This window comes from Pinus tabuliformis, chromosome 3_2 (assembly GCF_031772625.1).
Source record: "Pinus tabuliformis cultivar Carrire ecotype Pingquan chromosome 3_2, CPIR1, whole genome shotgun sequence".
Classification (NCBI taxonomy): Eukaryota; Viridiplantae; Streptophyta; class Pinopsida; order Pinales; family Pinaceae; genus Pinus; species Pinus tabuliformis.
Window position 1 is genome coordinate 196511401 of NC_142302.1, and position 144179 is coordinate 196655579.

Here is a 144179-nt window from a genome sequence, read left to right on the forward strand (position 1 = left end):
TCACTTGAAATACTAGCATAAGTTATTTGTATCAGATCCGAGTGTCCACATTCACAGACAACTACTGATGACAAATTATGTCAACACTCAAATATATTTGCTCATTATAAATTTGTCTAGAGGTCTACGCAATAAAGTAGAGAAGAGGTACTAAAAATAGATAAATCTAGCTCATTCCTAAATTCATATAACTCAGAAAAAACTATGAGTTGCATGACTAAACAATTACAAAATTGAAAGAAACAAAAAAAACAAAAACAAAAACTATCATGGCACCCATGGTAATTTACTAATGATATTTTTTTTTTCTCTTTTACTTAAAACAACTTCAAAATTCATAATAAATTTAAAATAATGTAGGCATTGCAAGGAAAGAAGAAAATGGACATACACTTAAGATGTCATAATAAGTTTCTCGGAGTTACATTATGTTGTTGTGAAACTAAGATCCTATAATCTAATTAAAAAAATGACCCCATGTCTAAAAAAGAATTTTGTATGTATCTGAATGCTTATATTGCATATTGTCCATTTGGATATTTGTTTTCATTTGCAAAAGGAAACATGTTTGATACAAAAAAATATAGAGAAAAAAGAACAAGGATTGATAAGCAAAAAATAATCTGTGATAGTAGGTATGTTAACAATTATAAACAATGTAGTGAACATGATGTTCTTGTATATTGAAATTTCGTGGCCTACAAGAAAAATAGAGATATGCATTAGGGTCTCTCCATAAATCTGTAAATTATGTGGCAAAAAAATATATATATCAAGAAAAAAGCAAAGACGACTAATATCTTAACCATGAAAAACTATGAACCGGGTGGAAAAAAGAGGTAGTTTTTTGTTGATCACATTTCTTTCATTTTAGTAATGATGTTATTAAATCTTAAAGTAAAAAAACATCGAATACAAAGTTTTCTTAGATTGAAAACCATATATGATATGATATGGATGTATTTTTGAACTTGTCTCAACAATAACTAGGAAATGCTCTTTTAACTATTGCATTTGTAACATGCAATCAATTTTTCATTCTTCTATTTGCAGTGTGCATTCAAAACTATGCTCATGACTAAATATTGCGTTATGCTTATAGAGTGTGCATTTAGCTATGTTTGGTTCAGCAAGTTGTTTGCATTTCTTGTATATTTGTTTTAAAGGAGGAGAGAAAACATTTTTTCTTTTAGGACTCATTGCATCTGTTATGTGAAAAAACGTTTGATTGTTATTTTACAATATGCTTGGTGAAAAAATCCAAAATTGCATACACTGTAGGAAAATTGTCGTTAATAAAACAAAGAAAGAACTTAGAAATTTACTTGTGTTCTTGATTTGATGAAGGATAATAGATGCACTTTTGCAAACTCGTCATTGAAGGATGAACAAAATTTGTTGATCCAAAGCACAATTGAAAACCTCCTTTTACATCATTTCTGACAAAGTTATTGAACAAGTAGAGAAGAGTGGTTTTTGCTGCCAATTCGTGTCGTATTTTGAAAAAATGTTCTGTGTGACTGTTATATAGCTATAGCTACTGTAAATCAGAGAAAATAAATTCTATTAGGAAATTTATACACGAGATGTTGAAATATATTCTAACTTCATTATGATGGAAAACAAAAGTGAAAGAACATAAGCGGGAAGGAAACTATTTGGATTTTTGTAAATAAATGAAATTTTGGTTATTGTAGTAAAAAACTTACAATTGTATTGTCATCCGTTGCCTCACCATCCTTGATGTTGAGTTCAAGTTGTCTGTTATTTTGTTGATAACCTATCACTATTGTTGGTATTGAGCCAACTGAATATGTGTCATTCGAAACAAGAATATAATGTATTGTTGTGTCTGGAGCCAATCTACACTATTTGTAAATCTGTGTAATTGGTCCAAATGTTGTTCTTTCATGCAACACTATACAACATTTTGCATCTCCTTGTTCATAAATCCTTTGCTTATTATTACAAAATTTGTAATGAGAACACTATTTCCAGCAATAAACATGTTTTGGAAATGATCTATAAGATTGTTTCCCATGTTCACTATGATTGTTAGTTGACCATAGGTATCAACCAAATCAGCATGGGCCAACCTAGCTTTTGCAAGAGAGTTGGTATTTTTACTCTGTGCTGGCCCATACACAACCAAGATATCGTCGTAAAAAATCCTTGCATGTGGTATTGATCATATTTCAATTATTGAAGAGGGAGCTAGCTGCATTATTTTTTATCTATGTATATGCAAAGCAAGAACAACATCTTTTAAAAAAAATAATGTCATTGGTTTAATGTAAATGGGTATAATGATTGCAAAAATATCAAGATGCACACACTTCTAACTATTTTTAATATTCATCTTCTTCTATTTCCTTATACAAAACTTGTTTTCTAGAACCATTTGTTTCCATGTTGTTCTTGCAAATAGTTGGACCAATTGCTGCTAGAAAGGGAAATGCAAGTGGTTAAATTTGAAAAAAATGTACATAGAAAGTTTGAAATTGTCCATGTTCCATAGTAATACATGGTATAGTTGTTTTTTAGTGTGTGTGTATATATATATACATATATATGCACATATTGTTTGATAAAATTAGAATACATGGAAAGCAAATGGATATGAAGACAAAATATTCAATTGAACAAAGAGAACAAAAGAGAAAATAGAGCAATGACAATGGAGTGTAGAGCATGGTTTTGTGTCAACATTGGGCATATATGTGTGTGTGTGTGTGCATTTATAGTTTTTTTTTTCTTTTCTTTTTTACTACTATCAAGCATACTTGGTTGCTACACAATAATTTTTCATTGCCACTAATATGAGAACATGCTTTATATATTTGATTGACCATGATACATAGAGTTTCTTTTTGTAATGTGCTATTGAAGATCACTATGGAAGTGATTTTTTTTTCTTTTCTCCTCCAAGAAATTACACAAGAAACATTGAAACATAATGTAGAAAATAGAGCAAGAAATGTTATTTAGTATATAGAACAAAATGTGACAAACAAAAAATTGAGAGATGTGTAAATTACATAGTAGCTATGATATAGATAATTTAGCTACAAAGGAGCTTTGCCTATCCTTTTCATGTCTTTATAATGCATAAATTAATCAAAGAGCCAACCTTCCAAATTCTAAATGCTAATTAAGAAGATTTCACTCCTAAGACTGATAGAAAATGCGTAGGATAATTGGAACACTATGCTTTGGCACATGTCAACACAACATTGCAAGAATAAAATATGAATATCTTATAAAATCTTACTCTCGTCCATTATTGCAAAATAAATACTGCAAGCCTGTCAAGAACCCTGGAAGCTACTCCACCTTTTCTAAAACTTTGTTAAGAGAACAAGGAGATTTTATGTAATTATTAGCTCAATTGGGCATGTAATTCCAAGTATGTTCTAACCACTCATTTATGCCAAAATAGTATATGTTGCATCACATTTTATTTTATAATTAGTTTTTGGCTATATGAGAGAGACCATACTAGAATGTTCATTGCAACCATAACTGATTATGATTTTACAACCCTTCTAGTAAATTGGAGTTATGATTGTCAAACCAAGGAAAGTCTACAGGATGGATCATGATGCTTGATAAAAATTTCTTTCTTCCTAAGGTTTTTGAGCTAGATATTTTTTACATCATTTAAAGCATACAAAAGGTTTCCGAGCTAGATATTTTTTACATCATTTAAAGAATGCATATCATTTTTCCAATACTTTGTTATTGAACTATGTGCCCACAACATAAATTAGTACTCAGAGAGTTCAATCCACATTTTTTCTCTTGCTATAAATTGCTACATGTTAGTTTCTTAGTCAAAGTGTTGACACAACCAAAATATGCCCATGTTTACACACCAGTGAAACAATATTCAGTAGACCCAAGGAGTCTACATGTCGCATAGTTGAAAGAATTCAAGACTACTCAACCTTAATTAATTGGTTTCACTTTGACCAACATTTATTGAAAACAAAACCATGGCACCATATTATAGAGCTTTTCGAATTACTATGAAACACTATAATGTCTAAAAATAATTATTTTCCCAACTTATCAGGTGACTAATATCCATGTAAGCATTGCACAAATCCGACTGTACCTTACTTTCTTCCCAAATTATAAGGATTTCACTCCAACATATGCCTACAGGTAAAGATAACATCAAGCATTAGAGAAGCCTTTTCATGTGGAACACAACAAAGAAAATGACAAAGCAGAATTTACCCCACTTCTGAACTTCCAAGATAAAGTTCAATTAGCAAAAAAGGGTCATGAGGGCTAATAGATTCAATTTTTAGATTTCTAGAACCACAATAATAGATGAGTGTATTCCTAAAAGAAGATCACTGAGCAATAATCAAACAATATATCAGCTAGTGTGATTTGAATCACAAATATATGAACACAATTTTTTTATGATTTAAATGGCACAAAACTTACTGTTTGTATTTACATTTAAGGAAAATTAGTTAAAATAAGTCATCTTCTTCAATACTTATAGTTACAAGAAAAAAAATTCCTCTTATAAAGCATCACTGAGTAGAAAAAACCTATACTCTAATTTGTCTCATTATTATAACCCTAATTCAACATAACTTCAAATTTCGAGAACCACATAAGAGACAAACAAATTCCAAAAACAAAATCACTAAGTAATAATGAAGAATATATCAACTAGCCTCATTCAAATCAAAAATATCTGGACACATGTATTTCTAATTTAAAAGGCACAAAAATCACTATCTTTATTGACATTAAAGAAAAACCTAGTTAAAACAAGTTATCTTCTTTAATCCTGATGGTTACATAAAATAAAATTCCACTTCCAAACCATCAATGAGCTGACAAAACCTATACGCTAAATTCTCTTATCACTGTTGCCCTAATTCAACATAGCTCGAGCCATAGAGAAGATATGGTATGGATAAAACACTCTAGATAAATGAAGATTGAGAAAATCAAAATGCGAATTATCCAAATTAGCACAGTTGATTGCTAATGCTCTGAAATTTTATTTTTCATCAGTTGATGTCCCTATAAAATTTTTGTTATCACAGTCAAAGGAGGCCAATTTGAGGATGAGAATCACCAGTTACTGCAAAACATCTAGTCTAGAACATGGGATTTTCCACGGTCATTGCATAATGACTGCAATGTGCAATTTATTAACCAAATGAAAAAATAAAATAAAATCACTGACAATTAATAGGAAACATAAAATCACCGAGGAAATGAAAGTGGTAATTCTTCAAATTGTCACAGTCAATTAGTACTGCTTTGAAATTACTATGTTAGTGACTGACCCTATAAATCGTTACAGTGGTGGTCAAAGGGGTCGAAATTGACAATGACAAAAAGTAGAGAAGGGATTTTTCCACCCTTACTAAGTAGCAAATATAATTGAAAATGAAATTATAGACCTGTGTTGCTTGCTTCTGCCAAAGAAAAAGAAGCTACAAAAATAACCATGAAAAGCCCTTTGGGATACCACACACGTAACCAACATCCCATTAATATCTAATGAGCACCCTTCCACATAAATTTCCAGGCTAATTTCTCACACTTTAATCATAACTGCAACTCTAAATAGCTAGTACAATCTCCCATTAAGCCCTCCTTGAAAAATAAATCACACAAGGTGAACTTCCTAAAACCAGCTTTAACACTACTCTAAAATTCAAGCCCTAGAACCAAACAAAACCCCTATCACCTCACAAACCCCCAACCAAAAAAATAGTGGCGAGTCTCAGACCACCTAGAAATGAAAAACTACCAAGCATAACAGAATTTCAGAGGTGTTAGCGAAATTTCAATTTCCGAGCAATGGAGCCAAAATAGGATCCAAACTGTCACACAACTCTTGAATAATGTAACCCAAAAATTACCTTCCGCGATAGAGGTTAAACCCAAGTATACAACCAAGACTAAATTATTGACAATTTATACAAACCTTGCTGAAATGACAAGTCGTGTGCGATACCAGACACACAACTATGGAACGAGATAACAGCTTCCCATATATTCCCCATTCCAACCCTTGTATAATGGTATTCAAGTCCTAGAAATAAGAAAACCCCCTCTTGCCTCACAGAACCCCCAACCAAAAAATCACTGGTGAGTTTGGGACCACCTAGAAACCACATACTACTAGGCACCATGAAATTTTGGAGGTTTCAATTGTGGGGTAGAGAAAATGGGTCACAAAAACAATAATGTAACCTAGAAATTACCCTCCACCATAAAGGTCAAGCCCAAGTAATGAAATAACAGACCCTCTATGAGATTGGACACATTTTATACAAGCTTCATTGAAATAACCCAAAAATTACCCTCCACCACAAAGGCTAAGCCCAAGTATTGGAATAATAAGTACTGAAATAACAAGCCCTCTACAAGATTGGACATAAACCTAGAACAAAATTATTTACAATTAGTACAAGTTTCATTGAAATGTTAGGTTGTCTGCGAGACCGAACACGAAACTATAGAGCGATATAACAACTGCCTGTATCCTCCCTATGCTAGCCTTCGTAGAATGGAATTCAAGCCCTAGCACCAAGAAAAACCCCTCTCTCTTCACAAAACCCTGACCAAAAAAAACACTAGCATGTTTGGGACCACCTAGAAACCACAAACTACAAGGCACAACGAAATTCTAGTGGTTTCAATTATGTGGTAGAGAAGAGGAGCCAAAACAATAATGTAACCTATAAATTACCCTTTTCCATAGAGGTTGAGCTGAAGTACTGAAATAATAGGCCCTCTTTGAGACTAGACACAGCAAAGCTCCACTAAAATAAAAATATATTATGTACCCTCCAACATAGAGGCTGAGCCCAAGTACTAAAATAAGAAGCCCTTTGCAAGACTGGACACACAACTAGGACCAAATTATTTATAGTATATATGAGCTCCACTAAAATGACAAGCCATCTACGAGACCAGTCACACAACAATGGAGTGATATAACAGCTTCCTGTATCCTCTCTATGCCTACCCTCGTAGAATGACATTCGAGTCCTAGAAAAATGCAAAATCCTCAACCATTTTTTTGGCAAGTTTAGGACCACCTAGAAACCACAGACTATGAAGCACCATGTAATTTTAGAGGTTTCAATTGTAGGGTAGATAAAAGAAGTTGAAACAACAATGTAACCCAAAGATTACCCTTTGCCCCAGAGGCCATGTCCAAGTAGTGAAATAACAAGTCCTCTGCGAAACCGAACACAGTTTATATGAGCTCCACTGAAACGACAGGTCGTCTGTGAGACCAGACACACTATGATATATATATATATATATATATATATATATATATATATATATATATATATAGAGAGAGAGAGAGAGAGAGAGATAGATATATAATATCTATTTCTTGACTTCTAATTTTTTTGGGTTTTTTCTTTTTTCTTTCTCTCTTTTTTTATGTTCAAATTTTCCTATTTCATGGGTTTTTTTTGTTTTTTAAATTATACTTTATTTTATATATTTATATATTTGTTTATTTATACTTGATTTTTTTTTTTGTTTCTTTAGAAATTTTTTTTATATTGGATTGATTGTTTTGGTTAATTTTTAATTTTTTAATTCTTTTTAAATATTTTAATATTATGATCTTATTTTTTTACTTATTATTTTTTAATATCTCATTTTATTTTATTTTATTTATTTAATTAATTTTCTTACCTTTTTTCTTGGCTGTATGGTTTGTGTTAATGTCAGACCCACAACCCGAATCCTTTGTGTAAATACGATAATTGATCTTTAAGTTTTTATTATAATGGATCAAATTTTCATCTACTAAATTTCAATTTGATGGTTGATTTTTAAATGTTCACTCACATGGGTAAAGTCTGCCCCCACTGTGTCAATTTGATGTTTGACTTTTAGGTTTTTGTTGTAATGTCTCAAGTTGCCTTAGGTTAAGATTTTAAAAGAGCTATATTTTTATTATTTGGTATAATGACTCTTTGATTTAGGTATTCATTTTAAAGGTTTTTTTTTAAATAATATTTGATCTCAAAATATGTATAAAATTTAAGATATTTTATAGTCATGATATTTAGCTTTAATTCCTTAGCTGAACAATGTTGAAATTTTAAGGTTTTGCAAAGTAGTGATATTTTATCTTTAACGCTGTAGAGTTCCATATCTGTTTTTTTTTTACACCCTTTTCCCACTTTTTCATCATTGTTATCAACTCAATAAAAGCAGTAAACCATAGATTTTGATAAGGTAAAATCTCTCATTGTCTTATTTTTCATATTCATTAATGTGCCTTATTATTATATTAAATATTGCATTAGCTACAAATTAACATGATTCTACAGCTATTTTACAAATTTGTAGCTATCTCCATGGTATGTTGGGTTCTTGTGTGCCAACGAAGCGAAGAAGCATATGGGTGGTTAGGGATGGATCCCCTCAGGGATCTCCTCCTATTCACTCAAACCAATTCACTAAAGGAATCACAAAGTGGTGCAGTCAAAGGGACGGGTCAAACACATAGCAGCAAAAGTCTGAATGAATCACATTTCTTTGATTTGCTTTCCAAATAGAAAATCGTTGAGATAACGCTTTTACAATTAAGTTTTGAATTTGAATAAGGATTGATTAAAATACCTGTAGGCGTAGAAGTCTCAAACTATTGAGCACACATTTTATATATAAACACGTAACCTTTGTAAAGGATAAGAAAGGAAGTAATAGTTAAATCTCTGAAGAATTATGAAATAGGCCTTTGTTCTCGTATTGAATTAAAGTTACCTTTCTGTTATTCGATGTGTGTGTGAGTGTGATTTACACCTACTGTATGTGGAGAGCCCCTACAGATAATCAAGATCTAATTTATTTCATCTTATTTCTTTCTATTATCACATTGTTATTTCATTCTACTTCAGTTTCCTTACTTCACTATTTCATCATTTCGTTATAACTCAATTAAATCTATTTGTTTTGTTTATCATTTTGTTATTTCGTTTGTGCTTGAATTTCTGCACAATTGTTTAAAGTTTAGTTTCTTCAATTCTTTTCAGTTAATTACAATCGGCGTTTTTATAATTTTAAAATCATAACTTGTCTATACTATATAGTCAGCTTTAGAAGATTACTTTCATGCTTTTTTAAATTAGAGTTTGTATATACTTTGCAGACAACTTTTGAAGGGCTGTTTTCTTGTTCTTAGAATCATTTGAATTTCAAAGCTCTGTTTTATAATAGAAATATGTTTAGGATATATTCATAATGTTAGAATGATTAACATAAAATGTTTTAGAATGATACTCAATATAGATATGACTTGGTATATCAGTCTAACAATAGCTTAACTTCCACTCATTAGTTTTAGAAATCTAACTCTAATCAAATAAGGACCTAGTTAACAATGAAAATCCCAAAACAAATATAGTCATCATCTTACAAACTAAAAGAAAGGCTTCTAGCATATATAGTGCACTTGCACTTCATAAGTTTACCAACTCCAATTGATAATTTATGCTTGCAGTTTAAGAACATTAAATTGACCAAACATTTTGGTGTCATTTCTGGGGAAGTGTAAATAGAAGCCTTAAAAAAAAACAAATAAAAAAATGATATGCATAGGGAAAGAGACTCTAGAGGTAGGTTTGTAGATTGAGAAAGAAGTCTAATTCCCACATCATCACTCACTCCACCATGACCACGTAGTCCCACACCACCCACACAAACTTGAATTCCATTCATAGTAGACCAATATAGACTTATTGGAGTCTTGAGATCCGAAATTCAATCTAAAGGTTCACCAACTTCATCAACCGAAGCTGTAATTGAAGTAGATCCTACATCCCCAATAACAGGAATAATTTTCCTATATCCAACTAGAGAACAACTTCTAGCTCAAGATTTGGAAGTTCCTACTGAATAAGAGGAAGAAGAAACCTACTTCAAACCATTGATAGAGGAATGAGAAGAACTAGAAGAAAAGATAGATAATCTTGTTATAGAACCATATATTTATTCTAAGGAATCCATCATGGTTGAAGAAGGAGAAGGAGAAGTACACAATGTCAATGGTGAACAACATAGGATTGGAGGAGGAGGAGGAGGAAATAGTGGAGGTGGAAGAGGAGGTGGTAGAGGTAGAGGAAGAGGGGATCCAGAACCTTTTGGATTCCCTATCGTTGATGAGGATACATCATTAACAATGAAAAACATCTCGCTTTCTATCCTCCCTAATTTTCATGGAATAATAAGTGAAGATACAGAGACATTTCTCTTTGAATTTGAAGTATTATGCAGATCATACGATTATTTGCACTATGCTCAAAAACTAAAATTGTTCCCTGCCACCTTAAAAAATTCAACATCAAAATGGTTCATGAGTTTAGGAACGAATTCTATAAGAACATGGCCACAAATGAAAGAAGAATTCTTGGAGAAATACAAGGATTATTTTATGCCTCGCAACATTAAAGATGTAGTCTTCAAAATGGTACAAAATGAAGATGAAAATCTTGAATATTTTGTCAAAAGATTTGTTTATAATATTAAAAGGAAAAAAATGAATAATCTGGATGAGGAAACTTTGAAAGCTCTCTTACTAAAATCCATTAAAGATGAGTGGATTGATCTTCTCAATCTAACGGGAAAAGGAGATATTTCTGAGTTACCATTTGCATATATTTGTGATTTATGTGTACACATTTCAAGAGGTGAAGCAAGAACAGGGAAAAGTCCAAGGGATCCTCTTTTATCAAGAGTAAATAAATTTGCAGCTGGGATAGTAAGTAGGGAAGGATTAGGTAGTTTTATTGATAATTTTGAGATAGATATTTTAGGGAGTCTCAGTGAGAAAATTGACACCCTTAAAATATAGAACAAGCAGAAAGCTGAAAATGCTGCATTGTCCATCTTTTGTCCTAGGTGAAGAAAGAAACATGCTCTGAGAGAATGTCCTTTAGATTTAAAAATCATAGAAAACTATGTTATATGTGTGGAAAATCATGATATAAAAGAATTTCTCTTTATAACAGGTCATAAGGCTATGTTCAGTGAAGAAGGAATGACAAATCGGGTAGACCCTTTTTACTTTATTGCCAAAAGACCATGGAAAAGTCCTCAAACAAATCAAACTCAAGGCTTTAATCCTCAACAATTTGCACAATCTTCACAAAATAATTGGAATCCACTTGTGCCATGGTAGCCTTGGGCTCAACCACAATATTGAAATCAAGGATGGAAAAATCCTTATGGAAGATATTCTCAATATCAACAATATCCACCACCTTATCCAAATTTTCCACCACAATACTTCCCTCAAACCAACCAGTTACCTCAAGCCCAAACTCAAAATGCAAATCCACAACTTTCTTTGCCATTTCCACAAAGACCAAATCAATTACTCGTTCAACCACTCCCAAATCCAAACAATAAAACTTCACAACCTGTTTACAACTTAGAAGGACAGAATCCTCAAATTTATATGATAACTCCATTAGATCTTAATAATGTTGACTTAAGGTCTGGTAGACTATTATAAAGGAAGAAACCATCTGTTGTTATTAAGGAAACAAAAAAGAATTCAAAAAAAGATAATAATGACTCTGAAGAAGATATTTCCCTTCCTCGGAAGGAAAATATTGAAACATAAAAAAATCCTATGCATTCTAATAATACTCCTATTATAGAGAAACCTTTAGTATATTCTCAAGACCACCTTTTCCAGAAAGGTTGAAAATCGATAAAGGAGTAAAAAAAAAAATCATATTTGCTGATTATGATATGCTAGATGAATTGAAAAATGTTTGTATAAATATTCCTTTATTACAAGCAATAAAAGAAATATTGATTTTTGCAAAAGCAATTAAGGAATTGAGTACTCAAGGATTAGGAAGAAAAAGAAAAGAAATAAAAAGAATTCAACTAGTTGGGAGAATTGTGGATATTATGATGGGAAAACAACAATTCAAAAATATTTAGATCCAGGAAGCCCCATTGTGAAAACATGCATCAATGGAACTAGAATACCAAACACACTGATTGATCTAGGAGCAGCCATAAACATAATGAAAAAATAAACTATGGATAAATTTAAGCTTCCTAATCTTCAATACACACCAACATTGTTACAATAAACAGATAGGTCTGAAATTAAACCTGATGGTGTGTTAGAATATATATATATATATATATATATAGAGAGAGAGAGAGAGAGAGAGAGAGAGAGAGAGAGAGATTATTGAGAATATCTTGTTGATTTCATGATTTTCACACCCAAGAATAATTTAGGAGGACATCCATTAATTTTAGGAAGGCCATGGTTAGCTACAACTAATGCTTTTATTAGTTGTAGATCAAGATACATGTTTATCTCAAATGGAAGATCAACAAATAAATTTACATTATACTCACCTGAAAAAACAATGATAGAAGTAGAAAATGAAGAATAGATAGATGATGATAATGATATACAACCAATTTTCACTATTGCACAAATAAATTAAGAGGACCAAATTTAAAATTTTACAGATAATAATGAACCCTCTATATATTGTGACAATAGTCATGATTTTCAAGAACAATGTAATATTGAATATCTATCATCTAAACAAATGTCTTTACATTCTATGGAAAATTTTGGAAACTCTTCAATAGAAATTATTCCAAGGAAAATTTTGAATATCAATGAAAGCCTGGAAGAATTACAGAAAAATAAATTGGTAGAAATATTGCAAAAAAACTCTTCTACATATGAATGGGAATAAATCGATATGAAGGGAATTAATCCTAAAACTTGCATGCATCATATTTATATTGAAGAAAATGCTAGACCATTTCGACAACCACAAAGAAGAATGAATCCAAACTTAAAGGAAATTGTTAAAGAGGAATTGCAGAAAATGTTAAATGTAAATTTCATTTATCCAATATTAGACAGTAAATGGGTTTCACCCCTAGTAATAGTTCCTAATAAAAATATAAAATGTAGAGTATGCATTTATTACATGGAATTGAATAAAGCTACTTTGAAAGATCATCTTCCACTTCTATTCATAGATCAAGTTCTAGATACATTCGTAGGAAAAACATATATTTCTCATTCTTGTATGGTTTTAGTGGGTATAATCAAATTCAGGTAGCACTTGAATATTAAGACAAAACCACATTCACCTATCCATGGGGGACTTATGCTTATCGGGTACTTCCTTTTGGATTATGCAATGCCCCAGCAACATTCCAAAGAGCAATACTAGGAATTTTCTTTGATCTTATTCATGATTGTGTGGAAGTGTATATGGATGATTTTATATTTTATGGAAATTATTTCGAAGAAGCACTTGAAAATTTATAAAAGTTCTCATAAGATGTAAAGAAGCAAATTTTTCATTAATTCATGAGAAATGTTTTATGATGTTTAATGAAGGAATTCTTTTAGATCACCATATTTCAAGAAATGGAATTAAGGTAGACTCATCTAAGGTAGAAATTATTTCCATTTATCAATCCCAAGTTGTCAAACAGATGTTAGGAGTTTTTTTGGTATTATTGGATATTATAGAAGATTCATAGAAAACTTCACAAACATTGCATCTCCACTCTTCAAATTACTCACCAAAGACTGTGAATTCATTTGGAACTTTGATTGTCAAAAGGATTTTGAAACTTTGAAAAAGAAGATCTCTGAAGCACCTATCTTAAAAGGACCTAACTGGAAATTCCCTTTCCATATGTCAAATGATGCTTCAGATACAACTCTAGGAGTTGTGTTAGGACAAAAATATCTCACTCCTTATACCATTTACTATACCAATAAAAATTTAACTCCTGCAAAGCTAAATTATACTGTAACTGAAAAGGAGTTTTTAGATGTCATTTATGCCATTAATAAATTCAAACATTAAATCACTAACTATGAAGCTTTCGTTCATATGGACCATTCTACCATTAGATATTTAATGAAAAAACCAGTTATAAATGGTAGAGTAACAAGATGGCTATTACTATTACAAGAATTTAATATCACCATTTTGGACCAACTGGGAAAACAAAACACAATTGCTGAGATTTTGTCTATAATTGAAAATTATACAAATGATACACCTGTAGAGGATAAATTTCCTAATGAATATATTTTTGCAGTATCTACTAAATCATCTTTGTTCGCAGATATTGCTAATTATTTAGTTACATGGAAGTTACCCTCCTATTTGTTTCCTAGAGAAAAGAGAAGAATAATCCAAACAAGTGCATCTTATTTATGGATAAATGAAGAATTATACAAGAGAGGACCAAATATCATCATCCTAAGGTGTGTAAGAGAAGATGAAATACCTGAGATACTTAAAGCATGCCATGATGAACCATGTGGAGGTCATTTTGCTGACAAAAGAACTGCTTACAAAGTCCTTCTCTTAGGATATTATTGGCCTTCCCTTTTTAAGGATGCCATGGAATATGTTAAGAGGTGTGATAGCTATCAAAGAATGGGGAATCTATTCCTTCATATGAAATTCCACTACAACCTCAAGTACTCATTGAACCTTTTGAAGAATGGGCTTTGGATTTTGTTGGACCAATTAATCCATCTTCAAAACAAAAAAATATATTCCTGTATATAATGATTATGTTAGTAAATGGGTGGAAACTAAAGAACTTTCTTTTGCTATTGAAAATGATGTAGTTTCATTTCTTTTTGAGGATATTTTTACTTGTTTTCGTGTCCCAAGACAAATTGTAACAGATCAAAGAAATCAATTTTCATCCAGACGAATGCAAAAGATAGTGGAAGGATATAAAATCAAGAATTAGAAATCTACTCCATACCATCCACAAGTAAATGGACAAGTAGAGTCTACCAACAAAGTGATTGAAGAAATCCTCACCAAGACAATTCACTTGCACAGAGGGGATTGAGTGGAAAATCTTCCATAAACTTTATGGGCCTATCGTACCACATAGAGAAACACTACAGGACATACTCCCTATGAACTTGTTTATGGGAAGAAATTCCTATTTCCAATTGAGTTCCAGATTTATACCTGTAAGACAACAATCAAGTTGGGACTTAACTTATCAAAGGCATAAAAGAAAAGAATGGGAAAACTCAATGAGCTTGATGAAATAAGGAAGATGTTATCTCAAAGACTAGTTTAGTCTAGCAACAGAGATCCAGATGGCATGTTAAATACATCAAAGAAATAATATTTCAGCCAGGATATTGGCATTACTCTTTGATTCAAAGTTCAAAAGTTCCCAATGAAAGTTTCAAACTCACTGGCTTGGGCCTTATGAGATTGAAAAAGTTTTTGATAATGGAGCAGTCAGAATTAGAACTATTGATGAAGAAAAATTTCTTCTCTTAGTGAATGGACATAGACTCAGGATCTATCATAAGCCAATGGGCAAGGAGGAATTTGTAAATATTTTCTAGAACAACTATGATTTGAAGTTGGTCAAGAAGAATTCTTCTTCTTCTCCACCATACAAACTTTCGTTTTCATATATATATATATATATATATATATAACATGAAAACCAACAATTGTTGGCATGTTTATGCAGACAATTCAAGGTGAAAACCAAGAATTCTTGGCATCTTAAATTATCTTTGCATCCCATTTTTCTATAATTCCATTTTATTTTATCCCTTTCTTTTAAAAAAACTAAATAGCTACATAATTATTGATTTTATACAACTCTGAAAACTTTATGTAGCCAATTTGGCATAAACTTCTGATGATACAATTGAAGGAATGATTGACTCCCTACACTGCAAAGTACCTGAAGACATCATAAAAAAAGGCAACCAAAGGTTAGCACAAAAATAATTCAAAGGCATACACTTCCTTAATTTAATAATAGGGATCAAAGCATTACATATATGAATTATAAGACATGGTACTACCAAAAATCAAAATCATTATTTCTAAGAGTTGATAGTGTCATGTCAAATCGTGTATAATCCACCATTCACTCCCTATCATCATAACTCATATCCCAATCCATTGAACCAATCGCCAAAATCATAAACATGAATGCTCTTAATGATTAGATTTTGCCTCACTCCCTTATACCCTCACTACCTATGCTATCATTATTCCATCACTCATGCTCTCGGCCTTTTCGATCTAAAAACCCTATCAAGTAGTCCTACTCTATCAAACAAAACAATTTTTGAATCGAAGCTTCTCAGCCATGGGAGTGATAGTCGGAATAGAGGAAGCATGGAAGAAATTTTTGGAGGGGTATCCATAGACAAAATAATTATTTCGGAAGGCACAACGACTAGATTTATAGATAAATTCGATGGTTTCCACAAAGAAGTGACCAAATCCTTCACTAGGTCTTTTGATGGAGTCAAAGTGGAGATAGGATACATCAAATTCACAGTGACATAGTCATTTATAGCTAAAGCTACCGGACTGCTGCGGATTGGAGAAAAATGGTTCAAAAATAGAGACACTGAAAGAGAATAATGGAAGGTTTTCTTGAAGAAACCGAGCGTGGACACCACCATTTTCAATAAGGGCATCCCAAGCATGACATTAAAAGTAAGTGGAGGAATTTTCTTCTAATAATCCAAAAAAATTGTTTACCTGTGAAGGAAGGTTTGGATGTATGTTTTTCTATCATATTCGACTGCTAATGAACTTTCTTGAAGAAAATGAGATAAATCTTCCATATTTTTTAATGAATAGTCTAAGAAAGATGTCATGGAGTGTTCAAAGGAGAATTCAGTTCATAGATAATACATTGTATCATTGTTGTCTAGTCAAAATACTTGTTGAATTTCATCTCCAAAACATAGGTGATAATTGGGAAAGCTTCTTAGTAAGGAACCACTTTCAGGGAGATACTCATGGGCAAGCAAATAGCAGCAGACCTAAAAGGGGAAGGAAAAGAAAAATTGATAGGAAACTGGAACAAGAACCACAACAACAGCAGGAACTGTCAGAGGATAACATCCCTGTTGTAGAAGTTTTAGAGAAAATAAAGAAAAGAAATGTTAAAAGAAAGAAATCCAGTAAAGAGACAGAGATTTCACCTCAAATAGGGAATCCTAAAACAGAAAGGAAAAAAACTTAAAAGACCCCTATCATAGGTCTAACAAGGAGTACCAGACTCAACTCAGAAAAATAATTACCCTCAAAGAGCATAGAGCATATCAATGAAGAAACAAAAGAGGAATCAAAGGTAGAAGAAGATTAAGGAATTTCTCCGACGACATCTCCAAGAGTTTCATCACCAAATTTCACCTCACCTCCTTAGAGTCCAAGACGAAAAATGCCAGAAATTGATGTTGTGCAACAAGAGATTTATGATTATATTGAATCCTTGGAGAAAAGGGATGCAACTAGAACATCAATTCCAATTGAAGAGGAAGAAGAAGTCCATTTTAATGAACCACAAGAACCTTTAGTAATCAATGTATTAAAACAAGAAATCTTCGAACTCGAGACATTAAACAAGTACATTAAAATTGCAAATCAAGACTTGAAAGCATAGAATGAAATCCAAATAGGTAAGAGTGACAAACTGCTTTTACATCTAATTCGGTGGTTTAACAAGAACAAGAAACTGAAGAATAAAAATAGGGCTTTATTGAGACAGGTTATAAACTTGAAATACAAAATTCTCATGAGAAAACCAAGGACGACAATGACTCGTAAGAAAGTGAAAAGGATGAAGTTTTTTGTACTAGAAGAAGTGTCCAAGAAAATGCAGTAGTTTGACAAAGATATCAATTTTGTGTTTCATATGGGGACATAAAAAATATTCAGTGTGGGGGAATGTAGATTTCCCTAACTATTTTGTTTTGACACCCTTTTTCCTCCATTTTTCCTCTTTTTCATCATCTCTATCAACTCAATAAAAACAGTGAACCATAGATTTTAATAAGTTAAAAGCTATCATGTGTCTTATTTTTAATATTCATTAATGTGACTTATTATTATGTTAAATATTGCATTAGCTACAGAATTAACATGATTCTGCAGCTATTTTACAAATCTGCAGCTATCTTCATGGCTTGCGGGGTTCATGTGCGCCAACGAAGTGAAGAAGCATATGGGTAGTTGAGGATCGATCCCCTCATGGATCTCCTCCTATTCTCTTGAACCAATTCACTAAAGGAATCACAGTGGCGCGGTCAAAGGCACAGGTCAAACACATAGCAGAAGAAGTCCGAATGCATCATGTTTCTCCGATTTGCTTTCCAAATAGAAAATTGTCGAGATAACGCTTTTAATGTTAAGTTTTGAATTTGAATAAGGGTTGATTAAAAGACCTGTAGGTGGAGAAGTCTCAAACTGTCGAGCACACATTTTATATATAAACATGTATCCTTTGTAAAGGATAAGAAAGGAATTAATAGTTAAATCTATGAAGAATTGTTAAACAAACCTTTCTTCTCATATTGAATTAAGGTTACCTTTATGTCATTCGATGTGTATGAGAGTGATTTACACCTACTGTATGCAGAGGGCCCCTGCAGGCAGTCGAGGTTTAGTTTATTTTATTTTATTGATTTCTGTTATCGCATTGTTATTTCATTCTAGTTTAGTTTCCTTACTTCGCTATTTCATCATTTCGTTATAACTCGATTAAATCTTGTTATTTTGTTTATCATTTCATTATTTTGTTTGCGCTTGAATTTGTTCACAGCCGTTTAAAAGTTTAGTTTCTTCAATGCTTTTCTCTTAATTATAGTCGATGTTCTTATAATTTTAGAATCATAAATTTTCTATACTTTGTAGTTAGTGTTAGAAGATTACTTTCATGATTTTTAAAATTAGAGTTTGTATATACTTTGCAGATAGATTTTGAAGTATTGTTTTCTTGTTCTAAGAATCATTTGAATTTCAAAGCGTTGTTTTATAACAACAAGATGGTTAGGATAGATTCATAATGTTAGAATGATTAACATAAGAATTTTAGATTGATACTCAATATAGATATGACCTGGTATATCAGTCTAACAATAGCTTAACTTCCATTCATTAGTTTGTAGAAATATAACTCTAATATAATAAGAACCTAGATAACAACGAAAATTCCAAACAAATACAATCATCATCTTACAAACTAAAAGTAAGGCTTCTAGCATATATAGTGCACTTGCACTTCATAAGTTTACCAACTCCGGTCGATAATTTATGCTTGAAATTTAAGAACATTAAATTAACCAAACAAACACCATGGTTGAAAAATGTCAAAATTTTAAGGTTTTTCAAAATCATGATATTTATCTTTAACTTCATGGTTGAAAAATATTGGAATTTTTAGGGTTTTTGAGGGTGTGATATTTTATCTTTAACACTATTGTAAAAAATGATTAATATTTTATGGTTTTTCGGAGTCATCATATTTTATTCTTAATGCCATTGTTAAAAAATGTTCAAATTTTAACAAAAAAAGAAGTGTTGATGTAGCATCAACGCTAATTGATTTCGGTGTGTTTTTTTCATGTTTATTGCACAAAAAATTAATTCTTAATGACATTGTTTTTTTTTTTGGAATTTTAACCCGAAAAAACAAGTGTTGATGCAGCATCAAGATGCATCAACACTTTTTATTTCAGGGTGTTTTTTCGTGTTTAGTGCAAAAATAAATTGGTTTTTAATATCATTTCCTTTTCTTTTTGGGAATTTTAACAGCTAAAAAAAGTGCTGATGAAACACCAACATTTTCCCTTTTTAGAATGTTTTTCATGCTTTTTACTCAAAAATAGGGATTTTTGTGGGATAGAGTTCTTGTTTTGAGGTTACATTTCTCGTTAATTTGGAAACTTTGTTCTTCATCCTTGAACATTAATGCAAATATAACTACAAATATAATATTTGTCCAATGTTGGTCATAAATTCATGTAAAAAAGGAATGAAATGCACTGGAAAACATATAAGCATTAGAATGGACTAATAAAGGGTTACTAGGCAAGTGAAAAGAAATTAAGAATAGGGAAAAGATGATATAAAAAGATGTTAATTTTGAGGCTCTTCACCTCCCCCGACCAAAAACGTTGCATGTCCTCATGCAACCTAGTACCTCTATATTAGGCATAGTATGGTAACACTTATTTTTTTCATGCACCTTTCTATTGTTAAAATTTTTCATTTTCCTCTATTGCTTGTTGTGAATTATCATAAAGCATCCTTCAAACATCAAAATTAGCATGTTGAAACAATTTTAATGAGCATGCGACAAATCTAGTGGAGTTGCAACAACCTTGTACAAGGAGTTGCAAGAAGAGTCTTGTATGAGTAGCATCAAGTTTCCTTTATCCATTATCTAAAAACTAATTTTCTATGAAGTTATGCAAGCATACTTTCCCTATTTCATTCATTTTTCTCAACAAAATCATGACTTATCCAATGCACAAATTTTTCTCTACACATAATAATTGGAGTAGCAACAGTTTTGTTATAATAATAGTAGCAACAACATCATTGTGAGTCAATCCCATTGTACTAGAATTCCATAACATTTAATCTTATCAATCCGAGCTTGTAAACTTATGAAGTGTGAAGCAAAAATTATGTAAAGATTTAACTTCTAATTTATTTAATTAACATTCGAAAATAATACTAATCTATGAAGGCAATTAACTATGTATCTCAATATAATCATGGTTCTAAATAAATTATAGATCCTCATGCCATGTAAGTAATTTTAATGATTTTAATAACAAACTTCTTCAAATTCTTGATTATGATGGTTTATAGCCTTTAAAACCTTTAATTCCTATTTAATCAGAAGATCCATGTGATTAAATTTCATTATAGTGACACAAAAAAATAATTGGAAATCACACTGCTGAATTTGAAATTCAATCAAAGAACTTTGCAAATAAATTTGTGAGGTCGCTTTATTCCGAGTTTAAAATTTGTTGAAACTAGTTTTAAGAAATTGAAATTATGAACTAAAAATGAGAGTTACTAAAAAAAAATAGAGTATTATGTACTATGAAAAACAAAAAAAAGCTACACTATGAAAGTAAACAAACTATTAAACAAGAATCAACGCATGTCCTAGTACATGGGGCCCTCCTGGTGGTCGTACACGCTTGGAGAGACTCAGAACCTGAATGTTAAATCAAATTACATATACATTTATGCACATGAATGATACTACCTTCATTAGAGTGCAAATTATATGGAAACCATAGAGTTCATATATTAAATCTTAATTTAAATTGTCACTACTTGTTGTGTGCGAATCCACAATATTTATAGAGGCTATAAAAGTAACAATATTTATAGAGGCTACAAATTAGAATGAGATAATGATGAATTAATTTATTAATTCTATAATTTATAAGAGGTTATGGCACTTAGTTTTGTTGCGTAATTTATAATGTATAGATCTAGAAGATCCACACATAAATCGTAAGTTTTGTTGCGTAATTTATAATGTATAGATCTAGAAGATCCGCACATAAATCGAATCTCGTTCTCCATTATTCACGCTTGATTAGTTTTGTTGCGTAATAATGTATCGAATCTCGTTCTCCATTATTCACGCTTCATCCTCATCATGATGCTATGATGCATGCCATGAGCCTCGACCACTTGTGCTACAATCTGTTCATCACTTGACTTTTTGACCAAAACGTTGATTGAGTTGTAGCAGTGACACGTTTTCCTTTTGGGTGGGTGTGGGTCACCATCTTGATGTCTTTTACTACATTCTTCAATGTTTGGTTCCACTCCGATGTTCCTTTGAAGTGCACCAACCTACAATCTTTCTACATAACTGGAGGGTAGCTACAAATTATTTCAAATTCTGTAAATTTTACATTTTAGCTTTGTTTTTACAAAGAAAACATATAAACCAATAGAACATTGGACATATTACCTTTTGAAAATATTTCTGACAACCTTTGTACCTCTCATAACATTTGTATAGATGATGACAAAAATATGCAAAAAGGATGGCTATAATGGCTTCCCAAAAGGTAAAATGGTTTAAAACTAGATCAACAAAGTGACAAAAATAATCTAATTCCTTGGCCCTTCATTCCCCCACACTAAATATCCTCATGCAATGGCAAATTTGTAAAATTTTTGTGATTCTCCTAGTCACAACATAGTCTCAGAGGTCTGAATAAGAATATCTAGGTTACTCTGACTGCTCCTCTTCTTCATTGCAATTGACCACCTTGGTTTCCTCATGAGAACTTTAGCCTTTAAACCCTTGATTTTAGATTGTAGAGCCCTATTGGCTTTATTCAGTTTTGCAGTTTTGTTATACTAGTAAGACATCCTTTTGAGCCTTTTCTGGTTCTGTCCTTTGTGATTTTCATTTTCATTTTTAATATGTATTTACAAAACTAATAACTTTGTTATTTATTATTTTAGTGTTTTTATTTTGTCTTTCTCCTCAAAGACATCAAATAGTGGATCATATTTAGGATATGGCATTGAGCCATGAACTGGAGATACTGGTAAACCATAATTAGAGGAAATATTAGGAAAATAAGAAAACAACTGTACCTTTTCTCATTGTGATTCTTTCTCCAAGGAATCAATATAATCATATCTTTCTTGTTAAACTTTGTCAATTTATGAGCTTTATTTGTTTTAATAATGTTTTTGATGTTGTAGGAGTCAATACCTTTGATATTTCTATATTGACCTTCGTTTCTTCAGGAGCGGCAAAGTTAATTACTAGTTTCTTATCTTCTTTTTTCATGTCATGAGTTATTCTATGATACTTTACTTGAATTTTGAACCAATTTCTTCTTCAAAACATTTTCTTCGTACACCCTTTTTCTTTGAATTCTTCCTCACAACTAGATCTTGCTTTGTTTGTATGCAAGGGTTTATGATTCTTTTTTTTAAGCAATTTCTTCACCCTCAACTCTAATGTTTTCCCTTTTTTAAAATCTGGTTCATAAATTTTTCTGATTTGAACTTGAATTCTTCTTCTCAACTGGGTTAGGGTTTGAAATTTTTACCGATTCCAAATAACCAAATTTAAAGGCTCCACAAGTTTAGGAATATCCACAAGTTCATGAATTGAGCTTTATATACATTCCATACATTCTACAGGTCTAGTTTCCATAACCTCAACATTTTCTACAAGATTAGGGTTTGGTTTTTTTTCAATTGAAACATTATAATACTTGCATATATTCTTTTGAAAACCTAGTTATTAGTCTCTTCCGATGTCTCCTTAAAATGGTTTCTTAGGAGGAAATCCTCCCAATTTTCGCCTCTTCAGATAACAAGATAAATTGATCTCTATTCCCTTTTTAAAATACATCGGAAGAAAAATATGATAAAATAAGATCATTACATACCTCCCTTCGTAGGTGATGAACTTTTGAAGAATGAAGAGGAGGGTTTTTGCATTTCTTCCTTAATGCTGATAGAAAAATTACTTTTTTCCAATTTTTGTCTCCATCTTGGGATTTATAAGTATATTCCATGAATCATATTTCAATGAGTAATATTTGAACCAATTTTTTCCATATTTGGATAGCTCAGTTGCCTCTTCTAAAAATGGTTTTGTAATTTTTAACTTGATTTCACCCATTTTAGCTTCAACTCCATCAAACACCCTGGAAAATGCTCGAGTCACTTCAACATCATGACCCTGGAATTTCTCAAAGTGTATAAGCCATACCACTTTTTGTAATTTATTCTTGCATTTGGGATATGCTTCTTATAAATTCTTTCTAACTGCCTCAGTCTTCACAACGATTCTCATATTATATGATTAAGAATTTTGAGTTTCATAATGTCGCTGTTAACGACTATTGTGTAAGGGTGACAAAACGATAATAATGAATGATGATGAAATGTTGTATAGAGTGCATGGAATGGTGAATTTGGTGGATAATAGCTTAGTCTATTATAGGTGGAGTAATAATGGTAACTTTATCTAAATCATCTCTTATAATCATCATGCTTAAATCATCAATGAAATTGATAGGAAGATTTTGTAATTGATATTTGGGATTGAGTTTTATGACATGGTTAATGGTAATATGTATGGTGAACCAATTATAAATATCATTTATTGGTGAGGAGGTATTTTTGAATTATGCTTCTTTGGCATAGGTTAGTAAGGTATGTTCGTTATCCTATGTCATATAGTTCCTTTAATAAAAATAAACAAAATTTTACCTTTAACAATTATAAATGTGTTTTTTTTGTAACAGGTCCTTGATTTGAGCTACTACCGTAATTGAATTTTTATTGGATTTGAAAATTTGATTTGTTGTTTGATCCTTTGAAAAATTGAATGACTATTGAAAATATCTTTAGGTACATAAAATTGATAGAATTTGTTGTAGAGCATCATGCCTCTATTCTGTATGAAACTTGATGTACATTTTTGAAGGAAACATGTTATGATGTTGCTGTTGTTGGTTATTCCGATCTTCCGAAGAAAAATACAATTTTACATGTTGGAAATGTAGACTTCAAAAAATAATTTTTTTAGATATATTTTTTGAGAAAATTAAGGAGGAGAATCCTAGCTGCTAGAAACTAGTTTTCAATTAGGATTGTTGTATAGTTATGCTAGAATCCTAGTTTCATAACTATAATTTATTTATTCATTTGACTTTATTTGGAATAAAAATTCAATTGAGTATGGTGGAGAAGGAGAATGATCTCTTGTTTTCACCAAGTCCATTCTTGAATGTTGTCATATATTTTGAACAAATTCTTCTCTTGTTAGGGTCTTATGATATAATTTTAATCTATGCCCATTAATAAAAAAAGTAACACATTCTTCATCAATCGTTTTGACTTTGACTAATTCATTCTCATAGAATCTTTCTATTTCATATGGACCTATGGAAATGTGTTTGAAACTTTTCATGCCACCTTGTCCTTTGTTGTTGGATGGAATATTTTATAATTTCATCTAATTCATTTAATTGTGATAACCTTTGATTTTGTGCTTCTGAGAGATCCAATCCCAATCTTGTCACTATTTTGAAGGTCTCTACTTGAAACTCTATAGGAAGCAAACATTTATTTCCATAAACAAGTTCATATGGTGCATGTCCAATGACATGCTTCCATGTAGTTTGATATGCCCAAAGTACTTTCAGAATCATATCTACCTAGTACTTTGCAATCTAGCAGAATTGTCTTGGTCATAATGGCTTCAAGAACTTTGTTGATTGACTCCACATTCCCATTTTCTTGTGGGTGATTTGGAGTAGAATTTTGATGCTTGATTTTATACTTCTCCACAATCATTTGGAAAATCTTGGATGTAACTTATGCACCATGGTGTGTAACAATTTCTCTTGGGACACATAAACAAGTGAATATACCTTCAAAAAGAAATGTTACAACAAAATTTTCAGTAGAAAAAATTAAAGGTTTAGCTTCTACCCATTTTGTTACATAATAAATAAAAACAAGAATATACCTTTTCTGCCTGCATGTTAGATTAATTGTTCCTACAAAATCTAGATCCAATTTTTCAAATGGATCTACAAGTACCTAAGGTTGCAGAGGCATCTTATCTATTTGAATTGGTCTTCCCATTCTCTCACAACTATCACATATTCTAGCATATTGTTTGGCATCCTTGAAAATGGTAGGCCAATAATATCCAGAAAGAACTTTGTATGTAATTATTTTGTCAACAAAATGTCCTCCACATGGCTCATTATGGAATGTTTTTAATATATCTAATATTTCATCTTCTCTTATACATCTTCTGATGCTCAAACTAGGTCCTATTGAGAAAATTTATCTTTCAACTGAGAATAAGATGCACTAAGTTTAATAACCTTTTGTTTTTCTCTTGATGATAATTGTTGTGGTAATTTTTGTATTACCAAATAGTTAGCAATATCTGCAAACCAAGGATATTTAGTAGAAATTGAAAAAGGATGTTCATAAGGAAAATTGTCTTCTAAAGGAATTGCTATATTATTATTCTGGATTCTAGAAAGAAAATCAACAACTATGTTTTCCTTTCCAGGTTTATCCAATGTAGCGATATTAAATTCTTGTAACAATAAGAGCCATCTAGTAATTCTTCCATTAGTTATCAATTTGTTCATTCAATATTTTGCAGAATGATCAATATGAGCAAGTGTTTTGTACCTAGTGATATAGTGTTTGAATTTATTGATGGTCTGGACTATTGCGAGAAACTCCTTTTCAGTAATTATACAATTCAACTTCGTAGGAGTCAAATTTTTACTTGTATCATAAACGACATAAGGAGTTTGTTGATCCTTTTATCAAGGTACAACACCTAGGGTTGTATCTAAAGCATATATATAGATATGGAATGAAAGGGGCCAATTTGACCCTCTTAAAATAGGTTCTTTAGAATTTTTTTGTTTCAAATTATCAAAAGCTAATTGACTTATAAAGTTATAATAAAATTCACAATCTTTAGTGAGCAATTTGAAAAGTGGTGAAGCTATTTTTGTAAAGTTTTCTATGGATCTCCTATAATAATTTACATATACAAGGAAACTTCTTACATCTCTTTGATATTTAGGTGTTGAAAGCTTTAGAATGACCTCAATCGTTTCCAGATCAACCTTAATTCCGTTAACTAAAATATAATTTCCAAAAACAATACCTTCACTAAACATCATAAAACATTTTTGATGGCTGAAAGAAATGTTAGTTTCTTGGCATCTTATAAGAATTTTTTCGAGATTTTGTAGAAATTCCGACTGTAGATTAACCTAATAATGCAATATGACTAAAGAAAAATACTTTAATCTACTTCTACAATCAAATTTACGGAAGCTTAATAGATTTGAGAAAGATCAAGCGAAACACATATAATCAGAAGAATAATCAATGCACATGAAACACAGAAGAATACTATGGGGAGAGCATCAGCTAAAAACCCCGCTATCTATATTATCATTCAAGTGGAAATATATGAGGATTACACAAATCTTTAGCTCTCACAGCTAGCCAACTCTCCGTACAATCCCTCACTGATGCTCACAGACAAAATAGACTGCTCATATGCCTTCTTCTCTACCCTCCAAGCTCCTATTTTCTTGCCCTTTTTTTCCTGGGTGATCCAGTTGTTACCAAGTGTAACACTGATCACTCACACTGATCTTACACCCTGTAAAACTGTGCAAATCTCAATGAATGAATTCCTTCTACATGGTTGAGTTTTGTTTATAGGAAAACTCATGGAACTGATAGTACACTATCCATGTCTTTAATCTCGAATGGGTCTTTCTCTAAATAGACATGCATGAGTTACTGATGAGAGAATCTTCAGTTATCTGGAGTACACTAGTTGGATGCATGCATGCATTAACTAACTGAACTCACAATTAGTTCCTCAAACATTTTGGAACTAATTTAACTGGACTTAACTTAGTTAACTGAGCTAACTAATTACAACTCAAATATAACTCATCCTTATCTCCTTAATTTAAAGGATAACTGTTGCATGACTTCACAAAGACTTCTAGTTTGAATTTCTCCAACTAATTAACTCAAGATGAATTAATTAATTATTTTTCAAGTAGCTCGTGAGACTAAATTCGAATTTTAATTCTCAATTTTAATTCAAGGACAAATTAAAATTGGAATATTCTTGTTGCCACATTTAGATAGCTTTTATAAGGCTTCTTCAAAAGTATTTCCATATACCGTGAAATCGTCCATATACTTTCCTATTAACTGCTTTAGCCTATTTCAAAAACTTTGGCATGATAGCAACTTTAATTTTCTATGTCGATTTTGTTAATAATCTTTTCAAAACAATTTATAAAAACATGTATTAGAATGTTAACTATGTGTTGTGTCGTACAACAACCCCCCATTTCAAAATTTTATCAAAAACTTTAAATAGAAATGGGTCCCTTTTTTTAGGACTTAGCTAAATTCAATAAAGCAACAGTAATCGCATGCTTGGATTTAGTCACATAACACATGAAAATCCTTATCAAAAGGTCTGATTCGATAGAAATAATATCCAAAACCTTTTGTTAAAACAAATGTAATATAATATGTCATATCCTTTTTGAGAAGCTCTGATAAGAAAATCTCTGATGCGATAATGCAATCGGAGATTGCAAATCGCAAAGTTGAACAAAGATGCATCCCAAAGGTCTATACCAAACCCCCGATGCGATAACACAATCGCAATTAGCCATCGCACATACCATGTGACACATTGTAAAAGCCCTTTCAAATTTTCCGATTCGATATCATAAAAGAAAGTGTGCTTTACGAGAAAAGGTCGTTAAAGTGTATATTAGAGAGCGTAACCCTTAAATCAATAATAAATGAAAAAACAATAGATGCGTTGATTATCCCTCCACCTTACTATACTACTTACCTTTATCATAATCAGGGCTACCAATGGAAAACGTTAAGCTTTACCGGTGAACCTCCCGATCTGTGATATGCGATGTACCATTGATTGTTGATCAGGAAAACCAAAAGATTCATTTCAAAGGACCATCACACATATGTGCGATGCGACGTATAATTGTTACATTTATTAATCATGATCGACAATTATGGAGGTCATTAATTTAGTAGTTAAGGTTGAGTCCTTCGAGGATTTCATCCGTGCTAATACTTGATTGCATTTCGATTATCATGCTTGAATTACCATAACTCTTTTCATTTCACATTGTCTTTGAGTAGTTTTATTTCTATGTTACGTTCTTTCATTGTTTGTGCAAAGCAACTCTGAGTTGATGAATCTAGAGAAAATGACGAAGAAGGTGAAGAAACCAAAGGCTCCTGTCGTAGCCAAAGAAGAACCAGCAAAGAAGGTTTTGATATCTGATACTACTTGCCTCGGTTTAGGCCAAGCTTCATGGGAGAGTATCTACAATTTGCTGGAAGCAGAGGATCTTGAAGAACTCGAAGAAGAGGCAACAACAAATTCCACGAGTAAATCAGAGAATACTCTTAAGGAATTGGCCTGCTCATATCTTCATAGAATAGCAGCTCGTGCCAAAGTTTTACCCTATAATAACGTGGTAAGGTGGGTTATTGAGAGCATCAAAACCACAAACAGAACTTTCTTCACAACTGATGGAAGAATGTTTGGGTCATTCAGAGTAGAAGATATTAGACAAATGTGCCATTTGCCTCAACTGGAGAAGCGTTATAACAAAGCATTTTTAGAGGCTTTCCCCAAGGAGAACGCCAATGAATCTGACCCTATCAGATAATGGAGACATTTTCCAACCAAGCACAAGCATGAAACATTGGGTATGTACTTCGTAGATTCGTTGACCTCTCCTTATTATTATGTTGGTGCAATGATGTGCAGACTCTTCGGAGTCCATGATTCTGCTAAATTTTCTATAGAGATGGTACCATTAATGGAGGCTGCAATTAATGGCTTTATCATGGATTGGGCAACCATCTTGTCTAATAAAATGGCCAACCAGATACTTGACTATAGAAAAAGCAGGGTTGTGACTACTCGGGTGATACCCCCATTTTACATGAGTGCCTATATTATGGACACTATCTGTTTCAATTCTGAATATCCCATTCTAGGATGGAAATGGACTCCACAGGACCCCAACCCCATTCACCTCTATCATAAGGAACTGTGGAAAGCCCATTAAAAAAACCACCTGTATAGAATTTGTCATGGTTTTATCCTTCCCATGTATTATGCCATATTCAATAAGCCTGCTCCTAGGTTATCTGAGGAAGCATCAGTTGACCTAACTACAATTGGTAGTTGGTTTGGAGAAGAGAGATTCACCTACATAAGACTTTTCGGTAGCCTTGCCAACCCACATGTCCTTCCCTTGTATATCCCTGATAAATTGCTGGCCATATAATTAGCACATCAAATAACAGTTGAAGGGATGTCAAAGAATCTTAGGGATTCTAAAAAGCACATGTGGCTGACATTTCCTCTTTGATGTGGTGCTTTTACCCTACATGATTTCAAATATGCAGAGAAGGAAGCCGAGAAAATAAAGCTATTAAAGCTTGCAATTATCCCAAAAAGGCAGTATGATCCTAGATCGGTTGTGTACAATGTTACTGCTCAGGCCAAAATAGCCAAATTTGAACATGAGAAGGATAGCTACGATGATTTTTTTGTTTCAGCAGAAGTATTTTCTCAAGTCAAACATTTGGCCAAAATCAAATTGGGAGCAGAAGGACTAGAGGAAGTCTATAGGCTCAGAGCACAGAGATTGGAAACACTACCTCTAGACTTATTAAATACAATCTCTATGGTACAAGCACAAGGCCACAGTGAGGAGAAAATTACTGAGAAGACTCTCGAAATTGAAAAGATTCCTGAGAAGGAGAAGACACCAGAAAGTGAGCAGAAGTAGGGAAGAACTAGTGAACCCCTTGATACAGATATTAATATTTTTTTTCCGAATAAGTCTACTTCTATTATTGATACAAAAATTTTACAACGAGGCGGCAACCTCAAGAGGTCTAGCTTGGAAAATGGCTTTCTCGCATGAAAAATTTGGAAAATAATCCACTGAAGCAAGCATCAGACTGCCTAGATGTAGAACTATTACCAGAGCCAAAAACTACTTTGACAAAATGAAGACTGTATGGAATCCCAAAACTGCTAACAAGGGTGATACTATTGACGCGAACTGTTGACATAGACAGAGACCAACTGAACTGAAACAGAAAACAAAAGAACATTCCTTTGAAAAGACACGATAATTTCAAAAAAACGACAACCTGTTCAGACATCATAAGCATTAGAGGGCGATTCTTCCACAATTGGACAGCCGAAACTTGAGAGGTTGTCCTCATCAGAGGGAAGGCCCTTATCTCTTGGTGGACTCCCATCTCTTGGAGGATTTGAACGCGCCGTAGAAGGCTAGACCTGGAATACCGAATTCTTTGGGATTTCACATTACTGGCACTGATTCTGAGAGGTGCTTGGAAAGTCTTCATCCCTTGGCTTCAGTGGAGCGTGAGGAGAAGCCGAAACCATGCTTGCTGCACCTTCACTTAACTGAATTGTAACTGTGGCTATGAAAGAATGATTGCTTAGTGTGCAGGAAATTTGAAAGTAGGCCGAGTGCTCATGAGTGTGAAGGGAGCTCGAAGTTGCCACCCATTTTCCATTGCCTCGACCTTGCCCACATTTGGGAGCAGGATGACTCTCAGAGGAAGAGCCAGTGAATGTATCAGTTGAAGAGAACGAGGCCTGGCACACAGGACAACCACGAACTCCACCCCTGTGACAACCCAATCTTTGTCGTAGGATAGTCATATTGCCCCCAGAGTAAAGCGCAGGAACAACAATGCTAAGGTGAACAGGGGAGATGGGAAGAGGGCGATGTAACAAGATGGACGGAGAATTAAGAGAGCGAGAAGGCATACAGCTGAGGAGAATGTTGTAGGGGCAGTAACAAACCATGAAAACCATAAACGTAGTAGCTCCCTTAGCCTGAATACCATGGAAGCCTGAAACCTCCACCAAACAGAGCATAGCACCTACGAGGAGGCCTAAAATGCGAGGGAATGGAACGAAGATGAAATGAATGTGTGCATTCTGATTTGAGCAAGGGAGCCTGTGTGAGACGTCGGGCCTCATTAACTCTACTTTGAATGAACTCTTTGGAATATTGATTGCCAGCAGCAGCTGAAGCTAGATGGCGTATGAAGTACTCCACGCGCTAACTGCTCCCGCCGCCATCGTCCTATTAGCTGTCCCGATCACCCGCATCCGGGAGGGATAGATCTTGTTGCACCATAAGAGTGCATTCGTGTTTGAGTTTCTCATCATTAGATCTGCTTAGAGGACCAGAGAAGAAAGGGAGTTGTTGATCAGATCCCTGGTTTTCCAGTCTATCCGCTACTTTGTTTGCAGATCGCCTAACATGTTGGAAAGTAACACTGCGAGGAGACCTTAGCCAATCTTCAATTTTCTCTAGTCTGCTTAGGAGCCTCCAACTGGAGGTGTTCTTTCCAGCTGATGTGCCTGATTGGATCCGCGAAATCGCTTCAATGAGGATTTGTGAGTCCCCTTCTATCACTAGAGGAAAGATATTTTCAGTAACAGCTATGCAGATGCCCTTTCATAAGCCCTCCAGCTCAGAAACATTGTTCGTATCTCTTCCTATCGAGCCATGATAAATGTGGAGAGCCGTGCCTTCAGCATTTTTGAAAATACCACCATATCCCGCCAGCCCTGGATTGCCCTTGGCAGCGTCATCGAAGTTTAATTTTATGGTTTGAAAGACAGGAGGAGACCAATGATGGGGGGATTAATAATGAATGGAGGGATTTAGGGAGGCTTGAGCAGAGAAGGTGAGATTCAGATTCCAATTATCCAGTACTAGGCAATCCTGAGGTGTGGATGGCAGATCCGAGTTTTTCCATTGTTTCAGAGCCAACGTTTCTTGAATATGCTGTTTGAGGAGAAGCCAGTGGGAGTCCAGGGGAGAATGGAGGTTTTTGAAGATCCTGTTGTTCCTCTCCTTCCATAAGGTCCAATAGACAAATCCTAGCATAAGGATCCATAGGGAGTTGAGGATTGGACTTTGGAAAGGTTGCAGAGGCCAATTCCTGATAGTATTTGTGATATTTCCTACTTGTCTTCCTGATCTTCTGTCGCATAAAGAAATTCTCTCCCATAGATCTGTAGCTAGTGGATAGGTATCCAAAAGGTGCACGATAGTTTCTAGGTGGCTATTGCAATTGGGGCATCTGGAAGGCCCGATGAAACCTCGCTTTTGAATATTATCCCAGGTGAGGATCCGTTGTTTGCTTAATAGCCATAGGAACGTGGAAACTTTTGGCCAAATACTTGGCTTCCAGATCCTGTCCCAAAGCTGATCTTTTACTATCTGCTCTGGATGATAGAGAATTTGGTATGCCTCCCTGGTTGTGAATGTACCTTTTGGTGTATATCCCCATCGGATTTTGTCCCTTTGATTCGAGAGCTTTATTTTCCTCAAGTTGAGCTCCTGTTCAATCTCTTCAAAGGTTTCCTCTTGCCATGTGTCTGCTGATCTCCATTGTTGATAGCCTTGAAGGGAGTGTTGTTGCCAGAATTGATAAACCTAGGTTTGATCACTGTGTTGCATGGTGTATTGCCATTTGGGTTTGTGGAAAAGAGCAGCAAGTTTGGGGAGTTGCTACCATGAGTCTTCCCAAAATCTTGTTGTGGTGCCAGAGTGTATTTCCCAAAAACTGTGTGATTGAATGAAGACACTGTGTTTTCTAGCAGCGTTCCAAATTAAAGAGCCTGGGATGGTGATGTTTATGCGAATGAGCTCCTCCAGAGGCCTTCCTGGGGTGTACTTGGTGTGCCATATGCGAGCCCAAGGAGAGTGCGGATTGGAGACCCATAGTGTTGTTGCTGTGGAGGAGCCCTTAGACCAAAACCACCAATTGATTTCGGTAAGCAGACCTCAGTCCATTTGACAAGCACCCATTTTCTATTGAGACCTGAGGAGCCCCATAGAAAATTCCTTTGGAGATTACGAATACTCTTCAGAACCCATTTGGGAGCTACCAATATGGAGAATAAATACAAGGGCATGGCTTGGAGAACGGATTTTATGAGAATGAGCCTGCTGGCGATATTGAGAGAGCGGAAGGTCCAGGAGGAAAGCCTGGAATCTAGCTTGTCAAGGGGAGTTCTCCAGGAGGCATGCTTTATGGCAGAGATTATCAGGGGAGCTCCAAGGTATTTTGAGGGAAGCGTAGCTATGGGATACCCCAATATCCTGGCGATATTCTTTTGAGAAAGACTGCGAGTATTGAAGAAGAAGAGTTGGGATTTGGCGGCATTGATGGAGGTGCCTGAGGCTTCGAAGAATAGATTAAGAAGGTCAAGGAGGACGGAGGCCTCATGAACAGAAGGATGGCCAAAGAGCATTGTATCATCAACAAACTGTTGGTGAGAGAGGGGATAAAGTCCAAGTAGAGAAATTCCCTTTAGAGAGTGAGAGGAGATAGCAGAGTGAAGGAGACAACTGAGACCTTCAGCCATAAGCACAAAGAGGAATGGAGAGAGAGGGTCACCTTGGCGAATGTCGCGGGAGGGACGGAAAGGCGAGGAGGGGGAACCATTCAGAAGGATGGAATAACTGGGGGAGGAAATCAGATTCATGGGCCAACGCGTCCAGGTAGCGCTGAAGCCAAAAGCTAAAAGCATTTGATTGATATAGGACCAACTGAGTTTATCGAATGCTTTGGAAAGATCAAGCTTGAGAATCATACCTGGCTTTTTTAGGACCTTGAGCGAATGAATCACTTCGTGTGAAAGTATGATGCCATCCAGAATCTAGCGCCCTTCAACATACCCTGTCTACTCTGGAGAGATGAGGAGGGGGAGGAGAGGTTTTAGCCTATTTGCCAGAATTTTTGAGATGAGTTTGTAGATTACATTACAGAGGGAAATAGGCCTGTATTTATCTGGAGTGCTGGAATCTTCCACCTTAGGCACAAGCACTATGAAGGTGGAATTGAGAGAGGGGAGGATCCAGTGCATTGATCTTGCCTCTTCTACAAGTTCCCATACCTCTGTTTTAATGTGCTCCCAAAAGGCGTGGAAAAAATTGGTTGTAAAGCCATCAGGTCCTGGAGCTTTGCCGTCTTTTAATTGGGCTAGCGCATCCTCCACCTCCTGCATTGATATTGGCAGGAGCAACGTTTTGTTGCGGTCCTACGTGATGATCTTTGGTATGTGTTGCATAATAGATTGTATTGCCGGAGTTCTGCTACCTAGGGGCTCTTTCAGGATGTCCTGAAAGTACTCTTTGAATTCTTGTTCCATTTCTTCATGCGCTTCCAGTCATTCTCCATGCTTATTTTTGATGAAGGCGATGTGATTGTGCATTCTCCTTTGAATTGTGGTTCTATGGAAGAATTTGATGTTTTTCTCTCCATCCTTGAGCCATCTGACTTTGGATTTTTGGCGCCACAACATTTCTTCTTGCTTCCGTCGAGTTTCAATCTTGGCTAGGAGCGACTTCTCCTGTAGCTCATAGTCTTCGGTTCTACCCTCATAGATTATGCGTTGTTGCAGAGTATTCATTTGTTCCTCCAACAACTTCTGATCATTGAAAATATTTCCAAACTGTGTACAATTCCAGGATTTAATCACTTGTTTGAGAAATTTTAGCTTCTGCTGAAACTGGTACATTTTGGCTCCTTGGATTGAAAGATTTCAAGGCATCAAGTACCACATCTTTAAAATTAGGATGTGAAAACCAAAATGCTTCAAAGCGAAATGGTCTATTACTCCTGACACCCGGTCGCGACCATTGTAATAAGATGGGCCAATGGTCTGAGCCTACCTGAGGCAAGATGGAGGCGTGAAAGTCTCCTCCCATGTGAATAGCGTTGTCCGTCATAAGAAATCGGTCCAGTCTGGAAGCAATTTGCTGTGAACCCCGTCTTTTATTGGTCCAAGTAAAAATGCCATTGGATGTATGAAGGTCCATTAATTGATTCCGGTGAATGAAGTCTTTGAGGTTGTTGCTATCTTCATCCAGTCTCGAGCGTCTGCCAGACTTTTCCTCCAGAGAGGTAATGATATTAAAATCACCTCCACATATCCAGAAGGGAAAGCATCTATTAGCATTGAGTTTAGAAATAGTTTCAAGCAGATCCAGTTTTTTCTGTAGTTCTTGCGGAAAATACACATTGGATAGATGACCATGGCTATTTGTTCCAATCAGGTGGAAGGTGTATTGTATGAAGAAATGGGAGGCATGAAAGTCATGAAGGTAGAGTTCTTGAGGATTCCATATAATTGCGAGCCCTCCAGAAGCTCCAGAGGCATCTACAGAGACTGACCTGCATCCTGGCCAGGCTTTATTTAGTATTTTTTCCAGAACTATGCTATTGCATTTTGTTTCTTGAAGGTAGATTATAGAAGGCCAATCTTGCTGAATCATATTTTTGATCATCCTGTGTTTTGTAGGGATATTGAGCCCTCGCACATTCCTTGAGACTAACTTCATGGGGAACTATGGGGAAGAGCTTTGTAGAACTTGGTCAGCTTGGGGAATCTACCAGAATCCACCAACATTTCTCCAAGGATGATAATCCTCTACAGATTTGTCTTGCATCCTCGCTTCTTTGTCTCTTTCAAGATTTCTTTCCCATCCTAATGACTGCCTGCTTGAATGCCTAGATATTTGTTCTGCTTTGCTCTAGTTAACACTTCTTCTAGCCTTTCTATCTCACGAGTTTGTATATTTTTGTATTCCTTTTGTCTGCATGCTACTTCCAGCTTAAGTATGTCCAGTCCTACCAGATCCACACTTTTTGGTTCCTCCTCCATATGAATTGGGGTGTTCTGTTCTTCCTCCTTTGAATGTTGTTGCATGCTTAGTGCCAAGGTTGCATCTAACTCCATGTTGGAGGATGGTGGATCTGTATCTTTGTCTTTAATAAAATTGGATGTGGAGGTTGGGGTGATGATGGCTTTGGAGATCTGGAGTGGATCTGAAGACTTGGGCGAATGAGGGGGCGAAGAGGGAGATGGACCTGCAAGGGGGATTGAGGGGTTGTCCTCCATGCTATCCGAGGCAGTCAGGATTTCAAAACTGTTTCAGGTAGTAGGTTTCTTGATATTTTCAGGGTCCATAGGGGGTCTCTTAGCATGCCTTCTTCTATTTGGGACTTTTGTAAAGCCCTTAGCATCTTTACTTGCTTCTATGATAGTATTTTTGGACTACAGATTCAGAGGGCAATCCCTAAAGAGATGGCCATGTTCATGGCACTTCCTACAGCGAAAGGGAATATGCTCGTAGTCTATAGTTTGAACCCATTCATAATCATCATGAAATAAGCTTACCGAGTCAGTCAGAGCTTTGGCTAGATGCATGTGGACAGAAATCCTGGTGTATGAGGTGTATCTTCGGCTTTTTGTTTCCTATGCCACTTTGATGAAGCCCCCTAAGCTGTTGCCGATGTTCTTCAGTGTATCCTCATTCCAGTATTCCAGTGGAAGAGAGTACATTCGAATCCATACTAGAGCCCAGTTAAAGTCTTCCTTGTCTAGATTGAACCTCTCAACCCAATCACGTAGGTACAGGCCGGCAAAGTTAAAGAAGTACAGGCCTCCTTCGAAGATGCACGTTTTATCCTCCAGACAGTTCAAAGTAGCGGTAAAGAAGCCTTTAGGTCCAAGGTGCAGAGTAACTTGACCTTTTGGCTTCCACTTGGAAGAAATCCAGCCTTGCAGGGCTTTTTTAGTAGGCCAAAAGCCTAGAAACTTGCCTATGAGGGCATGATCCCGCATGTATTGAATCTTGTTGTTGATGCGCTGACTGGGGAGATCTATTTTGATTCTTTCTACCATTTTGGGGATGCATGTAATAGAGTAAGATCTGGGTCTTGCCATGGATTTTTTCTGGTCAGAGCCTTTGTCTTTGGCTGTAGATGGGCTGGTATCGAAGTCGCCTTCATCATTTTTGACTTGATCATTTTCCTACTCTGCCAGTGGTTCAGAACCGGGACTGGCATTTTCGTCTGTGCTGGTTGACTTGTCAGTATTTGGATTGTAAGGGGGAGAGGGGGCCATGCCCTCCCCTCCGGAGAGCGGCATCATGGTGCCGTTAGTAGAAATGCCAGCTTCTGTAGAACGAGAGCGCTTCGATGGGGAAGACCAGGAGCACAGAACCCTAGCTGTGCATGTCGGCTCCGAGCTCAGGGTTTCAATTCCAACTTGGTGCTCATTTCTTCGATACAGATATTGATATTGATCCCAAGTTAATCAAGGAATGGGAACAGTTTGATTCAATCATCAGTAGCCCTGATAAATCCCAAGGTTTCACTACACCAGAAGTGGCTACAGTGCAAAGTCCAGAAATCAACACAGTTCCAATACAAGGAACAAGCGGGCCACCCAGGTTTCAGCAAGACATGGAGGTTATTCCCGAGAATCCTACTGAGGAGATTGTACTGCAAATTGAAGAAATACCACCACTTTATGTCTTCTACAGTCCAAAGCATAGGGCTGTAGTCAAAAGACAGAGGAAGAAGAGGAAAATTGATCAAAGTCCTCTTTTGACTCCTCAGGCAGAGATGATGAACGTGGTATGGAAAGCAGAGGTCAATCCCTCTGAAGATTTAACAAAACTGTCATAGTATGCAGGAGCTTATACAACAACGACAATGGATAAGGCCTCAGAGGTTAGCCACCTGACGAGGGAAAATACCAGGAAATCATCCAACTAGAAGCACAATCGTCAGGACAACAACAAAAGATAGATCAACTTGAGTGGTAGATGATAGTATAGAGGCAACTAAATGAACAATTAAAAGAGCAGTTAAAACTGGAAAAGCAGAGGATTGATGAACAGAACCTCCATAAACAACAAGAGTTGTCTCAGGAGTTGAGCAGACTACAGTTGTTGAGTGAGCAGGAGAATAAATCAAAAGAAGAACAAATTGTGCAAATGAAAGACCAGATAGAACGATTCCAAGTATATCCACAAGTAAATTAATCCAGAACAAAAGCCCTGGAAATAACCAAGGCTTTGTCCCAACAATTGGATATTCTATATCATAATATATCATTTGCCGCCCCCTTATGTGATATCTTTGCATCTATGATTGAAAAATTAGTGGATGCTAGGCTTGAATTAGATAAGGCAGATGAAAAATTAACCAATTTTCTATCATGGAAAGATTCAAAGGAAGGAAAAGCTGCCAATCTACCAAGGATACAAGAATCACATAAGGAAATCTTGTTTTTTGAATGGGAGTCTCTATTAATGAAAGCTGAAAGAGCCACGTCCAGAGGCAAAGCCGTAACAAATAATCTAGTCAAATTGATAAACAACAGTTTGCATATGTCTAATATGATTACAGATTGCTCTCCAGGTAAACTCCCAAAGGTAAAATTGTTAGAACAACATTGGAAACAAGAGCTGACACAAAGGGAAAAATTAATTGGAGGAATCCAAAGATTGACATGGGAAACATTATGGTTTTTCCTTGTCAAACCACACAGTCAGAAAATGGAAATGAAGTGTCTCTCGGATGCAGTCAACTACATGGTCTCATAACTCTTCGATGCCACCTATACAGCTCAACTACACTCCAGGATGAATCAGCCACCGGAAATCTAGCCTATGCTCGCCATCTGTCAACTACAATCTCAAGAAAAGAAGTTGATATAGTGAATCCATTCGACTGCCGCAACACTGCTTTTTTCAGGATAAATCCTAGATTTATGTGTCTTTAGTTATACCAGCGCATAGCGATTTTAATTCATAGTTTGTTATCATTATTAGTATTTAAAAACCCTTTCATGTTTTTAGAAAGGGTTTGCAATTTTGTATTAAAACTTAACTCGGAATTTTCACTACTGTACTTCTGATATATATTTTTTATAAAAGACTGGATCAAAGTTCTGCATTTTGACAAAGAGGCTCTTATGAGATTTGCACTATTGTGTCTTTTGAAGGCATTCCCAAATTAGAAGGTAGAGTTTGAATGTTGTTTACATCGGGAGAATCCAAATGCATATGGTACTATTATCTATGCTTTTGTCTTATTTCTTTATGTGAATGAACATTTATCAACTTTGCTATTATTGATATGTATATATGTTTTTAAAATCAATTCTTTAACTTGTCACTTTTGAATGTTTCAGAATTGTTATCTTTTTAATATATATGTCAGTGATATATTATGATCAATGCGATAATGTTTTTATTATTACTTTGTTTAACTGATTAAAAAAAGTAATCATCAAATGAATGCATATTTCTATTTTATGAATAAGTCATCTTTATGGTTATTTGTTAATAGAAACAATCAAGAATCGCATTGTTAGAAGAAAACCCAGGATAGATTTGTTATCCTTGTATTTTTGCACTATAAAGTAATTCACTTATCACCCTCATTATACATTAGAAACCAATCACCCATCAACTCATATATCACTGGGAAACTAGTACCATTACATCCAGTTGGAGCCACCACACCAAACGGAAAAGGAGCTACACTAAGGTCTGGACCGGGTGGTTTTCCCCGATGTTGATGCAACGATTTTAGAGGCATCAACATTTTTGGCGCTAGAAGGAGGGCCTGAATTGTGAATGGCGAGTAAATGTAAATCCATAGCCCATTCCAAGAGTAAATCTCCCTCAACATCTCCCCCGACTTCTCCCTCGCATTCTAAATCTCCAATTTTTAAGCGAGAAGTTGAAAAAGCATCGACCACTGCTGAAAACCTGAACATATCAGAAAAATCCACTCTTGAACCTCCTGAAGTCCAATCTTTAATTCATAAAATTTAAGGATTTTCAATATCACCCAGAGAAGTCTAACTTATCTCAAGGCAGTGTAACTTCACAATACATTCCTTCTCATCCTCTTACAAGATTACAGAGTGAAAAGCTTGGTATTGAACCAACATAATTTCCTATGCCTAAAAGGAAAAGAGCAAGGAAGACACTTGAAGAGTCTGATGGTGAGACTTTTTCATCATCATCATCCATTTCATCCAACCCATTGCAAAGTCAATCATCCACTCCCCAACTTCATATTATTCTCCAATAGGGTACTGGAACTCCAACATCTTCTTCCCAACCACTTGTAACTTCATCCTCACTTTCCTCTGCTATTAGCTCAACAATGGAACACAATCAAACACAACTGAGGCCATGGACAAATCCAGGGGCAGTTGCAATGCCTACACCCATGAGTCAATTTCCAGCTCATCTTGAAAAATGGTTGCCAAATTTTAACCCAAATATAGGCATACTGGCAGAAGAACACATAAACAACTTCATGTTGTCAATAAACTTAAATGGAGTGATAGAAGAAGATGTTGTTGTTAGGATTTTCCCATATACCTTACAAGGAGCAGCTGGATCATGGTATTTTTCATTACCAGTAGGATCCATTACTAGTTGGAATGCTTTCCAAGAATAGTTTTTGACTAAATTCGGTGATGATAGGTCTACAACGACATTAATCAATGATCTCTCAAACCTTAAAACTGAATCAAGAGAACCTATAAAAGATTTCAACTCGCGATTTAATAAGCTCTTAAATAAGATTCCTGCCATGTCTAAGCCTTGTGAAGAGGTTCGAAGTGAATGGTATATATCTGCCTTACCTTCAAATATAGAAATCTTCGTTGATAGGGATGCAAATCCCACTTTAGCAGAGAATATGAAAGAAGCAATCGCCATTGAAAAACGTATCATCGCTTTAGAGAAGAAAACCACTCTTGAAGAGTGAAAGTCCAAAAAAATTGCTTTTAAAGATGATTCAAAGAAAAAAGTGGCTAAAGATCCATATGATATGGAGAGTCCACAAAAGGTTTTAAAGGCTATGTCAAATGAAATGGTAGAAATTAAGAAACAGGTAGCCAAAACCTCCACTAAAAATCCATTTAGAAACTTCAAAAGAGTTGAATCAAAACCGCCTAATTCTATATCTAATGTAGAATCAGATCCGAATAATGATGAAGATGAAGGCACAATCTTGTCATCAGAGGAAACTAAGGAAGATGAGGTTATTGAATGCCATGGTATGTGGGACTTCATTTTTCCTAATTCAGATACCGAAAGTGAACAGGAAGCTTTCCCAGTAAGTACCAGGAGTAAAGTAGCTGCAAAGCCTATTCAACCAACTCAAAAGAAGAAAAATGTAAGTCCCACTACCAAAGATAAGGCTCCTTTAAAGAAATATACAGAAGTGCCTACTCAAAATCAACCATCATCTTCCAATCCACCCTCACCATCCAAGACATTAGTAGTCTCTGACTCTATGGATTACAACATCATAGAAGACATGAAGAAGACTAGAGCAAATATCTCTTTATTTGAGCTTAGCAAGCTCAAACATCAACAGAAATTACTACTCAAAGAATTAAATGCAGTACCTTCTTCTCCTCTTCCCAATGTTGTACTGTCCAAGGCAGCTAAAGGAACAGGTAAGCCACCATCAGATAGAGTAGAAGCTACTGATGTTGTTTTGATTGGAGATAGATCTAATTCTCATACCCCTACTTTTCTCTTGACCTATGACATTTACAATAGAAATATGCATAATTGCTTAATAGTTTCAGGGGCTTCATCAAACATAATGCCAACTTTGGTTTGCTCAAAATTAAATATTGAGCCCCAAAAATCCATAGTACATATTATTCAGTTGGATCAAACTAAGGTTCAAGTATTAGGAGAGATCAATTCAGTTACCATTAGGTTATTAGCTGATCCTAGAGTTGTTTAGAGAATTGATATATTGATTGCTGACATCCCTGAGTTTTATGGGTTAATTTTAAGCTGGGATTAGTCTGAGAAACTCCATGGTTACATTTCTACTGATTGGTCTCATATGTGGCTTCCCTATAAAGGGAAACCAAATCAAATTAAGATCGATTGGAAGAAGCACATGACCCATACTGTAACGGAGTTTGAGCAGGAAAATAAACCCATAGCTTTCAATAATAACATTCTTTGGAATTACTCAACAGAATCATTCTTTGGTAATTTTAATGCTCAATTATCACCTTTTTCGGTTAATAGTTTCACATCGCAAATAGAAAAATTTTCTCATACAGATACATCTAGGTGTGTTACTATTGTTGAAAAAATTATAAATAAAACTGTAGATAAGCCTGTATTTTGGTCTTTATATTTCGATGGGTCAAAATCTAATGATGGTGTAGGAGCAGGATGTATTTTAGTTAGTCCTGAGGGGGAAAAAACTATGCTATCATGTAGACTGGAATTTGAGTGTACAAATAATACTGCTGAATATGAGGCATTAATACAAGGATTGTACAAAGCAATAGGCCTGAAAGTGCAATATCTAAAAGTATTCGGTGATTTCGAGATTGTTATCAAACAAGTAAGGAATACTATTCATTGCCTTTCCGGACATCTCAAGCATTATCAGTCCTTGGTGCAAGACCTTATATCTCATTTTCTAGCATTTAATATCTCTCCCATTCCTAGATCTCAGAACACAGCAACTAATTTATTAGCCAATGTTGCTTCTAAGCTCCTCCCATCTGAGGATTATAGACCTGATAGGTTTTCAGTCGAATTGATTTTTAAACCATCGGTTCCAGACAATGTCACCAATTGGCAAGTATTTAATCATGACAAGGACATTTTGAATTTCTTAACCTCTGAGAAATCCTATGACGATCAGATTATTGATGAGAGTGATCATGATCTTCAAATAAAGCAAAGACCTGAGGAGAATTCCATACCTAAATCAGTAGTCAAGCTTGAGGATCTTTATGACATCAAGGATAGGTTTAAACAAGTTACTAATTCAAAACTTCAAAGTTCTACTTTGAGGTTTGAATTAATAAATCTTGGCAGTGAGGCCAAACCGCAAAATATTAATCTAGGATTAGGACTCACCTCAGAAGAAAGATTTTCCTTTATCAAACTATTGAATAGATAAAAAAAAAATTCTCTTGGAGTTATGATGACTTAAAAACATATGATACTTATATCATACAACACACAATTCCAATGATTTCTAAAGAGAAACCAATGCAGCAAAAATTGAGGAAAATTCATCCGAACCTAGAAAGTCAGATCAAAGCAGAGTTAAACAAACTCTTGAAAGCTAAGATAATTTTCCCTGTTAGACATTCAAAATGGGTTTCTAACTTAGTACCTGTTAGAAAGAAGAACAGTGACATTAGAATTTTCATTGATTTCAGAAATCTTAATAAGGCTAGCCAAAAGGATAACTTCCCACTACCAACAATGGAACAAACTCTTCATTCAGTAGCTGGTTCCGAATTAATGTCTTTTCTGGATGGTTTTTCTGGATATAATCAAATATTGGTGCATCCAGATGACAGACTGAAGACTACTTTCAGAACTAAGTGGGGAACATATGCTTACCAGAAAATTCCTTTCGGATTAATTAATGTTGGGGTTACCTTTCAAAGAGAAATGGATATAGCATTTAAAGGTTTGATTAATAAGTCAGTAGTTGTCTATTTAGATGACATAACTGTCTTTTCTAAGAATAGAACAAATCATTTGCATGATTTGAAACAAATCTTTGAACGCTGTAAAAGGTATGGGATTTCATTAAATCCCAAGAAATCATTTTTTTCTCTTGATCAAGGTAAACTCTTGGGTTTTATTGTATCCAAAGATGGCATTTATATTGATCCAGAAAGGATCAAGGAGATTTTTGATATTCCTCTTCCACACAATAAAAAATCAATGCAATCATTCTTAGGTCAAATAAATTTTGTAAAAAGATTTGTTCTTGATTTTTCACAGATTGTTTTACCATTACAGACCATGATTAAGAAAACTTCAGTGACCAAATGGGGACATAAATAAAATGAAGCTTTTGATTCAATCAAACAGGCAATCATAAGTGCTCCTGCATTAAACATTCCAAATTTTTCCAATCATTTTATTTTATATACCTTAGCATTTGATACTTCCTATGCAGCTGTGTTGACACAAATCAATGATCAGCAAGTTGAAGCATCCATATCCTTTTTCAGTTCAAATCTACAAGGTGCTGAACTTAATTATTCCGAAGTAGAAAAGCAAGCCTTCGTTGTGTTCAAATCTATTAAACACTTTAGGCCATTCCTCCTAAAGACTCATACAAAAGTAATAGTCCCATTCTCGGCAGTGAGACAATTACTAGTCCAAAGGGAAGTGGGAGAGAAGAGGGCCAACTGGGTTACAACGTTACAAGAATATGATTTAGATATTAAACCAGTGAAAATTGTGAAAGGTCAAGGTTTTTGCAGGTTGTTAGCAAGAGCTTCTAACATTCAGGAACATGAAGGTTCGAACAATATTGAGGAAATCAATGAGATAAGTATCATCAACCTTGAATCTCAATATGCAGATTTGTTATTTTATTTGAAAAATGGATACGCTCCTTCTAATCTCTATTACAAAAATAAATGTGCCTTAAGATTGAAGCTAAACACTTCTAGATTATTGATGATGTGTTGTTTAGAAGGAATTATTATTTGGTTTTGTTAAGATGCCTTGAAAAAACTGAAGCACAAAAGGTCTTGCAGGAATTACATAATGGTCCTGCAGGTGGACATTTTGGAGGTGATACAATAGCTCACAAAATTATACATGTTGGTTATTATTGGCCCACTTTATTCAAATATGCCCATGAATATGTAAGGAAATGCAGAACATGTCAAACTTCCAGTGGAAGACAAAGAAAGTCAGCCTTTCCTTTGCAACCAGTCAACATTGAACAATGGGGACTGGATATCATAGGAGAAATTATTCCACATTCTTCCAAACAGCACAGATATATTCTTACAGGCATGGATTACTTTACAAAGTGGGTATAAGCAATTCCTTTGAAAGTAGCCAACTCCGAGGCAATTATTGAATTCATAGATCAATTTATCATTACCAGGTTTGACATACCTAATGCTCTCATTTTTTATAATGCATCTTATTTTTCTAGAAACACCATACTTGAATTTGCTATTAAGAGAGGATTTAAATTGAAATATTCTGCAAACTACTATCCTCAGGGTAACGGTTTAGCATAATCAACCAACAAAAATCTTATCAAGATCATTAAGAGAACCGTTGATCAGAATCAAAAGAATTGGCACAAGTCTTTGATATTCGCATTATGGGCTGACCACATAACATAGAAGGCCTCAATATGTACTTCTCCATTCTATTTAGTATATGGGAAAGAAGTTGTTATACCAACAAACTTAGCACTCCCATCCCTGGACCTAGTGCAATTTATTGAAGAAAATCCCTCCTCTTCCATTCAATTAAGATATGATCAAATCCTTAAATTAGAAGAAGAAAGGGAAAAAGCAAGAATTACACATGCAAAACATCAATAGATTATTAAATCTTCTTTTGATACAAATTCTACCGGCCCAAAATTTTTACAAATTGGTGATCTTGTTTTGAAATGGGACAAAGTGCACGAAGATAAAGGCAAACACACTAAATTTTAGAAGATGTGGCTAGGACCATTTCAAATCATCGAGAAGATAGGCCCATCAATGTTCATATTACAGGATCTATCAGGAAAGAGAGATTCTCTTCCTATCAATGGGCTTATCTTGAAAAAAATCTTTACTTAAGGAGGTAACCCCTTCTTACTTGTAAATATTCAATTTGTAGTTTTGTTTGTTTGAATTTTTATATCTAGGAAATAAGGTTGTAAATAGTCTTCCATTGACCTTTTACTATTTTGAAAGTTATTCAAGAAAATAGTGTAAATACTTACTTTCGATAGATGGAAGCCTTTAAGGAAAAGACTACAGTTCTAGGAAGTTAGATAAAAATAAAACTCTGAAAACCTCTTTTAAATTTGTAAAACCTTTTACAAGCCTTGAAAATATTGTAAATCATTTCAAGTTTTAAAAGCCCAAATGAGGTTATCTGTAAAAAGCAAAGACTTATCCAAACCTAGCATCTACAACTCTTAAATTGTCATCCATACACTCTTAAGGAGTAAATCATTCACCCCATCCACAAAATTTATGATTCTTCCAGAGTGTAATTCTAAAATATGTTTGATATAAAAGATAAGAGGTCTCCTTACGAGCCTGCTTACCATGATCATAGAGAACTAATTAAACTGACATTACCAATACTGCATATCAAAATAGGGTAATGGCTTATAATTATAAGATAAGGGGTCTCATCATGAGCTAGCTTGTTCAGTTCAATTATAACCAGTGAATGACATTGTCAACAACTGGCCACCAAACCAGGACAATGGCTTTTTATCTTTTAAAAGAAATAAAGAAGATAAAATACAAAAGGGAAAAAAATATGTGTAAACATATCTTTTTGGATTATCTCTCAAAAGTTATACTCTTAGATGGATGGGACAATGAATGATTAAATGGTTAAAAGGTAACATTGTCGAGACTATAAATGTTTGTTGGCAGTAGAGGCACTACCTATGACAACAGAGTCATCATAAAAAATAAGTTGAAAAAATCCCCTTGTTTTATCTTTATCAACCAATCAAGGCTTAAATAAACTTAGAATGTTTTTATTTTTAAGATTGGAAAGAAATTGCAAAAAATATTTTTTCATTATATTCAGAGTTAATGTTTATCTAATTATTCTTAGATTGACTTCTTTTTCCTCAAAGGTTTCCAAATTAAGAAAGTCATAAATATTGCATTACTTTCTCAGAGATAATTGTTTCTTCCAGTGAATCGCCAATTGTTGTGTTGTACAACAACCCCCCATTTCAAAATTTTTATCAAAAACTTTAAATAGAAATGGGTCCCTTTTTTAAGACTTAGTTAAATTCAATAATTCAACAATAATCGCATGCTTGGATTTAGTCACATAACACATGGAAATCCTTATCAAAAGGTCCGATCCGATAGAAATAATATCCAAAACCTTTTGTTAAAACAAATGTACTATAATATGTCATATCCTTTTTTAGAAGCTCTCATAAGCAAATCTCCGATGCAATAATGAAATTGGAGATCGAAAATCGTAAAGTTGAACAAATATGCATCCCAAAGGTCTATATGTAACCCCCAATGCAATAACACAATCGTAATCGGCCATTGCACATACCATGTGACACATAGCAAAAGCCCTTTCAAATTCACCGATCCGATATCATAAAGGAAAGTGCGCTTTACGAGAAAAGGTCGTTAAAGTGTATATTAGCGGGCTTAACCCTTAAATCAATAATAAATGAAAAAACAATAGATTCGCTGATTATCCCTCCACCTTATTATACTACTTACCTTTATCGCATTCGAGGCTACCAACGGAAAACGTTAAGCTTGACCGATGAACCTCCTGATCTATGATATGTGATTTATTGTTGATCGTTGATCGGGAAAATCAAAAGATTCATTTCAAAGGACCATCACGCATATGTGCGATGCGACGTATAATTATTACATTTATTTATAATGATAAGAAGTTATGGGGATCATTAATTTAGCAGTTAAGGTTGAGTCCTTCGAGGATTTCATCCATGGTAATACTTGATTGCATTTCAATTATCATGCTTGAATTACCATAATTCTTTTCATTTCATATTGCCTTTGAGTGGGTTTATTTCTCTGTTACGTTCTTTCATTGTTTGTTCAGAGCAAATTTGAGTTGATGAATCCATAGAAAATGACGAAGAAGGTGAAGAAACCAAAGGCTCCTGTCATAGCCAAAGAAGAACCAACGAAGAAGGTTTTGATATCTGATATTCATGGGAGAGTATCTACAATTTGTTGGAAGCAGAGGATCCTAAAGAACTCGAAGAAGAGGCAAAAACAGATTCCATGAGTAAATCAGAGAATACTCTTAAGGAATTGGCCTGCTCATATCTTCATAGAATAGCAGCTCATGCCAAAGTTTTACCCTATAATGACGTGGTCAGGTGGGTTATTGAGAGCATCAAAACCACAGACAAAACTTTCTTCACAACTGATGGAAGAATGTTTGGGTCATTCAGAGCAGAAGATATTAGACAAATGTACCATTTTCCTCAACCGGAGAAGCGTTATAACAAAGCGTTTTTGGAGGCTTTCGCCAAGGAGAACACCATCGAATTCAACCCTATTAGAAAATGGAGGCATTTTCCAACCAAGCACAAGCATGAAATGTCGGGTATGTACTCCGTAGATCCGTTGGCCTCTCCTTATTGTTATGTTGGCAAAATGATGTGCAGACTCTTCTGATTCCATGATTCTGCTGAATTTTCTATAGAGATGGTACCATTAATGGAGGCTGCAATTAATGGCTTTATCATGGATTGGGAAACCATCTTGTCTAATAAAATGGTCAATCAAAACTTGACTATAGAAAAAGTAGGGTTGTGACTACCCAGGTGATACCCCCATTTTACATGAGTGCCTATATTATGGACACTATCTGTTTCAATTCTGAATATCCCATTCTATGATGGAAATGGACTCCACAGGACCCAAACCCCATTCATCTCTATCATAAAGAACTGTGGAAAGCCCATTACAAAAACCACCTGTATAGAATTTGTCATGGCTTTATCCTTCCCATGTATTATGCTATATTCAATAAGCCTACTCCTAGGTTATCTAAGGAAGCATCAGTCAACCTAACTGCAATTGGTAGCTGGTTTGGAGAAGAGAGATTCACCTGCGTAAGACTTTTCGGCAGCCTTGCCAACCCACATGTCCTTCCACTGTATATCCCTGATAAATTGTTGGCCAGAGAATTAGTACATCAAATAACAATTGAAGGGATGTCAAAGAATCTTAGGGATTCTAAAAATCACATGTGGTCGACATTTCCTCTTCGATGTGGTGCTTTTACCCTACATGATTTCAAACATGCAGAGAAGGAAGCTGAGAAAATAAAGCTATTAAAGCTTGCAACTATCCCAAAAAGGAAGTATGATCCTAGATCGGTTGTGTAAAATGTTACTGCTCAAGCCAAAATAGCCAAATTTGAATATGAGAAGGATAGCTACGATGATTTTTTTGTTTCAGTAGAAGTATTTTCTCAAGTCAAACATTTGGCCAAAATCAAATTGGGAGTAGAAGCACTAGAGGAATTCTATAGGCTCAGAGCACAGAGATTGGAAACACTACCTCTAGACTTATTAAATACAATCTCTATGGTACAAGCACAAGGCCATTGTGAGGAGAAAATTACTGGGAAGACTCCCAAAATTGAAAAGATTCCTGAGAAGGAGAAGACACCAGAAAGTGAGCAAACGCAAGGAAGAACTAGTGAACCCCTTGATACGGATATTAATATTGATCCCAAGTTAATCAAGGAATAAGATAAATTTGATTCAATCGTCAGTAACCCCAATAAATCCCAAGGGTTCACTACACCAGAAGTGGCTACAGTGCAAAATATAGAAATCAACACAGTTCCAATACAAGGAACAAGTGGCCCACCCAGGTTTCAGCAAGACATGGAGATTATTCCTGAGAATCCTACTGAGGAGATTGTATTGCAAATTGAAGAAATACAACCACTTGATGTCTTTTATATTCCAAATCATAGGACTGTAGTCAAAAGACAGAGGAAGAATAGGAAAATTGATCAAAGTCCTCTTTTGACTCCTCAGGCAGAGATGATAAACGTGGTATGGAAAGCAAATGTCAATCCCTCCAAAGATTTAACAAAACTGTCATAGTATGCAGGAGCTTATATAGTAGCGACAATGGATAAGGCCTCAGAGGTTAGCCACCTGATGAGGGAAAAAGACTAAGCAATCATCCAACTAGAAGCACAATCGGCAGGACAACAACAAAAGATAGATCAGCTTGAGCGATAGTTGATAGAATAGAGGCAGCTAAATGAACAATTAAAAGAGCAGTTAAAACTGGAAAAGCAGAGGATTGATGAATAGACCCTCCATAAACAACAAGAGTTGTCTCAAGAGTTGAGTAGACTACAACTGTTGAGTGAGCAGGAGAAGAAATCAAAATAAGAACAAATCGCGCAAATGAAAGACCAGATAGAATAGTTCAAAGTATAACCATAGGTAAATGAATTCAGAACAGAAGCCCTGGAAATAACCAAGGCTTTGTCCTGAAAATTAGATATTTTATGTCATAATATATTATTGGCCACCCCCTTATGTGATATCTTTGCATCTATGATTGAAAAATCAGTGCATGCTAGGCTTGAATTAGATAAGGCAGATGAAAAATTAACCATTTTTCTATCATGGCAAGATTCAAAAGAAGGAAAAGATACCAATCTGCCAAGGATACAAGAATCACATAAGGAAATCTTGTTTTCCGAATGGGAGTCTCAATTAATGAAAGCTGAAAGAGCCATGTCCAGATGCAGAGCCACAACAAATAATCTGGTCGAATTGATAAACAACAGTTTGCATATGTCTAATCTGATTACAGATTTCTCTCTAGGTAAACTCCCAAAGGTAAAATTGTTGGAACAACATTGGAAACAAGAGTTGACACAAAGGGAAAAATTAGTCAGAGGAATCCAAAGACTGACATGGGAAACATTATGGTTTTTCCTTGTCAAACCACACAGTCAACAGATGGCAATGAAGTGTCTCTTAGATGCAATCAACTACATGGTCTCCGAACTCTCCGATGCCACCTATACAGCTCAGCTACACTCCAGGATGAGCCAGCCATCGGAAATCCAACGTATGCTTACCATCTGTCAACTACAATCACAAGAAAAGAAGTCGATACAGTGAATCCATTCGATCGCCACAACACTACTATTTTTAGGATAAATCCCATATTTATGTGTCTTTAGTTATACCAGCGCATAGCGATTTTCATTCATAGTTTGTTATCATTATTAGTATTTAAAGACCCTTTCATGTTTTTAGAAAGGGTTCGCAATTTTGTATTGAATCTTAACTCAGAGGTTACACTACTGTACTTCTAATATATATTTTTTATAAAAGACTGGACCAAAGTTCTACATTTTGACAAAGAGGCTCTTATGAGATTTGCACCATTGCGTCTTTTGAAGGCATTCCCAAATTAGAAGGCAGAATTTGAATGCTGTTTACATCGAGAGAATCCAAATGCATATGGTACTATTATCTCTGCTTTTGTCTTATTTCTTTATGTGAATGAGCATTTATCAACTTTACGATTATTGATATGTATATATGTTTCTAAAAACAATTCTTTAACTTGTCACTTTTGAATGTTTCAGAATTGTTATCTTTTGAATATATATGTTAGTGATATGTTATGATCAATACGATAATGTTTTTATTATTACTTTGTTTAATTAATTAAACGAAGTAATCATCATATGAATATATATTTCTATTTTATGAATAAGTCATCTTTATGTTTATTTGTTAATAGAAACAATCAAGAATCGCATTGTTAGAAGAACACCCGGGATAGATTAGTTATCTTTGTATATTTTTGCACTATAGAGTAATGCACTTATCACCCTCGTTCTACATTACAAACCAATCACCCATCAACTCATATATCACTAGGAAACTAGTCCCATTACATCCAGTCGGAGCCACCACACCAAACGGAAAAGGAGCTGCACTAAGGTCCGGACCAGGTGGTGTTAAACCCTATGATCATACCCCATTCACCTTTGAAAACACTTCATAATTTCAAAAATTGTTTAACTTATTTGACATAGTTGGTAAGAAAAAATCAACAGCAAATTTACAAACTAACACATATGTGATAAATGGTATTTTATAGATCATTTATATGCAAGAATTTTGAAGGTGGATTTTTTATTTCTTAAACATGTAAAGAAAATAAACACTTTATATTTTTATTTTTTAATATAAAATGTTTTAAATAAATTTTTTACATTTAGTTTCGAAGTTTATATATATCTATATATATATATATATATATATATATATATATATATATATATATATATATATTATTTTTTCCCACAAGAAAAAATTTGTAATTTTTATTAATGCAAATAAAAAATCACATTTTGCAAACACTTTTCCATGTGTATGCAAGATAGTCAATCCATTACAAGAAACAACATCACCATGTCAGTATAGAGGTCAAAATATTGCAAATCTACACAAAAAAAACGAAAGAAAAATATATACAAATGAAGAGGTAGTAAAAAGGAAACAACACCACATCAACCAAAATTTTTACCCTTCTTTTTGTGCACCTCGTGCCAACCATCTGTCAATGGTTCAATCAACATCAAATCCAATGTTCTATCAACATACACCAAGGGGGTTCTTTATCGGAATTAGAACTCTTAGAAACATGATCTATTTTAGAGCCCCATAATCCATCTGAAATCTACATAGCCAAAAGGGATATTCCTACTAAATCTAGATAATCATACCTTTTTGAGGTGGTGAGATCTCAGTTGGTTGTTACCCATTTGAGTCATGTACTCCTCTTCCACTTGTTCTTGAACATTGTATCTAGGTTCTTCTTCTTCTTCTTCAAAAAGGAAGAATCTCGTTAAATTTCCATCCTTTTGGTCACATGGGCTTCTTCTTTTTCTTTCTTGGGTTTTTATTTGCCAAGGGACAATAAATCTGTATGTGACACGTTTGAAAACATTCATGACATCTAGATGTCGTGTTCTTATAGTCTAAGACTTAAGTCGTTGAAAATTATTGTGCTTCAATATAATATGATTTTGAAGTCCCTTGCTCATATCTAATTTCACACATATTCTGGGAAAGGTGAAGAGACCTTTTCCTGCTCTTTCCATATCTCTTTTTTTTAAATTTACCTAGTGCATCACCTATATTTTCTATAACTTAATGTTTCCAGAAGGGAAGGTGAATATTCGGGAGCTTCACCCAAATCTGCATGGTATAACCACCATGGATGTGGCATCAAACTCCAAGAACTATGGGGTGACAAATAATCATGCATTACCCCGGAACCATGGCCCTTCTTGAAGTAAAAAGTCTAGGTCCTTTTGAATATCAAATTGGACTATGAAAAAACCTTTGCATAATAAAATATCACAATTTGGTGTCCAAACCGAAAAAATCCATTGATATAGGGCCTCTGGTTTTGGCCAAAAATCATTAAATATGCATATGATTGCCTTTTTTTGGAGTATCGTAAAGAGAAAGGATACCTTTGAATTTTTGACCTCCAAAGAAGGGACTTGTTCCATTTGATCAACAATATGGGGACTTGGGATATTTTGGTTTTATTCTACTGAACTAGGAACCAATCCTTTAATTGCACGTTTGAAATAAATTGTTGTACCATTTAAAGGCCTAACATCTGGAGCACCTCTAGATAGTATAGAATTTAAAATTATTGTAGAGTTCTTAGATATACATGTATTTTTTAGTAGTGTTAGGCCTTGGAGGACCTTCCCATTATATTGCAGACATTATTATTTTTGGAGTATGCCCCATTTCTCTTCAATGGTTTTTTTGAGGGAAAAATTTGAGTATGTATTTTTGGCCCATATTACTATGGATTCCCCATCTAATAAAAGTATGGAAATGCATTTCTATTTTTGGTAGTCTCAAGTGGGAACATAGTAAAAAAAGAACTCAAGTAATTAAAACACATAGAAGGAAAATACTACATGAAAAGAGCATAACATCCATGGTACCTGTAGTTCGATTTTCCTTCCTCCAGGTCATCCTAGAAATACCTCTGACACGACACACAATTAAATAATTGGTGGTAGCGAAGGGGCATCGAAAATGCCATGATGTGGCCGCCATAATGGAGGAAACATTAGAACCATTTCCATTGGTAACATTACCCGCAGTCGCTGCACAATGAGTCAACAAGAGAAACTCACCCTAGGGAAGCTAATATCGAGCAAACACCTTGCCCTAGGCATACAAGAACACTTGTAGGCCATGTCCTAAGATAGGAGCATATACAGGAGTGACCATAAACATGGTGACAGTACCAATGTTGGAGAAATAATGTAGTAAAAGCCTAAGGAGACATGCCATTATTCCCTCTCCCATCATTAATTTTGTATCTATTTTATTATATTTTAAAATAATAATATTTATGAATATAAAATAATGTAATTATTGATGGTAGATATATTTAATTTATTCATATCATGAAATAATAAAAGTAAGTTAAATAATTTATATGCTCTGTCCTAGGTTTAGAATTTGATGGTCATTTAGTTGGCCTTGAAATTAGTATTTGACATGCACACGTAAAATTTACATATCAACCATTTTTAGTAATTGCAATAAATTAGAGTAGTTACTATAATGCATGGCTTCACAAGAGGCGTTTCTTCATCGTGGGTTGGGTTAGGTAGTAATTAAAAAATTAAATAAAGTCGCATGTGACTGGTACTTGTGTCAATTCACAAGCTCAAGGTCTCATACCAACTACCAAATTCATGTTCTGATGGGACATTGCTCATGATTCATTCGACTTTGTTTTGCTTTGCCCTCGTGGTTTAGCCATGCTCTGTAAGCTTTCAGGGATTCAACTCATTTGACTTTGTTTTCCTTAATTCTGTTGGGTATGGTCTGCTATGGTGGGTCAACCCTACTTTGTTAATTTTTATGGTTCTTATTTATTTAGTGTTGTGATTGTTTCATTATGGTGGGATTACAAGATTTTTACTTGGCGTTGGCTCTACTTAAGTGGATTTGCTCTAGTTTAACTTTGAAGGTTTTCACTTAGTGTTAGGTATACTTCTCTTTAGTGGATTGTGTTTCATTAATTTTCTTTAGTCCGCTCCAACAGGTTAGTGCACATGGATGGATCATGCTCTTTTGGTGAGCTTCCTTTTAAAACTTTTCATATTCGTAAGGTTTGGTTTAATTAGAATTTTATTTAGATTTATAAGTTCTAGTTATTAAAAAATTCATTCATAAAAGTAAATAAGAGTTTTTTTGGGAGAGTGGGATAATTGCCTAGATTTTGTTTGATTTTTTGTAGAAATAATTCCATAACTTCACATATGGCATTTTATGGCTATGGCCACTATAATTTATAGGAAATGTTGGTTATATTATTTATATTTTTCTTAAATATTTTTTGGAGTATATTTTATTATAGAAAATATACAATTAAAATAAAATTTATGATAGTAAAATTTGTATATAATAGATAGAACAATTTTTTTTGACACATGCATATAATATAAAATGATAACCATGAAAATGAATAGATTTCGTTAAATTTTTTCTTGATAAGTAGAAAAAAAATTGAACTCTATAGACCAGTATGAGGGAGATGTGTAATTCCTTCTATGATCAAACTAGAGTTGACATGTGTCATTTTAAAAATAAAAATAAAATATTTAGTAAATAAAAAAATTGTTTTCTATAATAAAAACAAAAATAAATACACATGTTTGGCTAATTTTAATTAAACTCATTATAAAATATCAATAATCTCATTAATTCGTTGTTGATATTACAACTAGGCATGAATGAGGTGTGGTAAAAATCTTTTAGTTTCATAAAATATTTTGATGTCCATGTGAAATAATGTCATTTAATATCCCTTCAATGGAGGTGAGGTTTGAGGAGCATGGTAGCTTGGGGTTGTGATCCAAAAATGGATCCTGGATAAACCTCTAAGTCTAAAAAACTTCACATAAGAGGTAAAAGGTGCCAAATGGCACAAATCCTTTGTAAATCAGAGAAAACTAAAAGTCACAGGCTACTCTTGGAAATAGTCTCATTGTAGAGATCTCCTCATTCTGAATCCAATGCAACTTGAATGGGCGAAAACGGACTTCAGATGAAGTAGTTATCATAAAAAGAAGTTCCCCTTTTATTCTTTGGGAAAGAGGCCAAAAACATGAGAAAACAACGAAAATTGAGCCCATCAGAGGTCAAAGGGACAACGAACAGGAGCTGTCGGATCTAGCCGATCAATGGTCCAGATCCGATCGGCAATCGTAATCAACGAAGTTAGTCGGGGGTGTTAGAGCCTAGATTGACCTCAAGCTGATGGAAGGCAATTCTAGGGTAACCACAAACCATGCTTAACCTGCTAGCTAGCCCTACTAGGTCGGGAGAGGGCTCTCTCCTTGTTAATCTCAGTCAAGTTGACTAGATCAGATATGGATTTTAGGCTAGGTATAGTAGCTCTAGGGTTTTTTGGTTAATTTTGTTGGGTTTTTTGCTGGATCAAATGGAGCAGGCAGCTTTGGGTCTGGAAAATCAAGTCAGGAATATAGGGTGTTCTATGGGGCGAGGTAGGTATGTGTTTTAGCACTTGAAATCGAGTGAGACGGTAAATCTAAGACTGATGAGGAGCTGAGGAGGGCATGCAGAGATCACGTATCCTATTCAAACTGTATAAAACATCAAAAACTAAATGGATTCCCAAGGTAGAGCACTGTAACCAATGTATTTTATCTATATATCTTGATTTCATTTAGTTTAGAAGAATGAATTAGATTTTGGCACACATAACACATGAGAAAAACTAATGACAGAAGAAGAAACTATGCAAAAACACATTACCACAAGTATCCCGCAAAAATAGCTACAAATCCTGGTTTATTTCCTTGCCAAACTACCGTAAAGATGTACAATGTAGCTCAGAGCATCCAAGAGAGTCCAACCTTTGCTAATGACTGAAAAAATACATAATATAGACATCAAACCACCTATGCTAGCCATCAAAGGTCGAATACAAGGGATAAGGAACTATTACAACCATTTCCAAACAAGGAGCAAGAATATAGGCAGTGGAACAACTTGCCTCTATAAGCATGGAAACTGATTCATTGACCCCCAAACCAACTAAAACTGATGAATATACCCTCTAATATCATTTCACAATTACATTTACATGCCATGGAATTAATTACAATCATAAATTCATCCATGAAGAGAGAAAAAGTCAACAGATAGTGAAACTACGCGAAAACTGGATTTTTTGGTCAAACTGGCTCTATGCATAGCGCCGCTTCACAGGCACTTTTGGAGGCCTTCCCCTTAGCCAAATTGAGCCCAAGATAGCTCATTAGAAATTTCTTCCTGTATAGTTTCTGGAATAGCTTGCAGTTTTGCATTTGGATGTCATTTTCCCCTTCAAACGTGAAATCTCCCAAGGTTGTTTCTGTGTGTCCAAAAAGAGGCAGAGAGGTCATTTTTGATAGTGTTTTGACCTTTTGGTGACCAAGTTTTGCTCCAAAATTGCCGAGATTTTCTGGGTTTGATGTTCTCATCATGCTGAATCCAGATATGTAAGCCATTCTTTCAAAAATTCCTCCAGTGAAAAGCGTAGCGCCGGTGGCGCTACGCACCTAGGGCAATTTTCTGTGTTTACAATTTCAAAAATTGAAAACGACCAAAATTTGTCAAAACTTGCCCAAATTTGGCACAAGGCACCATCATTAGTTGCTTTGATGGGCTGGTGAGGCTTCAGCCAAGATCTTCAATTTGTCTTGCTCCTTTTTGATCCTTAAGGCCTTCCTCAACCTACCCTTAAGCTTCCTCATCCTTATGTTGCATATTTCATTTCAAGTCATAAAATGGTATGACATGTGCTGGAGCATTCTATTGTCCCTGTTGGCCTTGTTAGTCAGTCCCTCAAGATGCATGTTGACCCTCTTAAGCCAAGTTTCTCGGTCATGTTCAATCTCTTGCTCAATGGAAGTCAAAGTGACATGGTCCTCTTTGTCATTTTGCCTCTTCAATTTCAACATTTCAAGCTCTATTAGGCTTTGCTTATCCTCCAATTGTTTGTTCTCTTTATTGTTCATCATCTATATCATCCTCGTACATCTTCTCTTTGCCTTCGCTTTACTGCTTATGTCTCTCCATGGAACTATCAATGAGTGTCTCTTCCTCATAGTCATATTCATTGTCTCTTTCCATTGTTTTCCCTTGGTTTTGAAAAATGTGATTATATATGAATGGTTTGTGGATAATAGTATGGAATAGGATGAAGGAATGGAATGGGCAGAGTGTATGGGGAGAGGGTGTGGAAATGTATGTATGAATAGGTTTTAGGGATGTGAATAGGGTTTAGGGAGTGAGTAGGATAAAGTGTGTAGGGTTTGGGAAATTTTTATGTGGGAATGGGATTTGGGGAAATATATGAGGGAATGGGGTTTAGGAAATTTATATGAGGGAATGGGGTTTAAGGAACAACAAATGGATGAGATAGAAAAGAAATAAATGAGTGAGCTTTTAAATTTATGAGACAGTTTAGTGAAAACTAGGGTTTTGACTTCATGAGTGAAAGAGTCACCAAAGATTGATGCAAAAACCCTTTTCAACAAGAAAGATCAATGTACTTACTTGCAAAGAGGTAACATGGAAAATTTGAGGCAAATTGGAGTGATTTGAAACGATTTGGGGCTTGGCTGCCAGGTGCGTAGTGCCAGTGCAAATTAACAAAGGAAAACCTTGCAAGGTGCGTAGCGCCTTTTTGCAGGACACTTTTGAAGACATTCCTGGTGTCCAAATTGTGCAAGGGATAGCTTGTTCGAAATCCTATCGAGTTGATCCAGGTGGATATTGGTGGCCACCTGCCAAGTCCACCTGGACCCCCACCATTGTCTTTCTCAGCATTTTCAGTTTCCTTAATTGTAGCACAACTTACTATTTTTAGCAGTTTTTCGGGTCCTGAACTTCCGGAGCCGTTTTGAGGCCCTAAACGACGTTTTTCGGGGAATCCGGGGGCAACATGGGTCCATGAAATGGACCGATGTTGCCCGTTCCAACAATGATAGTGCTCGGATAGATCTTTCTAATGAGCTATTGTACGCGTCAAACGGAGATCATATGCCAAAGTTACGACCCCGGGAAGTTGATGTACCAATTTACCCCAAACAGGGCCCACAGTTTGGTGTTTCATCTCCTAGGGTTAGGTTTTGGAATGTTAAGGGTTTTCCATTGTTTCTCAACAACAAATAGGCCTTCAAGCCTCATTTTAAGACAGTTTAGAGGCATGTAGCCATCACATCTCTTCTCAGAGATAAGCTACCATCGCCCTAGCTGGTTTATTTCCATTTCTGGTTGTAAGCATATTTCAGTATTTTCCATTAATGAAATGAAGTATTATTTCCGCTGCATCTTTGTGCATATGGTTATCTCTATAATTTGTTGCGTTCCTTTTTAAATCCGGATCACGAGTCTACTTTCTAGAAAATCTTGAATTGCTCAATTTGGAGTTCATTTTCAATATCAAAAGTCCAATCTCCCAAGACTGGTCAAAATGTACAGAATGAGGCTGCCTAAATGTAGAGTGTTGTTGTAGTCAACTTTTGAAGGTTTTTATCAACTCCAAATTGAGCTCATGATAGTTCATTGGAAATCCATTTGTGTTTATTTATATTTGACTCATTAATCAAGTCATTTGGTCATTCCATCTAGGGGAAAAATTGATTTTACCAAGGTCACTCCAGAGGTGCATCAACCCTCCTGAGGAAAATGATGCTTTCGACATTTCTCCCAAACCATGAAACCTGTGTAAAAAATGAAAGAGATTTTTCTTCTTGGGTCAATGACGGACAAAATTGCCTCTCACTTTTGTCAAATTCATATTCTATTTCTCAGAAAAATCATTTGAATAAAACCTATCCCGATATGTGGAACAGGGGATTTGTAAAAATGAAGGGAAATGAAGGGGATAAGGGGCTTCTAAATTCTTGAGAAAATTTTGGGAAGTAGGGAGGGTTTTAGGAAGTAGGGGAAAGTGGAATTTCAAATATTGAGTGAGGGGAAGGGGTCCAAAAGGGAAAAACATAGGCCTAGCCTAGAAAATTGTCAAATTTTAGCAGTAAGCTACGGTTTGTGGGAAATGATGAATGTGAGGGATATAAGTGATGGGAAGTGCTTAAGAAGGTGTATTAAGGATAGAGGAAGGTGTATGAACATCAAGATAAAAGCTTTGTTTATGATTTGACCATCCAAGAAAAATTACCCTCAAAACCCTAGGAGAGGGAAATGAGCCTTACCCAAGTACAACTGAAGCATGAACAGCGTGTAAAATGACCCATTGGAACCTGAAATGATGATGACAACCTTTTGGATGATGGTACACTCAGCCAAATGGTGACATGGACTGACACTTGGAAAACTTTGAAAGGAGTGAAAACAAATCTTAGACCTATTACCTAGTGACCAAATTTTACTTGAAGACTCACTGAAATGACAAAATTTGACTTTGACACCCTAAGACCACTTTGTAAGAGCATGTTTGATCACTGGTGGAAGGCTTCAAAGACTGACACTAACAGGGGGGACAGTCAGAGGCATAACGCGATGGGACCAGGCCGATGCAATACCGCGATTGCCGATATCGGCGAATCGCAATCAGTGAACACAATGGAGCATGCAGATATATATATATATATATATGCGACTGGCTAGACTTGACAGTAATATAAACCAGATTTAATACATTTTGAAATCCGTCAACGATGATTTTCTTTGTAATTTCGTTTTTCATTGATTAAACAAAATACAAAGGAGTTAAGCCCAATGTGATATTACGGACCCGAAAGGGTTCCGAAATACAAATGCATAGAATTTCAAACCGATAAACGGGATTTTGCCATGTTTTTAACGTATTTTCTTAATACGAAGGGAAACCATGGAGCAGGCATTGCGACAACGATAGCGACTTGTGGGTGGACCCAATGGGAGTTTAGGGCGCATTTATGAAAAATTGAAGTCCAGGAACAGTGTTCTCTGTGGAATTTCCCATGTTTTACAGTGTTCTCTGTGTAAACAAAGAATAAATGTTTTTGAAGGATTTCAAACACTGATGGGTCCATTCTGTTACGGAACAAGTGACCGCTTGCTGTAAAGGCATTATGCAATGATTATTGAATGCTAGAAGAGGGAGTTGAGTGGACCGAAGCCGGAAGTTGTAGAGCCCGAAAGGGAAAACCAACAGACAACATTGATTTGTCTTAAAAGCCATGAATGTCAAAGACAAAGGGGGGCTGCGTTGTTGAAGGTTGCAGAGCTGAAGAGCTACTGCGCAGAGCAGATGAAGGGGCCTTTGGGGTCACTTGAAGTTTAGGTGAAAAGCCAGAGAGCTGCATTTATAGCAGCGTATTGTTGCTAAAGGTTGCTGGAGTTGCTTGGAGGTTGAGTGACTCACAGAGGCACACAGAGGCCGAATGATCGAGCTACAAAGAGCCACAAGAGCGTGGAAGGCTGGACAACGAGCGAAGGGACAGAGCGCCTAAGAACTTGAGCATTGAAAAGCTAGAGAGCTGAAGGTTGAACAGGGCCAAGAAGCCAGAGCTAAAGATCCAGAGCCACAACGAGAGCCTAAGAGCAAGAGCGAGAGCCGAGAGCCAGAATCGGAGCCAGAGCCAGAGTCAGAGCCAAGAGCCAGAGCCAGAGCTAGAGGTAGAGCCAAGAGCCAGAGCCAGAAAACCGAGAGCTTTAGAGCCAGGGATGAGATGGTAAGGTAAGCCCATCGTGTTCTGTGTAAACTAATGGAGTTGAGTCAAAGACTTGTAAAAGAACTATTGCCATAATCCCAGAGAGCCTAGTTGAGTTGACTAGAGCTCACGGAGATGTAGCCCAAGGGTTTTGGGTGAACTCCAAATTAATATTGTTGTTATGTGTGTATTTTACTTGCTGCATTATTTACTGTTCTTTGTATTTAAAATATTAGCATAAGCAACAGTAATTACATCAGTTAACAACCAAAAATAAATACCAACATACACCTATATTTTCAAGCATTTTTAATTCCGCATTGGTTAATGATAAGACTTGGGAATATTTAAAGATTTGGAAGTGGGAGAGGTTCTTGTAAGTTGGAAAAGAATCCTAAGTGCCCCATTTTCAGATCATATGGTATTAGAGCCTAAGTTTGATTAAACCCACCTTCCAAGGAGGTTATATCAGAATGCTTGATTGACAAAGCAAAGATTGCTTGTCTGAAATGTGTTTGGGTAGTCAGGGATTGATTGTTTGATTGATGTATGCTTGTTGTAGAATGACTATTGTTTTAGGTTTGCATAGGTGAAGAGGAAAGGCCTAAGTATTTGGGTCTTGGCTATGGACAATCTTATGGAGAGAGTTCCAAAGCTTCCATGAAGGCCATTGAAATAGCTCCAAGGAGGAGTTGCATTACAAAGTGTGAAGATTATATTAAGGAAGAATGTAATAGCTTGAAACATCACTTGTAGGATGCAGGTGTTCAGAAGCACACACTTGAACCAGAGAGTCGGGGAGACTCCAACAGCCTTGAAGAGATTGATGGGATTCCAAAGGGAGCCACTTCTTCATTTTCTTCACCTCCTCATGAAGGTAATAAAGGTGAAAGAGGCAGGTATAAATCTGGTTCTAATAATTTTCCTTTTGATTGTGCAAATCATGATAAATTTCCACATAGAGATGGGGAAGAATTGCTTGTTCCTTTTTTGGTTTGGATAACCATAATGTTTCTAGATGTTGGAAGAGAATGACCACATATAGGAAGTAGAAGAAGGAAAAGAAGCAAGAAGCCAAAAGTCCTTTGGACAAGGCAAATCATTCTATCAAGAGGATGCACATGCAGTGCACTTACTGCCATAAGCAAGGACATCTTGCTACAAAATGTTGGACATTGAATCCAACAATTCTTCCACCAAAGCTGAAGAAAGTGGAAAGAGAAGATAGCAAAAATGGAAAGGAAGATTCCATCATTGATGTGTCTCAGAATGATTCACATGATGATGCTGATGTGCAGACAAGGTAGTACCTTTGAAAGGCATTGGTAAGGAACAATTAGATTCCTTATCCGATTAAGATTGCATGTCTATTGATGCATCTACATTATATTTCATTTGAACTTCGAAAGTATAGTGTACTTAAGTGAAAGTTGAAGGATGAAATGCATGCATCAGCTTGATATGCATGAACATAGGGATGCTGATGGTTTCCTTGCTTTTGAACATGTATGTGTAATTAACTTGCAGGGTTGATTGCTTTGACATGCATGTGATGCCATGTTGACTTGGGAGAAGTTAACTTGGTCTCCAAATGGAGACAATGATGAAATTTTCATCTTTTGAAAAAGAGTCCTAATGGTATTTTTCTACATGCTTGACTTGAAGGGTCATTGTTTAAAGGCATGTTTTATGGGCTTGTTATCTAGTCCATCATTTGTATGCAGATGTAAGACATGGAGGTGTTCACAAGCTGTGCAATCTATTTCTTTTGTTGAAGAAAGAGTTTAGTCCACCTAGTTTTTGTCTGTATGCCTGTTGTTGTTAACGGTTGTTGTTGGTAGCCTTTCAAACAGGTACAAATGAAAGTTTGTGGAGCAGATGTACTTCACATTTGTTTGAGCCACCTTGGATCAATGATCAAGGAAAAGAGGTTCAAACCACCTTCTATGACCAGTTCAAAAGAAGTTCTGCAAGAAGGGAAGGAGGAAGAAAGTTCTTCCCAGGAAGACCAACCCATCCAAGAAGGGAAGTGGTTAGAAACTTTGGTTCAGAGGCATTATGCAAAGGCAAGTGTAGGGAGGCTAAAAGAAGAGGGTGAGTCACTCTCATTTACTTCTCAGATCAGTATATCAGTCTTTTGGAGACCAAAAGTTCTTTTAGTGGGAAGGCGTGATCCAAAAATGGATCCTGGATAAACCTATAAGCCTAAAAGGCTTCACATAAGAGGTAAAAGGTGCCAAATGGCACAAATCCTTTGTAAATAAGAGGAAAATGAAAGTCACAGGCTGCTCTCGAAAATAGTCTCATTGCAGATATCTCCTCATTCTGAATCCAACACAACTTGAATGGGCGAAAATGGACTTCAGATGAAGGAGTTATCATAAAAAAAAGTTCCCCTTTTATTCTTTGGGAAAGAGGCCAAAAACATGAGAAAAAAACAAAAATTGAGCCCATCGGAGGTCAAAGGGACATCGAATAGGAGCCATTGGATCTGGCCAATCAATGGTCCATATCCGATTCAGCAAAGGCACTTGGGGGGACAGTCGGAGGCATAACGTGATGGGATAGGGCCAATGCGATACCGTGATCGCCAATATCGGCGAACACAATGGAGCAGGGATATTATATATATATATATATATATATATATATATATATATATATATATATATATCTATATATGCGATGCGACTGGCTAGACCCGACGGCAATATAAACCAGATTTAATACATTTTGAAATCCGTCAATGATGATTTTCTTTGTAATTTCATTTTTCGTTGATTAAACAAAATACAAAGGAGTTGAGCCTGATGTGATAATACGAACCCGAAAGGGTTCCGAAATACAAATGCATATAATTTCAAATCTGATAAGCGGGATTTTGCCATGTTTTTAACATATTTTCTTAATACGAAGGGAAACCATGGAACAAGCATTGTGATAGCGATAACGACTTGTGGGTGGACCCGATGGGAGTTTAGGGTGCACTTATCAAAAATTGAAGTCTGGGAACAATGTTCTCTACAAAATTTCCTGTGTTTTATAGCATTCTCTGTGTAAACAGAGAACGAATGTTTTTGAAGGATTTCAAGCGCCGATGGGTCCATTCTGTTACGGAACAGGTGGCCGCCTGCCCTAAAGGCATTATGCAATGATTATTGAATGCCAGAAGAGGGAGTTGAGTGGACTTAAGCCAGAAGCTGCAGAGCCCGAAAGGGAAAACCGACAAACAATGACAATTTGGCTTAAAAACCATGAATGTCAAAGGTAGAGGGGGGCTGAATTGTTGAAGTTTGCAGAGCCGAAGAGCTACTACGTAGAGCAGTTGAAGGGGCCTTTGGGGTCACTTGAAGTTCAAGTGAAAGCTAGAGAGCTCCAGTGACAGCAATATATTGTTGTTGTAGGTTGCTGGAGTTTCTTGGAGGTCGAGAGACTCACAAAGGCACACAGAGGCTGAATGATTGAGCTACAGAGAGCCACAAGAGCGTGGAAGGCTGAACATCAAGCGAAGGGTCAGAGAGCCTGAGAACTTGAAGACTGAAAAGCCAGAGAGATGAAGGTTTCAGAGGGCCAAGAAGCTAGAGCCAAAGAGCCACAGCCATAGCCAGAGCTGAAGAACCAGAGTGAGAGCCAAAGCGAGAGCCGAGAGCCAGAATCGGAGCCAAAGCCAAAGAGCGAGAGCCGGAGTCAGAGCCGAGAGCCAGAGCGAGAGCCAGAGTCAGAGCCGAGAGCCAGAGCAAGAGCCAGAGATAGAGCCAGAAAGCCGAGAGCTTCAGAGCTAGGGAGGAGATGGTAAAGTAAGCACATTGTGTTCTGTGTAAACATATGGAGTTGAGTCAAAGGCTTGTAAAAGAACTACTGCCATAATCCCAGAGAGCCTAGTTGAGTTGACTAGAGCTCACGGAGACGTAGCCCAAGGGTTTTGGGTGAACTCCAAATTAATATTATTGTTATGTGTGTGCTTTACTTGATGCATTATTTACTGTTCTTTGTATTTAAAATATTAGCATAAGCAACAGTAATTACAACACTTAACAGTAAAAAATAAATACCAGTATACACCTATATTTTCAAGCATTTTTAATTCCGCATTGGTTAATCATAATACTTGGGAATATTTAAAGCTTTGGAAGTGGGAGAGGTTCTTGTAAGTTGGACAAGAAGCCTAAGTGCCCCATTTTTAGATCATGCTGTGAGCCTGCCACCGTGTGATTGTGAGAGCATTAAATGGAAGGGGTGGCGTGGCCACCCCCATGCATGCAAACACATGCGATTATATTATTCCTCGATACCCATGAGGAATGCCAAATGCAGGAGGAGAGAGACACATTTCGATTGCCTATATAACATCCCTATAGAGAAACTACTTGTTGCCTGTGGAAGTGATACTTGGCCATCTTTTTAGGCATGTTTTGGGCTCGAGTGAGATAATGCTTCAAGTATACTTTGGAATTACTACAACCATTCAGGGGGGAGAATGATTCTAATAGATCATAAAATCAAACAAAAACTATGTGCTGACTATGTCGAGGATGGTTGTGCTCTGAATCTTTGAGGTCTTGTGCTAAGAAAAGGAATTGGGAAATCGAGCTATGAGCAGATTTGGAAATCTCATGGCTTGGTTGTTCTTAGAGGCTATGTTGAGAAGAGACATATGTTGGCTTTTGGTACTTGATGCTTAGTTATCACCTCTCCTTGGGTATCGTTGGTCCCTATATTGCTATCATATTGGATATTAAAACCTTTCATTTACAAGCCATATTCATACCTTTACAACGTATTACGTAACTATTATATTACCAATTTTCACTAAATGCTTTCATATTACCTTGTGGTTAATTATTAATGATTTCTTGTATTTTTAATGATTAAATGAGTTTTTAATATAGTTTTATCAATGAGGGTTGAATAATGTAGTTATGTGGCCAAGGATCATGTTCCAATATGAAAATTTATATCTCTGTATCTATTCAACAGTTCGATACTTAATTATGCACTTGCATGAATGGAGGGAAAAAAAATTCAAAATTATAAAATATGTTTTTTTTCTTTCTCTAGCATGGTAAATTACGTTCCACATGGACCTAATATGCTGGTACAATCCTTGGATTATACCTAGCTCACACGTGAGATCCTAGCACATGATTTAAGTTACAACACAAAATATGTAACAATTTCGAAACTGCCATTTTCTACCTCGATTTCCGTGCATATGATGGAAAATATCAAGAATATGGAAAATGGTTTTTTGTAAAACCTAACATTTTATTTTAATATCAATCCATTTCCCAAAATTTAATGTAGTTTGAAAGTTACAACTAGTTCTTTGAAGCAGTTTTGCACAAAAATTATGCAAAACCCAGATTGGAAAAAAATCTAAAGTCATATTTGGGCACGATTTATGAGGCCATGGAATTGAATCCATAAATTCCAAGAGACATTTTTGTTGAAAATATAACAAGTTAGGCTCCATAGAAAAATATCCAAAAAATATGTCATGGTAGAGAAGATATGGTTGGTTATTTAACACTAATTTGTATAAAATTACACAAAAATCAGAGTTACGAGATTTTCCTCTAAAGTTGTAAATTCGTTATCTGAGTTTAGCGGATTAGACCCTATCCTTCCTTAATGGATTTTATATATAAATAAATCCTCAAAGGGAGGAGGAAGGGAGGTTATTCATTATTTTAATAAATGAGATCAATGATTAATTTTTGGAGAGACTTAGAGAGTTGTGATAGAGATTTTTGAAGTGAGTAAAGAATTGATGGTTGCTGAATTATGGTACATCTTCTTAGCTTGATTTGAGATTTTATTAGCAACAATAACCTCTTGGTAAGGGCCCCTTAGTGTGGGTAAGTGTTGCTATCCTTCCTTTTTTTTCTAGATTAATCTTATATCCAACAATTTAATTTTATTTTGCAATGAATTTATGTTAGATAAAACGTAGATCTATTCACTTTCATGCTTTCAATTTAGTGTTTAGTATTGCACTTTAGTATTAAGAATCGAATTCCATTTGATTGCATATTTGATTTGATGCTCTTTTCAATTTTTCAATGGATTTGTATTTCACCTAATATTAGATGTATTGCTCTATTTTCAGATCTGTTAAGTAGAATGCATTATGATCAAATTCAAATTGACTTTTCTCAAGCTTAAAGAGTCAAACAAATTTAAATTGGTTCCTTAACATGTTTTAATATTCAGAATTTCCGTACTTAATTCAGTACTTATTTAGAATTTCAAATTCCAACCTTTCTCTACTTAATTCGGTACTAGGTTCTGTACTAGAACAAAGTATTAAAGAAATATGTAATTTCCATTTTAGGATTCTTTAATTGCTTGGAGATTTGAAAATACTTGATAATAGATTCCTACAACGAATAAAAACCTAAAATATATCTATAAGCCTGCTTAGCATTTATTTTTGATAGTTTTTTAACACGATTCTTGTAGTTTATTTGCTTGTTTTCTTTAATTCCCTTGCATGCTTTTGCTTATAGTTGTCGACATTTACTTTTCTGCAACATGTTTAATGGGTTTTCATATCTATAGGATTAAAATTGTTGAAGTCTCAAGACCTGATAATCTACATATATAAAACCACATGAACATTGTTAATAATGATTGTGGTTCAAAACCTGATAAGCATTATGCTCCCATAGTCTAGTGGAAAGTGATAATCCTTAGTGATTAGTTCTTTCTAGTGTTAGTAGTTTACATATGCTAGAATAGACTTTAATCCTGTATTTCATGTGCTTGCATCTCTAAGTCTTACGATCTCGTATTTAATAATTAAATGTTAGAATTAAAATACATATAATTCCTCCAATTTTTTTGGCATTGTTGCGGGGGAGGTGCTAAAGGGATTAGAGCATAGCTTCTTTCACAAGTTTTATGTGTGATATTAGTTGTAGGAAAACTATAGGGAAAAGAAATATGGTAAGATGTGAGTGAAGAGCCACGTGTCCACTATGGCGGGGTCTCTCCAAAGTCTGGTTGTCTCTAATTGATTTTCTAGTTTCTTTTTCATATGCATAGAATTAAAGGTAGGATCCAAAGCCTCATTTTTCTTTATTTTTCTTTACAAGTGTGTTTTCCTTTAGATTGATTCATGGAAAAAAGAGAAACTTAACTTGTGTGAAAAAATAAATTGGTGACAACAGGGTCTTAGTAGCATGGTGGCACTTCGAGTACATGATTGGTTTTCTTGCCTTTGTTTAAAGGATGAGCGACCAACAAAGAAATATTCAAGGATGATCTAGAATTTGGAAGATCTCTCTCAAATTTTAGCAGTAACTGGGATATCTACTTCTCAGGAAGCACAAATCTTGACAGAAGTCAAGAACTTATCTACCTCTCCAAAAGTGATAGAAGAACAAAAAATCCATGAATCACAGGAATATCTCCACCCTTGCAATATTGTTGAAGAAACTAAAGAATCATGGACCACATCCAATGGAGAGCAACCATTAGAACCTGAGATTGAAGAATTTTTGGCATGCCTATCTACAGATCCTCTAAGCACACAAGAGGATAATCATCTAATGCTAAAAGATTTGCATGGCATGGTAAGGAAGGATATGCTAAATGAACCAAATAATGAGGTAAATCAAGAGCATTTTTATTTTGTTGAAAGTTGGTTTCAATCGATTGTAAGGCCATACCACCCATTCATTCTTCCTTGCTTCTTGGCATCATCATTAAAACAATCGGTTCTTCATACTTATGTATGCATTGAAGAGTATATCCTAAGCTTGAGTATGAATGCATTTTTATACTTGTTACGCACATGGTTACATTGGAAATACTCCTATACTTGAGGAGAGAGTTTTCTTTTTCTCTTATTCATATAGATTTCTAATCATCAATACAAAACAATTACTCAAAATATAGTTACCAATGCATACTAAGGGGATTAAAACAAAGTTAAAAGGTCCATATAATGATACTGATGAAAAAGAAACTTGAATACTATAACTGTAACACCAAAGCATGATCTTCAAGCATCTCTATTAATACTTGCAAGAGAGTTGATGAAGTCTTTGTTCATAGTGGAACACTACTTTAAAAGTGAAAGCATATATGAAAACTATGTTTAATGGGACTTTAGGTGTCTTTTGGTTATTCTTTGGTTAGCCTCATCCATCTCACATTAAAATGACTCATTCATGCTATGTCCTTTGAGTACCTATGAGTACCTTATGTGTCCAAGGAATTATGTAGGTAATCAAATTCACTCTGAAAGGTATCATCCTATGCCTTTAAGTGGCTTTTTGAAGCCACTACCCCATCTACCAATTGTAAAAGAAATGTTCATAATCTAAACCTAAAATGGTAGGAAACATGGGACTAGAAAATTCAATGTAAAATAGGTTTAAGACGTTAACCCATCGAGGCTATGGACACCTGCTGACATCAGGTACTAACCTGTCATATCATTAGGCAAACCCATCAGGGTTATGGACGCTCACGGGAAATGGGTCATTCTGCCTAAAGAAGTGTCAACAAAACCAAGGCTTTTGTTTGCACATATGATGGTTACATTATAGTGTTACAATAAAAAGGAAGCATGTGTGGATGAAGTCAAGGGTACAAACCAACTCGATAAATTTGCTTCTAAGGAATAGCCTTAAGGTATCCTTGAGTCCTCTATCATTTATTTTTCATACTATATCTATGATCTACCTATCCTAGAAGTGGGACCTATGATCACAAATAATTAATCAACTCAACAACAAAGCTTATCTCTAATATTTGGATGACTATCAGAGTTTGGGATTTGGTTAGTAATAACTAATTTTTCACTAGTTCATCATTTTTTGTTGATGGATGGACAACACCACGAATGGTTTGTAGCATCGCTAATGCTGCATTTAAGGAATGCGCTATCACAACAGAGGGTAACAAATTAGGCTAAGGCCTTGGAGATCGTGATGAGGATGCATGAAACCCCAATACAGGATCCCAAACTTAGAGTTCAGCAAATCCACGAGCAGTTGAAAAACTTGTGCCTTGAGATGCAGAGTCTAAAACAAGATAGGATAGCTCGCCTACAAGTGCGCAACGAGGTATGGTGCGTAAAGTGCAAGGGTCAGGGACATGACAAGGACCACTGCCCAGTGTTCACGAATTACCTTGGGGAGGAGGACCAATACCATTGAGATTAGAGGCACAAGAAGGACCTAGCGCAGCACCTGTGTTGTGGTGCACGATTTGTCAAATAGGAGGAAAGCATGCTATGGATAACTGCCATTTATTATAAAAGTACACATAGAATTCGTAGCAGTTGTTCTGTAATTTCTATAGGTCAGTGGGACACGATGAGCACACCTATAGAAGTTATGAGCTAATGATGGATAGGACTCCCACCTACAAATTTTAGGCTGAAATGCGGCCCCTTGACCAGAATGCAGGGATGGTGCGAACTGAATTTCAGGGGCACGGATGAGGCCAAGGTGGAGGAGGACCTAGAATAGGTCACAAACAGCTAATATGTTACAATTGTAGAGGGCCAGGACATTATGCTTGTGATTGTACGAATTCGACGCGTCCATCATGCTTGTATTGTACATTGTTTAATCATGAGATGGAGGATTGTCCCACACTAACAGCAAGGTTGCGCGACAAGGGAGCACTCCAACCTCCCCCGACTTAGAACCTGAAAATGATGAGGGCTGAGCCGCGCGAGGAAGACCCTAACATGAACATTGTGCACGGAAGTGGAATTACAATAGGGGATGATAAAGGAAAGCAGCCTGAAGATAGTAGTTGGGTTCACAAAGCTCCGATGAAAGAACCAAAGTTTGATTTGTACCGCGATACAGAAACCTTCATGGAAGCGAGGAAGAGCTTCACTGATGCCTCCACTTCAGAAGCAAAGGCAAACCAGCACCGGAAATGGACCCATCGATGCTCACAGCATTCCTGGAAACATGCATGAAGTTGATGTGCAGCAACAATGCTATAAAGGGACTGCAAGAACTCATCCATCAATGTGCTAGGATCACGCCAAGAGAACTGCATGTAGTCCGGAAGATCAGAAAGCACGCGATGAGGACGGGAAGGGAGATGAGATTGACTGTGCAAATTGAAGAATATGAGATGGACTAAGTGATTCTGGACCTAGGATCAGACACAAACGTTCTGCTGAAGCAGACATGGGAGTGAATGGGGAGGCCTACGCTACAATGGTCTCTTATCCAATTGTGAATGGCGAACCAACAAAAGATCCTACCTATGGAAAGATTGCAAGGGATCACAATGGATATTGAAGGAGTGAGCGCGCTGGCAGATTTTGAAGTGATAGAGTTTTTTGATGATAGAAATCCCTACCCTACACTATTAGGGATAGATTGGGCCACTAACATGAATGGGGTGATAAATTTGAAGAAGCGCAAGATGATTTTTGAAAAAAGTCTCTGCGTGTAGTTGTACCTTTGGACCTTGTAGAAGGATCGCATTACACAGAGCCAATGTGTGACTATGAAAGCAGAGATGATTTAGATTGCATCTACAAGATAACCACGTGAGAGCAAGACTGGGTAAATCCAACCGCGGATGGACGAATCTCATGGGAACATGAAAGCTCCTGTACATCGGATTCGAACGAAGAAATAGAGCGATGGTAGAACCGGTTACATGAGGTAACCACACTAAACTGTAACATGATTACAAGATCGTTGCACTGTGTATCAACAAAGGTAAGGGATCTGCCTATGTACGATGGCTTAAGCGAGGTAGATGACTTCCTGAACAGATTTGAAAGAGATGTGTTGGAACAACAATGCTTCGAGGCTTTGAAATGGGTACTGCGTGCTATGCCCATGAGGTGGTGGGGTACACATCAAGGAAGATTTTAGGATTGGTTTGAATGTAGGAGGATGATGTGAATATGGTTTGGGAAGCCTCAGATGCGATTAATAGACAAGATTTTCGAACGGAATGATCCACGCGCACACCTGTCGAGATGGATGTAGGCATATATTAAAAAACCTGCGCAAATGCACACAAACCTTGCATTAGGAGACATGGTCAGTAAGCATGTGCAGTCGAGAAAATTACATGACGAACTCTTAGGTTGGAACAACAGAGTGTGGAAAGAATGAGTGGGCAGAAAGTTATCCACCCGGGAGCCTTTAATGAAGTATTTGAAGCGCTGAACAACGAACACAATGTGCAGTGGACTGATTGGGATCTGCATGTACCAGTGGTTCTGTGGGCTTATAGGACAACGTGAAAGAAACTGACAGAGCAAGCACCTTCAAGGCTAAAGTATGGAGCGAATGTTGTAATCCCCATAGAGTATCGAATGACTAGTCTGCGCATAGTAGTGTCGGTAGATATGACGGCTCGTGGAGCCTTGAAGAAGGGATCATGGAGCTGAACAAAGTAGAATTCTTGGGACCTGAGGAACAAATTTGACAGGATGATCTTAGGCTCCAAGAACTTATGAAATATAGGGTGCAATTAAGGGAGAAAAGCGCTCTGGTGGAAGTGAAAGTCAAGAAGCTTGAGGATGAGATAAAGGAAGATTTTCTCGATAAGAAGACTAGGGTGATAAAATAGGGTGCACACGATCATGTTGACGAATTTGGGGACTACTGCCATGATTTGATCAACATGATGCCTTGGCTTGGACAGCATATTACTAAACGAATCATCCATGGTGGCACGTTGCAGATGATAAAATGCCCAACGCAGCCACTAACAATAAAAGGTGGATGTTTTCCAGGGAATGTGATGGGTGACTAGTTGAAACCCTATACAGGTGGCGCGGCCACCTGACTAGCCGTGGGAAGTATAGATTTAGCACTCCAAGCAGTTGAAAGGAGGTGCGGGACTATAAACTACTCTTCCTAGGAACTGCACACAGGAGCAAAGTGTCACAAGGTCCGCGACCGCGCAAGGTGGGTTGCGTTACCACATGGGTTTGCTGCAAAGTGGCTGTTGGAGTCACTATTCATGATGTGATTATTGACTTGAGACTAAATGGAGTGGGTGGCAGACATTTAAGACGTGCTTCATGGGTAAGGTTTGGGAAAATCTGCCGCCAAGGGAGCATTAATGAACTGGTTTTGGGGGGAATGGTTGAATTCAAATTCAAAAGAGCTATAAATTACAAAGGGCTACCTAGGAAACAACACTTGGTCACTTGCGAATTGAGCTATTGTATGCCCCACGTATTCTGAGCCGTGACTTGGTTGCCCTATGTAGAGCGTTGATTGAGCCTCTGATTAAGAAATTGAGAGATTTCTTGATGAGCAAGATGGCAACATCTGAGGAAACTAGGGAAATTGCAGAGATGACCACCGAAAAGGTTGTGTAGGCTCTGACTATGGAAGATGCCCCTGAGGGCGCCAATATTTTTGCAGAAATCCCTAAATCACCACGCACACCAAGACCGAAGAAGGATAAACAACCAAATATTTTGGTGTGTGTGTCCTCATGAAACCTGTTGTGCACTAGATTAATGATGGAGGAGAAAGGGAAAGAAGTTAACTTGGAAACCAATGAGGAGGAGGAAGACTTGGAAAACCTCATAATTGTAGAAGATGAGGATGAGGGCATGGAAGTAGAAACCGAGGCTGTGCACCCTACAACTAAGCTACCCACATATATCCCTCCATGGAAATGGAAGGAAAAAGTTCCCAAAGACCTCGACGAGAGCAAGAGCTCTCTCCCGACTCCACTCCTCCTAGATGACATCATATTTGAGGGCACGCACCTGAGACGGGTGCCGATCTTGAAATTTGAAGATTGGGATCTTGTTGACCACAAGAAGTTCCCTCATCTTGAGACCTTGCAGCTCATGAATCCCAAGAAGAACACGACGGTAGGGGTTATCGAATTGGAGCCGCGAAAGTGGTTACGAAGAGTGGAAAAGGCAAGGTTATTAAACCTGCTCCGGGTGCCGCATTTCCACTGTGCCCTAGTAATGATATTCGTCATCAGGAAGTTGCTCTACCTAGTGCATGGTGGGTGTTTATGACTAGAGGAGCCCATCCCCATCATGGACCACTTAATCCATTGTATTACCCGGCTCCCATGCAAAGGGGAGAACCCAACAGGCATCTCATAGTGGAAGAGCAGCGATTTGGCCATCGCAGAGGCCATGAAGAAGAAATATAATTTTGAGAAGAAGAAAAGGGGCTACGCCATATCCAACATCAACAACAAAGCAGTTAAAGTGGTGACCCAGATACTGGCAAGCAAGCTCATGTGAAAGTGTCATGCAAATGAGGTGCCCACACTAGTGGTTGCCCTTGCTAAGCAGTGCACAGACGGGGTCAAGTTTAACTGGTCCAAGTTCTTATGCAAAGAGCTCTTGGAAAATTGTCACGAGGCCTAGGAACAAGGAAAAATGTTCCACGCTTCTGTTGTCCATAGTTCTAGTGGCAGGGGAATTTCCGAAGGACAACTTGTTCCCCACAATTAACAGGGAACTGCCGAAGGCTGCGAAGTATGCTTCATTGTGGGCCATGAAAGACACGAACCAAATCTGTGACAGAAAGATATTTTGGGTGTCCATGGAGATGAACATCAGAACGGGGATTAACTGCAAGCTGCAGTTATCACCCACTGTCTACAACAACCTACAAAGTTTTGCAGAATTTAAAGTTAACTTCCACAACATATATATCAGTGCGCGCAAGCACCTGGCCAAGAAATGGAATGAGCTACCCTTCATAGCCACATATGATGTAATTTTCGATGTCCTGGAGACATGGTCGCCAAAGTGGCGCACCCCACACATCACTGTAGTGGAGAAGTCTACCACGCAAAAGAAGAAAGAGGAGGCCAAGCTGGGTATGGTAGAGTTGGCAGAGAAGAGAAGGGAAGAAGTAGCGACAACAAAATCACAAGAGGCATGGGATGCTGCACAAATAGTAGTAGAACAGAAAAAGGCCACAACAACCACAACACAGGAGGCAGGCAAGAAGGCACGTGAGGGCCAGAAGTCACCTTTGCATGGGTAGTAGAAAGAAATGGAAATAGACGAAGACGAGGGCAGCGGAGACCCAAAAACAACATCATTACTATTGAAGCGTCAATGCCCAAGCGAGTGGATGGGGTTGCGCAAGAAGGTGAAAGCATTGAAGCTATCGATCAACCCAATCACCCTTACTGAGGGTGATCTGCACGAAATAGGCGAAACAATGTGCGACGTCACCACAGAGGCCCTCTAGAACTTCGTGGAGGAGAATAAGATTGTGTTGGTGGCCCTCAGAGTGCATATTTAGGAGTTGTAGGTGTGCACTCCTAAGGTTGGTACCCTTTCGACCAACCTCGTAGTAGGGATAGCTGCAGCCGAGCAAATGTTACATGCTCGGACAACCAACACCATAGTGCTACCAGAGGGGGCACTGGTTACAACAAATGAGGCCGACAGGCCTACAGTTAGTGCACTAAAATGGATAGGGATCAACATGCTTACTATCCCGTGGGAGACACTCTATGTTTTGCAGGATGGGATTACTGCAGAACTACGGACTAGGGAGAGGCGCGCATTGCAAGTGCTGAGTGAGCAAAAGATCAACATGGAGTAGTTGAGCTTGCAGTGAGATGAGGTTGTGTCATAGAATAGGAAGATGGTACAAGTACAGGAAGAAGCCTGCTAGATGGTCCCTGAGCTGGCCATCCCAGCAGATGCACTAGCAAAGGCACGCATCTACAGATTAGTAGCATGGGTGTGCGAGGTACAAAAAGAAATGACCAAGGTTCAACTGGAACTAAACCTTCAAATAGCAGAGCTATGTTTGAAGGCACAACCATCCACTCCTCCAGAAGTCAAAGAACACCGTGCCAGTGCTATTATATCGGGGATGGAAGAGATCAGCAGTGTAGTAAGGGACTACACCAGAATGTTGGAGGAGTCATTCGAGGTCCTCACTAATCTACAAGAGGACCCTAACATCCAATTCTTAGAGACAGAGGCACGTGAGCTCCAAAAGTAATATGACAGTGTCAAAGGGACTGCACAGACGCTGGCCTTCACTCAGAGGCTCGCATACATGCAATAGGCCAAAGCACTGAAAGAGCAAGTGGACGTAGCATGACACAGAGAAGCAGTCTTGAAGGCGCGCATTTAGCCTTGGATCGATGAGGCCTTCATCATTACAACAACAATTGAAAGCAAGCTCGCGTAAATGTAGGGGATGCAAGAATAGATCCAGGGAAGCAATTCCAACACCGTGGTCTCGGAACAATGTGTACAAGATATACACCAGGCAGCTGCTCAGTGCGTTGCCGACCTTCCAGTTATTCGAGTAAAGTTGGAAGGACTCTACGCAAAGATCTCCGCACCAACAGAGTGACTCGAGGCGAGTCACGATGTTTGTGTTGGGGACTTGTTGGGTGTGGAATCCCCCCCAAGGCATGTTTTGGGGATTAAAGCCCAAGTTTTGACTAAGTCCATTGTAAATACTCTGCAATTTGTGGGCGTGGAGCGTGAAGTCATAATAGAGTCACAGGGTTGTCCACCCTTGTTTTCATAATGAAGTGTCAGCTTGAAAGATCTAACCATGGTCTGTGGACCATGGGATTATATAAAGAGAGTGAGGCTCTAAGTGTAAAAAGAGATCGAAGCGAAGCAAGATGAGTCTAAGGAATTGATTGAGTCAAAGTGTAAGTTGTCTTTGGGTCGTAGAGTAGGAGGAGGCTCTACAGCTGAGTGCATAGAGGCCTAGTAGTCTGCAGCTGAATGCGCGGACCCCTGCAGCTGAGTGCACAAGTCAAGTCAAGTCTGTAACTATTGGAAGCATTAATAAAGAGAAGTTTTATCATATTTCTGGGTATCTTTTCCTATTTTATGTATTTTTGAGTATGAATTGCAAGTTTATCGTTTATTTGTTGCGTGAACTCATATGAATGTGTGGTATAAATAAATATAACATAAGGCATACATTTACGTGAAGATAACTAACTAGTGTAAGAAGATAAGTAAGATCTCTGGTGTGACTTAGGGGAATAGTGCAGAGTGCTACGAAAGCCCCACAACCCCTAGTTAGGGCTGCGTAAAGGTGAATATATCATGGCACGAAGGCCAAGGAAGTGCGAGAGGTAACCTATGCGAAGGGACTAACAGTTGAACCGAATCAACCCCTCAGACATCTCAAGGGTGCGGAAACCTAGTTCATACTACTTCGGGTGAGACCTCAGTCCACGCTCCGTGGACTATGACGAAAGGGATAGTAGTACAAGGATTTTTTTGGCTAATTAACTCTGAACCTGGGTCAGACCCCAACAAGCCAACCGATTCCAACAAATCCTTCTTATATTTTGGGCAAATGAGATCAGAAAATAGGCCTCAAAAAAACCTCCAAAATTTCTAACAAATAGTCTACGATTGTATAATAGGTTATCTTATTTCCTCTAGAACCATGAAAACTTGCTACATGTTGTACCAAGTCTATTTAGCTTTCAAAATCATCCATAATTTTTGTTTTTTGGTATTTTCATTTATGTTTCTATGGTGGCAGTTATGTGATTCTTTAACAAGAATTATATTTTGTAACAGTTGGAAGCAATTTTGTTAAAAGACCAATGTGATTTAATCACAAATTAATGGTTTGGGTTATTTTTGTTAGCTTTGTATATCCATTTCCTCTTGTATTTTTGATGTACTAAGTTACTCAGGTGTTATTTTCTATGGTGATTTTTTGTTTTCTTTGTTTGTACAAGTCATCTAGCCACATAATGGCCATTATCGCCCAATTGAAGAAAACTTGTTTGAGTTTCTTTCTTTTAAGGGGAAAAATGGCTTTGACATTACTAATGTTGAGGTATATGTTGTATAAATCTTTTATAGTATATTTTAGTTTATATTCTAGTGTTCATCGTCTTTCATGTCTTACACTCTGCACTGTATCTCCTTTTGTTTTCAGAAAAGGAACTCAGAACTCAATATTGGTGGTAAGAAGCAATAATTGATGAAAAAGGAAAACAATATATATAACAGTGGAGCGACAAATGCAAAAAGAGATTGAGAAGAAAACCGATCTAGTGATACCCTTAGAGCCAATGTATATCCTGCAAAAGGCACACACATAAAGAATGATGGTCAAGTCTTTAGAGTTGGTGAATTCACCTATAATGCTTTGGCAACACAATGATAATGTTTTGAAACTGTGATGAAACAACATTCCATGTGGCAATTGTAGTCCAACGAATATTAAATTGGAAACTCATATTGTAATATTTGAAATTTTATATAATATAATTTATGTGGTTGAAATTATTTATAGTTGCACTTGATATTTTTTATTTTTTTATTTTTATTTTTTTTTTATTTATTTTTTTTTTTTTTTTTTTTTTTTTAATTTAGTCGCAAAATCATACTAATTAATTTATGTTGATTAATAATGAGCACAAATAAAATGAATATACGACTAAATTATTTGTTTATAATGATTATTAATCAAAGTAAATGAAATGAATATAAAGTACTAAATTAATCGTTTATATAATGAATATGAAACTACCAAGAAAGGATAAATGACTATTGCAAATTATAAATTTGTGATTACAAATGACGACTAAATTTTTCATATATATGACTATTAGTAGCTAATTTACAGTATCTTATGACACATCCAACATTTTGGTCATATTTCTTTAGTCATTAATTGGTTTTTTGGAGTAACTGTATAGTAGTATATTTTGTTGTATATTTGGTCATTAATTGTGGCAATTAATGACTAAATAAATAACTAAATTAATGACAAAATTTATGACTAAATATACTACTAGATGATGAAATTGAGACAACCAATTAATAACTAAGCTAAAAATGACTAAAATTTGGTCGTGTTATAAGATACTGTAAATTAGCTACCACTGGTCACCGACTGCAAAATGGTCATTTATATGCAAATTTTGGCCATTTTTTTAGTAACTAATTAGCCATTTTTTACTAGTGGAAGGAAATTGGCTGAGAATAATTTTACCTGAATGCTAAGTTGAGTTGGGAGTAGGAGGTTATGAAGGTGCTGGCTACTATTAAGGCATACCAAACCACTTGTTGGCAGCACGTGACACTTGGAGCATGCAAACACTTAAATAGCTAGGTTCAGAAGGAGTAGGAAGTGGGCCATAATAAGTCCCAAGCAATGTGGAATATTTGTATACTCTAAGAGAAACATTGATTAATGAAGGGATAATATTATTGCCAATCATTGATGAGATAGTGGTCTGAGGAGAGGTCTGAGACTGAGGGTCATAGTAAGTCAACTGATCCATAGTGATGATCTTTCCATTCAGAGGAAAAGACATATTGTGAAGGAAATCAGATGCGACAGCAAACATGGCATAGGTGTAACTATGACCCAACAAGATGTTATAATATAATGGGGCATCAATGACTTCAATATCAGTCACGATTTGCTAGCCAACAACAGTGATGCGGCTGTTACGATATAAATCAAGGGGTTGTGAGGGGCGACCATCCCAAGAGCGAAGAGTGATAGTGGATGGGGACAGATCAAGGGAACCCAGTTTCTTCCAAACACTATTGGCCATCAAAAAAGTGGAGGCATCTTCGTCTATTATACATCACTAGACAATTGCATTTTTTATGAAGACTAGTATTCGAAAGGCAACATATGAATGAAGGGGGGGATATTCATCTTTATCAACATCAAAGACAATCATACGATCCTCAGAGGCATCCACTGTGCCTAAAGCTCATAGTAGATATTTCCATTAGGATGGGCATGTTTGGAGGACTTCCAGCATTGACATGGAAACAAGAGACTGCGCCAAGTCATCTACTATACTATACGTATGGGTGACTTTTGATGAAGCAACGTTTCAACGTAATGGACCTTTTTGGATCTTTGGGGGAATGTTGAATTTAGGTATAGGGATACGTAAGGTGTGATTTGGTGATGACAAAGGCTCAATTAAAACTTTGGGTTAGGAATCAATCATTGACTTTGCAGGAGGCTTGTCATATTGGCGCGACCAAGTATAGAGGTTGACACATTTTGTGTTGACCTCTTCAGAATTCATTATGAGGATTTGGTATTTGCTTTTGCAGGATTGTGAAGGTTGGAGGGTTACATTACTATGTGTGGGTTTGGCAGCTACATATCCTTATTGAGGAAAAGGATTTGTAAGCATAGTCAATTGGGAGGAAGCAAGAGGGAGGAGGTGGAGCCATGGGCTGAGACCCTCTAAAAGTAGTTTCTTGAGCATCCCATGCCTGGAACATTTGAGGTAAAAGGATACACTCATTAGTATAATGGCCAAAAACTTCGTAACATGAACAAGGATTATTGGTTATAAGATATTTTTTTTGCTTGGGTTGTCCACCCTAGTGCTGGGTTGAGGGATTAGAATAGTCACCCTTAGGGGAATTAGGTTGTCGACCTTGGTTTCTCTAATTAACTTGAGGTTGTTTATTATGGTTACCTTTCCACTTGTTCCTTCTCTTAGGGTTAAGGGGATTGGTACTACTCTGCTGAGCATACATTAAGTTCTATGGAAGTGGTTGTTGTTGGGATAGAGGAGGGAGAACCATGGGAGGTTGAGGCACTAGTGTAGGTGGGGTTGGAGCGTTAGGCTGTGCATAAGGATAGTAAGGATTCATGACAATATTTTGATAACTGTTTTGAGAAAAATTTGGCCTTGGTATCGACTGCTACATATGGGGATATGCATATGATGGGCTTATACCTTGGTAAGTGTTGACATGTGAAGTATTGGGAGGGTGATAGATGTAAGTGTAAATGGTCCCCCACTCGAGTTGACCATAACTCATATAAGGTTGAGGATATGGTGATGGGTGAGGGTGGGAAAGAGATCCAATGATACCATCAGTGGAATGAGATGCTCCCAATGCATTAGCAGCACTAGGGTGATGCAGATCAGGGAGAACAATATAAACATAACCTAACTAGGCATATAACAGATCACATTTTAAGGCTATATGGAGAACGTCTTCCTCAATATGAGGGAAGTGAAAGGCAACATATTTACCTATGGGGGAGAAAATCATTCCTAGAAACCAACCCATATATACACGGCCTTCAAATGGGCTTTGCACATGCTCCTCCTTCTGCGTCATTCTTGAACATGGTCAAAAAGGTGGGTGGTAGAAGTTTGACAAAAATAGGTCAAAAGTTTGGTACCTATGTCGTATTAGAGAGGTAGCTAGAAATAGGAAGGAAAATCTTTGGCGAGAGTTGAAAAAGTGGGATGGCAGGCATGTAGTTGGTCCATATACCATTTGGCAACAACTCCAGTTAGGGTGCGTTGGAAAAGATGAAGACAAATGGAGTCTTAGGTAATGGAATTTGATGAACACCACATATGAAAAGAGAGAACATGATTTGTGGAGTCTTCTCTAGGATTACCTTTGAACTTGGGAATTTCGGAAGGAAGCTTCATAGGAATAGGAGGCCAATTAGGGTTATGGAGAAGAGGATCGTTGATGAGTTAGTTGAAATTAGGGAGGCTCAAACTAGCCATATAAGGAAGCAAGGTATGATTAGTGACCACATTAGTAGAGGTTCCGCATATGGGGTTACCTTGTTTAGGACATTGGTTTCCACCACCCACATTAGTTCCTGACATGGTGATGGTGAGGGGATGGGAAGATGCATAATCAGAGGAAGAACTGGATGAATCAGAAGTATCAGTGTTAGTATGGGAACTCAATGGAGGACTTGGAGGATGAACTCTAACTCAAAGGGGAGGAGTAAGATGTCCTAAAGGAAACTCAAGGCGAAGGCCGCGAAGTCTCCATGACAAGTGCCTAGGAGGCTCAATGGTGTCAAGAAAAAGATGAATCAATAGACTAAAGGGTAATGATATGATAAAAGAGTAACAAAAATAAAGAAAACATTAGTGTAGTGGTACAAGTGCAAACTAACTATAATGATATGCTACTCTAATTCAAGCAGACACTATCAAAGAAAAATTTACCTCTAGCCTAAAGGTGATCTAAATCCTCAAGCGAGTCCTAGACCTACTATTTTAGATGGCCTTCTAAAATACTTCTCACTTGATGGAAAATGATCCCCACAAAAAGAGTTGTCTGGAGAAAGGTGGGGTAGAGGACCAACTGCTTTCCCACAACGAGTCTTATAGGGTGTTTTCCTAAGATTGGACTCTACAGTTACCTTCGTCCCATGGGGGTGGTCGAGTCTTTAGCTTCTTGGTGAGGGAAAAGATATTAAAAATGGTCAAATATCTTTACTTAGAAAGTGGTTGAAGTAATTAACAAATAAAAATGATTTATTAATTACTTTGTGAGAATTAAGAAACAAATAAATATTAAATAGTGGTTTAATAATTATCTTATAAGGAAAATGTGGAATAATAAATAAATAGTGATTTATTTAAATATTCCAAGGTTATTAAGTCAAGATTAATTAAGAAATAATTATTTAATAATTATTTCTAGAGAAAATTAAATAAATAATGATTTATTCAAATATTCTAATGGGGTTTTTTAATTTTAGTGAGAAACAATCTAGGAAAAATGGTTTACTAAATTATTTCCCATGGTGAAAGTGGTTTTACCATGGTAAAATTAATCCTACATGATGTATTTTGATCCACCTAATAAGAAATGGACAGGTGATCATTTTTTGGGCCATAACAAATAAGAGCACCACTAACAACATTACTGAAGAAAGATGCATTTTTTGGACTTTGGAAGAAACTATGGCCTTTGAATATCTTAAAGAGGCAATTTGTTGAGCTTTGGTCTTACCTACATCATGCTTCAAAAAAACATTTATTGTGGAATGTGATGCCTCAGAAAATGGCATTGTGTTTTTTTAACGCAAGAAGGAAGACCCATTGATTTTGAAAGTCATTTGATCAAAAGAAAGTATTTACACAAACCTATTTATGAGGAGGAAATTTTTTCAATACTACATGCTCTAATGAAATGGTGATCTTACCTAATGGAAAGAAAATTCATGGTAAAAATGGATCATGATAGTATTAAATACTTCTTGGAACAAAGGTTATCTTCATAATAGCAGAAAAAAATCGGTCACAAATACGTTAGGTTATGACTTTAAAATCATCTACAGAAAAGGGAAGAAAAACGTTGTTGCAGATGCACCCTCAAGATGGGATGAGGATATGGAATCATTTCTCTATTCCATTTCTATTATCCAACCTGATTGGATAACTGAAGCAAGGGATGAATGGAAGAATGATGAAGAGGTATGTACACTCATTCAAAATTTGTAGCAAGATCTTAGTGCATCTAATACATTTATATGTAAAAATGATTCAGTATGGTACACAAATTTCTTATATCTATGTAAGAAATCAAAACTCAAACAAAATGTTCTTTTGGAATCGCACAACTCTCCTATAGGAGGGAACTTAGGATTTTTAAAAATTACCATTGGGTCAAGAAGGAATTTTTTTTGGATGGCCTTAAATCTGATATTCAAAATTTTGTGTGAGAATGTTTTGTTTTCCAACAAAATAATGTTGAGACAATTAATAGCACAAGTCGTTTACAACCATTAGCCATTCCATGTCAATATTGGGAGGAAATATCAATGGATTTTATCGTAGGTTTACCCAAGTCCAAATGAAAGAGTGGCATCATGGTGGTAGTTGATAGAGTTACCAAGTATGCATACTTTTATGCATTATCTCATCCTTTGAAAGCCAATACATTTTCTACTGTATTTGTGGAAATAGTTCAAAAGCTACATGAAAACCTAAAGATCATTTTAAGTGATAGATATCCTATTTTCACTAGAATTTTTTGGACAAAATTATTTTCTTATCTTGGTGCTCAATTAGCTCATAACTCATCTTATCATACTCAATTTGACGGGAAAATTGAGATAGTGAACAAATGGTTGGAAGGATATCTTTGTTTCTTTGTATATGATAAACAAACACAATAGGTCAAGTAGCTACATTTGGAAAAATGGTGGTATAACGCTTCCTTACATACCAAAAAAAAATGGCCCCATTTATGGTGTTTTATGGATATCATCCACCATCCACCACATCGTCTTTAAGAGAAAATTATAAGGTTGAAGTAGTTGAAGATCGTATTAAGCATCAACAACAAGTTCTCCAACTCTTAAATGATAATATGAATATGGCACAAAATTGAATGAAACAATGGGAATATCAGCATCACAGTGAAGGAAGTTTCAATGTGGGCGATTGGGTATTTTTCCGACTACAAGCATACAAACAAATCTCCCTCAAGAAAGCCAAGAAGGATAATAAATTATCACCCAAGTAATATGACCATTACAAGGTATTACAAAGGCTTGGTACTATGGCATACAAATTGGAGTCACCTGCATCCTCATGAGCACATCCAATTTTCCATGTTCCATGCTTAAAAGGGGTTATAGGTGACAAGGTCACAATTCAAACTATATTTCCAGAACTTGACGAGGAAGGAAAAAACATATTGTAACCTAAAGAAATCATAAAATAAGAATCCAATAGTTATGGAATCGATTAATTTCAGAGTATCTCATCAATTGGAAGAACTTACATGCTGAAGATTCCACATGGGAGGATGAGTATTTCATATAGAAGCATCCATAACTACTCAAGTGTTAAAGAAAACACGTTTTTGAAGGAGAGGGGCATGTTCGGTCCCTATAATATTGGTGTAGACCCCATATTGTTATTGGTGTGCGCTTATAAACCCACTATTGTTATTGTTGAGCCTTTACATTATTAGTGTTATTTTGGACCTAATTATATTTTGACCCTTTAGACTCCTATATATACTAAGGAGGTCTTGCCATTTGAATCATCCAAGGATTGTTTATTTATTTGATGTAGGAGGATGTTTCCCTTTTGAAGAGGCTTATTTTCAAGTCATTGATCTATCTTTTCTTCTATTTTTTTGATGTGGTTACATAACATATTTGGAAATGAAATCACAAGTGGATCTATAATATAATGTTTAAATCCCTAATTTTGGTGGTTCTGCCAACTAATGTAATATTCCTCTAGTAACCTCAATATATTTTTTATATGAAATACACAATGACTATGATAGAAAGGGCCAAACTATGTGCAGATATACACATCATAATGTTCCAAAACTTTTGGATAATGCTATATCCAATAATTTCTATTATTCAATATCCTTATCCTAGCAGTTAAAGGCATGTCTTTTTTTTGTTGGTAAATGTGATTCCTTTTAATGTTGATTTCCATAGGACAATTATATATCTAAATTTATACCTCTTTGAAAAATATATTCTTTTCTTTCACCTTTTGATAAAATCTAAGGTGAAAAAACCATGTGATTTCTTAGGATGTAGTCACTATTGTGCATATTATTAATGGCGCATGAGATTATGAGCAACATCAATATCCTTTGAAATCTATCAAAACATCATTGGTAAGAGAGAACTCTTATAGGAATATATGTCTCTCTAATGATGTTCTTATTCTAATGTAGTTGGTATTCAAAACCAAATACATTGGAAAAAATTGCTTGAACAAGGAAGAAAATCTCACCCACAATGTTGATAGATCCATAATGGTGTTTTTTATCATGGGAAAATATCAAAAATTAGTATTTGTAGGTGCCCAAAGGACCCAAACAATCTAGCAGAATTCATTGGTTATATGCATTTTTTGGGTCTTTTAGCCTGTCTGGAAAATATTGTTATGCTCAACTCCAAAATATTCATCCCCAAAATCAAACTTCTCCTCCCTAGGTTCCATCATTGTCAAAAATTGTTAAATGGAACATTTTTTCTTGCAAATTCCCACAGTAGTATCTATTTTGGAGATGTTTACTTCTGCTTTGCAATTGATATGGACCTTTGTCTAGACTTATGATTTTTTTAATTTGAATTCAATTTAAAAGTTCTAAGTTGTAGGATAAAGTGAAATAATTATTTTACCACTTTGGGTCTTGAAAGCATTGAAGTTTTGAGAGTTACAAGCATCAAATGCATCAAATTTTTGACTTAGGAAGATCAATCCCTAATCTAGTTTTAGTTTTTGTTTTGGTATTCAATTTCATACATTATTTATGTTTGTAGTATTAAATTAAATTAACATATTTAAATCCAAAGGATATATGAGCTAATTAGGGTGTCATACCATGTGATGCAAACATCATGTGTAGGATTATCCAATTTTTTTTCATAAAATTGAAACATGTGAAAAGAGTCTCAACTTCAAAATCTAGTAAACTGGACTATCACATTTCTTTGATTAAGACATTAATACATGTCTACTTCTATTCAAAGCAACATATTAAACTAGGTGAAATTTAGTAGTGAGAAACCCATATAAAAACAAGGGGGGGCATGTGAGGTCCCCTAATATGAAATGTAAAGGAAAGACAAGGATCATAACAACAAAACGTAAAACAACATTACCTATATGTACATGGAGGTTAATCTTGGGGTAAACCTTAACAAGTGGAATAGTGTTGGCGACAGAACATTTTTAATTTCCAACAATAGACATTTACAAATGTAAAAAACTAAGAAATATTTATATAACATCCTAAACTCTAGAGAAGGCAGGTAATACCATAAGAATTTGGTACCATCAGTTTATATTAAACATGTGGCTCTTCTTCACCACGATAGCATGCCCTAACATTGATTAATGAGGCAACGCTTTTCACCAATATACAAGGTATCCACCTTTACAAATGTATATGCAACTAATAGGTATTCATACAACATGTTGGTGGAATATGGAGATCCCAACTAATTCCATTGATACCAAACATTGATATGGAACCTTTGGTGCTCCTTTGCCAACATAATAGGCTCCATAATTGATTAGTGAAGCACTATATAAATGTTATCAAGAAATGGAAATCCCATATTGGGTTGTACGATTTTGATTCTAGGAAATTGACAATTGTTTGCCACTAATTAATATAACTCAAAATATTTATGAAGTGTGATGGAAACTCATTGTAGTTCCTTGAACCTTCTACATCATACACTTTTTCTTCCCATTACTTCATTCTCTAGTGACAATAAAAAGTATTAAAAATTCTAAAATTTGTCTAGAAGATGAATTGAATGTTGAATTGAATGTTTAAAGCTTCTAGGAACACAATTCTATTTTATCTTTTAACTACAAACATGTTTTAACTTTTATTCTAATTAGTTTCACAGAGGAATAATTACATTATTTTGGATAATATAAAAATATAGTGATTAATTTATAAATATATGAATCTATGATTTAGTTCATACAAAACAAATGAGTGAAGCTTCAATGCATGCATCTATGCCCCAACATGCTCATATCAATTGATAATGTGTGGTGATATTAATTCAATCATCAATAAGAAAAGCCATTGAGATGCAACTTATAAAAATTGGCTTTGCTACATATTTGTATGTTACAACTCAGAATATTATGTTGTAGGCATGAAGTGAGTAAATGTGGGTTTCCTATGGCGATATTTACTGCTAATATTTATTTTCCTTCTCTCTTTGGGGATGAGGATATATGGGCATGACTATGAAGGGATGATATAATTTTTTGTTCCTTCAGAAATATCTCAGTAGAGATGTTGGAAGATAGAATAACATTTTGATTTATACAATCCTATTCTTTCTAAATAAGTTTGATGAACCTAGTAGGTGTATTCCTTTTGATTTCCTTTAGTTTGGAATTTTACAAAAGATGGACCATGAAAAAAAATAGCATACATATAGCTGAAATCTTTTTAGAAGAAAGGATTACAATGGTACAAAACGTGTAGATATGTTTTAGAGAACAATTGAACTAATGGGAACTAGAAATATTCAACTTTAGTGGTGTATATTTAACACTTTGTCATGACTTGAAGCTTTCCAGTTCAACCAACACTTATATTATTGACTTCTGCGTAACAACCCCTTGTTGATTTTCCATGTAAATAAAATAATACCAAGGTCATGGGACATGTATTCCAAGATGAATGGTGGGAAAACATTATAGTGGGCATCACTCATGGATTAATAATGGCTATGGAAATTAGAAAATGCATTGACAAAGGCAAAGAGGAAAAAAATGGCATTTAATTACAAAAATAAATGAAAATAGGAGACAAGGGAAGTGAAGAGACACAAATTTGCATACAATGGAAGTTAGAGGAAAAAATGAAGAAAAAGGAGACAACAATAATAATAAGGCATCACAGAAACAATTCACACCTTTTATCAGTTTAGTTTTGGTTCTCTCCTTTCACACTTTCATTATCTCATACTCTTACACACTTAGATCATTCTTGGAGCATTCTAGCATTCACTTGGATTGGAGAAAGAAAGTAAAGGAAAAAAAGGAAGCACAAGGAGATAGTTGCATCAGTAGCTACAACAGGCTTACTTTCCAAGTAATAGATTTCATGTGCGATCTCCTTGTTGGTTTTTGGATGCATGGCATATGCATGTGATTTCTTGGTTATGTGTTTCCATTGGCATAGATATTTTTCTGGATTGACAATGGTTTCAACTTTTACTTACCATTTCCTAGATATCCATGGTGTAACGGTGTCCCCATTTTTTTTCTAGATAGTTCTCAGGTTTCCTATGGTTGTGGGTTGGAAAAAATTATTTGGAGCCCTAAAACGGTTGGGGTTCCCTAGATGTTTTGGGTCGAGTTACTAGTCCCTGGAGCCTATACATTGGGACAAATTCTCTAGAGCCCTAAAAAAAATTGGGTTCCCTGTAGTTTGTGAGTTGAGTTACTAGTTCCTAGAGCCCTGGACAGCTTGGATAGAGGCCAATCTGGTTTGGTATTAGTGATTTCTGGGCTGGTTAGGTGAAATCATTGTGGTTTTGGGTTGAGGTGGTGTGTTTTTAGGGTCCAAACCTAACCCCTTTATTTATGTAATAGGGTCAAGTGACAGTTATAGTTAGTTAAAGAGTCAATAAATCTCATATTAATATATCAAATAATGCTCAAGAGAGATTCTTCTTCAAAACTCTGTTTTGAAGAAGAAATCATTAAATTTGATTTCAAATATGAAATTATTCAAAGTTTTTTCAATTGAAGATGTTCACATGCAGCCTCGCCATGATCCTTTGCTGAATTCAACATCAGTTAGCCCTGCAAAGAACAAGAATAATTTCATCATTCAAGCTCAGAAGATCAGTGAAGAAACAAATGTCAGAGTTGTATTAAATATAAAAGTGCCAAAGCCAAAAAACATTACAAAGTGAGAAACAAAAGTTGAATCTATGTCTATATATGATATTTCTCCATGTCTATATAAGTTATTAGTCGATTTGCATCAAAGGATATATAAAAAGAAAAAAATCCAAAGGAGGAGTCGCGTTGAAGTTGGAGGGATGGAAACACGTTTTAAAAGGGGTAGACTGGGTGTTTGTAAGCAGCGCGGCGCATAGGCTAAGTGGTGCGACGCACTGGGCGCGCACGGCACATAGGGACCATTTCCGCATTGCAAAGTTGCGTGGGCACGGTGCACAGAGCCCGCACGGCGCACTGGGCAGAGTACATGGTGCACAGAGCTGGAACAAAAATTTTCGCCTCTGCTCTATTAAAAACTCAAATTCTTTGCTCCAAATGAATTTGTAAGGCTGTAAATCATCTCTTGTCCACCTTATAGTCAGTGGCACATTTGTTTATCACCTCCAGCAGACGGATCCGGTTTCAGCTCCTTCACATCGATTTAGTGCAGTTATTGAGAGGATCGAACGTTTGTACAAGGGAACTGGAAGTAGTGATGAAGAAGAGCTAGACAAAATTCCAGACGACGACCAGTATGATACTGAAGACTCATTTATAGATGATACAGAATTGGATGAGTACTTCTCAGTCGATGGGGGAAAGACAAAGCACACAGGATTTTTTCATCAACAGAGGGAAATTAGAACACTCGAATGAGCCTGCTGCCTCTCCCGTGCTTGCTCCAAAGAAAAGGAGAAGGAAAGATACCAAGAAGATGCCAAATGATGAAGAGATTCCAAGAAAATTTGTCAAAGACGGGTGCTCTTCGAATAAAGGCAGCTGCAAGAAGTGGACCTTTGGTGGGTATGAATGCCACAAGCTCTGGTCAGGATATCACTTGTCTTTCTGTTGGTGAATATTCAGATGAAAAACCATTGAAAAAGCAAGAATCAAAACCAGGAAATGTTCACGTTGGGCCCAGTTCATTAAAAGCTGAGAGATGCAAAGAAGTTCATTGTAAAACAGAGCCAACTGTCGTAGGCATTGAGGTGTTTAATAAGGATGGGGCAATTCCAAATATTTCGATTGCAGGCTCTAAAGAAACCACTGTCAAGAAGGCAATCATGGCTGAACCTTCAGATGGTGATATGCAATATCACTCAGATAAACATGCAACTCTTGGAACTGAATGCCATACAAGACAATTGATGAAGTGCGCAAATGATATGTCGACCTCCAATAAAAGTAGAGCCTTTGAGAAAGTTGAAGAAGGTGACGATTCAGTGGATGTGAATCCTGTTGTATACCAGATATCGACCTCCAAAATCAAACCTTCACTACCGCTTCATAAGGAAGCTAGTCCTGCAAGGCCTCAATGCACTATTCTGGACGAAGCCTTCCAAGATTTGGAAAAGGGAATTGCTGAATTGTGTCCACCTTCTACTGACATTCGAGAATCAGATCAGTCATGCCAAGTGGTGAAAAAGCGTATACCTCGTGATGTCAAGCAAAAGCTTGGCAAAGTAGCTAGGTTGGCGGCAAAACAAGGAAAAATCTCGAATGATGTAATTAATCGTCTTATGGGCATTTTAGGCCATGTAATGCGGCTTAAAACATTGAAGAGAAACTTGAAGGAAATGATTGCATCAGGAATCTCGGCCAAGCAGGAAAAAGAAGGTAGGCTTGAACACATAAAAAAGGAGGTGACTGAAAGGGTCCAAATGCAAGTATCTTCTTTGCAAGCTCAGGAAAGCAGGCAAGAAGGTTCATTGGATGATTTACAAGCAGTGTCAACCTCTGTAGAAAAAGGAAAATTGAATGGATGCTACAAGTGGGATTATGCAACCGAAGACCGACTTTGTGATCTCTATGATCAGTATGTTGAGGGAATGGATGAACACAAAGGCCCACAAATAAAGAAACTATACATAGAGCTTGCTGAACTTTGGCCAGAAGGTTGGATGGACAACAATGGCATAAAACATGCAGTCTATAGAGCAAAGGAGTGAAAAAAGAAATTGAATAAGATTACTAATGGTGGTGGAGAGACGACTAAACGAAAGAAGGCTCCAGTAAAATTGAGTACCGACGGATGGAATGGAGATGTGAATACTGGAACTGTTTCTAATCCCAGCTGTGAAGATTCAACTCCTCGTGACAAGCAAACTATGGTTGGAGCAGAGATGCCTTTTTCAGTCTGGCTATTTTTAAATCAGATTTATCACAATTTCATCACCTAGAAAGAAACACAACACCCGTTCAATGCCCGAGAGAGCGAGTGGGGATACCCGTCATTCATGCCTTTACCTGATAGTTGACAGACGACACTTGGATTGCGGAAGCAGGAGCCAGTGCACGAAGGGTACCTGATTATTGGGCATATGATTCATAAAGGAAAACAGATTTTGTTGTGCTGAAAAATCAAGGGGCAACACACTACACAAAATCTTTACTTCAGACGTCGTATCATATTCCTCACTTCAGAAATGTTGTCTATAATATGCCCACAACTGAGGATGATATACCCTCAAAAAGTATTTCGTCGGCTCCACGGAACTTGTTTTATAAAATCCAGCACAGTGACACCAGCGTTTCAACAAAAGACTTGACCAAATCATGCGGATTGGGCACATATGATTCTTTCACGCAACATGACGAGCGGGAGCTAAACCAAGTACTCTGAAAATGGAATAATGGGTAATAACAATCGAGTAGCAGCTGCTCTCAGTGAAATATGAAATCGAAAATGCAGCCCCTGTTCTCGACAATTCAGAGTTATACGGTCTGGTTTATCATAATCTGTCTCGTCTCAAAAGAAGCAATTGATATCATTAAATGATATGTCTATCGAGACACAGATGGAAAGCTTCCTAAAGCTATTTTGGAGTGGCTTGAATTTGAACAGGAATTACCTCTTGATGTTGACTGGCAGGATTGTCAACCTTCAGAAGCATCTAGAGATAGTTCCATGAAATTGATGGACTTTGCAGTTTCTAGTCTCAGTGAATGTTGTTTTGTTGATTCTCTCGAGTTGTGGAAGAATGATAAGGATGCTCTTTTATCAGTGTATGCATTGGTTGTTAACCATGTTAAATTTGTGTCAGCATTTGAAGGATTGACCAGTGCACGCGACCTCTGTTGCCATTATAGGAAGCTCTACCCTACCTGTGTTGAACTTGTTCATGTCTATTCTTGCATTGAATCACACTGTGGAGGTGACACAACAAGCATCATTGTATTTCAAGAATCATTATTTAACTGGCCAGACAAAAAACCTGGTATCCAGTGACTTTGGAATCTGTTTGTCCATTATGCTTTAGATTCAAAAGGTGTTGATTTTGCAAAGGATTTAAGTAACCAATGGTTTTTTTATATGGACCAAAAAAAAAAAGAAAAAAAAATGCTAGACAACATTATTTCCTTAAAGGGCGCAGGTTATCATATGTTCTATCCTTCAGAGCATGCAGAGGATAAGCAAGGAGTGGATGAATCCAAGGACAGGAGGAAAGGGGCTCATCATTTTTTGGCAAGAACAGACATGGATCAGAAATGTTGGTCTAAGGAATTGATATTTGGCCTATTAAATCTTGCATGGCATAGATTGCTGAATAATGATGCAAAAGAAGCTCAGACTTTTGCAGACCAAGCACTAAAGGTATCTTCAGATGACAGAGATGTCAAGCATTGCATTAGAGAATATGCAGCACTAGCTGTCTTGGGTTTTCCTGAAGGTCTTGAAACAATAAAGAATGGTTTTGCTACTAGGATGCTGCAAGTACTTGATAAGTGCTTCCAAGAATCTCAATTATTTCCCGTTGCTAAGCCATTATCACGAGCTTTCTCTGATAAGATAAAGAAGCCAAAAATTCGACTTTTTATTGACAATCTCTTAGGTCCTATTCCTCTAGATTCTTCACTGTTGAACTCAGTTATAGAGACTTGGTTGATAGGTCAAAGGTACAATTCCCAGAGCATGTCTTCCATGGCTGCTTTTCCTTGGGCAAGTTCACTTTTGATCAACTGTATATTTCAGTCCTTTCTTATAGCCCCTGAAGACACCTGGATAGAAGTAGGAAATTTTCTAGAGCTTCTAGATATTTACATTATCCTTGAAGAGTTTTACCAAAAAGCTTTTTCTGTCCATCCTTTCTCTATTACTTTGTGGCATTCATTCTTCAACTTCCGTCAGTATACTGACAATTGAGGAGGAGTTGTGGAAGCTGCAAAGCAACGGGGTATTGTTATTGATTAAATGTAATTCTTCAAGTTCAACTGAAATAGTACAAGTTTTCTTAGTGCACCTCATTCCTGAAATCAGAGGGGTTGTGTAGAAGTGAAGATTGCTTCCAATGATTTTGCTGAGATTGAATTGACATATTGGTTGAAGCCTCTTGACCTGGGAGTGGATAAAATATCGTCTTTACATTTTATTTCTTTGGGACATTGAGTGAAGAAAGAAGGTTGGTAAGACGGTTGTATATTTTGTTTTATATATGAATGGAGATGTCGTGTTTCATCATCACTATTCTAGCTTGCTTGTTAGAACTACTGGAACAAAAACAAATTATCTCTGGGAATTCATGTACAGCCTTAGCCTGTGGCACTCCAAGAAAATTCTATTAGAGACTCTGTGCTGATCATCAAGCTGTTACGCTAGAGGATTTTCTACACTTTCATATTCTTGGGCAGATTCCCTGAAGCTGCCAGCTCATCTGGTGTTTCCCTGGAAAAGCTAGGATTGTTCATTTTTTTCCCGTCATTAAAGGTGAAATCTTATTTAAAGGGCCAGTTTTATTAAAAACTAGTGTTATTCAAACGGAAAGCGAAGGTGAAAGGTCAAAGTCCAAAACCCAAAAATAAACAAAGACATCTGTCACAGCAGAGAAATAGGAACAGATGATCTATTGTTGGACTTCAGTTATGGTTCAAAGTATCTACGCTACAGGTGTTATCTCTTCGTGGGCTATCAAACAGTTTTCAAGTGTAACGCTCCTTTTCTTCAGAATAGATGTTTGGCTTTTCATTTCTGTTAACAATGATTAAATAACCCCCCACTTTGGGTCGATCCATTTCCCACAGTAAAGCTTATTTATTGCATAAGAAATTATTTGTAAAGAGTTCTGGAGTTCTGAGGAAAGTGTGGGAGGAAAAAACCCAGCGCTTCATTGTACAGATTTGACAGAGAAAATAATTGAATGGTACAACTCTGTTTCATGAGATCATTGTGGTATGAATTTAGCATGTGTTTCTTCTCCTGTTTCATATGTCTCTTGTTTCTGTTTCATAGTTCATTCATAATCGTTTTTAGCTGAATGCTTTTAAAATGAGAAAGGCAGAATCCAATTTATTGCTCTACTTTGGGAAAGTGTTCATATTTAATGTTTTCTTCTGTTTGACAAGGATTCATATTCTATGCCCTTGTCAACCTCTCAACAGTTCACCCACTCAACAGTATTTCAAATTTGACGTTAAATATCTTGCCTATCTTGCCTCAGGAGATAATCTATGTCTTTGATTTAACTTCTCTGTTCATGTTGTTCCTTGACCCCACGCTACCCAGAAAACCCAGTCATTTATCAAAATACCCTTTCTTATCTATTTACTAGCCTAAAATTAGTTCCCATTTTAAGTCATCTCACACCCTATTGCTCATTTTATCGAGATTGACTGGAGAGAGCCCTCTTATGTCCTTGTAGGGCTAGCTATGAGGCTGAACTTGGTTTGATGTTGCCTCGAGTTTTTCCTTTTTTAGCCTGAGGAAGATTCGAGTGCTAACATAAACTTTGAGTTATCATTATTCAAGTCGAAGTCCGAATATTCTCTTTCAGAAACACTTTTTGACCTTCTGAAGTTTGAGTCATATGTACAATCTTTCGAGGCTTCATCCAATAATCTAGACAATAAAGTTTGGTCAAATTTCTATAAACTCCAAAATCTAGTTGATCGATTGAAAATAACTTCTGAAAAATATTATACCCTATATTAGCAAGAGGCTTTCCCCATTGTTAAACCTCCTCACACAGCTACCCCATCATCCTCCATCACTAAGCCATCATCTCCTCCCAAACCATCCTCTTCCAAAACAACTCCTCCCATATTACCCCCTATTGTAACTCTCACGTTACCTTTTGTAGCCTTTATGGTGAGATTTGGCCCTTTGAGTTTGCCTAGGTAGCCTGTTTCTTTACCTCAGAATTATGGTTAAAGGTTGCCTTTGTTTGATGGCACATTTGAGATAACAACAAGACAACATGTTGATCAGGTAAATGATTTCATTGACCTCGAAGAAGTTGATGAATATCATGCCAAAATGTGCCTCATAGCTCAAAGTTTTTTTGGTGAAGTGAAGAAGTGGTTCTATGCTTTGACAATTGCTTCAATAGCCAATCCCCAATAGTTGATAGAATTTTTCTTCGCCAGATGGGAAGAGAAAAGGATCCCCTCTAGATCCTGGGTGCATACAATTCTTTGAAAAGAGATCCAAATGAATCCATGCAAGACTTCAATATCAAATTCAATAAGGTCTACAACGCTATTCTAGACAACATCAAACCTCCTCTTGACTTGGTATTGTTTCGTTATCCTAATGCCTTTTACCTTGACATGGGCTATCAGCTGAGAGAAAGGAATCCCACAACTCTTGAGAAAATGTAGAGGAATGTTGTGAATGTTGAAGAAAACCTGATGATTAAGAAATATTAGAAGAAAGTGGACAGGAAGGTCACAATCAAAGAGGATACCTCTACTTCATCGGATGTTAAGCTTGACACTTTAATCAAAACCATGGAGAAAATGATGGATACGATGACAATATCATAAACTTAAGTCAGGAATCCTAATTACCGAGGTCAACATCAACAACCTTAGTTTTGAATAAAACAAAGAGAGCATAAAGGTCAGGATAAATAAGCACAACAACAGATCTGTACTCCACTCCAACAAAATTATGCATAGTGACTTGATGAAGAAGAAGAGTTTGCAGGCGAGAATCACTTTTTTGAGCAGGATCATCAACCTATTTTCCTCACAAAAGAGGATGAGTTTTCTGAGGAAACATATGCAGCTAATGATCAGAGACTTGTTCTTTGAAATGATCACGTGTTGGCAGTCAAAACATAATATTATCGAAGGGGTTACAAAAATTCTCTTAGCCAAGTGTAGAGGCATTATAATTTGAGGAACATAAGTGTGAAACTTACTTCAAATCCAAACAAGCCAACTTCTCAAAAATATTCTCATACCAAAGAATCAACCTCTGCAAATCAAAACAAACGAAAGGAGGCTGCTGCCACTAGTCAGGGAAAGAGCAATGGAAAAACAAAAATTTGAGGATAGAGGAAAGAGATTCCTACCAAAGAACAACCAGAAAAGAAGGATATGACTTCCAAAGAGGTAGAAAAACATCCTAACTTATTTAATCTAGAGAATGAGATTTCTAAATTGAAAATTTCCATTCCTTTGACCGAATTAGTTAAGAATGATTAGTATAAATTCCATATAGCCAAATTGATAAAGGTCAATCAAATTTCAGACATGGTGAATGTTAGTGATGACCACCCTGAACCTTTGTTTGGCCCTGCCGTAGATGGAATTTAGAAGACATTGAAGTCCCACCATTTTACCTCAGTCTTAGGATCCACAATTTCATCCCTCACAATGCCATGTTAGATCCAGAGCTTCTCACAATCTCATGCCCAAGGCCATCATGGACAAGTTAGGACTCAATACTACTCGATAATATCATGACCTTTACTCCTTTGACTTGGGAAGAGTTAAGTGTCTCAGTCTCATTAAAGGCTTGGTAATATCTCTAGATCCAATTCCGATAGTTTTTTTCTTTATATTCCTCCAAGGCATGGGATGCTACTCTCCCAGTCATGGGGATAAATCTGAAAGGTACTTTGCAGATTGATTTCTCTTATGCTACTATACCAGTGTTTGTTCAAAATAGGAAATTGTATCGGGGAACTAAGATGAACTATATGATCACTAGAAAAAAGAAGTCGAATAATCACCCTATACATGTTGTAAATATTGATTTAGAAAGTCAGATTGATGAAGTTTAATATATTTCAGAGGTTTCAGATTGCATTGAACTAGTTCCACTTGCAGAAAATCAAGAACAGGGATTAAATAGTTTGTAGCCTAATATATCAGTTGAAAAGACAGTGGATTCAGTGAAGGAAACATATTATGTTAAGACAAAAAACCATCTTCCAGTAGAAAATAAAGATAAACTTTCCGAATTTCAGGTTCCTGAATGAGGAGGAGGCTCTTTGGACCATGGATTTTGATGGAGCCCTGGGAAAGGAAGGAGCTAGAATCAGAATTTGGATTCGTACTCCAATGAATCACTTAGGTAACATTCCTCGTAATGTCAGAGTATGTTCATATAAACTAGCTTTTGATTGTTCTAACAATGAATCAGAATACGAAGCCTTGATTACCAGTCTTAAGATTATTAAGAAGTTAAGTGAAAAAACAGTTTCAGTTTATGGCGGCTCCGAATTGGTAATCAAACAAGTAAAGGGAGAATGCCTATGCTAAAAATTCCAGGATGCGAGCATATCGCAATGTTGTGTTAGATACCTCAAAACTTTTCCTGGGTATACATTATCTATAATTTCAAGAAACCAAAATTTCATGGATGATTCTCTTGCCATTGCTGCAATCATGTTTAAGATCCCAATACATTCCAATAAAAAAATTGAAATCAATGTTAAACGTCGCCCTACTGTCCTAATAATCTCCGGTATTGGAAAGTGTTTCAAGATGATAAGAAAATCAATAATTTTCTGCAAATGGAGGAAGAATTCACCACTTCTTACATTGATGAAGTATTTTATGAGGATGACCAGGAGATTCAGGCCACAAAATTGGAAGTAGTACAAATGAAGGATAATTCCATTCCAAGAGGTCTTGTACCCTTGGAAGAGCTCTTTGATCATGATCATGTTGCACAGAAGCCAACATTGGACCCCACTGAAAGAGGAGTTGAAGACATCAATATTGACATAACTGAGAAGCCAAAGATGGTGAAATTATCAAAGTCCTTAACCCCATAAATGAAAAGTAAATACGCAACACTTTTGGTTGAGTTTTCTGACGTGTTTGCATGGTAATATTCAGTTTTAAAGGTTTATGATAAAAGTGTAATTCAACATACTATTCATGTCAAGCCTAATCAAAATCCTTTTCCCCAAAAGCTCAAAAGGATCAATCCGAAGCTGCTGCCATCCATAGAGAAAGAGGTAACAGATTATATAAAGCTGGTATCATTGTTCCTCTTCGATTTTCTAGGTGGATGTAAAATCTGGTTCCAGTCCGGAAGAATACCGGTGAGATTTGTTTATGCATTGATTTTCGAAATTTGAACAAAGTGTCCTTGAAAGATAATTACGCTCTCCCAAAGATGGATCACATTCTACAAAGGGTAGTGGGTTCTACTCGATGGATATTCTGGACATAATCAAATCTTGGCCCATCATGATGACCAAGAAAAGGACACATTCACTACATCATGGGGTACTTTCATGTATGCCAAGATGCCTTTTGGGATAAAAAATGCAGGAGATACATTTTAGCGAGCGATGGACATCACTTTCGCTAATGAAAAGGATGTGTTTTTGGCTATTTACCATGATGATATCACATTTTTCTCCCAAAAAAATGAAGACCATTTGCATCATTTGAGAATAGTCTTCCAGAGGTGTAGGAAATTTGGCATATCTCCGAATTCGAAGAAGAGTTTTTTTTTCCATGGAAGAGAGAAAATTACTTGGTCATATCATATCAAAGGATGGAATCTGAATAGATCCCACAAGAATCAAGGCAATCCAACAATTGGATTACCCAAGTAACAAGAAGGAAATTAAGTCTTTTAATGGTAAGATCAACTTCTTGAGAAGGTTTATTCCTAACCTTGCTGAGCATCTAAGAGAAATAACTAACATGTTGAAAAGTGAAAAAGAGGTAAAAGGATGCAAGGAAATCTTTCAACCAAGTCAAAATTTCATTTTCTTGTGCTCCCATTTTAATCAGCCTTGATTACACTATGGATTTTATCATTTTTTCATTTGCTTCTAAGCACACATTGGTTGCTATCCTAGTGCATAAAAAATACCAAAACACAGTGCAGGCAATTGCATTTTTCAGCATAACTATAAGGGATGTAGCATTAAGGTACAATATCATTGAAAAATAAACTTTGGCCCTAGTAAATCCTTTTAAGGACTTCTGGTTGTACATTCCATTCCCATATCATTTCCTATGTTCCAAATTCTACACTCAGGGATGTTTTGATGCAGAATGATCCTGAAGGTAGGCGAGGTAAATGGATTGCTGCAATGTTGGAGTATGACCTCGACATTAAGCCTACAAAGCTAGTCAAAGGGCAGGATTTGGTGAAGCTCATGGAAGAATCCAATTTACATGCTCTGGATATCAATCTTATTGCTACAATGTCTGAAGAACAGGTGGTTGATTCATTTGTTTAGGTATCACTGATTTTTACCTCATCTCCTTGGTATTCCAATATTGTTTATGTGCTTCAACATTTGAATTCTCCACCAGGTGTGTGAAAACATAAGGCTAGATCATTGAGGTTGAAAGCTCCAATATATTACATTTTGGATAATGTTTTATTCTGGAAGGATCCGGGGGAATTTTTCTGAATTCTCTAGTCGAAAGTGAAGCAAAACAGGTAATGAATGAATTTCATAAGGGAAATTTTGGCAGTCACCTTTATTGGAATACTACAACAAACAATATCTTAAGAGTTGGGTATTGTTGGCCAAGTTTATTTTCAGATGTATACAAAATTGTAATGAGTTGTCATGAGTGTTAGATATTTCAGGGAAAGAGAAAGTTGTTATGCTTCCCTTGCAGCCCATTTCTATCCAAGAACCTTTTCAGCAGTGGGGTCTTGATTTTAATGGTGATATTCACCCTTCATCTTCAACGCAACACAAGTGGATTTTGAAATTTGTTATGCCGCCCTTGTAGCCCATCTCTATCCAAGCACCTTTTCAGCAACGGGGTCTTGATTTTATTGGCGATATTCACCCTTCATATAAAGCTCAACTTAAGTGGATTTTGACAGCAACTGACTACTTCGCGAAGTGGATTGAAGCCATCCCCACTAGACAAGATATGGATGTAGTAATAATTCAATTTCTTGAGTCTAATATTTTGTCCGACTTGGTTGTCCACAGAAAATTATCACTAATAATGCAAGATATTTCAAGTCGAAAAATATAATTGATTTCTGTGACAAGTACCACATCAAACTTGGGAATTCAATAGTATATTACCCACAAGGTAATGGGATGGTTGAATCATCAAATAAACCATTGGTTAATATCATCAAGAAGTTGTTGGAAGAAAACAAGAAGAATTGGCACAAAAAGTTGATTAATGCACTTTGGGCAGACAGAGTGAGCACTAAGAAGTACATAGGCATGTCACCCTTTTTAGCTGGTTTATGGAGTAGACACTATTTTTCTGAATTCTCTTGTTGTCCCAGTGATGAATATTTTGCAGCAAGTTGATAGTGAACTCAATGATATTTGACAGAGAATCAATCAGATGATTCATTTGCAGCAGTTTAGAGAGGAAGTACTTTAGAATACTTCAAATATTTAGGAAAAGATCAAGAAGATTTATGACCGAAAAACCAAAGAAGATGATTTTAGTTTGGGAGATGTTGTTCTTCGATGGGATGCCCGGAATGAGGAGAAAGGTAAGCATGGAAAGTTTGATAACTTGTGGAAAGGACCATACATGATTTCAACTTTCAGAGGTCAGAATGCCTATTTTTTAGAAGAACTAGATGGACAAGAGCTGCTAGGAGGAACGATCAATGGTCAATTCCTCAAGCATTACCTCACTTAATTTCTTTAGAAATTCTCGTTTCCATTATATATCAGTTTATTTTTCTACCAAGAGTGAAGGAGCTATCATGAAAGTTTGAAGCCCGAGGAGAAGGCCATAAGACTTTTTTAATCAACTGCTATTTTTGAAAGTTAAGTTAGTTTCAGTTTGTCTTATGTTTTGACAGTGAATCATTTCAGTTTTGAGTGTGTTTACTTTTTTGACTCCATCACCTAATGGATGAGGCTACCTGGTCTATGGTGTTATTGACACCCCCCTAAAGGAGCTGCCATCCCCAGTTGGAGCCAATGTTAGTGCCTTTCAGTCCTGTCAGTCACCAGTGATCAAATTTACTTTTTCAATATGGTTGATAGGGTCCTAGGTTAAATTTTTATGGTGTCAATAGGTTTTCAAATAATAATTTGGTCACTGGTTAGTGTGTCTAGGTATGTTACTACTCCCATCATTTCATGGTCAAATTTTCATCTAAGACATGCCATCACTCATTGTGATGAGTCATCAATGAAGTGTCTTAATCACCATCTCAATCATCATCTCATGGTTAGTCATGTTTCAAGGTCCAAATCACCAGTTTAATACTCCATTAGATGTCATCATTAGGTCAAGTCATAAAAAAGGTAAAAAGAGTCATGACATCATTTAGATCATCTTTGTGGGAGAGAAACATGTTCTATAATGATCTCTAAAGTGAATTTTGATCTTTATTGAGATGTAATTATGTCTAATAAGGTTTGAAGCATCAGTACACTAGCATTTCAAATCATTTTGTAAAAAGACAAGGTGGGGCCACATCACCACCTAAGCGAAAATCGAACCCCCAGCCTATTGAAAGACCAAAAAGCATGTCATCTATTCATTTCACCCTCATGAGAAATCTCTCCACTAGAAAATATCATTTACACCCTCAGAGGATCGATTTCTTTCCACCTAACTGCCAAATTTTCTCTCTCACTATGCTTTTGTCAACTGCACTGTGCTTTTCTCTAAACTACTGTGCTTTTGCTAAGGGGGCCAAATCGGTATTTTCAAGGGGCTTATTCATCAAATTCAGGTTCCATCACATCAACAACAAGTAAGTGGGATACATTCACTCCTCTTTCATCCTTCCTTTGCTTCATTTCGCTCTTGAAAGATTAGAAAATCACCCTCTCCTAGGGTTTGATTCGCTTTTGGTCTCATAGTGTTTTTAATTCATTTTATGTAAAAAGAACCCTAAATTTCATGCTCAAATTCCCTCCCTCATCTTCCATACACCTTCCTTGAAGCTTCCCTTCACTCATTTCCCTCATTTCCTTCATTTCCCTACAAACCCTATCCCACACTACACTTTCCTAAGCTACAACTGTGTTTTTCATTTCTATGTCCATTACCCTCACTCATTTCCAAAATTTTCACCTCCCCACACTCCCTAAAATCTATCCCTACCCCCCAAAATTTTCCCAAGAATTTGGACACTCTCAAACCCCTTTATATTCCTCCATTCACAAAACTACCCTAAATCCCCTATTTTCCTAACACTAAAACCCTGATTCCTCTTCCTAGTGAGCTAGGGTTTCACAATGGATCAAGAGACCAAGACCAATGATTAGAGGAATAATAAAAGAGGTCATATTATTAGGTATGAACCCAAGAAAGTACAAAATATCATGGCTTCACCATTTCTCAAGAAGTCATTCCAAGATGCAGGTTGCCTTGTTTTCTGCCAAAAGATTGAAGAACTAGGTTTTAGTGATAAATTAACGAGAACATTTTCCACCAGTCTCAGGAGGGATATGGAAACTATTGTAGGGGTCACTTTTATCATTTAAACTATTGCCATAGCCACTGGGCTCCCAAATCATGGAGAGGTTTGATTCAAAAGCATCGACCTAGATATTGAAAATGATAAAATGTTTTTGAAGCCTCCTTACAAAGCTTCTACAAAGCATATTTTTCCTTTTAGAAACTTGCTTGATAAGTACACCCCTCTCATGAAGATGATCATGAAATACTTCACATGTGAGGGTATGTTTTCAAGGATATATTAGTACCATGTTAGATTTCTGATGTATTTCACTGGTGTCAAACCTCCTAACCGACCTCACTACCTCTACAAAAGCTTGGTCAAAATGGCAGAAAAGGTACATAGAAAAGGGAAAGACCATCAAGCAATCTTGTTCCATGATGTCTTGGTGAAAATCACTGTCTGCCATCATATTACATAAGTCAACTTGTCTTGGGAGGCATTTATGCAGACAACCTCTCTTTTTCCTACTCAAACTCAATCTAGCATTCAATATACACCTTTGGCATCACCAAGACCATAAGAAGTGGGTTATACGAGCTTTCCTGTAACAATAATATCTAGGGATGAGGTGACTAAAACATACACCAGAGAAAAGAGGTTTGTGTTTTCTCCAAGAAATGTTGAAAGGGCCAAACCTACTTCAGTTGAGAGAGAGACATCACCACACCACCATGAAGTACCATTGCAAGAAGATGCACAGGTAAAGTCAGACACTCACATGGAGGAGGACAAGTCACTTGAGCATATCATCAAGGAGAAAGAGGCAGATATCAGAGAACTAAAGGATGCCTTGGAAAAGACTAACTATATTATTTCATGTCTATAGCAGGAAAATTGGTAGCTAAAGGTAAAACATCTCTTGCTCAACAAACCTGAAACTGATGTGATGGTAGAGCATGATGAAGGAAAGGCAGTGATTGATCTAGAACATATTGAAGACACAAAGTTTTAGTTCAAGTTCAAAATGCTAAAGACCAGAGGTTTATAGAGACAAGAAGGGCAACGAAGTGAGTCATCTCCTCCATTTAGTAAACAAGACCTTGTTAAATTATTTGAAGTAGATCTTGAAGAAAATAAGGAGTATTGGCTTGCAAAAGTCAATGATCATTTGGAGATGCTCCTGAAAAGGGAAAATAGGGCCACCAACTTACAGAGGCACATGGAAAGGAAATACTACACTCAACACTTGATCAGTCAAATCAGGGTCAAAAACTTGAAAAGGGAATTGAGGAAAATCTTAATTAAGCAAAGGAAGAAGGATAAGCTTGAATTATTGGTTGAGGCCTCTCTCATTGCCTAGCACATAATTTTCCAACTCAAAGGGGCAAGTCTGGACCATTTTTGAAGAAAATTTTGAAGATTTTGAAATCCTGTGACTTTTTGGCTATAATAGGAAATTTTAGTTAGCCAAAAGCACAACGCCCTAGTGCTACGCTTTTCCATGGGGCCTCCAAATGACAAAAAATTTGCATGCTTGGATAGATTATCACTTGAAAATATCAGTTATGCCACTTGGGTGCCATGTTAACCTTCAGTTTGGGTGAAAATGCAAAAAAACATGCCAAAAAATCACTTTGTGCCACTGTTTTCAGCTTGGCACTGCGCTTTTAGAGTGACCCTGGGAGAATCCATTTTTCTTAGCCTTGGAGAGGCCATTTTGCATGCTTAAGGACTATATGGAAAACTAGACATCATAATATTTCCAATTATGCCTTCAGATCATAATTTGGAGCATTGTAAGTCACTCAAAACCATCCTCCAAGTTGGCATTACGCTTTTCCCAAATGTCACTGCGTTTTTCCTAGAATTCATTGTGCTTTTCCCAGAAAGACAGGAATTCAGATTTTCTCCAGTCAAAGTCAAATATGTTGGTAAAATTACTCCTCTCTAGGGTAATCATGTGATGTAATTAAATGTAAAGGAGGTGGACAATGTAAATTTCATGAAGATTCATGCTTACTTATGTTTGCAAAGTCAAAATGAATCAGTTGGTTTAATTAGGGAGTTTGTTTTTAACTTCCCTAGGTTTAGGTTTGGTTGGAGATATTATTGTAAATAGTTCCTATCAAGATGGATTTGACCCCTGAGAGGGGGAAGAGTTGTTTTGGTCTATATCTACCCAAATCAAACTGAAGGGAAGGGTTGGCTGTTGTTTATTCAAGGCTTTGTGGAGCTAGTGTATTTGTGATTATTTGCAGGAGTAATATACAATATTTGTAGCCATTATAGTGGGATTCATGTGGTATGTTCAGTAGCAGTGTTTTTTCTTCTGTTATCATTAGTATGAATGTATTATCTTCTATACTTACATGTTAATGCTTTCTTGTGATTGTTTCATAAGTATTAAACAAAATTCATATGTTTATGTTCTGTTTTGATGAAACCCTCATATTTTTGTTACATTTTCCTCTAATGAATGAATTCATGAAACTCATGCTCATTTTGAAACCTTACTTTTATACCCTACACTCAATGACAAACCAATAATGATAATTGAGCCTACCTACCTTGCCCCATTATATCTCTGTAAACTCATCTTTTGGAAACCCTAACCTAGCTCCCTAGACCTAGACCATCATCCAGCAAAAACCCTAAAATAAAAAACCCCAAATTGAGCTGAACTCATAGGGGCTTCACTCACTGAACCTCTAACATATCACGTGTGTTCATAGCATACTAAATAATACCCCTAATTTGACTACATATTGGAAAATACCTCTAAAAATAACATTATTCAAACCCCTACCAATATGAACCCAATACACCTTCTCAATATAAAAAACCCCTATTTTCACTAGATATTGTAGGTACCCATTTTTGCATTAACATTTTATATACCTCTTTATATTTTTTCACTGATTCTAAGCTCCATTTTTTATACTTTCCAATATAAAACCCCTTTACCCCCTATATATCCCCCAATATGAAACCACATGGTATGGTATTTCTCCCCTAATGAAGCCCCTGTGGTTGAACTGTCTAGCCTAAAATCCATTCTTGCACCATTCAAATCCTTGGTTGTGACCATAGAGAAAGCCCTCTTTGGTTTGGTAGGGCTAGCTGCAAAATCAAAAGGCTGGTTTGAGGTTACCTCGTCGGTCTCCTTTCTCGGCCTTGGGACACTGAGGAGTTCTAACATAGGTCACACTACTAATGTGCATATGATTCCATCTGGAAATGATAATGACCAAAAAATATCTATCCCCAGCCTTCCCTACTCTGCTACACAGTCCCTCAGGCAATCCGATCATCTCCTTCCATGTAATCACACGCCTTCCAAGTTCTATTGGCACCCCCATCCCAAGTAGTCCATCCCTTGGAAAGGCTTCATTACATCGGAAGATACAAAAATCAAGGCATATATTTGCCTCAAAACCATCATACCAGTCATAACATGCTCATGGAAATCAATGGAAACTATTGGGTACCAGTGTCCCACAATGGCCCTGCTCTTGAATACTTTACCAACATACTACTGCATTTTCCAATTCCTTTTGTTGTTGCAAATTCTTGCAGTCAATTTCAACCACCCAACCGAGCATGTTCATGCATTCTTGTACCAAGCACATAATTTCCATTAGATTTAAAATAAATTGAAATAAATTCACATCATACCTCATTGGTAGCTCATCAATAAGGTACACTTGCAATCCTATTTACTTCTTATCACAACAAGTCAAACTAGCATCTTTGACCAAATCAACATGTATAAAAATATCACATCAGGTTAGCTCAAAACACAACCATCATAGATCAAAATCATGAATCACATGCAATCATCATAAACCAGAATCATAGATCACATGTAATCAGCATAGACCAGAATCATAAATCACATGCATAATAAAACTAAAATAAAATGTTGATACTTATCCTTTAATCAATCCTTAGCTTCTACCTTTGTCCTTATTCCATACACACTTAGATCAGTTGCCACACCTGACAAACACCTAGTGCCTTCTCCTCAACCATGTTCACATATACATAGTGTACATCCCACACATACAACCACACATGACATACAACACCATGCACCTACACTTGACATACAACACATACACCTACACCTAGTGTACAACAGAACATAATAAATACTCCTACATCCGATGTATAACACAACACAATACATACACCTACACCTGGTGCATAACTTAACAAAAATACATGTACTACATAGAGTACAACACAACAAGGACACATGTCACGATACCACAACTACACAATGCACATACATAGTACTGCATGCCCATGACACAATATGTATGACATGTGCACAATATCACTTGTACACCAATACCATATGTACAACATGTACACAATACTACCTATACACAACACCACGTACACAACATGTACACATCATCTTATGTACATGACACCACCTGCACAACATGTACACAATGCCACATGTACATTGTACAAGTTATACAACATGTACACAATGCTAGATGTACACAAAACCACATGCGTGACATGTACATGACACCACATGTACACAACACCATATGCACGACATGTACACAACACTGCCTACACACAACACCCTCTGTACAACATGTACACAATACCTCATGCTCACAACATCACTTGTACAATCATGCACACAACACCATATGTACATAGCACCACATGTAAAACATGCACACAACACCATATGTACATATCACTACATATACAACATGTACGTAGCACCCTATGTACACAACACTGCATATCCAACATGCGCACAACACCATATGCACACAACACCACATATCCATCCTGCGCATATCCAACATGTACATAGCACCATCTATACCCAGAACTGCATATGAAATATGCACACAACACTATTTGTACCACCCTATACATAACATTGCATAAACAACATGTACACACACTATATATACACAACAACACATGCGCACATCACAAAAGAAACATGTAAAACATATACACAACATTAGTACCACACATCCAAAACCACATTGTCTCTAAAAAGCAACCTTGCTTCAAGTGTCTTATCCATGCTTGTCCCAACATGAAACAGACCACACTACTTTCATTTCGTTGATGTATCTCATGACGTTACCCATAATGACATAAACATAGGCATAATACAAGCATACAATATCAATTCATATCCACATGATACTGACCTCATATATTTGTCATGACTAGTCTTCCCACTTGATTCAAGATATACCAGGAACCTCTTCATGTCATTCCCTTGCATAAAAAATCACTCCTTCACAAGAATGATTCCTAACGACCATGTCAAACACACACACGCACACACACACACACACACACACACACACACACATATTAGGATTAAACAATCATAATCTATCAGATAATGACATTGATCCATACATATATACATATAAACATTGGCATTAAATAACCATGATCCATGATGACGTTGTCAGACATGACATACATACATACATGTACACATATATAAACATTAGCATAATCATGATCATAACATAATTACCATATAACGTAAGGTCAAGGTTAAGAGAACTCCATTTATCTATGCACACCATGCACAACATTGAGAATAATCGTTCCTAACATAGCCAAGGCATCTGATGCCTTAGGTCCATTTACTTCACCTTTACTGACTACTTTTCTCATGACTATCCTTCCATCATCCATTTGCACCAATGGACCCAACCAATCCAACTCGCTGTCATACTCTTACCTTTAAGTTCCCTTATACATACACCAGATTCATCTAAGTCTTACATTTCCTGTTGGATTTCATTCAGCTCTCCCTGAGCTCCACTAAATTTCCTCTTTCCCAACTAATTCCCAAGACCCTCAAGTCATAAAATGAAAGAAAAAAAATGGAAACAAGAAGAAAACCATGAAATCCAATAACAATACAACACCGCGAACAAAGTGGCAAGGCCTTGCACCAAACATAAACAAAACCACAAATCAAACTCAACAAATCACAAAAGACCAAAAGCACAAGATTAGCAAAAAAACACCATGACTCAATCCCCATGGTTCCTAAGGAAATATCAATTGGAGCCTTCTTCAAGATTTCATGGCAACCTCTCTTTGACATGCAATCTCTTGCATCATATTGCCATAAATCCATAACTATCAGTGCATAAATAAACATAACAATACACTGGTGACCTTACCTTGTTGTGTCAGGCATCATCTCTTGCAACTCTACACATCCATTCCATCTCTCAAGGGACTCCAATTCCCTTGACAGATCTATCTATAACTAGACACCAACTGTTATACTTCTCAAATACATGGCCATGAATATAACGCATATCCACATAATTTCAGACAAAATCAAGGTTAAGAAGTCTTCATGTATACAAAGCACTCATTCATTTGGAATTAGGGTTTCCAATCATAGCCAAAGGAATTCTTGCCCAATTCCTTTCTTTTACCCTTTTTACCTTGTCTCAATTGAGTCTTACTATGTACTATTACATCACCTAATGGATAGTTATATAAACAAATCAACTATTACCTTGTCATGCGAATACCAAGCATGTTTCCTACAATTGTTCACACATGTCGATCACATGTTCCAAGGATCATGGCAACATATCTACTAATTTGAAATCAACCTTTACCAAGACTAACAACCATGTCATAATCCATAGTCAACTCATAGTAATTAGACATAACACTACAATTATCACCTACTTACACTCAAGTACATATCAACTGTCTCAACACATATGTGTTAGTACAATCATCTTAAAACAAGATCATATGAACACATACTCATATTATGCAACTCATTAAACAGTCAACCAATTTTCAAATGTACCATGTTAAATTAATCAACTAGACGTCATAATCAAATAGTTAAGAACCAAATATACGACATAAGAAAACTCATACATTAATGTATCTTAGGGGAGGCTATCTTGTTTGTACAATCAATCTAGTTGGCACGATATAAATTTACAACACATCATCTCAAGCACAAATAAGATCATGATATCCATAACAATAACTAACGAACATGTTCACATCATAAACTCATAAACAATTATCATTCATACATAATAATCACATATGCATAGTCAATCTAGATTAGTACAACATAATATCACATATTAATTCATACCTGAATTTCATAACCCTAACCATCTGCATAGGCCAATCCAATTTAGCATGATACATATAACATCAAGATCTTAATGTAATAACCCTAATAATCAAGCTAACTATCATATAACAACAACATGCTTATCAACAACATATAACAACAATAGCAATGCATACAACCACATGTGACTATCATTCATGACTATCTCACATATATGCATGTGACTACACTAATCAACTAGAATTTATTATACATGTAACCATAATAACAATAAATGAAAAACATGTATATAGCCTTAATGTATACAAGAATCCTTAACATACATACCTTCATGCCCAACATACAAACCTGTATGACAACATGTTCTTGCCTCGAGGTCTAATGCTACAACTTCACTTTGATGGTCTGCATCTCCTGCTCTATCTCAACCAACACATTAGCATCATAACATACCAATATCATCATGATAACCTAATTGCATACAATGACCTCATGCACAAAAACCTTCACCATGACAATGCATGTGTGACAACATATAGATACTGATATGCATAAAAAATGCATATACAACAATACACTCATGACAACACATCCCATAACCACACCATTACCTTCGCTTGATGACATCACTACAACCATGATCAACAACATGAAAATGGAACGAGAACATGGACTACAAAAATAAGGAACATATATACAATTGACATGAGTGCATGACCAACACACCACCCATCCAATCCAACTGGTGAACCATGCTCTGATACCACTCTTTAACACCCTCCTCCCACATTTACCCAAGTAACTGACCAACTGGGGTAAACATGTGACAAGAAGTTACTACGATATGATTTTACCTCCTAATCCACATTAAGGAAGTGGAACCGACAGAAACACATCATACATACTTTCAAAATCAGTAATAAGACCCCTAGGAACCATCCTAACCTTTCTTCTAACCATCCCTTGGTACCACTGAGATTTTAGAGCACTTAACCCTCAGTCGCTCACATGATATGGGCATGACAATGTCTAGGAGGCTCTCAATGCTCTCATGACAAGGCATGCTAATGTCAAGGGACTATTTTTCTCAGTGTTGTGCCAACGTCCTTGAGATTTGAGACACTTTTTCAGGCCTGAAGCCCAAGTCACTGCCCAGTATTGAATGACACCTTCAAAACATAAAGATAATATTGAAACAATGATGAAATTGCAAATACTTGAACAAGCCCTTGAATGGACCCCTACTAGCCATGACATGCATTTTGTCAAACATATCATGAATATGTAATCTACAGGTGTAAATAACAGATCTAATCATAGAGGTCTCATACACATCTGAGAATAATTAATAAGCATTGATTCCTCAACACATTAGCTTCCATTTCATCCATTAGGTCATAGATACATTGTTCATTCATTTACAAGTGAAAACATGATGAGAGCGATACATAGCCACTGTCATAATAAATTTTCATAACGAGAATAATGGGGACAAAAATACCAAGGAAACAACAACCATATAATCCACATATAAACCAATACAATTCTCATAAAATAACAAGGATAAATAACCTCTTATTAATGATGCAAAGGAAAACCAGTTGTGGGACCAAGGCTTCTAGGACTAGTAATTCAACCCATATTTTATTCTGGGCTTCCAGAGCATTTCTTCAATTATGGATTCCAGGACTAGTAACTCAACCCACCTAGGGCTTCCAGAGCATTTATCCAACCAAGGCTTCCATGACTAGTAACTCAACCCAAGTTGTTACAGGGCTTCCAAAGCATTTGTCCAACCAGGGATTCTAGGAACTAGTAACTCAACCCAAGCTAAGGAAATATGAGAACCAACAAAAAAAATAAGGAAATAAACCCACAACACCATGGATATCTAGGGAATGGCAAGGCTAGGAAAATCCATTATCAATCTAGGAAATCCTCCATGCCAGTGACAGATCATAACCAATAAACCATATGCATATTACATGCATGCCAAAAATAGTGAGGAAAACATACATGCAACTTGGCGCCTGCAAGTAAAACCCACTATAGATGTTGATCCTAATGTCCTCTTACACTTTCCTGCTCTTCCCTTGCCTTCTCGCTCCAAACCTCCAAGTATACCACGCCCTCCAAGAGTGCTCCATGAAAACTCTATGTGTCCAAGAGTGAGGGAGAGAGAGAGAGAATAAAGAGAGAGAGCTCCAAAACTGAACTGACCAAGCTTACCCACTGATCCTCATAAGACTTTTTATTAATCAGGCCTCTATTTTCTTCATTTTCAATTATTTTCCTTCATGTTCCTCCTCACATGCAACTTGTGACATTTCACCTTCCTTTTCTACTAATTTACATTATTTTCGTAAATAAGTGTGCCAATTAATGCATCATGCCTTTCCAAAGCCTTTGTCATTCCTTTTCCAATTTAATTAGCCATAATAACTAAAATGAACACCCACTAGGATGTTTTTCCCACCATTCAGCTTGGAATATGTGTCCCATGACCGCATTCTTATATTTTTACATTTACTTTTTAACCAAGGTTATTACAATGTATCTCCTCCCTTCAAATCCCCCCCTCTCCCTCCACCCTGTGACCTTTTTGACATTCACATCAAAGAAGATTCAATTAAAATATCTAGTGTAATCCAACTGGTTACCAATGATGACATTTTCCCTTGCCTTAAACAAATTATAAAGAATTCTATTTCCTTCCTATGTATGTCCCCCATTTTTGTAGCCTTGTCTCCCATATTATCATCAATATCCCAAATAGTATTGGAATTCCTCTTGTTTGTATCAAATTTCTAAAAAATATCTTATTTTTATCCCCACAATTGACATAAATCACGTGACTCTTTAGTCTCCATTCTTTTCTTAAATCCACATTATATTCCTTTTGCAGGATTTAAAATCCATGAGTCTAATGGATTGTCGATTCTAAAAAGGCCCATGTAGATTGGTCACTAATTTGGCCCATCTCCTCATTGATCCTATGAAGTTCCATTCTATGTGTATCCATTTTCTAAGTTGTTCATCTATGGACCAAACTTTTTAATGCCTTCAATTTTGAAACCACCACTTCCATACCAAATTGTCGAGGATGCACAACATGTTCAATTCACATCACATGAATAATATTGCATAGTCCCGGGTCTTCCAACCATGTGTGATTGAACTTAAAAGGGAGCCATTTCCAAATCCTATTCTCCTACCAATGCAAGATGATTGGGGTGTGATCCGATATAATCATAAAAGAGACCAATGATATAACAACCTCCAAAAGCTCCATCTAATTCTCATGAATAATAAAATGGCCGAATATCTTTGCTATGTTATGTGAATATTTCCTACCATTTTTTCATGTTGGTGTTATAGGACTTGGGCATATGTCCACCAAGTTGTTTTCTAGGAATATTACTTAGAAATATTCACCCATGGGATCATTTTTCTAAGTGACCCCCAAAATTCTACCCCTAAAATAGTTAGATTCATGTCTCCATCCATGATAAACGAACCCATATTCAACATGTAGCATGCATCCATACGTGTATAGAATTCATTCCTATGATTGTATGGAGCATATATGTTTACGAAGTGAATACGATGAGCCTGTCCCTAGACAAACCTTGATAATAGGATACCTGAAAAGAATTTATAAGCATACACATTAACCATAGAAGGATCCCACATAGACACCATGCCACTCGCTAAACCATTCAGGTCAATCAAGACAATCATCCACCCTGGACAAACATATAAGAAAAAATCATGGCCTTTTCCCCCAAAACCATGGTTTATTTAAAATAATGATAGTAGGACCCATCAACATGATAAGTGATTTAAGGGAATTTATTTTAGAGGTATCCCCAGTTGAGAAATCTAGGGCATTACGATTAAGTGATTTCTCTTATAATGATAACTGCTTATGAATGCCTTTTACTTCTTTAGATTAGGTTGTTCTCTTTGTTCAGGTTATTATATTATTCTTCTTCATCAAACAACGACTAAAGAATAAAAAATAAGGATACAAGAGACATAGAGTGTAGGCGATCAACCAGGGCCAAAACCTCTGTAACTTGAGAGGAAAACCCAAAATGAATTCTTCTTCTTATAGAGACTTCAATTAATGAATACCAAGACCAATACCCTTGACACAACAACCTCTCCAAGACCAAGTCACAAGACCCTTCTTCACTGCTTCTTCTACATGCCCAGGTTAATACAATTCAAAATTCCTTCTTACACTACTAGTCTTTGTCATTCTAAAATTCTGGTCCCTTTCTACAGATATGCAATCTATACCTCTACAATTCTGCACGTGGGAGGTGATGGAAAGAGTTTAGAATTCTTTTTTCCTTCGATTTTCTTGAATACTTCTTTTGGTGATCTCAGCTAGAAAGGGAGGTGGATTAGATACCTTCTTGATGACTTCTTCAAGCACTGATTTGATACCATTGCAGAAAACCTAATTTTTGCTACATGGGCGAGGAGATTAAACTAAAAAGAGTTCCAAAGATCTTCACTCTTCTTCTCCTTCTTCTTGTTGGTTATGAGGCTGTTCTTCTTATGATTTCATGCTCCTTTTCTTGTTTTGGATGCTTGACCGAGTTCTATCCTAGGTGAGGTTGAGTTGCCTATATATAGTAGTCTATGCATTAAGAACAAATTGACGTTTCCTTGTGACAAGGCTGACATGCCTTTCTAGGTTTATCCTTAGGCCGAATTCAAGGGGATCTTGTGACAAGGTCTTTGAAGGGTTAACAAAATTTTGTCTTATAATGAATTACATGCCTAGATGGTTCTTCAATCCTTGACATTAACTAGCACTAAACTTTTATGACTTGATGACCAAACCTAATAGCTCACAATGGGAGATTCAACTAAAAATAAAATTCCTTGACCATAAAACCCATGACTCAAGAATTACAATATAATTTTATTTTCTTCTATACATCAATTACATAAAATCATGATTATGCATGTCATTATCAATACCAAACCTAGTTACATTTTTCAACATGCCTTAGACCTTGAAGACTTAGAGATAAAATCTTCACCAGGGAACCACTGAATTGAGCATATTCCCTCTAAGGGCATGATAAATAGTACCATTAGCAATCACAAAATCATGGAGGATATAGACCCAAATCTATATCAGAAAAATCTAAGGCCTGTTTTGACATAGAGCCAGAAACATACTTGGATTTTCCCCTTCCATTCGGGTACCTCTTAATTGTTATGTTCATAACAGATCCTGGCCTAATAGATAAGCCATTAGATAAGCCCTCATGTTTGTGTATGGTTAGAGGAATCAATTCCATATTGGGGTTCCAAGCCAGGAATTCCAGATCACTTCCAATTGAGTTGATAGGGGAAGAGGTTTCAATAATAGGGACATCACCAACTAGTATGTTTGACACCATGTTAGATGAATTAGGTCCACCACAGGGACTAGCGCCTGTAACCCCATTTGAATTAGGGAGGGAATTCATCAAGGAGAAATTCATATCACTCATTTCAGAAAGAGATTTATAAAACAAAGAATGTACCTCCTGACCAATACGAAGCCTCGGGTTATGTCAATGGTGGAATATGTCCCGCATGTTATACCTAATAATATACCTATGGACATCCATTATATCATCCTCGTGTGGATCTAGAGAATAATGATTACGGGATAAGGAAGAATCACATGTTTACTTGGAGATTCGATAGAAGAATATTTTGTCCCCGTGAGGATGCCTAGAAAGAGAAGTAGACGACGCGTGTCATCACCCATAGATCTATGCTTCCCAACCTCCTAAAACCGTCGATGGAATTTGGTTAACATGACTAATTCTATGGCATACCAAGCACCTAAATTGTATGCCCCTATAGTCAATTATTTGTTTATAAGTAGTAGAACCCCATACCAGGTCTAACTTCACCAACAATCCACCCATGAATTTTAGTTCCACCAATACCCAAGTCACATGTTTATCCATCTCCATTAAACTTGCATTGTTGAGGAACAAAAAAAGTCCAATTGTGTCTCCAATGGCATCAAATACCTTCATTTTCCAAAGATTGATGAGAAAACTGAGAAGTTTAGCCCAAGTCAACCGCTTGCATAGAGTCATCGACAACAGAGTAAATCCTACGAACCAATGGATTAGCTTTAGAAAACTAAGGCCAACCACCCATGGGACTTAAGGATACATATCCCTTCCTCCATATACATAAAATGTATTACAAACCGACCATTCATCAATATGCTAAATTTTGGCTTGTAATTCAAGATCGACGCCCATACTCTCCCCTCCTAGCGCTACATTTTTGTGACATCCATATTAGCAAACTCCCATCACCTGATGATAGTTATCTTTTTCATCCCTACAATGTGGTCCCAAAATATTTCCTCACCAAAAAATATATTTTTAATATTCGAGGATACTTTCACCACTTTTTCGTGTGTTGGAAGTCGAGACTCCCTCCTTGTCCTCAAGCCACCTCCCCCATATTCTGGAAAAAATGATCCAATGGTTGAGGAGAGATCGAGTGATCTCGAGATTCCAATTGTTTCATCGCTTGAGGTAAGTGCTCCTCAGAAGGATGGAAGTGGATAGTAGGGATTTAACCCCAATAAAATATTTTATAATATTTTTAGTAGTATACATAAATCACAAGCTGGGATATTTTTTCTAAAGTAGTTATTTTTTTTCCCTTTCAATTAAATTCATTAATTAAAAAACATTTCACATGAATTAGTGACATGTGAAATGAGTTATGGGCATGCAGTATTAATAAACCATGTTATTGCAACAAAGCCTATTTACAAATTCAAAATCTCCGTGATAAATTCAAGATGAATCTCCATGGCTAAGATTATTTTTATATGTTTTTTTAAAATGTATATATGATTAAATTATATATTATTTCTTTTTATCATTAATAATAATAATGAAATTTTTAAATAAGGTTATAATTTAGGTAATTTTTATAAATTGTTTAATTCTAACAACTTGAAATGTATGATGAAGTAAGTGTTTTGATGATTATTATGAATTGATTCCTATTGGAAATTTCTGGGCATATAATTTATATGGTTGCTCTAGTAGTAATAATAATAATAATCATCTACTTTTAAATATATCAGGGCTAAACCACACACCAAATTGGTGTATGAGACCCATTTCTTTATGGGACAATGCACCCACCTCCACCCAATGATTTGATAGCTAAAATATACAGAGGATTTGAACCTATAACCTTTTAGAAGAAAAAACATGTTCTTAATAATTAAAAACACAAAAAAATATTAAAATAATTTTATAAGATGTGTTTAATATAAGGAAAATGTATGTATTTAATACAAAGTTTTTATATTATCACACACACACACACACACACACACACACCATGATTATGATTAATGTTTACCCAAATGTTTTATTAAACCTTAAGAGGGTGAAAATTAGCAATTTATTTCTATACTCCAAAATCATTAAGAGAAGCATTCCAGGATAACCATCGTTTTGCTTATTTAAAAGGTGTTTTTACTTAAATAGTCAAGAAGGTTGGTAGTGTGAACAATATTTTGAAATATAGATATAATGTGAATATAAGCTATACAATTTAAGAAAAAGAAATTTTTATCTTTAAGCTTCTCGGTATCACAAATGTGACAAACTCTTTCATCCCATGGCATTTTCAAAATTGACCAATTTTTAGTGTCATAATAAAACTCATGAGAATTTCCTCTTATTTTAGCAATGTTTATTTTATTTTTCATAGTTAGTTAGGAGAAAGAGATTTTTTTTTTACCTTTTTTTGGTGATTTGGGTTAATTACCTCATAATATATTCATTTTATTTTTCCCTCTAGTTCTTTATCACCTTGCAATTTCTTTTTAAATTTTGAGGTAGTAATATTTTTATATTATTATTTTTCTATAAAATGATCTCCTCCTTTATCCCCCAATGGTCTAGTCAAGAATGGGCATCCTTATCCCATCCTTGCTTGAGCTAGAGGTGGTGGTTTCAACTAGAGTTAGAAGCAATTTTAGGAAAACTTTTGCCCCCCATATTGTTTAGCTTCTTATACAAAATATACCTAGTCATAGTGATGTTTTTAATGGGGGGAAGGATAGCTTCAATGAGAATGATAGGATAAGGTGTATTTCCTTTGATATTGATGTTCTAGGTTATAAATTGATATTGGATATGTTCTATATTCCTCCACAAATCTTTCGATATACTACAACCCCAAACCGCATATCCATATAAAATAACGAAGGTGATGAGAGTCCCAAAGAGGGGGTTATTTATTTATTTATTATTATTATCTCATATCCAAGGATTTGTTGTCTTACAATTGTTCTCAAGCCCATAACAAGTTTTCCATCCTCCATTTATTCTTTTCTCAGTGCTATAAATCTCTTTGAGCTTGTGATGGATATTGATTTGAAGATGGTTTTATGAAGGAACCTCCTCCAAGTTATTGTTGCATATATGAAAGTATTATATGTGAGATATTTATAGATTTAATTATCATGATTTTTTTGTCGATATTAGCAATCATACCCATCCCAAAACAAAAATAGTAGAGGATTCTTAATTTTTTGCCAAGGTTGTAATGGTTCCTCGTAAGAAGAACAATATTGTTAGCATGAAGGACGCGATTTATGACTATACCAGTGAGCCTGGGACCAACAAAACCTAGAGCTTCCAAACATTCTTCTAGCTTGTCAATGTATATGCCCAAAATGGTAAGGGATAATGGAAATCCTTGCTTGACTTTGATGTTGCAGTTAATTTCTTCTAATCAACCCTTAGTATTACTAAACTTGGAAATAAAATCACATACAACTTTGTCATAAAAACCCTCAACTCGAGAGGAATCATTATCTCTTCCAACATCTTCCATAGGTTTGTCCTAAGAAAGGTGTCAATTTTTTTCTAAAGTTAATGAAACAACAAAAGACATCAATTTTATTATTATGATACTCCTTTGTAATGATCTTGAGAGTAGAAAGGTGATCCATAATTGAATGATATATCCCATTCCCAACTTGGAATTTATCTCTTTTATCATGGATTTGTAGCCATAAGCTATGTTTCTTTTCTAATTAATTCCATATAGCTTGGCTAAAATATGGATAATCATAATGGTCTTATAATTTGGGGGAATGATTTTATCCCCACTTTGAAAGATAAGAACAATGGGGCTCTGCATCTAATGATTAGGGAGCCTTTCTTTACTGCCAAATTGAAGAGATTTTGTATGTGATAGATAATTACAATAGGCCCTCCTAGTTTAAAATTTTCATATTGGTAGCCTTCAATGTCCTTATATTTCCAAATTGTGAGCTTCTTAACCCAAAAATCAATGTATTCTATAAAAAATATTGCATCCTCTATAATTCTTCTAACAACCTTAAATAACGCTTATAACAACCTCAAAATTCCAGTATCCCTATAAATAATTTAAGAATGAAATTTTCAGTATCTGAGAGAGTTTGAGGGGATGCTCCCTCATATCTTTCTACATTATCAATTAATAGTCTAGGTGTTTGGAATTTTCATGAGATTTTTTTCCTTGTTCACTGAGATGTAAAATTCTTTTTATTTCTGTGGAGACTCTAGGAACTACATCACTGCTCAAAAGACATAATTTCATATGGAAAACTAATTAACAAAATCATTGAAAGAGTATTCCTTTGTGTATTTCTTAACCAAAGAGGTCTTGTGGATGATTGATTGTGGTCTACCCTATGAATCCAAATTTTGTAACGAACATTTAAACCTCTCTGACTGATGATACAAAATAAGATAGACTAGAACAAACTAATGTTTGAAAGATCCTTCAACACTGAATTTTAGGAATTAGTCATGGATTACATGTGATAAAAACTGGCTAAAATTAAAAAGAACTGATGGTTTCTTTCCAGAAGAAAATACTGATAGAAATCCAAGGATGACTTCATCTACCCATTGATTTGTTTGATACCCTAAAAGACAAGAATCCATAGAAATAACTTTCTTGGACATCTCTGGAAAAATTGTAGAAGAATATGGTGGGTTGGTTTTTGGTAATTCTGAATTTTTAGGCAAAAAATCTTTAAAATGTGGGCTTGCTACTAAAAGGTAAGCTTCTAGTAAATTTCCATGAGGGAATTAGTCAAAAAAGGATGAAGGGGGCCTTGGGGATTGATCTGAAACGCTTGAAAAATGGATTAGGGGTTATTGAGAAACAAATTTCATTGTTTCTTGCCACTATGGCTCTTTGGATGGGAAAGTAACGAGTTTCACACCAGGTGATGAATTTGGTAAAGTGATAGGTTTGGGGAAAAAATTGAGGCAACATTGAGTCCCAAAAGAAAAATTCATCAATGGAATCCTCAAATTTTTGATATGCCCAATTATGGAGTTCATAGAGATCGAATTCACATTGGGTTTCAAAAATTTTATATTGTGTATTGATCAAAGGGAGTTCATCTAAGTTAATCACAAGGGGCATTGTCAGACTCTCTACAACTATTTTGGATTTTCCCTTTTGACTAGCCATTTCAAGAAATTAATAGAACAAAGGATAACTTAAGAAATTACCTATTCATATTGATGGCTGATAACACAAAATATTGTTGCAACTGGTCGTTGTTTGATATATCATAACTCTTTGGGAAATAATAGAAAAAAGGATGAATAATGGAGTGATATCAAAGATTTAAATTTGGAATGGATTTTAACTATTTAGTTGAAATTACCCTTATTGGCATGTCAACATTTATTAATCGAAACGTTGGTGGGAGCATTAAATAGCTTAACAGATAAATCTTCAAAGTTATTAGAAATTTTGGCAATGGTTATTATAGTGGGGGCGTTAGTAGTGTGCTAGATTAGCAGGAGCATTGGTGGAGGTCTTGGTAGCTGGCGGAAGTGGTTTCCTAGGGGGTGGGTAGGCGGTAAATGGTTTAGGATGGGGGGGTTCCCACAATAACTCAGAGTGCGCCACATAAACAAAAGCGATAAAGAAAAATCAACTTTGCGGAGACCCCCCTTTGTTATCCATCGAGAGTGTGTGGGGTCCTGGAATTGCATGATAGTCATTGATCCGGGCCAGCAAAATCTTGGCTGTTGGAAAGTGCTCAACATTTCGCTCCTTCAGCGGAAGTTTATTATTTACATAAAATAATAATTGAAATCATTTTTTTCGCGCCGATACAAATTTTAAGAGAGGGATTTGGACTTGCTCGCTTATTACAAATTGCAAAAAATAAATACTAACTTAATTTTTAAAAGAAACCTATGCATTTAAAAAGAATCAAATGCATGGGTAAAATTAAGTTACAACAAATGTTATTCCAAATGCAACTGTGTTCCTACCAGTAAATTTGGAAATATTAATATTTGGCCCTACTATGCCAACTGCACAACACATGGGCATATACACGAATGCACTTTAAGATATGATATATATGTGTGCATTATATTTATGTAGAGATATATACACACATTACATTTGTGATTTCACTATCAAGCTTTCAGATATAGTTACTAGTTGATAGTATATGTATTTATAAAAATATATAAATATGTAGGAAAATGATTGTATTCCATGCCTTTGTGAGCATGAGAGATGCATATTCAATTTATCTTTATCATTTGATGCATAATGAATGTAATATATATTGAGTATCATGTATAATCTATTGGAAAATCAATGTGACAATTATTAATTATAATTCTCCTTAACTAAATACTTGCTTGTGAACTTTATTATTGTTTTTGTGTTTTTTTATTTAATCTTCTTCATCAAAAAAATATCAAGATAACAATAATAAATAAAGTGGACACAAATGTTAGTCTCCAAGTTAGGGAAAAATCCCTCAAAGAGGGAAAACCTAGAAAAATATTCTCTTCTTATGGAATCTTCAAATGAGACAAACAAAGACCCAAACCTTATACCAAGTCATCCTCCTAGCACCAATTCAACCCTCCAAAGAGACTTTCCAATAGTGTTAAATTCAAATCAAGTTAAGCAGAGACAAACCCCTCCAAAATTGCACCAATATTAGAATTATAGCCCCTCTTGCAATAAATTTTGGACCTACAATTACTGCAGAAATATCGCCCCTTGCAACTACTCAGAAACTCACACGTGTGAGAGAATATTCCCAAAAACTTGACCTTGCTCCTTAGCTAGGTTTTTTCTTATTGAATCTTTGTCCTTCACTCTTATTTCTTCATCCTTCTATTGTAGGTCAACTTTGGAATCTCTGCAGGAAACACATGCTAAAACTACCTCAAGATAATATACTTCGTCAGGACTTCCTCAACCTCATATTCCTTCCCATTGTCACTGGAATTAGGTACTACAAACAATACACACCATTTTCCGTGGTTGCGGTTAACTTGCACAATTGTAACCATTCTCATTGATGTATGTTTCTTCTTTCCCTGTAAGACACTCTTTTCCCCATCATCATCGAGGTGCTCAATGGCCCCCCTAACAATCCACCTTGGTCCTATGAATAGACAACCATTTCATGCCCAAAATCATATTATATTCACCCAAAGGAAGCACATTTAGGTGTGTTTTTGTGGGCATGCCTTTAAGCTCAAATGCATAAGATATCACCCAATGATGAACTCTTCTCTTGGTCCTTGTAGCCAATTGCACCAACCAAGATTCTACATGTACTTCTTTATTCAAACAACATTTATTCACCAGGTTAGGAACAACATAGTTATAACTAGATCCAGGATCAATCAAAGTAGAAGCAAATCAATCACAAAAATTATCTTCCATCTCGATAATAGATGTGTGGTGGTCTTCCCACCTATTCTCAAGTGTTTCATAGATCCGAGGAATGTTATGAACTATATCCCCAACTGTTTGTGCCAGTTAAGTACTGTAGATTAGTTGTCTGCCACCTTGGTACAATGGACAATCCTTCCTGCGATGGTCTTGATCACAAATCCAACACTTCAACAGTTCCTTACCACTACCCTTATTCTGTTATTCTCTAGGTGGAGACCCATGTCCTTTCTCAGTTGCATTAAATTTCATGTAAGGAGTCACATTTTCCTTCTCACCTAGATCCTAAGATATTCCTCGCTTCTTGGGCCATTTTCCTTTATTCTTCTCATTACCCTTCCAATCGCGCTTTAACTCGAGCTTGCACTTTGACTAGTCATAATAATGCTTCGTCTTTCTGATGGATTCCTCCAATGACTTAGGTTCATCAAAATCAATCTGATCTCTTAATGCTAATGGAAATACACTCATGAACATTTGAATCTTTGCTTTCTCATCCTTGAGATAGGGCACCTATCTCAACAACTCTATAAATCTAGTTGTTTACTCTTCATTTGACATGGAACCCATCCCGAGCTCATAAAACTCCTTGGAATTTCCATCATAACACCTCTTAGATTGGTAATTCTTCCTAAAGAGTCTTTCAAAATCATCCCAAGTCATCTTATCTTCTTTGATGCCTCTAACATTCTTAACATCTTACCACCAGATATTTGCTTTTCATTTGAGATTGAAGGTACTTATTTTGGCTTTCATGTTCTTTGCGTAATCATGCAATTTGAAAAATTTCCACTTCCCAAGAATCCTTGCTTCTACATATTCTAATATCTTCATTTCCCCATGAAAAGCAAGAGGCTTGGCTTTCTTGAAATCCTCTGGAAAATACTCTCTCCTCCTATGATGTTGACATTATTGGTGATGATGTCTTCTGGAAGAAGAGATAGAATAAAATCCATATCTACTCAAGGATCTTTCACCTTTTATTGTGTCATCATGGTCCTTCCCATAACTTTTCTAAGACCTACTACCATATAGTACCTTTTCTTCCTGCCTACCTCCATGACGGATCCCCAACTGTCCCTTCTTTTGCAATTTGAAAGGCTCTAAAGGATAACTACATTGAATTCCACATGGTTTTCCTGAGTTTTTGCAAGTATTTCCTATGAATCAATCAAACTATTATTGTCTACTTTACATATTCTAATATTTTCCCTCATACTCCTCAATGTATCTACTAAATGAAGAGAATATTCCTCTCCTTACTGCTCAACTAACTTCTCCCATTCCATTGATTTCACATCAGGCCTATACAGGGAGTCATCTGAACTTTATTCCAACATTATGCTCTCATCTCTAGCCTTCTATTATCATGCAAACATACCATGTTAAACCAACCAAATAGAAGACAACCAAAATCATACCTCAATGTATCTAAGGGGAGGCTAGCACAAGTCTATCTAGATTAGCACTATAAATAATAATAATAAAAGTATATCAAAATCATGCATGAATCAAAATGATAATACAAAATTGTAACCATAACTGCATGCATGATAACCATATCCATCTACATTTACCTCGAGGTTCAATACAGTAAACCTCACTTTGATACCACTTTGTAATATTGGTACAAGAGAAAGGTTTACAGGGAATGGAATTCCGCTGTAACCACCCCACTCCACATTCACCCACTTTTACAAGCTCTCTAGGGTAAGCATGTGCTGAGAGTTACTATGACATGACCCAACATCTAAGTTATAGTTATGGAAGTGGAGTTTACTGAAGGAATAAACACGAATCAATTTTTGGTTGAGGAGTTACTGCCTAGTCTGACATGGTATCAGAGCCAGCTCCCAAAATAGTTGTAACTCCCATCTGCCTACTGCTCTCTGTCCTCTGCCTATTGCTCTCTGTCTCCTCCATTGTCGCTGCTGTGTGTTGTACGCTAGTTTGACATTGGTATGCATTGATGCTGCTCCATATCTAAAACCTTTTTCGTATTGTCTGAATCTCCATATCTAAAACCATTATGAATGTTGCTCGTTGATGCTGCTGATATCTAAAACCTTTTTCTGTATTTGAAATATTGTTAGTATCTTCAGAGTCAATCTTCGCCTCAAGCTGAGACAACTGCTCTCGAATTCTTCTCCATTTAGAGTTTCAAATGATGCTCAACATCCTTTCTTTTTTAATAAAGCCCTTTGCTGACTTCATCATCATCGCACATCCCTCCTCGCTGCTACTTGGATATCCACACACGCTATTTCGAACCAGAACCTTAATCTGGTGTAAACGCCGGTGTTTGTGATATGCTATGTTGAATTTTTGGGTGGAAATTCTTCACACTGATAAGATTGTCTTTTCACCCATCGATTAAGAGCAGAGTTATGTAGGAATTGTCTAAGTTTTTAGTTTGTTCCGGATAGATAAATAGCACTGTGGGTTATGAATTTGTGCTTGAACTTCCAACCACATGCGCCACCCTTGGTCTGTGCATCAATGTCAGTGCCACGCTCATCACCACGTTGAATGTCCACCAGCGGAAGCAGAGGAGTGGATCCACGAAAATTCGGGCCCGCTGATGCATCCAGCTACTTTATAGACATCTTTTTTTCTCAAACTATCAACTCCCCCTGTCTTTTTTTGCAATATGTTTTAATACATATTAGAAAAGCTATTAGTGTATGCTGATATTGTGCAAAAGTCGAAGATTACAAGATTGGTGTCAGATATGCGAAACCCATGTGCATTTGATTTGATATTAGGTTCATAAGCTATGGCACAGTTAATGTGATGGCATCAGGACTAGAATGGCTTCCACGCACTAGCATCATCTACCCCTCAAATATTTGGGAATCAGGTAATATAAATTTAAGTGTAATTATCTATTTTTTGGTACACTGACTGCATGGTATTGGTGTCCATATTGGTATATGAGGAAGAGATTTGAAATATTTTGAGAATGCCTAGCTGCTCTATGTTTTATATTTTCATTAAATACAAAGACAGTACATGGAGAGAATGCCCTTTTCAAATGTAATTTAAAAAAAAAAAAAATTACCACCAGAAGTACAATTTTACTGTATATTGGCAGAAGTATTTTTCTACTAGCAGAAGTAATTTTTTTTACAGAATGCATTCAATCATTTCCATGGTGGGAATAGTTCTCACTCGCAAGGAGAACTATCCTGAATGGTCCTGGATGATAAAACACACACTCATTTTCAATGAGTTGTGGAAAGGAGTATGTGTCGGAGACAGAGACAATGAACCAGTACAACCTACCTTAGACAAAGAGCTCGTCATTTGGGAAAACAAGAATAGCAAAGCTTATGCATTAATTGCAGCATCTGGAAATGAAGAGGTAAGTCACCATATTTCGTGATATTCAACTGCCTTTGAAGCCTTACAAAAGCTGAAAGAACTCTATGACTCACATTCTGCACTTGAAGTTGTTCAAATCATGATTAAACTCTTTACTCTTAAACTGCAAAATAATGATCCTCTTGCTCTTGCATCTGAAGTAAAGTCTATAAGGCATGATATCAAATCCACTAAGGCTGAATTGGATATTCCTCTTATAGCTTTTCTCAAGGCACTTTATCCTACTTACTCCAGTTATCTTGAGTCATTGCAAGCAAATGGAAATCTCCAAGATATCACCTTTGACTCTCTTATGAAAAAGTTTTCTAAAAGAGAGAAAGCTTTTGGAAAGAAGATAGCCCCTGAATCTTTTGAAGAGGCTGTGTGCCTTGCTCATAAAGAAAAGCATTCTACGCAAGATTTTTGAAGAGGAAGAGGAATATGTTTCAGAGGTAGGGGGGCAGACATTCTCAAGGAGAAAAGGCAGATTTGCATTGCATTCACTGCAAAAGAAATGGATCACATGATGCCTCTACATGCAAGCTACCATGGGAAAAAATTGAGCAGAAAAGAAACCAACAAAAAGGTAAAACTAATGATACAGACAAAGGTAAAGCACCTGAATGCACTCACTATGTTGTGGCACAATTTAATATTGGAGTAAATGAAGATTTATTTAACGCTTCACTTGCTTCTTGGAAAAATGATTGGTTTCTTGATTCAGGAGCAACCTGCCACATGATTCATAGAAAATATTTTTTTTGAAGAATTTACTGACAATGATGATGGAGCAGTATACTTTGCATACCAATCAAAAATCAAGCCATCAGGGCTTGGCACAATCAGGCTTAAACTGCCTGGTCTTCCAGACTTTCTTCTACATCATGCTCTATATCTCCCACATCTCAAGAGAAACTCGTTGTCCTTGGTCCACATTCGCTAGCAAGGTCACTCCATTCATATGTTTGATGGCAAGCTTGAGGTAAGAAAAGCATCTGACCACTCACTTGTCATGAGGGGAATAGAAGAAGAAAGGCTTCTCAAGCTACAAGGAACCTCTACTCGTGCACAACATTTCTCATACAATTCTCATCATGAAGAAGGTACACTTCCATCAAGTTTATTATGGCATGTTATATTTGGACATTTGAACTATGACAGTCTCCGCTTGTTGAAGAAAAATGGTGTTGCTAGTTTGCCTACAATTCCTAGGAAACTTAAGCAATGTGATGTTTGCATCCTAAGAAAGGATAGCAAACAGTCTTTTCATGATTCACATTCAAGAGCACATAGAAAACTTGAACTCATTCATTCAAATTTATGTGGTCCAATGCGCGTTCCTTCTGCAAATGGAAATAAATATATGATGACATTTATTGATGACTACACCAGAATGTGTTGGGTTTATTTATTGAAGAACAAATTTGATGCTTTTCAAACATTCAAGAATTTTCATAAATGGATTGAAAATGATGCACAATCTCATATTGGATCTATTTGCACTGATAATGGAAAAGAATACACATCAAATGAATTTGAAAACTATCTTTGCCAACATAGGATCAAACATCAAACAATTGTGCCTTATAATCCCCAACAGAATGGTGTAGCTAAAAGAATGAATAGGACAATCTTAAATATGGTACGATCCATGCTCTTCTTCAAAAATGTAAAGATAATGTTTTGGGCTGATGTTGTTTTATGTGCTGCATATATAAAGAATAGATGTCCATCTAATGCTATTAGAAACAAGACTCCTTATGAAATGTGGTATGGACATGTTCCTTTGGTAAAGCATCTCAGGGTCTTTGGCTCCACCTGTTATGCCTTGATACCAAAGGTACATAGAAAAAAACTTGGTGCTAGAAGTCGTAATTGTATCTTCCTGGGGTATTCAAACACCTCCAATTCATACCATCTCTACGATGAAGTAAACAAAAAGTTTGTTGTATCTAGAGATGTAATTTTTCTTGAATTATCCAAAATTGACAATGTTGTTGAGCAGCAACTTGATCACTTGGATAGATTCGCAAAAGAAAAATCATTTCAAGAATTTGATAATCAGATTCCACATCTTGAAGGGGGGATTCCTATACTAGATCAACATGTGGAATCTTCTTCTGAAGAACACTCTCCCTCACATGAAACTCCAACAACAGATGATGCTTTAAGTGATGTGATTGATAGAATTGGGAGACTCAATCTTGATTCAGTCCCAACTCAATCAATGGAGCAACCTGGACCATCTGAGAAAGGTCCCCCAAAGTGGATGACAAAGACACTTGAAAGTGTTCATCCTGATGAGGTTGGAAAGACAGGAACTAGAAATTCAAACCGGCAAAATGGAGGTGATGTGGATGACTCTAATTCACCTGTTGATATGGATGTTTCTTATGATTGTGAATTGAACTTGTCTACAGATTTTGAACCAACTTCCTTCAAAGAAGTTGCTTCTCATGATGAATGGAAAGAAGCAATGCAAAAGGAGTATGATGCCCTCATAGAAAACAACACTTGGAAGCTAGTTGATCCTACATTAGGAACCAAACCTATTGGTTGCAAGTGGGTCTACAAGAACAAGTATAAAGCTGATGGCTCACTTGACAAGCACAAATCTAGGCTTGTGGCAAAAGGTTTTTCACAAAAGGAAGGGGTCGATTATGAGGAGACTTTTTCCCCCACAGCAAAATGGGCTACCATTCGGACACTCTTTGCACTAGCAGCTTAGAACGGTTGGAAATTCCATCAAATGGATGTAAAAACTGCTTTCTTAAATGGAGATCTAAAAGAGAATTTTTTTATGTCTCAGCCTGAAGGATTTGCTGTGAAAGGACATGAACATAAAGCATGCAAACTTGTGAAATCCTTGTATGGCCTCAAACGAGCACCGCGAGCCTGGTATGAAAAACTAACTGAGCATCTTCTGAAACTCAATTCCAAACATTATGATCTTGATGATGCAAATTTATTTGTCAAGAAAGTTGGCAAAACAGTTGTATATCTTGTGGTATATGTAGATGATATTTTGATGACAGGGAACAATGAAGCTACATTGCATCCATAAATAAGGAATTGGGGAAAAGTTTTGAAATGACTGATTTGGGCTATGTTCATTACTATCATGGCATTGAAGTAACTCAACATCCGAAGTCCATATTTCTTTCTCAAAAGAAATACATTGGAGATCTGTTGAATAGGTTTGGCATGACAGAATGCAATCCTCTTACTACTCCAATGGAACAAAACTTAAAGCTCACATCTATTGAAGGAAAAGAATTTGAGGATGCAACAAAGTATAGATAGCTTGTAGGAAGTCTCAACTACCTAACTACTACCAGACCAGACATTTCATTTGTTGTTGTAATCCTCTCCAGTCTTATGCAAAAGCCTTGTGAGGGACATTGGTTTGCTGCAAAAAGAGTTCTAAGGTACTTGAAGGGAACTCAAGACTTTGGAATCAAGTATACACATGTGGACGACTTCAGCTTGATTGGATACTTTGATTCAGACTTCGATGGAGACAAAGAAACTGGGGTATCTAATTTAGGATATGCTATGAGTCTTGGATCAGGAGCCGTCTCCTGGAGATCACGGAAACAATTAGTTCCAACAGATTCCACAACAGAAGAAGAATACGTGGCAGTAGTTGAAGCAACAAAAGAAATTGTGTGGCTCAGGAAAATTCTTAAAGATTTGCAAGTAAAACAAGTACAACCAACTCCACTCATGATTGACAATACCTCTGTAATAAATTTGGCCAAGAACCCAAAGTTCCATGATCGAACGAAGCACATCAATACTAAATATCATCTGATTTGACATCATGTTGAGGCCAAAACGATCCATCTCCGTCATTGTTCCACTAATGAGCAAATTGTAGACATCTTCACCAAAGCGCTTGGAAGAGAAAAGCTTGAACGATTCAGAATGATTCTTGGACTCACCAACATCCCTTCAGATTAAGGGAGGGAATGTTGACACCTAATCCTCATGATTGGGTGAATATAATGTAAATAGATAAATAAATAATATGAACAGTCATCGGGAGATGAAGTGAACAATCTCTCCCTCATGTATATAATGAAGACCCACCTGAAGGAATAAAGAGGAATCAATTTTTGGTTGAGGAGTTACTACTTGGTCTGACATTTACTAACCAGAAAGTTACTGCAACCTCACAGGGACACCTAATCACCCAGATATCATACAACACCCTTAGTAATCTTTCCCTCAGCTAGAAATTTATTTTTTCCTGACTTCACAGCCCAGCCACACGCATGCAGGCTAGTGCATGTGGCTAGAAGGCTCCATCTGAATGCATAAGGAACCTTCCATCTGGTTATAGCCAAAATTTCTTAGTTAAGAGACTGCAGCCAGGAACTTAGTTCCATATTTTTAGGGCTAGCTATAGGCCAACTACATAGAACTTTCCAAAATCCACTCAATCATCTATAGAAGTATTCATTCACTGTTGACTCAATTCCTAGTCAAACTCATCAAATACATAATAATGATTTACACAACACTTTGTGGAAAAGGTACCTTTAACTCATAAATTCTTATTTTCATTAGATGTTCATCAAGAAGGTTTTTTGCCCTCTTTTAATAGCTGCAACAACACATATTAAATTATACATTTATATAAGATAACCATAAACCTATCGAACCATGGAATGGATCAATAACAAGAACACATCATATAATGAGAAATATAGCATACATGTAACCACCATTTAACCAGAATAGAACCATGAAAAACCAATCATTAAATCATAAATAAAATCTAAACTTGTGCTCATTAATCTCAATAAGAATCAACACATAATAAAATATGCAAATACCAACCAAGTCAGGGACTTCTATGAACCACCCAACCATAGATTAGGCTAAACCAAATATTTCTTTCATCCAATCACCTTTGTACCATAATCCAAGCATGAATGGGGTATCTCATGGGATAAACCAATGTAATCAAATAGAGACTCCATAGGTTAAACCACCTACCCTCAAGCCATCGTGATCTCACCTAAACTGGTCAATAGATCACTAAACTAGCACAAGCTTGGATGCCTTAGAATTTTTTCACCATACCCAGAGGAATTTTCCTGTCTCTGCCCACCTTTCAAGGGCTTCTTAGGGAAAACGATCTCCAACCCCAACCCTTGGGATTTTCCTGACCACTTCAACCCAGTTCCAAAATATTCCAGCAACCCAAATCTCAACCAAAATAAATCCCAAAACACCTTGGATATCTAGGAAATGGCAAGGAAATCTAAACACATTGTCAATTCAACAATCCCATGCCAATGACAGAAAAATAATCATGTAAACCAAATGCGTACGCCATGCATTCAAACCCCAATAAGTAAATCACATATGAAACTTATTACCTACGAAATCCTCCTGTTGTTGCTACTCTCCCAACCTTCTCCTTGTGCTCCCTTACTTTCCTTTGTTTTATTGCTTGTATCTAGGTGCTCTTTCTCTCCAAGTCCAAGTGAGTGTTAGAATGTTCAACAATATAAGTGTGTAAGATTGTAATAATGACTAAGAGTGACATAGAGAGTCATAGAATGTTCTCTCTTTTCCTTTATTTTCCTTCAATTTCCCTTACATTGATATTCTTGTCTCTTTGTCTTCCTCTTCTCCTATTTTCCTTTATTTATTGAATTAATTGCCTTTTAGTTCCTTTTGCCTCTTTCCAATGCCAATTCCAATTTATATAGTCAATAATGAACCACAAGAGATGCCCACTATAATGTTTTTTCCCTCCATTCAGCCTGGAATATGTGTACCTTGACCTTGGCCTTATTTTTTCCTTTATAAGCCCATTTATTACATGGAAACTTAAGTTGGGGTTGTTATAGTTTCAACTATAGTTAGAAACAATTTTAGGAAAACTCTTGTCTCTCATGTCGTTTAACTTATTTTACATATGATACCTAGTCATAGTGATGTTTTCAATGAGGGAAAGGCTAGCTTCAATGAGAATGACAAGATAAGGTATACTCCCTTTGATCTCGAGATTTTAGGTTATAAATTGATTTTGGATATATTTTATCTTCCTCCAAAAAACTTTGGATATGTTGCAGCCCTGAAACACATATCCATATAAAATAACAAAGGTAATGAGAGTCTCAAAGATGATATTTTTTATTTATTTATTATTATTATTATCTCATATTCAAAGATTTGTTGTCTTATAATTGTTCTCACACCTATAATAAGCTTTTCATCCTCCATTTATCCTTTTCTCAATGCTATAAGTTCATTTGAGTTTGTGATTGATATTGATATTGATTCCAAGATGTTTTTATGAATGAACCTCCTCCAAGTTGTTGTTGCCATATATGAAAGTATTATATCTGAGATCTTTCTAGATTTAATCATCATGATTTTTTTGTCAGTGTTACCAATCATACCCATCTTGGAACAAAAATATTAGAGGATTCTTAATTTTTTTCCAAGGTTGTAATGAATCCTCGTTGGAAGAACAATATTGTTAGCATAAAGGAGAAGAATTGTGACTATACTAGTGAGCCCGAGGCCAACAAAACCTATAGCTTCCAAACACTCTTCCAGCTTATCAATGGAAATCCTTGCTTTACTTTGACATTGCGGTTAATTTCTTCTAATATACCCTCAATATTGCTGAAATTTGAAATAACATCGCATACAACCTTTTCAGAAAAACCCTTAGCTTGAGAGGAATCATTATCTCTTCCAACTACTTCTATAGGGTTGTCCTAAGAAAGGTGTCAATTTTTTTCTAAAGTTAATGAAACAACAAAAGAGATGAATTTTATTATTATGATACTCTTTTTTAATGATCTAAAGAGTAGCAAGGTGATCCATAATTAAATGATATCTCCCATTTCCAATGTGGCCTTTAGCTCTTTTATCATGTATTTCTAGCAATAGGCAAAGTTTATTTTCTAAAATAATTTGATATAGTTGGGTTAAAATGTGGCTAATCATAATGGTATTATAACTTGGGGGAATGATTTTATCCCCACTTTTAAAGATAGGAACAATGGGGCTCTGCATCCAATGCTTAGAAAGCCTTGCTTTACTACCAAATTGAATAGCTTGTGTGCATGATAGATAATAACAATAGGCCCTCCTATTTTAAATTTTTCATATTATCCTTCAATGTCATTATCTTTCCAAATTATGAGCTTCTTAACCCCGAACTCAATGTATTCTAGAGAAAAAATTGCATCCTCTATAATTCTTATAACAACCTTTCCCAAGGCATATAACAACCTCAAAATTATAATATCCCTATAAATAATTTAAGAAGGAAATTTTCAGTATCTAAGAGAGTTTGAGGGGATGTTCCCTCATCTATTTCTACATTATTGGTTAATAGTTCAGGTTATGGAGTTTTTATGATCTTTTATTCCTTTATTGTTTGTTAGGGTACTCTCTCCTTAGATGTGCATGTCCATAGTTCCAACATGGAGATGAATTTCTTTTCTCTCCAATCTTATGAGGTTTCTTCCTGGTCTCATCAACATGACATTCTTCTATATCTCCATAAGTTGATGCATGTTGGAAAAACCCTTGCATGCATGACAGGTTCTATAGTAGAATTGTGTTCAACCTTGCTTTTTATGCTTGTTTTCTGATGGGCCTTTCATTATCTCCTTTGCAACTCTTCAACTCATCTTTCAAGATTTTGAAGGTTTATGTTCTATTAGAGGAAATTTTCCCTTATTTCTCATTGTGGACTTGGTCCATGTTGTATTGTACCATACTATTGTCCATCCTTTTATTCCTTGCCATAATTGGGTCCTCTTATATTTTGTTACACACACCTAGTTGCTAATTATATTAAGCACAATTATATTAACTTTTGACCTTATTATGCCAACATTAAGCATACCGATTTGAAGCATGTTGATCTGATGTTGTTCACACATCTAAAATCCATGTTTGTCACTTATTCCCAAAATTAAAAAGTTCATATCAGTGTGTGCATAACCATATCACCACTAGGTTTGAAATAAACATTTTACCAAGATTGGCAGCCATGATCTGCAAGTTTAAAGGTTAACATATATGTATGTATTTATAGTTGATAACTTATTAAAATAAAAAACTTTACTCATGTGTGCAAGCCTATTTAGGTCTGGTGTTGAACATTAGCTTCTTATGGTGTATTTCTGGACCTCTAGGTCCAACATTTGAACCAATGCTTTGATACCAATCTGTAACGCTCCCTCCCATCCCATTATACTTTCTTGGGTTGTGGGAGGTGGTACATTATAATTAAGATTACCTCCATGGTCTGTAACGAAGACGGGGTTATAAAAATCATCATTCTCCAAAGCTTTTGGAATTAATCTCTAAGATCATCATCGAGTTTAGCTTATCGAGATCTTTTTAGCGATATAAATTTTATGTTAATCTGAATCTTAAATTTGAATGTTATGCCCATTTGAAGTTCTCCCAATTATATGATGCCACCTCAACAAGATAGTCCCATGTGGCATAACAAGTGTGACCCACATTGACCTGCCATGTCACCTTTGATAGTCTCGTCTTTCTCCGCTGGCACCTACTTAGCACCCACATAGACTTTAGGTTAAGGGTTGCACGAGGCCGACCCCCACCATGCTTTATGCATTATTTACCTTGTATCTAATTTTGGAGGTAATTCAGGGTGCATGTACAAGCCATAATGTTACACCTCTCGGACCATTGGATCTCTGAATATTTGAATCTTCTCCTTCTCTGAGGCAGATTATTGAACCCAAGAGGCATCCACATAGCTACACCATCGTTTGTGGCATCCACCACCTTGCCTATTTTTTGCGGGGCGCCTAGTGCTTCATTACTTTACTTTGTTAAATATATATCAGAGGAAATCGAGAGTGCATACAAGGATGCACCCTTGACACACCCATGGATCCCCTAGATACCCACCAATATAGACTTTTGGCTCCGCATGCATCCAATACCACAACATGTGTGCCAAGTTTCAACACCTAGATCACCCAGATCCCATTCTAGATTACTTGTGCAATGAAGCAAATGTCTGGCTCTGCCCATTTAGGCCCCTCATGAGACATCACTCATACCTTGATTTACTATGAAGAACTAGACCAATCAAAGTCTAGTGCACTTAGAATGTGCACATGTTGATTAATAGGATAGCTAGATCATCGAATACATCCGCTAGTCCTAAATGCATCTTCCCTTGCTCCCATATTTGAATACATCTATCATCAAAGTTTTAAAGAGATATTCAACATAGATACTTGGTGCATCCAAGATCCATCCGACCTCGCATACAAGTGCCATCTTCTACCAAGTAAACCATTGAATCGTTAAGGAGTTAGATGGGAAGAATAAAATGAAGTGGCTTGGGCTTCGGGTTTAAACACAACACAAGCAAGCTCCCCTCCTTAGACCTTTGAATCATTGCCCACTCTTCGAACTCAGCCATATTTTACATTTTTACATAATTTCTCATAAATAAATATATAAAATGGCACTTACATGGAGGTAGCAAAAATAGTTATTACAATCCTTGCCCCTTAGTAGCCAATTAATTTTTCCACTTCATATATCAATTTGCAGTTTTTCTAAAAACATAATTTGTAATTTGAGTAATAGAAACTAATTTGCCTTACAACACTTATTTTAATATTGTAAATAAATATCAGTATTAAAATTAATATTTATGTAAAAAAGTTATTAAAATCTTTAAAGTATTAAAATTAATGTTTATTTAAAAAATATATTAAAATCTTTAAAAAATTATTAAATTTTATTAGACATTAAAGATTATGTCCAACTAATAAATTCTTATTTTAGGATATGGGCGAGATATTATCTTAACAAATTGCTAATTTGTTAAGATATTACATCTATCTTAGATCTGAACTTTATTTATTGGATACAAAGATAACTTTATTACAATTTATTACAATATTTATTACAGTATAACACGTAGTCATAGTACAGAATTCCTGCACTGTGGTGTTTAACCGTAAGTGTTTGTTGTAATAGTGTGATGAAAGTTTATCAACTTCGCCTCCCCGACCTGTCATGGTGGAAGCTCTTGTTTCGTCTTAACTCTGTCATTGATGCCCTGCCCTGCCAGTAAATTAATCAGAATCATTCCAGTAAACAGAGGTGATGGCGTGTCCTATACAAAGTCCCGTCTCTCGAATCGCCTTGTGGGTGTTCATCCACATTGTGGTTTCTTAAGGGAGACGAGGTGTGGATGGGTTTAGCATTTCCCCTCCTATTAGTGTACATGCACTTAGACTAGCTGTGTTGGTGTACATGCACCTAGATTAGCTCCAGTTAACTTATTGCTTGCATGTGGCACATGTACACATTAACATAAGATAAAGCACACTTAGCTTTAGTTAGCTTTAGTTATTGCATGTAAAACTAAGCTTAACTTAGTTGCTTTTATATATTTATTCTAAAACTAATATTGTAGAATCAATTTCATTCTTTTCTCAGTTCTTGCTCGCTTCCTTCCTTCTCTTGCAAGCTTGTTTATTGTTTTGCAGATCTACATCTGTGTATCTCAAAAATCTTACATGGTATCAAAGCACAGGGATTTGTAATCAGTGCACAAGCAATTTTATTTGCAGGTTCAGAAGATTGAAGCAACAACAAAGAATGGAGTCTAAATTGGAGTTTCCACAATCGGCAATTCTCACTCCATATAATTATTTCGAATGGAAGCCAAAGATTCAACTTCATCTCAGAAGTAGAGGCTTATTTCGAATAACCATGGAAACAGAAGTTGAACCAACATCGGCAATGGAGAAAACAAGATATTTCAATAGCATGGATGAGGCCTTCGGCATCCTATGTTTATCTATTTCTCCGTAACTGCTATTTCATGTTGAATCATGTTCAACTCCAAATGAAGTATGGAAAATTTTGGAATCATTGTTTGGAAAACAGGATGAAATGCAAGGTCACATTCTCGAAAATGAGTTAAACTCATTAGATCCGAGAAACTTTGAGAACATTCAAGATTTTTTTACAAGGTATAAAGCCTTGTTGGTTCAGCTGAAAGGATGCGGGATCGACAAATCCAAGCAAGAAAATCAGTTGATTCTTTCTATTTTATCAAAACTTTGTCCAGAGTATGCAGTATTCGTCTCTACATTCCACACAGTCAGATCTGCAACTGGTGCAGCTTGGAAGATGCCCTCACTGGATTCTTTTATTCAGTCTTTGGTGCATGAGCAAGATAAGCTCATCAAAATGGGCACACTTAAAAATTCCAAAGCGCATGCACTTACTGTGCATGCAAGAGGAAAGGCAAATTCCAAAGACCATTAGAAAGGAAAAGGGAAGAAGGATCCTGATCCAAGAAAGGGAGGACATCCCAAACCCCCTGATGGATCATCTGGCTCAAAGGAAAGGAAAGGAACGAAAGGGCAATCAATGTGCAATTATTTCCACTGTGGTTTTCATCCTGAATCTGCATGCATGAAGAAGACTATAGATCTTACGGCGCAGACACTCCAGCAACACAATCTTGGAGACCACATTCCTGAGAATGCTAAGAAGAAGTCTGGAGAAAAAGCACCAGATCCAAGAGGTAACGGGCATGCTTTGATTGCTCTTCATTCTGCACCACAAGAATGGATCATCGATTCAGGAGCTTCACATCATATGGCTTCTTCAAAGGAATCCTTTTCTTCTCTACATGCATACTCAGGTCCTCCCATTCTCATGGGGGATAATTCTGCAGTTGCAGCAACTGGACAAGGAAGAGTGCAATTCGAAGATGGAAGTTTTGAAAATGTCTTGCATATTCCAAGGCTTTCTGTGAATATTCTCTCAGTGTATCAGATGACACACACAGGCAGCGGAAGGAAAGTGGAATTTACCCCAGATTCCGTGAGCATTTATGACATGCAAACCAATTTGAAGATTGCATCTCGCAAGGTAAATGATCAATCTCGTCTGTATACATTTTCTGATTTTGTTCCTCAATCAGATTCTATTTTGCTACTTACGCATGCAAATGAAGAAAGTAGGATTTGGCACGAGAGATTTGGGCACTTGAATTTCAGATATATGCAACAGCTTAGTAAGCAAGGGATGGTCAAAGGATTGCCAACCATTGAATTTTCAGATGGTGTTTGTAATGGATGTGCTCTTGGAAAGCATCCACAAGAAAAATTCGAGAAGGGGCATGCATGGAGAGCCTCTTCACCTTTGGAACTTGTACACAGTGATCTCATGGGTCCATTTCCGGTGCTTTCAATGAGCAAAGCAAGATATGTGTTGTCATTTATAGATGATTACACGAGATTCACTTGGGTTTACTTCTTGAAACTCAAGTCTGAAGTTTTTCAACATCTAAAGATTTTCAAAGCGCATGCAGAAAATCAGTCTGGAAAATGCATCAAAATACTCCACACAGATAATGGGACAGAATATGTCAACAAAGATATCAAGAATCTTTGTGATGAAGCAGGCATACAGTTGCAGCATACAGTTCCTTACACTCCACAGCAAAATGGCGTGGCTGAAAGGAAAAATCGATCTTTGAAAGAGATGGCTAATTGCATGTTGCATGCAAGATCTCTTCCGTCGAAATTGTGGGCCGAAGCTATTAATTGTGCCTCATACATCCAGAACAGATCTCCTCATAAATCTATTACTGGAAAAACACCTTTTGAGGCTTGGACTGGCATGCAACCTGAAGTTAGTCATTTCCACATTTTTGGATCTCGAGCATGGGCCCGCATTCCTCCAGAGAAGAGAAAGGCTTTGGAGCCTCAAAGAAAAGCATGCATGTTTGTTAGATATTCTGATGAAGTCAAAGGGTACAGATTGCTTGATATCCCCACTGAAGAGCTCTTTATTGAAAGGAGTGTAAAGTCTGACGAAGATATTTCGCATGCACCAGTAGATGAACTTGTTACCAAATTTTCATCACCACTCATTGATGAGTATGCAGATGAAACTTCATAGCAGCATTCTGATGAAGATGAGTCTTTTCCTGTGACCCCTGTTAGACCACCAGTTGTTGAGCATCGAGATCATACTTCTGCATGTAGTTCGGAAGATTCTCGACCACCTTTGACACAAAAATGGCGCAGCATGAGTGATATCCTTGATGATCCTGCCTCTATCCCTCTGTTTGAGGAAGATCCGCAAGCACTCTTAGCTATGGAGCCATCCATGCCCATGCATGCTTATATGATGCATGGATATGATCCACAAACTTATGCAGAAGCAAATGGGCATCCTGAATGGGAAGCCGCCATGGATGAGGAATATAACTCTCTCATTGAGAACCAGACTTGGGATTTGGTTCCGCTACCTTCAAATCGCAAACTTGTGAGATGCAAGTGGGTTTACCAGACCAAGAAAGCATCAAATGGCCAAGTTAGTCGATATAAGGCACGATTGGTAGCAAAAGGTTTTCAGAAAGTACATGGTGTTGACTATGATGAGACTTTTGCTCCAGTGGCAAAAATGGATTCCATTCGGCTAGCTCTCTCCATTGCAGTAGCAAGAGGATGGGAGGTGCATCATATGGATGTGAAGAATGCCTTTCTTCATGGTGATCTCAAGGAGGAAATCTACATGGAGCAGCCACCGGGATAAATGTAGAATTCATCTCTGGTATGCAAACTAAAGAAGTCTCTCTATGGCCTCAAGCAGGCACCTAGAGCATGGTATGCAAAGATGTACGCTGCAAATCTGATTCCAATGTTTATTTTCTGAAGAAAATTGACTCCTTGTTGATCATAGTACTCTACGTAGATGATCTTTTGATAACGGGTAGTTCAGCTTCTGTCATTACTAACATTAAAACTGCATTGCATAAGCGGTTTTCTATGACAGACATGGGCTTGCTAAATTTCTTCCTTGGACTAGAGATCCATCAGCGTGATTCTGGCATTACCATTTCTCAACCAAAATATGTCAGAGATCTTTTGGCACGATTTCACATGAGTGACTGCAAGCCAGCAGCCACACCTTTCTTATCAGAGATAAAGCTTGAGAATGGAAAAGACACACCATTGGTTGATTGCACATTGTATCGCCAGCTTGTGGGAAGTCTTCTTTATCTCACTCACTCCCGTCTTGATCTCTCCTATGATGTCGGAACAGTTTCCAAATACATGCAGGAGCCACATGAGTTACACTGGAATGCTGCAAAGCGCATCCTTCGATATGTCCAGGGGACAATCACCTATGGGATTCATTATGCAGCCAATTTTTCTTTGAATCTCATCGGGTTCACAGATTCAGACTGGGCTGGTGACACCATTGATCACAATTCTACTTCCGGTTATGTACTTAGTTTTGGATCCGGCCCAATTTGTTGGTCAAGTAAGAAGCAAGCTGCCATTGCTTTATCATCAGCAGAGGCTGAGTATAGAGGAGCAGTCAATGCCACTATTCAGGCAATTTGGCTACAACATTTCCTATCTGAGATTGGGATTAGTGTCCATCATCCAACTGTCATCTGGTGCGATAATCAAAGTACGCTAAAGTTTTGCAGAGATCCAGTGCAGCGGCAGCGTACCAAACACATCGAGATCCACATGCACTTCATTAGAGAACTCATTCATGATGGGATCATCGATCTTCAGCACTGTCCTAGTTCCGAGCAGATTGCTGACATCTTCACTAAGACTTTCACTGAGCAGAAGTTTTGATTCCTGCGAGATCGTCTCGGGGTGAAGGACACGACTGCCTAACAGTTGTCTTTTCTCTACTTTTGCATTATATTTTGAGGGGGGGTTTTCTTCCCACTGGGTTTTCCCTCTTTCCTCCTTTTTATGCATTGTATATGGGTACCTAAAATGGCCGTGTTGCCGAGACTCATTCATTTTGCATCACACTCACCTATGTTATGCTTAAGGGGGGGTGTTGGTGTACATGCACTTAGACTAGCTGTGTTGGTGTACATGCACCTAGATTAGCTCCAGTTAACTTATTGCTTGCATGTGGCACATGTACACATTAACATAAGATAAAGCACTCTTACCTTTAGTTAGCTTTAGTTATGGCATGTACAACTAAGCTTAACTTAGTTGCTTTTATGTATTTATTCTAAAACTAAAATTGTAGAATCAATTTCATTCTTTTCTCAATTCTTGCTCGCTTCCTTCCTTCTCTTGCAAGCTTGTTTATTGTTTTGTAGATCTAGATCTGTGTATCTCAAAAATCTTACACCTCCCACAGTGGTATGCTCATTTGGACACTGCGACATCTTCAACAACCAAGGCTTCTGGGAAGATCGGGCCCCTTGCAGAGTGGCCAATGCTGTCTTTCCCACCACGGAGGCAGATCTAGTGGCCGTCGTCGCCGAAGCTGTGAAAAGAAAGCAAAAGATTAAAGTGGTCAGTGGCCTCGCCCACAGTCACGAAAGACTCGCCTGCGCAGGGGAGCGGGGACTCATCATTAGCACCAAAGATTACGCGGCCACCCCACGCCTTAACGGACTGCCAAGACAATCACAGTGGAGGCGGGTGTTGTTATGCGAGATCTGCTAGACGCGGCCACTAATGCGGGTTTGACATTGCCCACCTCCACCTCATGGGAGGGAGTGTCGGCAGCCAGGTCTGTGAGCACAGGTGCCCATGGCAGCGGCCTTGTAGGCAAGGGTTCCGCCATCAATGAATATGTGGTGGCCATACGCTTGGTCATCCCTACGCCGACGTCTGAGGGGTATTCGAAGGTCATTGAATTGACGGAGAAGGATGAAGATCTCAAGGCCGCCAGATTCGCCCTTGGAACTATGGGGTCCATCTCCAAGATTACCTTCGCTCTGCAGCCTATGTTCAAGCATTCCGTTTGGTTGAGTTTGGAGGATGACGTTGGATTAGAGGATCATCTCGAGGGCTTCCTCAGGAAATATGAATTTGCAAATATTTACTGGTATATAGCCCATGGGAAGGCTCTCATGGGAAAAATTGTTAGAGCTCCCATAGATATGCCTAGCGACAGGACCAGCCGGGTGGCTGGCCAGCCCTCCACGGTCTTCAATGTTGAGAACAGTGCTGCACAATGTGAGTAGTGAAGAGTCGTTACATCTTTTGTTTAAATCTTTTAAATTTGTAGAATTCTTAGGTTGTTTGTTTGGGAATGCAGCTGAAGCCATTCAAGCCACGGAGGATGCAGAGAAGCTGTGTAACAAGTCGGGAATATCCATGATCAACCGTGTGAATGGGACGTTTCTGAACGACGAGACATATTTTACGGGGTATCCCATTGTGGGATTCAACCATTGAATGGTCACCGCTGGCGGATGCGAAGACTACCATCAGAAGCATGACAAAAACCAATCGAGCTGCACGCCTACCAAAATCATAAACAAGAACGAGTCCATTTGTTTGTGGGATCGCCGAGCACGGGGCGATTTGAGATACGATATGGAAATTAGAGTTCTGCTGTTGCGAGCTCGAGAGGCCATTGTGGACTTGAAGAGATTCAGAGCTCTGGATCCCAAGCCTCTGTGCACACAGGATGAATCAGGAATCATTATCCGAAAGATCAAGAAATCGGAGGGAGCTTATTTGGGCTATGCCGAGGACATTGTAATGTTTGAGATAGGTTACTATCGGTCTCGGCAAGCCTATGTTCCGACATGGAACATGGACGTTTATCAGGAGATAGAATAGCTGTTAATAGAAAAGCACCGTGGGAGTCTGCACTGGGGGAAGTTTGGGGGTCACTTGTTCCAAGGACTGGCGGAGAAGAGTATTGTCAATTTGACGCAGTTTTTGAAGGTGAAGAAGAGGTTCGATCCAGAAAGCCACTTCTCTAACGAATAGACCGATGGGCTTCTTGGTATCGGGTGCGGAAACGTGGAGGTACTGAAGGCAGGGTGCGCGTTGGAAAAACTATGCAAGTGTAGAGAGGATATCCACTGCGCTCCAAAGGCGGGCTACTTCTGCAAACCGGGCAGAATATGGACGAACGCTCACGTTTGCAAAAAAGGGAAATAAGTCATCCCACGACCTGAGATGAGAGAGGAAATGAAGGGAAAAGGGAAATAAGTCATCCAACCACTTATAGCGAGGTGCGGCACCACTGAACACTTTCTTTTCACCAATACTAATGTTCATGGACTACGCCTAATTCACTTTTCCTTACTTAGTTTGTGTTTCGCAGCCAAGTAATATTATGTTTATCCTTTATACTAATGAAAACCCATACTCATTCATTATCCACAGCAATTATAAAAGAGAACAACAATTGCATAGTATAAAGGGAGGGGCAACTCCCTGAACAATGAGTTTGCCCGATAATATATTAAGAATATCAATTCACAAGTATGTCTTGGCAAGACCAAGTCTCATACTTAACCAATTTTACAATCAGAGGCAAACCTGCCTTTTACAACTTTGTGTACACCTTGCACAGTGGGAGGGTGCTCACCCGAGACACCAAGACCCCCTCCTCAAGCCTTACACAAATCTGCACCTTAA

At 36.4% G+C, this 144179-nt stretch overlaps 2 pseudogenes; both read left to right on the forward strand.

The window, feature by feature from the left end:
- The first annotated feature begins 37583 nt into the window (after positions 1 to 37583).
- Positions 37584 to 91953, forward strand: LOC149180434 (ubinuclein-1-like; annotated as a pseudogene).
- Positions 91954 to 98613: 6660 nt separating this feature from the next.
- Positions 98614 to 143696, forward strand: LOC149180435 (putative L-gulonolactone oxidase 4; annotated as a pseudogene).
- The last annotated feature ends 483 nt before the right edge of the window (positions 143697 to 144179 follow it).